Raw genomic sequence first — 144179 nt, forward strand, 5'->3', positions numbered from 1 at the left:
AATAGGGAGTGTGATCATATGTAAATGCGACCTTTAGTTCCGTGACTTCCCTCTCCATATGGCCGGCCATGCGTTCAGACGTCGCTGTGTTTACTTACGTCGGTGTGTTTACTGTACTAATTTATTAGTACAGTGAGCATAGCGAGGACAGGAAGTAGGCATGGCTAGAGGTCACGGAACTAAAGGTCGCATTTACATATGATCACACTCCCTATTGAGGGCGCACTATATATGCCAATACAAGCTACACAAAAGACAGCTACACAAGTGTTGTGCTCTTCAGCTAGTTTATTTTTAACATTGAATAAGAAAGAAAAACGCTGTAATATTGACTTATATAGCCACTTCTGAGCCCCTGTGGTGTAAGTGGACACCAAACAGGCAACACGCGGGCACACGCTCCAGAAAATGCCACTTTTTAGTTTTCCCCGTCCGCAAAAAAGCAGACAGACTGCTAAGCGGTCAGCGCGAAGTTGCTGCCGATCGAACTCTGTGGTTAGGTTCAAAATCTAACGCGACTTGAAGACCATTTTTTAGGAAATTCGAGCGTTTGTGGTGGGGAATCAATGACTGTTGGCGATTTGAACCGACCGTCAATCAAACGTTTGTATAAACTCTGTTTGCAGGATTAGCAAAAGGTGACAAAAGGTTGAGATCAGTTTGTGTAATTAATGTAATAGAAATCAAATATCTTACAGGCCAAGTGTTTGACTGCATGGGAGGAGAACTCCACTAATGCGAGAACCTGGGATTGAAAAGTGCGGCTTTAAGGTAGATCGCGTCCCGGGGACAGATATTCTGACTCTCAAACTTCCACAATTCTCTTCTGATATACCACTTGTGGGAGTCCATTTTAAAGCTCTTGGTGTAAGAAAACTTTTCACCGGCTTAGTTATTCGAAAAATGAAAATTTTATTTAGGGATGGCGGCCATTTTGAATTTTAAATATCGGTAAATCTTGAGTTATTTGTTTCTCTAATACCAAAATTTGCACGGTGACACCCGATTTTTAGGGCCTATCGGCTGGGCCACTATTGGTTTCATTGGGGTTTTTCCGCTTCTTCTTCCGTCAATTCTTTGCCAGCCTAGATCTGGAAAACCACTCCGTGCACAGTTCCCAAACTTTGCAGAGTGGTCAGGGCTAATGAGAAGTGGTGCACCTAACCTTGAATTTTAATTAGTCACGTGACCTGGCGGCCATATTGGATTTCATAAAAATCTGTAAATCACTATTATTACATGCCTCGGCGTTAGTGCAAATATGTGCATTGATTCGAATAGAAACATCCGGGGAGTTAGCGGGCGTGTAAACGATGTACTGACCGGTTTCCATAGTTACCCGGTCCGGTGAAGCCCTTCGACGTTTTCGATGTCAAAGTAGACGCTTAACGCTAGATGTAAAATATCAGTGCGCGCACTGCTATTTTGACTTTCGTTAAAATCTGTTTGATGCTGCTCGATAATGGTAAAATTGTTTGCAAATGCCCTGCATGTAACTAAATGTCATGTAACGTTAACTGTGAAGAGGCATGTAATTAAAATATTATTGCCTGAATACATGGGTTTATGTGCCCTCGCAGCAGGAGACAATTTGCCCTCCTGGCGTCGGGCAAATTGTCACCTGCTCTCGGGCACATACACCCATGTATTCAGGCAATAATATATACTACTCAAAAACCACAGGGCAAATCATCACCAAATTTGATGTGTGGCATGCTTGCACTTTGCCCTTTAAACTTGACCAATAAAATTCTTAGCGGTCACGTGACCTTGGCCGCCATATTGGATTTTGCGAAAATCGTGATTTAATCTTTAAAAATCTTCTTCTCCAGAACCAACACATCGATTCAACTGAAATTTTACATGTAACATCTCTTTCAAGTTTGCGAAAGGTGTTTGGATCGGTCACGTGGTTTGGCCGCCATATTCGATTTTGCGAAAATCGTGATTTAATCTTTAAAAATCTTCTTCTCCAGAACCAACACACCGTTTCAACTGAAATTTTACATGTTACATGTTAAGTGCGATCTCTTTCAAGTTTGCGAAAGGCGTTTTGATCGGTCACGTGATTTGGCCGCCATATTGGATTTTGCGAAAATCGTGATTTAATTTTTAAAAATCTTCTTCTCCAGAACCAACACACCAATACGACTGAAATTTTACATGTAACATCTTAAGTGTGATCTCTTTCAAGTTTGCGAAAGGCGTTTTGATCGGTCACGTGATTTGGCCGCATATTGGATTTTGCAAAAATCGTGATTTAATCTTTAAAAATCTTCTTCTCTGAAACCAATACTCTGGTTGAACCGAAATTTAAGCTTTGCTATCATGTCATTCATCTTTGACCTAATTCAGCATATTTTAGACAATGCAACATGGAAACACCTTGACTTATCTGCATGTCTACTTGTACTTATCAATTGCTGATCGCTGCCATGGGCGCCACCAAGGTTGCTTGCAGCTTTAATTATTCTTGGTTTAGTAGGAGCATAGCTGAAAGTTTCATTGAGGAAAGTTTGAGCAAAAGTGTAAGTCTTTCACTTTCGAGGTGCATACTACCTTAACTAATTTCCCACTTTGTATACAGTGTGTGTAAACAATGAATCATTCTGGTTTATAGGCGAAAATCTACATTCAGAGAAAATGTCAAAAACAGTGCTTCACTGAGGGATGATATATAATACAGATTTCAAAACTATCGGACACAGACACAGACACAGGCAAATAACAAAACTTGCTGTTCCATACCGATGAGGGACGGGACATAAATTACAGGGGGGGGTGGGGGTGGGCCGGTGTTTTTCGAAACACCGCTGCGTCAAAAATAATGACCCTTCAAAAGTTCATGCACAAAAATTAGTGACCCTCCCCTTATCCGTGCATGAAATTAAGTGACCCTCCCCTGTTACTCAATACCCCCCAAACAAACCCGCAATGCGTTCAAGACCTGCTTCTGACTTGCTATACTTTTGAAGTCCCCTCCCAAAAGGAAGGCAAAATGCGGCCGATATAACACTTTGTCCAAAAAATATCAAATCATATGTGTGTGATAATTCATGTAAATGTACTTTGCTTGAAGTGGCAGATAAAAAGTGCATGCATTTACAAAAAATGTAATTTTTAGATTTCATCGATAATGTCGATTCACTATGCATGGCAGCCTATGATGAAACTATGAATATTTTTTTACCAATACAAAACTAGGTAAATCTGTGCATTTATGTACACCTAATTATTAGTATTAATGTTCATGACTAGACTACAGTGGTTTCAAGTCTATGGTTGTGCAAGAAATTTGTTTTTGGAATTTCACTGAAATGTCCATTCACTATACATTGCAGCCTATGATGAAACTATGAATATTTTTTTTTAATACAAAACTAAGTAAATCTGTGCATTTATGTACACCTAATTATTAGTATTAATGTTCATGACTAGACTACAGTGGTTTCAAGTCAATGGTTGTGCAAGAAATTTGATTTTGGAATTTCACTGAAATGTCCATTCACTGTGCATGGCAGCCTATGATGAAACTATGAATATTATTTTTCCAATACAAAACTAGATAAATCTGTGCATTTATGTACACCTAATTATTAGTATTAATGTTCATGACTAGACTACAGTGGTTTCAAGTCTATGGTTGTGCAAGAAATTTGTTTTTGGAATTTCAGTGAAATGTCCATTCACTATGCATTGCAGCCTATGATGAAACTATGAATATTTTTTTACCAATACAAAACTAGTAAATCTGTGCATTTATGTACACCTAATTATTAGTATTAATGTTCATGACTAGACTACAGTGGTTTCAAGTCTATGGTTGTGCAAGAAATTTGTTTTTGGAATTTCACTGAAATGTCCATTCGCTATGCATGGCAGGCCTATGATGAAACTATGAATATTTTTTTTCCAATACAAAACTAGGTAAATCTGTGCATTTATGTACATCTAATTATTAGTATAAATGTTCATGACTAGACTACAGTGGTTTCAAGTCTATGGTTGTGCAAGAAATTTGTTTTTGGAATTTCACTGAAATGTCCATTCATTACGCATGGCAACCTATGATGAAACTATGAATATTTTTTTACCAATACAAAACTAGGTAAATCTGTGCATTTATGTACATCTAATTATTAGTATTAATGTTCATGACTAGACTACAGTGGTTTCAAGTCTATGGTTGTGCAAGAAATTTGATTTTGGAATTTCACTGAAATGTCCATTCATTACGCATGGCAACCTATGATGAAACTATGAATATTTTTTTACCAATACAAAACTAGGTAAATCTGTGCATTTATGTACATCTAATTATTAGTATTAATGTTCATGACTAGACTACAGTGGTTTCAAGTCAATGGTTGTGCAAGAAATTTGATTTTGGAATTTCACTGAAATGTCCATTCATTACGCATGGCAACCTATGATGAAACTATGAATATTTTTTACCAATACAAAACTAGTAAATCTGTGCATTTATGTACACCTAATTATTAGTATTAATGTTCATGATTAGACTAGAGTGGTTTCAAGTCCATGGTTGTGCAAGAAATTTGATTTTGGAATTTCACCGAAATGTTGATTCACTATACATTGTAGGCTAAGAGGAAACTACAAATAACTCATAGGTTATCTGATCCTAAATTGTTATTCAAAAGTTGTTCGACCTGAAGCTTCCAGTTGTTATTGATGATATTTTGCACTATTCTGATTAGTTTGTATTCTGTCAATGTCCTCAAAAAATGAAAAATGTACATACAGTTTCATGAACATTTGACACCGACCTACCCCAATGTATTGTCAATGGGAGAATGATATCAAATAAGTGATCTCCCAAATTGTTATTTAAAGCGTCATTATAGGGGACAGGTTATATGTACAATAGAGGAGTTGGATAAGTAGAAATCATGACAACTTAAATCAATGTGGCTGCTTGGATCATCAATACATTTAATTTACTTATTATACCCTTAAACTTGCGCCCGAAGGGCGCGCCGAAAATGGAAATGACAGAAAATGAAAGTGCCAGGAGGTATGTTTTCTTTTTTCAGTATTCCATATTCTTTAATACGTGCACATGCAATTTCAGCTTTGATGCATAAAAAAAGGTGACCCTCCCCCATAGGCTTGCACAAAATTTTATGACCCTTCAAAAATGCTTGCGCGAAAAATGGCGACCCACCCCCAAAAAACACCGGCCCACCCCCCCCCCCCTGTAATTTGTGTCCAGTCCCTGAGGTGATATCTTGGAAAACCTGTATCAGTTAAATGACACTGGAAAGCTAACGCGACCATCAACACGCAATCTTGCAAAGCCTTTGTCGTGTTCTTAGTCGGAAAATGGCACACATAAGCTTTTTTTCTCTTTTGGCAACTTGGAATTATGAAACCATACTTTTAACACCTCAAATCAGTCAAAGGACCCGATTGCCTGTCTGCGTTCATGAAAGTTGGAAATTTGGACAAGGGCAAAAGTGAAAATTTCCTATTTTGGAACTCTGCTAACCAAAACAGTGGAATACGATTGAAATGACCCGTTACAGTTTTATTTTGGAATGACAACAGACGTAAGTCTATAACCGTAACGAGCTAGAAGCCACTTCGACCATCTATGCTTACATCTATCATGTGACAAGATTCAGGACCAGTGAGAAGTAGTCGTGAATCGCACATTGTGTACTCAATAGTTTTGTGGATTGATTTCTTGATAGCATTGGCATTCTGCGTGCCATTTGATTGTATCCGGTATCTCTAACTTTCTTTTTCGTACTCCACACGCTAAGTTGACAGAAATCAAATGCACAGACCCATCACTGCATTCCTTTTGAACTATATTTCAAGATTTTCAAGGCAAAAAGAACTTACCAGAGCCACCATCTCTTTCACAGATATACTTATAACTACCGGTGCATGAGCCGATCTTCCACTGAGAGATGAAACTGGGTGTGAAAACACATCCGTACGGGCGATAAGGTTCAGAACCGCCGTACCACTTTGTGTACACGGGTTGCGTATCATCAATCCAGTAGTTGTTCTGACCATGCGCGCCGACCCAGAAGTTAGACTCATGGTTGTCCGTTGCGATGGCTTGAAGTAAGAAGTCATGCTCGGATTGGTCATTCACCTGGATCAGGTATCCCCCTTGCTGTTGGCACGTGTCCCTGGCATCTTCCCAGGTCTGTGCATTGTTGACAATGAACTCGTAGCACGAATCAATGTAAGAGTGGTGCCCAGGTAAACACAGACCTGAAATAACTCACATGTGACCTTCTGAGTCGTCTTTCCGAATTCTCAAAACAGTTCAGTTGCACGTGTTAAGGTTGTTTGACACTCCTTTACAATTTCGTTTTACATTAAATGAGAGAGAGAGAGAGAGAGAGAGAGAGAGAGAGAGAGAGAGAGAGATTCCCCGTGGCCCTCGTATGCTTCAGCTGGGAACCCATTCGGAAAGAGGGAGAGAAGTTTTCGAATGCAACTCTAAAATGTAAAAGAGACGAATAGTGTAAGCATGCGAAGTTACTGAATAAAACGGATTGTAGAGAGAGAGAGAGAGAGAGAGAGAGAGAGAGAGAGAGAGAGAGAGAGAGAAACTAGTATCTACTGCAATCCAACGTTCTGAAAATTTGTACTTACCTGACAGTTCTTTAAGAAAGCAAGCCTGCCAAAAGATTACGTACAGCAGATGTACGTGCATAGCGTCCCGGTGTTTACGGAACCAATCATGCAATTAAATCATACCCGAACGTTTCCTACCGTTCACTGCTATTTGTGTTCATCGATTAAAAACTGTTGCCCTACTTCAATGAAAATAATCTCTCTTTTTTCCGGCAGAAATCAAACCACAAACTTGTCTTCTATTATTCTTGAGTTATCGATTTTAGGATAAGCCCTGAATATCAAACAACTCCAGGACCGAGTTACTTTTCGACAGAATCAATCAATGCCGATTGCTTTTAGTCAGTAAATTTGTTTTTCTATTTCACGATCAGTCCACCTGATAGATGTTTCCACCGAGTCAACATTCACCAACAATCAGATTGAAGACAAGGCACAATTTTCCCGCCTACATTCCTATCTCTTGGCAGTATGGTTGCTTTCTGAATATATTGGTATTGTCCTCTGCTTGTTATTAGAAAATATGTTTTTTTATAAGGTTTCTGCAGGAAATTAGAATATTTCAATCAATGAAGTTGTTTACAAGCGTTTATCCACTCGTTTGCTCGTTAGAACTGTGTGGTGAAGTCTGGCAGGCAAAAACTGTGCGATATTGACGATACTCTCTCCTTCAATTTTCCCGTAAAAAAACCATGACTGTCCCCGTCTCAGCAACCTTTTCAAAGAATAGTTGTTATAATCAAAGTTGTATATCGAACAATGGCAGGAAAAAAGCTACTTTTTTAGATAAAAGCTTATCAGTTTAGACTGCTGAGTCAATAATATTGTTTATGAGACTAAAGTAAAAGGTAAAATTGGTCGATGAAAGTCAATAAAGTATTTGAATTGGATTAAATTGATTCAGAATTGTTATCAACTTTCCTTCTCGTCATCATTTTCAAGAGGAGTGGAAGAAGATCGAAATAATAACACCTTTTCATAACGTTATATCTCTCTAAAACAGCCTGAAACATGTGCTTTTTATTATTTTAAGACATCATACAGAGCCAGTTCAGTGGTCGCTAGCATTTTCTCGCATTTGGTCATTTTGTTTCCTCACGCAAAGCTAGACAATAGTCAGCCTACATTCTTTGTCCATTTACAGGTGGGAAGAGTGCCTATCAAAAATGTAACAGTTAATTATTTCTTTGATGTTTTCTCAGTTTGGGTTTTAGAACAATAGTGTTGTAACATGCCTCATGTGTGCCGGTGTGCTTTTCAGACTATCTAATGTATTCGATCACTTCGCTTCTCATGGAGCAGATAATAATAGCGTGACACGATAGACTACACCTCGACCGGCAGTCTTCAGACTGAAGGCCTTAGCCCTAGTATGGTGCTGTCGACGAGACAATATAGCCCTGACACTGTAGCCATATGCACGTCACGGTCCTACTAGGGTTCTTCAAAAATCTCGATATTTTAACGATCTAAGTAACTGCAGCCCTAGCGAGAAGAACCATTGAGTATTTGTCCACCCCCTCTTGTTGGTTAGAGACGACATGGTGGAGAATCCGGGTAAACTTTTTCACGAGAAGAAAGTAACTGACTGAAGAAAAAAGGACTCAAAATGAAAAAAGAACGAACATTATAAAAACATTTATACTTGTTTTTTCATAACTGTAGCTTGTCTTAAGTGTTTGTATCAGCTGTTGAGTGACACATTAAAGAGGCACTCCCACTTGGTAACATTTTTAAAACACATTATTTTAATGCCAACGGTCGATATTTGACGTGGCGACTCCGCGCGGATCGCGAGATATCGAGAAAAACATGTCATTTCCCGAGCGTATTTTTCACATCCCGAAGTTTTCCGATCGTTTCTGGTTATGACCCGAAATCCCCCGAAAGTGTGTTGTTGTGCTGATTGACGATATTCTAAGGAGTCCAAAAACGTTCGAATGACGCAATTAATTTACATCCTACTGCGATGACTTTATATACATCATTATCAATACCTTTACCTCTGGTAATTCTTTTTTAAAACTTCTCCTTAGTGTTTGTCGTTTTCATTATTCTCAATCAGTTGTTTAAACAATACCACATAGATATCAGTTTTTACGTGTAAAATATTAGTTGCCTCTGATGACTACATTTTGTCGTCTGCCACACAGTTACGCGTGGTTCGATACATAGCGGCCGCGGCGTGTGGTATGCGCGCATACCACGCGGCGGCCACTATGCATACTATGTAGTAACCGCACCTATCTGTGCTAGTCACCTATGCGAATTCTGGTGGAATCAGCAAACTTTGTTTTTCGGTTTTTTTGAGTCAGTAGGACTCGGCTTTCTCCCATGGGACATGACCGCTCACCGACGAGAGTGGTACTGCTGTGGCGTACAGCAGCGTCAGCGTAGACTCGTACTCCATAGCTTAGTTGACAATGGCCCGAGTGCCAAACGTTCTATGTTCGGAAGCTGAATTCAGGTGGGCCACCGGAATTCAAACTTTACAGTGATTTTACGACTTATCCGGACACCAAACTTGCTAATTACCCAGCAACTTCGCTGATGATATTGAGACTTTGATCAGTAATTACCAAAGCACTTCGGTAATTCACCTCAAACTTGATACTTGATCTGGCTGCAGTAACTCCATGGGTGGCAAAGTGGAAACACAGACACCGACATCTCAGTGCAATACAGTGATAGCATAAACCAATTAGAGACATGAGTTTGCACTCAAAGTTTTCAACAGTGTACCCATACAAAAGATTGCTGAACAAAGAGATGAAAATGGCACAGGACAAATACAAATTGCATTGCAGTTAACCTGCCCACTGCACCAAAAAGATCTCTGTAATTTCAATGGACATCATGTCTGATTGAACAGTCCTACTTATATACTTTTCGTGTTTTCAATTCGTGCTGATTTAGGCACAATTATTGAACACCACTCAAACTTTCAATCTCTTTCCTAAATCGACTTACACCTGAAGAAATTGAAAAGGAAGCTAGAATACAGAAAAGATTTTCAATCTCTCTATCTTCATGAACGGGCATTCCTCGATCACATTTATGCTGATAGACAACCATTGCCAAAAGGCAGCAAAACTCAGCAACGATTCCGAGCTAAACTGACACAGTATTTCATATCCCTGCATCAAATGAAATTGAAAACACAATCCCATCAGTGACATTTGGTAAAATTTTCACATGAATCATATCTTGACATAAAAAAGTGAAACAAAGACGTCTTGTACTTTGCCGATCAACAGCACAGTGTGAACTGTGAAGTGGCATCTGCATTGCCTGCACGTAAAAGCAACTCACGTACCTCAGTATCAAATGGTCTGCATCTTATGAAAACAACAACTGGCAGTGAAAGTTGTAATAGTCACCGGTAAAAACTCTTCACAGATGAAAGGATGATTGCTTCAAATGAATGAAACTGCAGGTTTTAGAGGAGGAAAACCAATGGCGGATGCGCGGAGTGAAACTATTCTATTTAGGTGACGGAGACGGAGGGTCATACAATTATAAATAAACTGGATAATGTAGGATTTTCCTCACAATACTGTAACAGGAATTCCAATGTCAGCTTGTTTTAACGTTTGTAATAGTTTTTTCTGCTCTGAGAAAACTCTAACGACCCATTATACTCTCCTTTATACCTCTTGGTAGTTGAGTTTTACATGAAGCACGGATGAACAGCACACGTGTACATATGTTGGTTTTACTGAGGAATGCTGTTCAGTGGAATGCCAACCCTGTGGTCACAAATTAGTTTATGGCACTAGTATGATACTTATCAGTGACTTTGTATACACATTGTGTACCCCATGGAGCACTCATGCAGCCAGATCAAGTATCAAGTTTGAGGTGAATTACCAAAGTGCTGTGGTAATTACCGATCGAAGTCTCAATATCATCAGCGAAGTTGCTGGGTAATTAGCAAGTTTGGTGTCCGGATAAGTCGTAAAACCACAGTAACTTTTTTGAGGACATGTTTTTATCGATATCTCGCGATCCGCGCGCAGTCGCCATGTCAAATATCGACCGTTGGCATTAAAAAATGTGTTTTAAAAATGTTACAAAGTGGGACTGCCTCTTAATATTTGCTGCGATTTTATCGTGTGAGATCTCGTAGTGTGTAGATTAACGGCCGGTTCGACCATATTTCACCATTCAGTATGATAACGAAATATGAATTTGATCTACATTATGTTTTATTTTGAACTTTTCTTTGATTCTGTTACTATTTTGTTGCTATAAGATTACGAAAAATTCCAGTTTATCATACAGCTGACGGCAGAAAAAACTTATGATCCAAAAGGAGACGCCAAAAGCGCCATCTACACCCTACACGCTATTTATTAATTATAATATGCCGAAGCAGCCACATGTTTACCCGCCAAAGAAGCGACAATTAGGTTAATAGTGATCGATCGTGCATTTTATGATTTGAAATCAATTGTGCTTCAAATTTACTTTTGGCGAAATGTACTTTTTCAAAATCTTGACTGAGAAGACTGACGTACTATTTTGAAAACGAGGTCATTGTTTTATGAAAAAATCGGTCCACGTCATTATCCAAAAATGACGGGGACAGAAAGATGTCAAGATCCCGCCATTTTCTTTCATTTTTATGAAGCAGTCTTAAAAGTCGATATCGACGCTTAAAGCGAAATATTCAATACATTTCAACATATACCTCAAGAAAAAAGCATTCAAAGTTGCTCTACAGCCAATGTCTGATTTTATCGTTTTAATTTCAATGACGATGTCATATGAATACACGCATAGCTTGGAAAGTCATAAAGTATACAAGAGAACACATCACACAAAGCTAGACAACAGTCACATGCTTTGCCAATTTACAGGCGGGGAGAGTATGTCTGTCAGAAATGTAACTTCAGACAAAATATCATTGATTTTCCTCTGCTTGGGTTTTAGAACAATAGTGTTGTAACATGCCTTGTGCAGGCTGGTGTGCTTTTAAGACTGTCTAATGTATTCGATCACCTCGCTTCTGTATAAGAAGGATAGAATATCTCTCTCATGGGGCAGATAGTATTAACATGATACGATAGACTGCACCACGACCAAGAATATTTAGGTCAGAGGCCTGAGCCCGCGTCTGGTTCTGTCACAATAGAGTCTTGATACTTTAACTATATGCACGTCGCAGTCCTGGTGCCGTTCTTCAAAAATCTCGACATTTAATGACCGAAGCAATTGCAGCTGCAGCAAGAAGAACTATTAAGTATTTGCTCATCCCTCTCTTGTTGATGAGATATGACACTTGTGTGCACTTACAAGATGACCTATGTTAAAATGATTTCGGTTTCACGAGGGAAAGTTCAAAAATCACTGGAGGAGTTTCTTCCGTCTCCGGGTTCATGTCGTTGAATGAAGGCTGAAACTGTAAGTTTCTTATGGTGTTTCTATAAATATACGGAGCTTGATAATCGCATGATGCAAGCCATTGCTAATCAGAAAGTTGTAATTCGATTCAAAGAGCGTTTCGCCGTTGAAAGAAAAGCGTTTCTTGCGTGTTAAGCAGATCCGAACCACTTGAATCTCCGTTATACAGTTCACACACCGAGTTGGCTACTTGAGGCAGAAATGCAAAGCTGCCGCACTGTTCTATTGTCGCACATAGCATTGCACATTCGATCGGCGTGTCCTCGTCTATGGCGGCGTTGAAGATTGGAAAAGAGTCTGTCAACAATGCGGCCTTGTCTTCGACAAGGTCAAAGTAAGTAAACAACACTTTGGTTGACGAGCTGCCTGCATCAGTAGTGGATTGTGTCGAATGGGAGGTTGTTGGCCAGCTTGGGGACGGTTGGCTAGTTGTTAGATGTGTGGTACTTAAATGGCTGGTTGTTTGGTGGTTGGTAGTTGATTGGCTAGTTGTTAGATGTGTGGTACTTAAATGGCTGGTTGTTTGGTGGTTGGTAGTTGATTGGCTAGTTGTTAGATGTGTGGTACTTAAATGGCTGGTTGTTTGGTGGTTGGTAGTTGATTGGCTGGATGTCTCTGGACTTTGGGTCGGCGAAGTCGTTGTTTCTGTTTGAACAATAAATACATCAGATTATCATCAACGCAGCCAAGCTATAAATTCGATGCAAAAATAACACAAGAGAATGAAAAATCACAATTTTTCAGAGCTCAGATAATAATTGACGAATATTTCTGTTATTTTTTTCTCCGAGAATGTGTGATCAATTCGAACGGTATATCAAATTTATCCGTGCATAGGACCTGAGCGATTTGTCACGTGGTAACCGTAGTGTTAATCAGGTAACCTGAACACATGACGTCACCATAGGAACGAACTGACCGCGTTTACAGCCATCGATCGTTGAAGTTAATGTGCATGATGGTGCATTGCGTGTCTTTGTAAAAGTTCGGTGGTCATATCGACCATTCAAACAACGCAATACGACTTCCAGTTCCTTGTTAAATTTTAAATGATGAAGTTCATTGCCTAAACAGGGCTATTGTGTCTATGTGGTATTCCTAGATCTGATATTATGAGATTATTGGTATGACAGGAACGTTATGACTAGGTTTCGATAATGTCCAGGCACTTATGCTTCATGTGCCCATGATATAATTGACAAAATGGATAATCATATTTATCGTTTAGACACATCTGATAAATGGCTCAGGACAGTAACCTGTATGTTAAATAATACTTTTTTATACTCTAAGGGGTAACGAAGCACAACCTGTAGGAGAGTGCAGTTTTAAATGCGTCGATCCAGTTCCAAAGTCTCTTGTTAATATTTTTTATCAATTTTACGTAATCTAAATCACTTAGGATAAGCTTTAATCAGTGTTGCGACGTGTCGAGCATTTATATTCTTTGTACAGTGTGTGATATGTAAGTAGTCCATGGATATCTTATAATACGATAGAAACATATTGATATCACTCATTACAATGCTGTGGGAAGGAAAAAACATACATAAACGAAATAGACAAAATACAGGAATGGAAAAATTTCATAAAATGCAAAACAAGATGACCTCATAGGCTAATTGGAAACTGGCAAACAAAAAACCCAAGAAGTTCATCACACAAAGGTAAGCAATAGATTTACCGAAACTGTCATATTCGCAGATGAAGTTTTGAGAAAGTGTACATTCACAATCGTTCCAATCGTGTTCCATGGCTGCATTCATTTCGACGCATGGACCTTCTCCGTTCGGTTCATTAGAGCCCGTGTTCCACGCTGTGAACACAACGTCAGACCCATCGGTCCATCTGAACCCTCTGTCTTTCATACCGAGCCAGTATTGCGATGACGTCTGAAAGAAAGTCGTAAATGTAGCCGTGAAGAGTGACGCCATGATTTGAATTACCGCCGATTATGATACTGCATTATATGGGGATGAGTGTCTGATCACAGCAGCTGATAAATCAGTAGACGATGATATTCATTGACATATAGAAAGTTGATGGAAAAAGCCTGAATATCAATGGTTAATTGTGCATTTTTCTTTGAGACACACATATTACGCAACCAATAATGTTAGCTCTGCAAACAATCGTTCTAACGAAAGTTGTAAAAAATAGTTACATAAATATAGCATCGTACACCAAAAAATACTGAACATACATACATACATACATACATACATACATACATACATACATACATACATACATACATACATACATACATACATACATACATACATACATACTGTTATGTAGGTCATTTCCCCCACACTCATCATGACCTGAGTTCAATTAGTCTAGAACATTCTCAAGGTCACTGCCCTTGATGACCTCACAACCTTGAATTCAATTAGTCATGTTTGGAATGTTCTGGAAAGTTGATTAGTTGTGTAAGGGAGATAATTTTAGAACAGTAATTAGCATGTCAATAAAAGTTCTAGATTGTTCTTATATGCCTTTATAAAAGGGACGTGCACAGCTTCCAGTCAGACTTTTGGGATCGTGTCTCTTGTGTGTTACTAAACTCCAGCAGTAGTCATTCTCAAGACTTTTCAAGACCTTCACTGTCAACGCTGGATTTATACTGTGGACTTTGTGCAGCTTCAAGCCTGCAAGCCAAAGGACTGTTCATTCATCCGACTGACTGTTACAACTCTGAGTAACTGGAGCTTTGCCGTCCCAGCTGAGATAAGTAGTCTGTACACTTTAAAGCTTGTATTCTATCCCTAACTTAGCAATTAGTTTTATTTTTGTAATAAATTTTGTTTAAACGGAAACTGCTGAGTTCACCCTTTTGTTCGTTTTCTCTGCACGTAACAAAATTGGGGGCTCGTCCGGGATACGAATATTTTGAGCCGTTTGACAACATTTTGACAGCCTTTTCAAACTACTGTATACTGTGAACTCAGCGAAATTTAATCATGGCGGAATTTAAACCAGAGGAAATGGATGACCTTGATCAGGACACATTTGATTCCTCAGAAAAGACGACCTCATAACACTGGCCAATTTCCTCAAGGTAGAAGTTAAACGATCTATGCGCAAGCGAGAAATACAGTTCAAGATTGCAAAACATTTAGTTAAATCAGGCCATTTTGAGGAGTCTGCCTTAAAAGATTATGAGCCCGAGTCTACCTCTGAACTCAGAAAATTAGAATTAGAAATGCAGACAAATTTGGAGATCAAGAAACTAGAATTACAAATGAGAGAGAAAGAATTACAAATGGAAGAAAGACAGAGAGAGAAAGATAGGCAGGAAAGATTAGAAATGGAAGAAAGACAGAAAGAGAGGGAATTGGAAATGAAAGAAAAAGAATTGCAAATGGAAGAAAGACAAAGGGAGAAAGAAAGAGAGGAAAAAGAAAAGGAAAGAGAATTAGCAGAACACCGACTGCAGTTAGAAATGAGACGTTTAGAGCTTAGAAAGTCAGGAAAATTCTTCCCTTCAGACAATTTTGACATCACTAAGCATTTCAGGTTAGTTCCCCCTTTCCAAGAAAAGGATGTTGATAAATATTTCCTTCATTTTGAGAAAATTGCTCAGAGTTTGAATTGGCCTAAGGAGTCCTGGTCTATGCTTTTGCAGAGTGCTTTGGTGGGTAAAGCCAGAGAAATTTACATTCAGTTGTCAGTAGAGCAGGCTTCAAATTATGATTCTGTGAAGGAATTAATTCTCAAGGGCTATGAGTTGGTGCCTGAAGCTTACCGTCAGAAATTTAGGGATTGTGAGAAGGTGAAGGATCAAACTTATGTTGAATTTGCTCGAACAAAAGAACAACTGTTTGATCGTTGGTGTTCTTCTGAAAAGGTCAGTCAGAATTATGAAAAATTACGACAGCTTGTTTTGATTGAAGAATTTAAAAGGTGCATTCGGAGTGACATCAAGACGTTTATCAATGAACAAAAGGCAGATACATTGGAGGTTGCTGCACGTTTGGCCGATGATTATTCATTGACCCACAAATCTTCATTTCTCAGCAAACCATCCCAGTCCTTTTCATACAGAAACAATGCAGGTAAATTTAACTCCTCCTTTTCATCCAAGAATTTCTCAAAGGAGAGTAGGAAATCAAATGACAACAGTTCACAAAATTCAAGTAACACTTCCACATCATCAGATCCCAAGTCTCAATCTCCTTCTGACAAACAGTTCGGTACACTTTCTTGTAATTATTCCAAGAAAGACGCCATTTAATGTCAGAGTGTTTCAAATTGAAAAGAAAACGTGAAGGTCAAAGTGGTCAAAGTGGATCTAAGCCAACCGGCTTTATTTCTTCATCAACTCAATTAGAGTCTAATAATGTGTGCAACACATTTTCTGAGGTTAAACCCCTCTTATCCCCAATTAATGAGGTCAAGGTCAATTCTTCTCAAGATAGCATTATGTGTATTTTCGAACCATTTATTCATAATGGTTTTATATCACTTTCTAGTGATTTTTCTTCCGCTACCCCTGTCAAAATTTTAAGAGATACCGGGGCTTCCCAGTCTCTTTTGTTGGCAGATACCCTGCCGTTTTCTGAAAAGTCATTTTCAGGTTCTAAAGTTCTTATTAAGGGGGTAGATTGTAATGACTACATTCCTGTTCCTCTCCATAATGTCTATTTGTCTTCGGACTTTGTTTCTGGACCTGTGACTTTAGGTATTAGGCCCTTTTTGCCTTTCGAAGGGATTCACCTTCTTCTTGAAACGACCTTGCTGGGGACAAGGTCATCACTAATCCACTTGTGACTGATAATCCTAGTTTAGATCAGGATCCAGAGCCAATTGAACAAGAGATACCTGATCTTTCCTTCATGTGCTATTACTCGAGCCATGTCAAAGAAAACTTCTGAGAATCAAAATACTCTCAAAAATAATGTCACAGATGTTGACTTAAATGACACCTTTCTCAGTCAGGTGTTTGACACAGATCATTCTGTTATCCCTGGTGGATTTGAAACTTCCAGTAAAACTTCTGCTGACCAAAATCAGACATTTTCTAGATCAAATCTCATTGCAGAACAACACAAACACCCAGATATTTTGTCTTTGTTTGACAGGGTAGATGATGAAGATAAAACTTCAGATAGCTCTGTTTCCTATTATACAAAATCTGGTATTCTCATGCGTAAATGGAGACCTCCAGATGTTTTGGTTGATGACGATTGGGCTATAAAACATCAATTGTGGTTCCAAAGCCCTATCGTGCTGAAATATTGCGCCTGGCCCATGAAACGCCCTGGGCTGGTCATTTGGGAGTAAGGAAAACTTATCACAAAATTCTCAGTCACTTTTATTGGCCTAACCTCAGGCAGGATGTAGCACATTTCTGTAAAACTTGTCACACATGTCAAATGGTAGGAAAGCCAAATCAGACCATTCCAAAGGCCCCTTTACAGCCATTCCTGCATTTCAAGAACCATTTAGTAGGATACTAATAGACTGTGTTGGGCCCCTACCAAAAACAAGATCAGGAAATGAGTACATGCTGACAATAATGTGTACATCAACTCGGTTCCCAGAAGCCATACCACTGAGAAATATAAAGACAAAGACTATAGTGAAAGCTTTAGTCAAATTCTTCACTTTATTTGGCCTCCCTAAATGTGTCCAGTCCGATCAAGGCTCCAACTTTATGTCTGGAATTTTTCAACAAGTAATGGATCAGCTAGGCATTAAACAGTATAGGTCATCCGCCTATCATCCAGAAAGTCAGGGTGCTCTTGAGCGATTTCATCAAACTTTGAAAAACATGATTAGGACCTACTGTTTTGACACAGAGAAGCAGTGGGATGAAGGAATTCATTTTTTGCTCTTTGCTGTTAGAGAGTCAATTCAAGAGTCTCTTGGTTTTAGCCCATTTGAGCTTGTATTTGGACATACAGTCCGTGGCCCACTTAAGCTCGTTAAGAGAAATTCCTATCAGACGATGATGATTGTCTGAATATTTTGCAATATGTGTCAGATTTTCGTACAAAACTCTCTAAAGCATGTGAATTAGCCAGAGAAAATCTTGAGTCATCTCAGCAGTCAATGAAAACCAATATGATAAAAGCACCTCAAAACGGAAGTTTGAACCAGGTCAAAAAGTTCTTGTTCTACTTCCAATTCCTGGCAAACCACTCCATGCTCGTTACTTTGGGCCATACCTAATTGATAAGAAATTGAGTGATTTAAATTACATCATAATAACACCTGACAGGCGAAAACAAAACAGCTATGTCACATAAATATGCTTAAGCCATATTTGGATAGGGATATCCTACTATAACTCAGCCTGTCAGTGCAGTCAGTTCAAGCCATTATGAAGATAGTGATACTGAAACTGACTTGAGTGAAAATACTCTAAACTCAAAGCTGGGCTCGGTCAAGCTTCAGAACTCAGAAATCCTGGAGAAGCTGGAGTCTACAAAGTTGGCACACCTCCAGCCAGAACAACAACAACAGGTGAAAGAACTGCTCCACGAATATAAACACCTATTTCAAGATGTTCCAACGAGGACAAACGTCATCTATCACGACGTTGATGTTGGGGACAGTAAGCCTGTAAAACAACATCCATACAGACTGAATCCAACAAAAGCGAAATATCTCCAGGAAGAAGTCAAATACCTGCTGGACAATGACTTTATTGAACGCAGTAAAAGTGACTGGAGTTCGCCGTGCATACTTGTTCCCAAATCAGATCACAGTTATCGTATGTGCACGGACTTTAGGAAGGTCAACACTTTAACAAAGACAGACACTTTCCCAATCCCGAGGATTGATGACTGCATCGACCGAGTGGGAAAAGCCAAGTATGTGACAAAATTTGACCTACTGAAGGGATTTTGGCAAGTCCCTCTGACGGATCGTGCTCGTGAAATATCCGCCTTTGTTACACCAGACGGATTGTTCCAGTACAAGGTGATGCCATTCGGAATGAAGAACTCTCCGGCAACGTTCCAACGGATGATCAACGACGTCATATCCGGGCTAGACGGATGTGCAGCTTACGTTGACGACGTCGTCCTGTATAGTGACACCTGGAGGAACACATCAAGCTCATGCGGAAGTTCTTTGAGAGACTGAGCAAAGCAATGTTGACTGTCAACCTTGCCAAATCTGAGTTTGGTTGGGCTAGGGTAACTTACCTCGGACATACTGTAGGACAGGGTGAGGTAAAACCTGTTGATGCCAAAATCAGTGCCATTTCAAGTTTTCCCATACCAAACTGCAAACGACAACTGATGCGCTTTCTCGGTATGGCTGGTTACTACAGAAAATTCTGTCCAAATTTCTCCACAATTACTGAGCCTTTGACTACTTACTTAAAAAGAAAGTAAAGTTTGTTTGGTCAGAGCAATGCCAACAGGCATTTGATACACTTAAAGCCATACTGCAAGTGCCCCAGTGTTGTCTGCACCAGATTTCACTTTGCCATTCAAATTAGCTGTAGATGCTAGTGATACGGCTGCTGGTGCTGTTTTATTGCAAGAGGATAGTCATGGTGTAGATCATCCTGTTTGCTATTTTTCACGCAAGTTTAACAAATCCCAGAGAAACTACTCTACAATTGAAAAGAGTGTTTATCTTTGATATTAGCTTTACAGCATTTTGAAGTTTATGTTACTTCTTCAAATCAGCCAATAGTGGTTTATATTGATCACAACCCTCTTGTTTTTCTGCAGAAATTTAAAGGCAAAAATCAGAGATTGCTAAGATGGAGTTTAATGTTACAGGAGTTTAATCTTGATATTAGACATATCAAAGGCAGAGACAATTTAATTGCAGACTGTCTCTCTCGTATTTAGAGTTTATTGTTGTTCACTTTCAAGAAATTTTACTTTAGAGTAAAAAAAAAAAAAAAAAAAAAAAAAAATTTTGAGTACTTAAATCCTTTTCAAGATTACATTTGTAAAGGAAAGATTTTTCTTTGAAAAATTTTCTTTTTTGAAGAGGGGGTGTGTTATGTAGGTCATTTCCCCACACTCATCATGACCTGAGTTCAATTAGTCTAGAACATTCTCAAGGTCACTGCCCTTGATGACCTCACAACCTTGAATTCAATTAGTCATGTTTGGAATGTTCTGGAAAGTTGATTAGTTGTGTAAGGGAGATAATTTTAGAACAGTAATTAGCATGTCAATAAAAGTTCTAGATTGTTCTTATATGCCTTTATAAAAGGGACGTGCACAGCTTCCAGTCAGACTTTTGGGATCGTGTCTCTTGTGTGTTACTAAACTCCAGCAGTAGTCATTCTCAAGACTTTTCAAGACCTTCACTGTCAACGCTGGATTTATACTGTGGACTTTGTGCAGCTTCAAGCCTGCAAGCCAAAGGACTGTTCATTCATCCGACTGACTGTTACAACTCTGAGACTGGAGCTTTGCCGTCCCAGCTGAGATAAGTAGTCTGTACACTTTAAAGCTTGTATTCTATCCCTAACTTAGCAATTAGTTTTATTTTTGTAATAAATTTTGTTTAAACGGAAACTGCTGAGTTCACCCTTTTGTTCGTTTTCTCTGCACGTAACAATACATACATACATACATACATACATACATACATACATACATACATACATACATACATACATACGTATACGTACGTACATACGTAGGTGCATACACATGCCGACACACTGACAACGACGATAATAATGTATTGTTTCGAAAGCAATTATTTTAGTCATATACATCGATATCTCTCAACCATTCTAAACCTAAACTGTAATAACTATGATATCAAAACTTGATACATACATCAATGTACTTTTGTGAGATTAAGAAACTACATTTTGTAAGACAAAGGAAAGGATTGATATACATGTATTCGAAAGACTTCCCTTTCATACCTTGTAAATAGAGTATTCAGTCTGTTCAGCCGCACTGTCTATGATCAACAGGTTCTTTCCAAGGTTTTGGCACTTAATTTTTGCGTTGTACCAGTTTTCAGGTGAGGGACCTTGTTTGTAGCATTTCCCATTGAATTCGTGGTCACCATTAGAACAACCTGGCGTTGAGGACAAAATACTGAGCAAAAATCAGTTTCAAATAAAAGGGGGAACGGACGACTCAAAGTGACTGAATAATGGAAGACAAAGATGTGCCCTACTGTTAAATTGCCAATGAATCGAATTTTCTCAGGAGCTCTTAGTATGAATGAAGTGGTGACATCAAAGGAATGTTGACAATCATGACCTTGATTTATACTGTTGCCCCAATAAAGGCAAATACCAGTGATTTCCTTTCGGCGATTTCTTTTTCGCATTTTGCTCCTACAAGGGACTTACCGGAACCGATGTCTCTTTCACAGATGTACTTCTTACTGTCGGTACACGAGCCGATCTTCCACAAGGCGGATGAGAAGGGTGTGAAAACACATCCGTAAGGGCGATACGGTTCCACACCACCGTTCCATTCGGTGAACAATGCTGGCGTGTCATCGATCCAAAAGTGGTTCTGACCACGCGCCCCGATCCAAAAGTTGGAATTGTAATTTTCCGTTGCAATGATTTGCAACAGAAAGTCATGCTCGGATTGGTTATCCACTCGAGTTAGGTATCCCCCTCGCTGTTGGCAGGTGTCTCTAGCTCCTTCCCAGGTCTGTGCGATGTTGACAATGAATTCGTAGCACGAATCGATGTAAGAGTGGTGCCCAGGTAAACACAGACCTGAAAATGGCATATTTATACTGTACTACCGTTTTGTTGTTGTTGTTTCTTGATTTACCATCGGCAAATGGTGGCGAAAAGTTAATCAACGAATTTGACAATTTCATCGTAAAATTGAGTTTGTGTGTGAGTGCGTGTGTGTGTGTGTGTGTGTGATATTTCTCGTGTGATTTTGTATGTGTGAGAGAGAAACAGAGACAGACAGACTGACTGACAGAGACAGACTGACAGAGAGACAGTAAGTCAAACAGAAAGACAGAGAAAGAGGAAAAGAGCCGAGCTGGTATCTTTTTGTATCTTAAAAAACAGCTAAACGAAAAAATAAATAGACACACTGACCTGAAATTTCCTCAAGGAAGGAAGCAAGCAAAAAGACCGAGTAACACGGAAGTTTGGTCATAGCGTCAGGGTGTTTGTGAAACTATGCATGCAATAAATTACACCTTCAGTCGCTAACGCCTCTATTAATCGATGGAAAATTGAAGGCCTGTATCATTTTTTTTCAGGAAATGTAATATTTTTACATTCAGCAGCGATCAAAATATGGTTTTCTATTCTGAATCCATTTCCAAAAATATCAAATATTTCCCGCTTTGGAAATCGATACTGAACTTTTATGAGATTGTTTAAATCTAAGAGTGTTTACCGATAATCGACTAATGTAGGGATTGTATTTCCTTTCGCATTGCATTTTATCAATTTCCTGGACGCAGTCTGTGAACGTTTTTCTCTTAATATTCGCAGTCGGTCTATTATGGAATGAAGACAGTTGAACACCTTTCGACGTATATTATAGCTGTAATGGCAATGTAAATATCATTCAGTCCACACATATGGTTAAACCTACGCGTAGAAATTTTGGTCTTCAATTTTTCACAGTGCAACAGGACACGGTCCGTCCACAAGGGAGAAACCGTGAGTAAGGCAACAGCTCGAAGCTCCAGTACAGTAGCAATGATTTCAAATAAGTAATAGCACGCCCACATCAATCTTAGTTTATTTTTGCACATTTATTTGTATATTTTTTGCATTTAAAATGTTTTATTGATAACAATAATGGAGATTCAAAGTACTTGTCAGAAAGGTATAACACTGCAGTTCTCAGTAATCACTTATCCTTGGTAGTATTTTTTAAATCCATTTACAACGATCTTTTCTCTAATTTATATCGTTCCAGTGTAATTTCGCACCAATGTTGGTAGTTGTACTAATAAATACAGATCAAATGATGGTTTCCTGTCACTCATTTTCATTGCATAAACAAACAGTTTCGTCATAAGTATAAGATTATGTTAAATCAAAAGTAGCCGCTATTATCCCTATCATACTATAGAGGGCGTAAAAATTCTGTTACAATGCAATTCAAGGGAAGATGTTACCACTATTCTTCATGTGTCCGATGACACGGCACAGCGAAAGATGTTATTATATATAAGATCAAGAAGTAACCGGTAACGAAATGTTCTCCAATTGGTAATCATGATCCCAACACCGTAAATGCACAGCGGTTCCATGATTATTGGGCTTATATTAAAGCCAATAAGGGGAGAGAAGAATACTCCTTAACTCATAAACGAAGAACTAGATTTCCAAACAACAACCAGAGGTTTTATTTTGTTAGCTGTAAGTTACTCTCAGTTGCTTCCTCACTCCGCTTTTCTGATAAATGGCGCATCTTTCAAGTTGAGGCCAACGGTAACTTCTGGACTCTCTACCACTTGTTACAAAACCACAATGTGAGGAAGACAGCAGTGATAGACTTGCTGCTTACAGGCATCTCTGAAGATTTAAGAGTTCACCAAAAGTAGGATCTTAACTCCTAGTGTGAAAATATGAACTCCCGATGACGATGGATGTCACGCCATGTTGAGGTCCTACGCCCTCATCGTTCACCTTGGTTCCTTCCCCTTTCACCTTGGCTCAAAGAAACCAATTTATTATAATGTCATGCACATTATGATAGACGGAAAATATGAATACTGTAAAATTTGACTGTATAGATATATCTGGAACCTTTGTGTGTATGGTAATATACCAATATACATGTTCGAGCTTGGCTTAACACGCAGGACAGAGTTCAAACATCATCTCCAGCCAATGAGCACGCGCGCCACCAACGTTCAAATAAACTTTACGTTGTGTGTGACGTACCTCCCTTATTATACATACCGAAAATTTTTCTGCACTCCTCATAGCTACCTTTACCCTTGGCTTTGGCCATGGCTTTGGCCAGATGGTTACTAATTAAAAGGGGAATTTTCATTGTATTATCGATATTGTATTGCATTCTAGGACGGTGATACACGCCGTACACGATAGAACGAAAATCACCACGGATTCTTTAGGGACTGGACATAAATTACAGGGGGTGAGTCGGTGTTTTTTGGGGGTGGGTCGCCGTTTTTCGCGCAAGCATTTTTGAAGGGTCATACAATTTTGTGTAAGCCTATGGGGAGGGTCAGCTTTTTTCATGCATCAAAGCTAAACTTGCATGTTGAAGCCACATTGAGGCAAAAGATTTAGGTTGTCATGATTTCTACTTACCCAGCTCCTCTGTTGTGCGTAACTTTCCCTTATAATGACTAAAAGTTCCAACTTAGCCTTTCAATAACAATTTGGGAGATAATTTATTTGATATCATTCTCCCATTGGCAATACATTGGGTATAGGTCAATGTCAAACGTTCATGTCACTGTATGTACATTTTTATTTTTTGAGGAATTTGACAGAATACAAACTATTTAGAATAGTGCATAGTGTCAACAATAACAACTAGAAGCTTCAGGTCAAACAACCTTTGAATAACAATTTGGGAGCAGATAACCTATGTGTTATTTGTAGTTTCCTCATAGCCTACAATGTATAGTGAATCAACATTTCGGTGGAATTCCAAAATCCAATTTCTTGCACACACATGCACTTGTAACCACCTTAGTCTAATCAAGTACATTAATATCAATAATCAAGCATACATAAATACACAGATTTGCCGAGTTTTGTATTAAAAAAAAACTATTCATAGTTTCCTCATAGACTACAATGTATAGTGGATCAACATTTCGGTGAAATTCCAAAATCATATTTCTTGCATACACATGGACTTGTAACCACCTTAGTCTAATCAAGTACATTAATATCAATAACCAAGCATACATAATTACACAGATTTAGCTAGTTTTGTATTTAAAAGAATTATTCATAGTTTGCTCATAGACTACAATGTATAGTGGATCAATATTTTACGCGAAATTCCAAAATCAAATTTCTTGTACACAAATGCACGTGTAACCACCCTCTTCTAATCAAGTACATTAATATCATAGATCAAGTATACATAATTACACAGATTTACCAAGTTTTGTATTTAAAAAAATTAATCATGGTTTCCCCATAGACTATAATGTATAGTGGATCAACATTTTAGGCGAAATTCCAAAATCAAATTTCTTGTACACAAATGCACATGAAACCACCTAATCAAGTACAATTATGTCATTTATTCAGGGTCCATATAAGCAGAAATCGTGCATGTTTTTAATTGGGAAAAAATATTTACAGTTTTGTCATAGACTCCCATGTATAGTGGATCAACATTTTCAGCGAAATTCCAAAATCAAATTTCTTGTTCACATGTGCACTTGTAAATAACCCATGCTAATCAAGTACATTTATATCAGTTATTAAACGTCTATAGATGAACAGATATTGCTAGTTTTATATTGGAAAATACACGTTCATAGTTTTCTCATAGACTACCATGTATAGTGAATCAACATTATTGATGACATCTAAAAATTACATTTTTTGTACATGAATGCACTTTTTACCTGCCACTTCAAGCAAAGTACATTTACATGAATTATCACACACATAATTTGATATTTTTTGGACAAAAGCATTATATCAGCCACATTTTGCCTTCCTTTTGGGAGCGGGGACTTCAAAAGTATAGCAAGTCAGAAGGGGGACTTGAACACATTTCGGGTTTGTTAGGGGGTATTGAGTAACAGGGAAGGGTCACTTATTTTCATGCACGGATTAGGGGGAGGGTCACTAATTTTTGTGCAAGAACTTATGAAGGGTCACTATTTTTGATGCAGCGGTGTTTCGAAAAACACCGGCCCTCTCCCCCCCCCCTGTAATTTATGTCCAGTCCCTTATTGGCGCTAGCTTGACGTCGCTACCTATATCAATCATTGGTTGTAAAAAGTCATTGAGCGTAGGACATCAAACACATTGATGCGGAGACCTGGGAGTGAACAATTTGCAGATGTGTAACTCATCCTAGGTCTCTTTGATAATGATACGGCGGCATGGGTTTATATTTTTCTTTCTTTGAGTATTTGAATAGCTTGATATTGAGCATTGTCGTAAACCACGCGCCTCTTTACTGCAACAGCTTATCGCTACCCGTTAAAAGGGATTTTTGCGTAGGTCAGCGAAGCGGAAATTATTTCTCTGGCTCGCGAGAATGGATATTGAGCCACCTTGCGAGGTTAGCTATCGATGTAAGAACGAGGAAAGGGGATATATGAATACAGCGGTAATTTTAACACGCAACAAGAAAGTGACCTGAAGTTGACTGTTGAGAACTGTCAACTTCGTGTAGGTGATCCCACAGATAGTGGATTGACATTTTATGCCGTACGTAGCGCTGCACAGTCAATTTCAGGTTACTGTTTTTCTACCGAAATATTTAGGCTAACAGGGCTAGTATAGATAGACTCATGCTAGTTTGAGAAACAATCCCTTTTTTTGTTTTAGCTCTATATATATTCATTTTGCGACAATAACAATCAAAGCTGTATAGACGTAAGAGATTAGCGGTAAGGTTTAGCATTTTCCTGTAATGTGGGGCGGGATTGTTCAAAATTGCCTATCGTAACCTTTATAATATATTCAGTCATCAGAAAAATAAGTCGGCTCTCTCATGAAATCTTTATCTATGAAAAGAAAAAGAGTTAAGCTGCTATTTATAAATGTAGAGTATGTTTTGATCGGTATGAGGGCAGGGTATACCTTGCCATGGAACATGGGTCTTCTAACTTCGTAAAAAGTGTACATAGTGTCACTGAAGTGCTACTGGTCAGCTATAGGTGGCGGAGTTTCTGATTCACTGTGCTATGAATTTAAATAATCGATGGGATAAGCCGCAGGACTACATTTAAGAATACTCGGACATCTTGGACATATGATAAAAATTAATTCGAATGGAGCACGGTAAAGACTTTGAAATGAATTCACACTTTTGTGGCTTTCTGTAACGCCAACCTCTGTATGACCCGCTCGCACGTTCCAATAATGATCGATCTTTGTATTATTCCATGACGTGTTTGATGTGAAATATTTACTTTATTAGGGACTTTTACAATACAGTGCATTGTTCGTGTTTCCCTCGCTGTATTTGTTGTACATACTAAATATCAATATGTTCTTAATATTATTCATTGAGTCAATCAATATCCTTAGCACACTTGTAGCGATCCCCCGCCACATTAGCAGGTTTTCAATTGTGGCAAACCGTCGCCATATTGGCATCCTTTCATGGAATCGAGTCAGCAGCATGATAAACATAACGATTTACTTACTCCCACTGTCTGACGCTTGGTTTCTTTGGTTACACGTTGCTATAGTAACTGAGCTAATGACAAACTTGATTCCTTTAGTGAAACGACATGCATTATTACACGACTGAAAATCATTTAACAGTGGTAGGAATATCTTTTTGAAAAATTCATTCGTGTGCGCACACACACACACACACACACACCTACACACACACACACATACACACACACATATATATAAACGTATACGTACGTACAACAAATGTATGTATTTATGTACGTATGTATATATGTATGTATGTATGTACATATGTATGTATGTATGTAAGTCGCATTCTTAAACATTACACTATAACATTATTTATTTTTGTATCAATAAGAAACAAAAGCGCGAAATAAATTTCCAGCACACGATGAATGTTTATAAACAAATCCAACCTGGTTTCGCATAAAATTCTACGTTCAAATATTAAAATAGGCTTGCTATTTAGTTTATCATTTCTTGGCCAATGCCGGAGTCGTCAGGACAGTTTTGTTCGAGCTATGCCAACCTGACAGAACTGAAAAGACCTCATTTGAATAAATATGACAGCAGTGGCACTGCCTATTGAAAATTCCATACCAAGAAAATATATTTCAAAAAAAATTCGTTTTAGTTAATTTTGGATAGAATTGCGCATATTGAACAGGCTTGGAACTGTTTTAGGAATTTCGCACGGTGGTGACTGTTTGAAGACAAGGACAATGCCTTTTTAATTACGTTAAGTCTTTTGTAGTTTGACGATGCGCTACATTAAAGGGATATAGTCGTCGGAACTGCGCCTGTGCGAGTTTGTTGTTTACAAACAATGTATTTCGTGAACGATATCAAGATGCACCTCATCATCATAGCTGCAACATTTAGATTATACGATGATAGATTATAACAGACATGTTTTAACTGTCATTAATCACCATTGTGCCTTGGATACATTGTTACCATGGGTCGCATGGGTCCCATACGACCTTTGAGCGCAGTTCCGACGACTATATCCCTTTAAGTTGAGACAAAATTCTTTGTGTCACATACACTCATGTTCCCAACCATATTATATGGCTTTTTTCGATTTCGAAAAATAATTGAAAATCTTCTTGGAGGAATATTATTAATCCTTTTCGTGCGATATTAAACCCTTTCACCTGAATCGATAGGCCCATACGCATTGCTATCAGTTGCGATTTTTGACCTTTTACGTAGATATGAGGTGAAGGGTTTTAACGTATCGTCAACTTATCAATACCAGCATACTCATGAGGATTGGCAGTTAAATTCCTGGCCTCGATTGTCATTGAAATATTTTACTTAATCTCCAAAATGTAGAAACGCGAAACGAATATTTCTTATATTCTAGAGCGTAAAGACAAAAGACAAAATAGTTAAGTGAAACAAAACTTTTCTATAAAACGCATAACGATATAATACAATCATGAATCAACGCAAAAAGTTAAAATTTATGTATTCATGTTACACACTTGAGATGACTTGTTCTTAAAGGGGCAGAACCTGCATATATATTTCGGTGATTTTTCTTACTAATTTTGTTTTTTTAACTCAACCACAGTTTTTTTATTCTACTCTCCGAAGCATGTCGGGACACACCGAATTCAATACTAATATACACAACACTCAGCCTGTACAGGTATAAACTGCATTGTTTTATATCAAGTGTCTGTCTATGTTTCTTGTCCGGACTGAACTTCAAATATAAACAATAACAATGCAGTTGTACACGAATGTACAGTGTTTTCAAAGTAAATGGTGGGTGTTTCAAGGTGCTTTGGGGAGTAAAACAATAACTTGCAATTGGCAAAGAAATAGCGAAAAAAAAATCATTAGAAGTTGCAGCTACTAGCCCCTTCACTTGAACTTGAATAATACCATTACGGTTAAAGGTATACTGTCATTTGTTCCAATTTTGCCATTTGTTCCAATTTTGCCACAGTTTCCATGTAAAGAGAAAATCGAACAAATCACAGATTTTAAGCGGGTGGCCGCTTTTTTAAAAACAGCACCCTCACATGAGCATTTTGAATTCCAAGGAACGCCCCTTTGACCATATATGGACATATTTAGATTACAGGTGACTGTATACCTTTAAAGTTAGATTGCTTGAAGGGAATAGACAAATCCCAACAAGAATGAGACTTAAGCAATGAAGGTATGCAACAAAATCGCATAATTATTTTCATGTTCTTACGATTTGACATGTTCTTACTGTAAGTAAATTGTGCAACGGGAACAGATATTCGGACTCTCAAACTTTTAAATACTTTCAAGTATACCAATCTTGAAGACTCATTTTGAAGCTCATGGAGGAGATAAAGTTTTCACCAGCTCATAGTTTTGTGAAAATCTTTAATATATTTCCCATAGAGTTAACACAAGGAAAGTGACCACTTGGAGTTCTTGGTGTCAAGAAATGTTGGGTAATTTTATTTTAATTTTTAATTGTTTCTCATGTTTTCTCCACTACCAAATTTCGTACGGTGACTCGCGATCTCTGTTTAGTTCGAAAGGTGTCGAATTTTCAATACGGAAAGTTTGAGCAAATTCTTTCAATTTCGAGGCATGTACAACCCAAAGTGATCATGTACCGCATTAACTGTATACAGTTACGTCTGGCTGTTAACCTGGATTTTGTTTCTTGAGAAATCGTACACTGATATTAATTAGATCAAGAACAACGCAAAGACCGACTAATACAACTGAACATGCCAACCATGTTGAAAATATTATAAACGCACTTTCTTTCATTCCAAGAAATATTCCGGCTTCATCGATTTCTTCCGGCGTTGCTACGGTGGTTGTTGAATAATTCGAGGTCAGAGTTCGATCCTGAGCAACAGCGGTAGTGTTTGAATGTCCGATGCCAGATTGGTTTACCGAAGAGTTAGAAGCAGACAAAAATGCTGTAGTTGTGGTTTCTGAGAGAGGTGTGGTGATCGCTGGTTCATCTGTTGTTACAGTAGTAGCAATAGTGTGAGGTTCGATGGATGTCGCTGTTTTTGTCTCTTCTACACTAGAGAAAACCGTTGGAGTAGCTGTTTTCAGGGTTGTCAGCCAGCTAGTCGCAGTGGTTCTAGTGGCCATGGCGGTCGCTTGCGGCTCGGCAGTTGTGGTAGCTTCTACTGTATAAATGAAAGTATTCGAGTTGCAAGTATGGTAAGGAATACATCATCGCAGAACACATACCTGGCAGTATTATTTCAAGTGATATGGTCAGAATTGACTGAAATTTGGTAAATTACTTTGTTGTGTAATATTTGACAAATTGTGTGAAAAGTTAATGATTTTGAATTAGTTGTCGTTACTTTTCTTTTATTTATTTTTTTTATTTTATTTTATGTCTACTAACATTTTAGTTTGAATAAATCTCATCATACGTGATTTTGTCGGGAAATTATAGCTGTTAATCACGTGACTTGGTCGAAATATAAAGATATGCGAAAATGGGTTCATACAGACTGAAAAATATGTTTTTGCCAACTTTCAAGTCATTTCAATCAAAACTTTTGTGAAACTTGATCCTTAGCCACTCTAAAATGTTTAAAGTCTCGGGTCCCTTCCTTAACACACGTGCGGAGTCATTTTTGGTCTTACCTTTGAAGAAATGGGTACAAAGGCAATTTGGACAGACCATGACTACGCCTGTAACAAATCCTTCTGTCTCCACTTAGCAACGGTTATCTCACAGATAAACAAGGTTTGTTACTGTGGACGCAACATTTCTTAGCGACGCCTGTTGTTTTATGCCGATCAAAAACTTTTTCGCGTTCCGTATCTATCGTTATTAATTTGCTTCGATCCATTTCATTTACCTTTGTGGTAAGGAAGAATGTTTAGGGTCATAATAATTATCGAATTTCAGAAAAGGTCGACGGCCAAAGAGTTTCTTGTCAGAAGCATTTCTTGTTTCGTTACCGTAAGATGTTCACTAAATTCTTCATACGCGTTGCTTTGTTTAACAAAAACACTTTCTATTGTCTCAACTTTTGTGTTCTGTATAACCATTGGCCATCCTACTTTGGGCGAGTAAAGTGTTATGTTAATAAATTTACTATGATAAATCCTTTAAAAACATGAACTTTTCATTCCTCCGATGAACATTTTCACACAATGACACAAAAGCGATAATTTGGTTCCAGAAATCCATTGCGCGTTTACGGAATTAATGAAACCTGCTTTTGTGGGTTTACTTTTTTCAACATTATGCTTACCCTCGTATTCACAAATGAAATGGTGCGTTTTATTGCATCTTGCGTCCTTCCATCGCGAATATTTCTGTATCATTGCGCACGCGACTCCAGGTTCGTCTGGTTCTTGGGGTTGGTTAAAGCTGGCGCCTTTCCAGTCCGTAATGCGATTTCCAATTGGCTCGCCGTCCACCCATGCAAAAGACCCACTATGACTCGACAAACCGATCCAAAAGCTTTTGTTTAGGCTCTTAAGGTAATTGTTCTCAGCAATGTCATCCACCATCGCCAAATGCCCTCCATACGTCACACAGGTTTGGTTGGCGCTGGCCCATTTGGCACGACCCGCAGATATGCGATAACACTTGCCACCGAACTGATAGAAGTTTCCGGTACATCCTGTAGAAATAATCAACATATGAAATCTAAGTCTGACTAATAAATCAGGGCTAAAATCTCATGGACGCGATGGCATGAAAAAAGACATTGACAAGAATCAGACACTACAATACGAAAACAAACTGAGTGAAAGTGATATGTAGTTTGTTATACATTTGCTTATGTTTTCATAAAGTTCTGTTTTGTCTTTGTTTGTTGTTTCTGTTTTACAGATAGTTTTCAGTCAATTGGTTTATTGGTCGTTTGTTTGTTTGTTTGTTTGTTTTACGAAAGAGTCAGGTGTGTTTGTATTCCGTACACTGCAGTTGGCCTATCACAAAGTAATACCCTTCAACGTTCAGCCTTATGAGCGGGTAATTACTAAAATCAAATGTAAAGCCTGCTTATGTTTGTGTGGAGATGCCAGGTTTAGTCCCAAATGAAAACATAACTATGGCAGTGAAAACTGATACATCCGGTTGAACTATTTTAGTAAGAGAATAAATTTCATAGATATTAATGAGGGCCTCGGCGGTTTTAGGCTGAAAATGACTCATGGTTGACGACAAAGATTTTCAGTACATGACGAGACTTTTTCAGAGAAATGCACATGTCATTACTGACTGAACACCAACTTCCGATCTTTACTGACTTTCATTCAGGTATTACCCCAGATCAATATTGCTGACCACTGAGGGACATTGATGGACCGTTAGTCCCCAGTCCCTTTTTCTAACAGCGCTTGTCAATAACATTGACTGTTCACGTGCCGTTAGTAGTTGAAAAATTGAGTCCAGAAAATCAATGTGGTCAGAGGTGCAATTGATAAAAGACCTGCCGCTCAAACAACCTTTGCGTATTGAGTACAAATGCTTCAAATGTCTAATACGTTTATGACATTGCATCCCACTCAATGCCAGTATATACCATACGATAAAAACAAACGATAAATATGATTTACCATACATAATATATTGGCGCCTATCAGAGAAATGGCGAGAACATCAGTTGCAGCGCAAGGAAACTTACGGCTGATTTTGGGAAGTTCATTTAACATGCTTCTGAGGAAAAATACTAACTCCATGATGCATTGCACGCCAATATAAATCATCAATACATATTAACACATATTTTCATATATTAATATTAACCCCCTAACACATGGACTGCTGACGAATAACGTATGTTTACAATTACGTGCATTGAGGACAAAATTACCAAACGCTGTTTTGTTTTGGAAAATTAGAAGGTAATTAGTCGAAAGCTATTTATTATGGGACACTAAACAGCTGAATTGTTGCTTAAATGATGAGCGACGAAGAAAACTCACCGGTGTTAGGGCGCTCACAAATATACCCATGTTGTTCACTGCAGTTCCTGTCTTGCCATTTAAATGAGTTATTGCCGACTATAACAGAACATTCTCCCGTCCCGTTTGGCCTTCCAACGTCGAAGTTTGAATAGTCTACCTGCGTATCCCAGGCTCTCCACGCCATTCTCCAGGTGGGTCCATAATTGCCCGGAGGGAACCACTTCAGTGAGAACCAAAAGTTTCCGACATGCGTAGCCAGTACCTGCTCGAGGAAGGCTTGTTTCTGCGCATCCTTCACCGGGGCTAAAGCGGTCTGCCAGGTTGGTGGTGCATATGTGATGCACTCTTGGTCGGCCGCTTCTCTGCTTATGCTTTCTGTGTCTACTACCCTTACACAGTTGTGGCGGAATGGGTATTCGTCCAGGTCGCAGACTGAGAGAGAGAGAGAGAGAGAGAGAGAGAGAGAGAGAGAGAGAGAGAGAGAGAGAGAGATGATGATGATGATGATGATGATGATGGTGGTGGTGGTGGTGGTGGTGGTGGAAGATCTTCTACGAGTTTCTCATGGAAAGAATAGTACTATTCTGTCGTAGATGGAGGTAATAGCAAGCATGGTACCCCCACCAGGACTGTTTAGCGAAAATAAATGACATTCATGAAACAAACTCTGAACTTTATTTATCAATGATACCATAGGCATTATAACATATGTTATATGCATGGTTTAATTTTTCACATGCAAAATGGAATACCATTTTGCATGTGAAAGATTAAACCCGAAGCTGGTGAGCAAATTAGAAAAAAAACAACAAAAGTAGCCCTGTGTCTTACAGGTAATTTATGACATTTGTTTTCCACATTTAATTCAAATAACATTAAAGGGATACTCCTGATACCAAATTCATCCAAATTACTGCTCCAAAAGAGATCAAAATCTTAATATGTTGGATTAAAACCGCACGTGATAAACTGGTATTTTTATCAGGCATATGCAAATAAGATTATCGATATGAAAATGCAAATAAACAAAGTCTTCAACGGGAACTGACATTTTATTATATCATATTCATGTACTTTGCGATACTTTTAGTAACTTGAAGGAACATAATAACAGAACCTCAATCTCGCGCAGCATTTTAGGGATACCGCAGAAAATACCGCGTCGCTCGTTAAAATAATTTTCGTATCCCTCAAAATGCTGAGCGAAGCCATGCGGTTCTGTCCATAGTATTTTGTAAAACATTTAATGTTCACAATTGTGAAGAAGTATATTCATGAATTCAGGCCGCCAACTATGCAGTTCTGTTTAGGCTGCGTTCACAAAAAACGGTTGGGGGGGGGCCTGGAGGAATTTAGGGGGATTCGAAAATTTTGGGGGTAGTAGAGGGAGGGGACTTGAAAATTTTGCTCTACCTGTAGGGGGGACTTGAAAATTTTTGGTAGCCTTTTATGTTTTACATTTCCCAATTCCAAGTTCTTGTAGGTAATTCAATGAAAATTGAATACTATTTTTATGTCATCCGAATGTTTTTAGTAATTAACAAAATCTAGAACCATTTTGTCACATTTCATGGCTTTTATCTCGAAAAAATCTAAACATGTGATTTGTCATAAAAAACCAAACTTGAGCCTCGTAACAGGGCAGAAGCTGCAACTGTTAATGATTTCTGCAATATTTCTATGCAATATAATAACTACAGTTTCTTGCTATCTCCCTACAGCATTTTCAAACACACAATATTTAGTTTGTTGACAAAGCCTGTGTATATAAATATGTATTAGGTGATGATTTAATTGGAGACCGACAGTCAGTTGTCAGTGATACACATACACAGGCTGTGATAGCGAGGTGAATACTGGATAATTCAACATGCTGCAGGGAGTAGAACAAGAACGCAGTTGTATAAACTGAACAAAAATATTGTCAAAATTATCAAAGTTAATACAGCTACTACTACAGTGTTACTGTCACTGCATACCTGAACAGTGACAGAGATAGCTCTGACTCTGATGTACATGGTAGTTGAAGAAGAGTTTGAGTCAAATGACGCTCATGACAGTGAAACATACCGGTACTTGTAAACAAGATCAGGCCAGAGAGCAACACATGGAAGAACACATGGAAATTTTTGAATTCTGGCATATGAGAATAATCAAATATTAAAGAAAAAAGATGGGGTCACCATGCTTGATTTTCTAAATTTTCACATTCTTGTCATAAAATAATACAAAAATAAAACTTTGAACAGTAAAGACTAAATGAAAAAATATGTGACCAAACGGAATTATTTATTTTCTAACCAAATTTGCAATTATTACACCCAAAATTTCAGAGATTAAAACATTTATTTGATGGAATGTTTTAACCTTCCAGTATTGTCAATTTTGAGTAGTATCTGATTCATATATGTCTTGCACTTTTGAAACGAATTTTTGGTAGGTCACTGCACTGTGCTCAGTTTTTTACAATATGGCAATTAGCCAGAATTCGCAATTTGTCTTCTCTCTCATGGTTGTCATTTTGTGTGCTCTTCGGCAGGAGCAATTGACCTGGCCAGAGTTGGATTAACTCAAGTTGGCTTTTAGACCAATAAATCTAAAAAAATCACTAATGCATTTAAAGAACTTGTCTTTGGAATATGACTATAAAAAGTGCTAATAACAGGTAGTAAAGAACAACTGTGAGCGGAATGGCGCAACACGTATTTATTTTTTCTGCGCTCACATCCTTTACAAATATGCGGGCCTGTGATAGTTGGGGGGACTGGAAAAATTGTCACCGTAAAGGGGGGGGGGCATTTGAAAATTTTTCATGGTACTAAGGAGGGGGGCGAATCTGAAAAAAAATAAGATTCCAATCGCGATTCCTCCAGCCCCCTAATCGTTATTTGTGAACGCAGCCTTACCATTTCCGGCGACATAAATGTTAAGTTTTTCAACCTCGTATCCAGACGTGATTTCGTAAAATGGCGTAACTTACAAAGTCGTTTATGATCTGAGGTAAGGACCAATAGTTTATATCAATTGGTACCTGTGCGACGACATAACTAGGCGTGATACCATAGTTTATATCAATTGGTACCTGTGCGACGACATAACTAGGCGTGACACCATAGTTTATATCAATTGGTACCTGTGCGACGATATAACTAGGCGTGATACCAAAATGTTGAGGTTTTATGACGTCGACGCTTGCTTTAGTATGCTAAATGTACATTACTAACATGACAGTTTTATTGAAATTCAACAAGTTCTTATTAGAAGGTTTTAAGCGAATGTCTCTCTTGCGGTTTCAACAACCACACACGCCAATCTTAATTGTGCTCGTCAAGTCTCTATGTTATTCTGCAGTGCATTAGGCTTACTTGAAAATGAACATTGTTTTGGGGTGATCAGTTAACATTCATTTGACAAGTTGCAAAACAGTTCTGCAAGATTTGGATACTATTTCAAGTTCTTCGAGACCACAAATTGCTCAATTCCTACTACAGAGGTGCATAGTTTGCTTTTCATCAATGTTAAAATGTGCCGCTTATCTCATCAAAAGACACAAGACGATTCAAAATTACCAACCTGCAAACGTCTGTGAAATTGTGAGCACTAACGCGCTGAAATAAACGATCAGCTTCATGTTCAAATCAAGCGACAGTATCCAACAAGTCTTCCAGACTCAGATATACCGATTTTATTGCAATATACTATACATATATTGCCACTTAATGAAACTCTTCGGTAACATAATTCTTTTGTAATTATTAGCAAGATTGGACTTCCATCACATCCTGCAACGTTAAGTAAATATCATAGTTCATTGTGCGTGCGTTTGCTAGCTGCCGGGAATGTATTTATGGCGTAATGAATTACATACAGGCGACAGTCTGTAGTGGTTGAGTCGTTGTCTGGGAAACGCGAAACGATAATCAAAGGAGCACCTACATGCCGGATAACAACATCTTGCGGCCTAGATATGACATGGTCATTCTAGAATTGCGTAATCATACTAGTACTTTCGAACAATCATCTCTGTTTGCGGTGGATTTTATCCATACATTCATCCATCCATCCAATGTCACCCACGCACGCACGCACGCGCGCACATACATACATACATACATACATACATACATACATACATACATACATACATACATACATACACGAAAGTGAAAGAGGCTGTACTCAACAATACACGGAAAAGTTTATTACGACAGTTTCAAAATCCGTAATTTACACATAAGCGTTTTTTTTCCACGTAAAAAATCATCTTATACTTTCCGATACGTTGTAATACCAGGCATTCACGCATCATCGATCGTCTTTTTCGAAACGGAACGTAAAATGAATAGTCTGACTGTGTAATTGTGTTTTAAATAAGCTTGCTGGCAGTTTATTTGTGTAGTAAAGAAACGGATCTTTTACTGTTGGTGGCTAAATTTACATGTTATTTGGAAGTAGTCAAATTCTAACTGTACTTTACTGTAATGTAAGTCGACGCGTCACACAAATCGCAGCAGCAAAATTGTTTTTTCACGAGAAAAAGACGTGATATCAGAATGCTGGTCGCTTTACTCAATCATTGTAATGTAGTATACAAATCGTATTTGAAAGGCATTAAACTCAAAGATTTAATCACTGTAGGATTATGAAAACAACATATCTATTTAACCATCAAATACTGCCAAGACTATGTATCCTGTATGGAAAAGCACGCAAACTTTTTTAACATTATTCCTCATATTTAAGATCGTGTGAATCACTTTCCTGTCTTATGAATAGCCATAGCTCCTACTCTGAGGTCAAGAAGAACAATTATTGTTTTCACTTTCGGCATTTTATAAATTTCGTTCCGATGTAGTACAAATCCATTCCCACGCATACACCTAAAATTAACACTGAAGCAGTCAGCCACAAGGAAAATATGACCAAGCCTTCCCTTTTGATTCCCACGGAGTGCTGTCTACTTTTCTGGTCGTTATTCTCGATAGGAGTGGCTCCTGATGACGCACGTGATATGTTTTCATCATTTAAAACGAGGCTAGTCGTCTGTGATGACTCGGTCTCTTCCGTTGCTAAGCTGTGTGTGCTCTGGAGCGACGTCTTTTCGTTCATGTTAAACGTCTGTACTGCTGGTGGTGATGATGACGCCAAAGCTATGGGGGACGGAGATACTGAGGACATGCCGGAATTTGCTGCTTCCGAAGGGGTCATACTTGCCGTCGATTGGGTCGTCGGAGATCCACCTTCCGCAGGAATGTTCGGGGTGGCGGTATCGATCCCAGATGCCGAGGTTGGCGCGATTGACGAGGCAATACTTTGCAAATTTTCGATCGTCAGACTTGAGATTGATGGCATACCCTCATCAGGAGATATCGATGTTGGCTGTGCACCGGGCACGCCGGCGTTTTCCGTGTAGTCATACGTCTCGCCTGAGGATAATGTTGACTCCGTCAGTATTTGAGTTGTCAGCCCGGCGCTCATAGTTTTCTCTGTTGTCGAATCCGTTGACAATCCAAGTTCGTATGTCCCAGTCGTCGTCACAGCTTCTGTCAGAGAGAGAGAGAGAGAGAGAGATTAAACTGATTTTATGAAGGGCATGTATCCTGGTAGAGCAACCTAGAACAACTTTAAAACTTTTCGCTGTTGTAACAACTTCGCGGACTGGGGAAATAAAAGGTGAGAAAAAAATGTGATAAACACTTTGATATGGTCAGCAACAGAAAATAATAACCCTTGTCAAGTTGTCAACGAATTTCTCACGTGAATAAAATTGTGTGTAAATACATGTATACAAGTCCCATTACATTGAATGACCTCGTCAATAAAATCGGAGCTACTTTAAATTTGTCATATCTCCAGCTCGTGTTTCTGTCGCAAAGCCCTTCTCGGAAAGAAAGGCGTCCATCCCTTAGTTTGCATCGAACAAATTACATGTATTTGTCCAAAAATGTATGGTAGCTTATTTACGCTTGAAGACAAACAGCCGTTAATGTGTCAAGTAACACTATTTAACCAATGATAATAATTTATTCTATTTAATATTATTAACATTATTTATAAGAAATTTTATTTGGAAAACACTTGTTTGAAAACAACTACTCTAGTTCGACTCCTACACTCAGAGATGTATATTAGGATATAATACAAAAACGATTTGATTCAGTTTGCAAATGAATAATTTTCTGTTTTTATATGTTTTCTTATTGTGGATGCAGATTATATTCCCGTTTGAACTTGTTTCTGCAAACAATTGTCTTACATGTTCTGGAATACTATTCCATATTTTCGCTTCTGTACATACTTGATGGTAAATTATCCTAGCATATGTTTTATCTTTTGAATGCTAAGGCCACTCGTGAAATTCTGTCCGGTGTTGTATTGGTTACAACAAAGGCTGATGTATAAAAACCGTGAAAAGACCAAGGCTACCTTTCGTCCAAGCTTGAAAAAAACATTGCTCTATCTGTAACATGTGCTGTTGATAACAATCAGTGTTGCCATTAAGGTTGAATGCGCCTTGGGGACAGATATTCGAACTTTCAAACTTTTACAATACCTTGGTTGGTCTACCACTTGTGGGGCTCATTTGAAGCTCAATGAGTAAACAGGGTTTTAACCAGCTTAGATTTTGTGAAATTCGAAAAAACTTTCTGCATATAGTTGACGCAAGTATGGCGCCCATTTTGAATATTAAGTGTTGTTAAATATTGTATAATTTGGCGCCCATTTTGAATGTAAGGTTTTGTTAAATATTGTATTATTTGTTTCTCTAGAATTTTGGCACATTGATTTGTTTCTAGATTTAGAATGGCTTAAAGTTTCTCAATGGAAAGTTTGAGCAAATGTTTTTAAGTCTTTCAATTTTGAGGCACGTAATACCTTACTGAATAGGTATTTCCAAAGATGTATCTCGGCCATACAGCAACAGCAGTGAAAAGTGGACAGTATGATTTCTTTCTTGACATTAATATCCCATCAGTACTAGCAATGCTATTGGCAAAACATTAACTTGCAACCAAGTAGCAATGTATTTAATAATTTATCGGGCCTAATGTATTAAGAATATGTTGGCGGTAGAGCTTGTTTAGTTTAGAATGAACAAAGAGGGCGAAGAATTACCATCGACTGAAAACATGAATGCTTTCAGTGACATGTTCAAAAGAAAACCTTTCAAGGCAAGCCAAGATGAACTAACAGGCGTCGATAAAGTCATTCGTGCTGGGAAGCATTTCTCACGCAAGGCTCCGTAAAGGTAAATTATGAAGACATGTTTACAGTCTGTGCATGAAAATCAGAGCGATGCTAAGCGCCCTCTTTTAACTCACTAGACAGCATACTGCCACAATGCAACCACTCTGATGTATCTCTGAAGGGTCCCGAACATGAACAGTCTATCAACATTATGTTTTGTTTAAATATTTGTGCACAAATTATTTACATATCCATCCGAGCGAGGGTCCTAACTTTTTTGATTTTTATCGCTTGTTAACACAGCGAATTTTATTAGAGAAACTTTGTTCAAGATTTGCTTATATTGAGACTCGAGACTTCTATTCTATTTCAAAGATTAAATTATTGTCCTAGCACAACATGCATTACATCACAAGTGTTAAATATCTAATGTTATGATTCGTATCATAACTCACTATCAATAACCCCATTTATCAATTATTTGGTTGGCGTCAGAATAAATAATTTAGTCCGATTTTGGTTTACATTTTGACAAGAGTGTATATTCGTTTTGTCATTCATCTCTTCTTGGCCGTCTATACTTTTCGTCTGCTTCCCCTACTGTCTTTATACGCGGTAGAACGCAGGCACCAGTGTAATCACGATGCCAAATTGCAAATATACTGAAGTAAACGGTAGATTGGACAAGGCTTATCAGCATAATTACAATCACACTTAAATACTCCTAGCTTCTGATCTGTCAGGAACCAAGACTAGACTTGGGTAAAGCATTAAGGGCAACCAAAAAGTAATTCGTACACAAAGCTGTTTCCTAATCGATGTATCTGCGGGAGGGCGGGCAATTTTTTCCCGTATCAACTGGCGGGCGGAGGAAAGTCACGGTACTGCTTAGGTTGGCATTTTCAAACAACCCATTTGTCACATTCTGCAAAGTCGGAGTCAATTGCCGGCGGATAGCCCCGCGTAATAATATCTTACCTGTGTCTGAGTATTCACAAATATATCCCATTTTGTTGCCGCATTCCCTGTCGTGCCACGTGTACGAGGTGTTTTTGAAGATGCCGACACATTGGCCCAATCCACTTGGTTGCCCTCCATTGAACGCGGTGAAATCGTTGGCGAGACTGAGAGTCTCCGGGGGATCTCCGCTCCATTGCCATTCTTGAGAAAATAATGGCAAAAGACGCAAGCCGATCCAAAAGGTCCCACTGTAGGTCATCAGGTTTGTTTCTAACATTTCCTGTTCTTGTGCACTCTGAATTGTGACCAGATGAGAATTGTAAGAATCACACTCCTCTGAAGCTTGATCCCAAGTTCCATGGAACGCTGGTACGGCAAATATAATGTAACAGCTCCCACCATAGGAAAGTTCGTTTCCTCTACAATCTGCAGAGAGAGAGAGAGAGAGAGAGAGAGAGAGAGAGAGAGAGAGAGAGAGAGAGAGAGAGAGAGAGAGAGAGAGAGAGAGAGAGAGAGAGAGAGAGAGACAGACAGACAGACAGACAGACCGAGACAGACAGACGGATGGACAGACAGACACAGAAGAGAACGAAAAGAGGCAGACAGAGGAAAAAGAAAAGAAACAGAGTAGGTCAAAGAAAGAAAGAGCCAAACTTATCAGTAAACATTTATTTACTCTGCCTTTTTTTCTTTATGGTCATGATGGTTTTGTTGTCCTCCAAACAGCTGTACAGGCTTGTGTTCTCCACCATTTGGCATTTATAAAATTCATCGACTGTGGTCAGTTTATTTCCCTCAATCAAAGAAGTCATGACACACATGGTATTTTTATCCTATCACGAAACTAGCAGTGCGCGTGCATTTTACGTAATCTCTACTGAAACTATAGCGTCCCTTTGATTTCAGTCTGCCCTTCTTTAATTACATAGGCATTGCATTATTGAATACTGATTGTTATACGTTTCAGACTAGTTAATTTATGTTATATTTCATTAAATAGCGTCGCATTTTCTGTAAGCGTAGCTGCATTCTATGAGTGTCACTGGTATAAATTTCAGATAATTTAGTTCACGTGTATACATAGTGTGACTTTAGTTTGCCTACGATTTTTCCAGGGTCAATGTCATAGTTACAATTTAGATTGAATCCGGTAATGGAGGTAGACTGCCGACAGAATCTCTGAAGATTGATTCTTATACATCTTAGAATACAGCCAACGTTGGAAAGAAAATCTACACAACCAAATATTTTACAAGAATCTTTGTTATGTAGGTGACGACCCTGACACGTTTAGTAACTTCATATTTCTATTCATAACAGCCTAGCCTTCTGAGCCGTGTGAATGGAAATAACCTGCTTGAAACAGTTAATAGTTTGCAAATATACAGTTAGGAACATATTATCTAGGACGAACGGAGGCGCTGATAAAGATTAAACAAAATATTTCGACGGTTATCAGTTGGACACTATAATGTTTTTATTTTTTATAAGTGGACACATACTCAGTAGAGGGGACGAACTCTAATGTCTGTTGTGGACAGGATAGCTTTGAACAGTAAAACGGTCTGGTTTTCTCAGCACCCTGTAACTTTTCGTACATCGGACTGTACTCTCTCCGTATCTGTACGTCAATTTCATTTTCAGACGAACAGCAAACTCACCTTAACTGATGACGACAAGTAAAGATGACGTCGCCCAGTCTGACACAGCTCACTTATAACTGCTATGAAGTTACAAAAAACACACTTAGAGTTCTTTTACCAACTGCTTTCGTGATGTTTTAACTTGATTCAAATTACCACTCTCATGCTAATGATACGTGTGTCTTCCCGCGTTAAGTAATTTATGCGGAGAACCGGTAAGATTGTTAGGCTGTATTTACCTTCAAGGGTGGTTCACGCCACCTATGTTACAAGCCTCTTGTATCGCAGTACGAGTAATGTACGCTACTACATCGCTGTTTTCTGAGATAATTGCATACTAATGGGGTGGTGTTCCGTTGGTGCGCCTCTTCACATTTACATAGCAAGCTCGAGATACTTGCCGAGGAATATATTTTCTTTATAACACGACAACACTGATGTGTCCCTTAGAACCAAGGTGTCTCGGTTTCTTTTTCAAAAACTGTATTCGATATCTGACAATATTGTACCACGACAGCTGTCTCCCATAGAGTGAGACAGAGGTACTTACCTGTTTCTGCGAGTGTAGCACATGAAAGTAAGAAACTCAGACGCATCAGAACATGTTTTGTTTTATCTTTCGTCGATGACATCGCTACCGCAATACGCCTGATAAAGCTTCAGCGATATGTCCGGTCACCGGTGATACCCCAAGTTCATGGAGCTACTGAGGGTAACTGTCAGGCACATGAACTTTACCAATCCGAAATTCGATAATGTCCATGACATTTTTTTTTCAATTAATTTCTAGAAGATTGATAATTCGCCTCAGTATGCATTATTATGCGCATGACTGTAGACTTGGCTTTTAGAAACCGCAAAAAAAGGGACGTATCATGTTTAAACTTTCGACGACCCCGAGGCTAAATCAATCTGCTGTTGATAATTAAGAAAACTGCAGACTGTTTAAGTGTTTTTATCGATAATATTTAGAGTCTACGTCTATAATGTCAACAATTTAGTGTGATGAATGTAAAAACAGCCCTAAAGTTTCGATGGAAACGTGAACTATAAATCGATACAATGACAAATGAAGACAAATCTAACCGTTTATACACAATCGTGAAGTGTAAAAACCCATTTCCTTAGCACCGCACGAACGTGTAACCAATACATCAATGATAGAATGTGTTCGATATAACGAGACGCGTTAAAACACAGGGCTATTGCTGCCAAGGAGCCAAATTTCTCTAATCACAGCTAACCGTTGCTATGAGAACCAATATTATGTCCCATTATCGATAAAGGATGTCATTTGGGGAAATGCAAACAATAGTCATTATACCTCGTTTAGTTGTCTTCAAAATGGCCGCGATAATTTGGTTATGCCGGTTTACAAAGATCTTGCCTTCGCGTGAGTAAACGTAACTTTCTTTTCTTCCAACATCATAGGAAACGTATGAATTGGAGTTGATGATGCCCATTTATAGGGAAAGTTGATTAAACATAGTCATTCGAATACCCTTTCAAACGCCCGAGCTAATATTCCTAAAAGTAATCAAGGCCTGGAAAGAAAACTTGATAAAAGAGGTTAAGTAACCAATGATTGCAATGTCTGCCCAAAATAAGTCGACATGGAAGAAACTATATATAGGTGGGCCTCTATTACCAGAGCACAAAGGAACACGTGCAGAAACAAGACCTCATCAGCGGATGCTCAGAAGAGGCTTGTCATCAACTGAGAACACTCAAAGAGCACCATGGTATTGTCATAAAGCCATAAAACTCCCAAAGATTCAAAAGCTATGAACAAAAGCTTTTTTCATCAAGTCATCAAGTTATCAAATTTATTTCACCAGAAAGAAAAAACAACTACAACACAGAAACAAATGTCAAAGTATACCTCGTTACAATGTTTCTGGTGAGGACCATGGAAATAGTCCATAGAGACTAATCTAGTCCATGTCCCCAATCTCAAAGAAAAAAGATAACAAAGCAATCATACGTACATATATGAGACAGACGGGTGTCAGCAAATAAGTGGTAATTGTAATAGAAAATATAAAGTGTCAATCAGCAACAACAAATATATAAATATAACACTGAAATAAATATGACACTAGAGTTTGTAAAATTAATTTTGGTAAATAAGAATACAATTCCGTTTTGAATAACTTCTTGATTCTAATTTCTTTAATGAAAACGGTAAAGAGTTCTGCATACGTCATGTTATGTTGAATAATTCTAAGTCTTGTATGTGGGGCTCGAATAGTATTATCTGTAATTGAACGTGTTAGATAATCATGAGAGACAAGGTCAAAATAACGATCAATACTATGGGGTAAATTGTTATGCTTTAAGTAAAAAATAAACATACATGAGTAATATTTACTTAACTTGTGAATATTCAAAATACGTAAATTTCGGAACAAAGGCTGAGAATGAGCATGAAAATCGGGAAGGTGATTAAGCGAACTAGCTTTTTCTGAAGAAGGAAAATTGGTTCAAGGTAAGTCTGATAGGTGTTTCCCCAAATTTCAATACAGTAGGATAAGTGAGGTAAAATGAAAGCGTTGTAAATTATGAAGAAGAACATATTTTGGAACAAAATGTCGAATTTTTGAAATAATACCCATTTTCGGTGTAATAGCTTTTACAATTCTCTGAATGTGTGATGTCCAAGAAAATGAAGAATCAATATTTACACCAAGAACCTGCCGAAGAAAATGTTTAATAACTGTAGTACCGATACGCAAGTTACCCTCAAAAGTAACCCTTCTCTGGGGTGTTTTGATAATCATATAGTTTGTTTTGTCTGCATGTATGGTTAATTTATTTCCCTTACACCATTTGTCGATCTCATTAAGTTGAAAAGTGACGTCATTCAAATTTATTTGCTGGGCAAATCGTGTATCGTGGGTCACAAGCATTTGACTCGCCGATATTTTGACAAGAAATACCATGCATTATACATTTTGTTTCTTTGATATCCACGTTTACTGAAGAATTGGCATCGCTATAGTAACTATGCTGTAACTCTATTCATATCTGCGATTCATCCATCTGCAGATCACTTCACACTGCCCTCATCCTTAAATGAAGGGTCGACATTAACACCATTTCTTCTCGTTCTTATCTCCGTAACTTATCTACATCAAAACCTTCCTTTAAGTTCTCCATCCACCGATCTATCTCTTCAGCTCTTCTCGATCTGCCCATCAAGTCATACATTCGTACACCCATCCTGCTATCTCCTTCCATCTCACGATAATCTCAATTGTTAAGTCTAGCATCTACCATTTGCTCAGTGAGAAACTTAGTTTCGCTCGCGACACTTCTTATATATATATATATATATATATATATATATTATATATATATATATATATATATATATATATATATATATATATATATATATATATATATATATATATATATATATATATATATATATATATATATATATATATATATATATATATATATATATATATGTCCTCGTGGGAAGTTACAGCGCTCGATGCTAAAAGCAGAGCGTTATAAATGATAAAGTACAAAGTAAGTATCTGTTACTTAAGTTCTTAAGTTTCATGCATCTTCCAATCATCAGACTAATTTTACTCTCAGGGTGTACGCCTTCCGGGGTTGGGGCGTACCATTGTTCTATGGTTCCAGGTGTGTTGAAATTCGATAAATAATGTTCGCTTTGATGATGACACTTTCATACTAACTCAGAGCGTTTGTTTAACAGCGTAGATTTGTCAGCATTGATAATTTGTAACTTTTCTGACACACAAAGGTTACAAAAGTAATCTCAATTGTGCTATGTGTTGCGGCATGCATATTTATGAAATTTTCATCAGAGTATAATATCTGCCCATAGTAGACCACAAATATTTGACGCAATCGCTATTTTTCGAGTACAATATTACAGTGATTTACAAATACACGAAAAGGACATGGAAATAGATTAACTATGAGTCTATTCACTGTGCTTCAATACATACATACATACATACATACATACATACATACATACATACATACATACATACATACATACATACATACATACATACATACATACATACATACATACATACATACATACATACATACATACATACATACATACATACATACATACATACATACATACATACATACATACATACATACATACATACATACATACATACATACATACATATGCCGTTTATAGTCGATGATGTTAAGTGAATGAAATTTGCATGATGATTATCGATCAATTTTGATTAATTTGTTTCCTTTCATGTTCTCTGAATGAGTGTATGTGAACCTGTGACACTCTCGCAGGCTTACCGCGAGAGTGTCACAGGTTTTCAGTTTTCACTGTAGAAAGTACGCCGCCTATGTTTATTGCATTTCCAAAATCCTTAATTGCGTTAGTCTTGTATTTTAACGCAATTAAGGATTTTGGAAATGCAATAAACATAGGCGGCGTACTTTCTTCAGTGAAAACTGACATCTCACGGTAATTGAGCAAGAGTAAAAGCTGCAAATAGCGATATGAAGATCATGAATTAAAGTTTAGTGTCAAGGCTCAAATTGGGCAATACAAACTTTCTGCATAATGTTAGCCTAAAGCCATGGCGTCGTTAATGAAACCGTTTTCGTGTCATTTTGTAACGAAAGCTTGGAATAGTCATAATTGACATTTTAGCGCTTTCAGACATTTCGCTCCGTTGTAAAAGAAGTCCATCATAACGCAACTACCGACAAGCACGCCCGAAACAGACAGCCATAGCGAGAAAATGACTAGTCCTTCTCTTTTCATTCCAAGAAAGGTCTCTTTCTCCTTTTCCTGATCACTGTAGGGAGTTACAGCTGCCGTGTTCACGAAACTTGCTTGAGACGTGTAGCTTCTGTGCCCTCTGTGTGAAACAACGTGCCCTGTTCGAGTTAGAGCACTTGATGGTTCCTCTTTATCTGTTGTACCGTCAGAATTTGTGTTAGTTCGACGGGACGAGACGCTGATACAACAGTATAAGCGACAGCGTTGGATGATTCGCCGGTGATTTCAATTGCGGTTGTTGAACTGGGCGTGGTGTGTTCTGGACTCTCCGTTGATCGCATGAAAAAATGTGACATTTTCAGCGTTGTGGTGACTTCTTCCCCGGATGTTGGACCAAGTGATAACGGTGTGGTTTCCACGCTACCTGACGTCTGGACAAGAAATGGTGACTCACTTGACGGCATCGTATTTTCAGTGCGTCGGTTTATTTCAGTCGGCGACGGACGTAAACTTTCATTGGACCTTGCGATTGTGAATTAGCTATGGCCGTTACCGCTGCGGATGTAAGTGTGATGTTTTTCTGCTGTGCTGTTCATTGGCGATGACGATGTGGTTGTTAATGATGATGATGATGATGATGATGATGATGATGATGATGATGCATTCGATGATGATTATGATGATGATGATGATGATGCATCCGACGATGATGATTCTGTGGGCAACGCCGTAGTTTGCGCACCACTCCCACTCTCACCTTCCTCCTCTGAGGATGTCTCAAGGTCGTTGGTTGTCGCCTTCGTTGTCGGTGTGGAACCTGACGAGTGTCGGTAGAGAAGAAAGCTTTATGTGATACAGAGGGTGGACATTGGAAAAATGAAATCATTGTTATTAACTCTGTGGCTTTTGATCTCGCTTGTGAAATTAAAATCGAAATATTATGCTCGGAAAACTGAGTCATTAAACTTACAGAGACCAGGAACTGAGAATTTTCATGTGGCGTCAAGTCAAAAGAAGTCCTGTCTTATTTATAATATGGCTTTACATGGACATCTATGTACCCATTACTAAATGTTTGTTATATTGCTGACATTTTAGCATATAATTGGTACCATGACAGAACCCAATGACGACACCCCGCAAGGGCGAACTGCTTTAGGTATTTGCACGGGAGCTTGTGATGTATTCTCAGGCCGTACCAGCACGAGCGTGTAGCGAGTTCGGTGACAACAAAATACACCGCAAGCCCGAATGCAAATTTCCCGAGAACGAAGTGCTTTCCCTCTATCCATGGTTCTTTAAAATACATTTGTTAAACTGGAAAACAAAAACAAAAAACAAACAAAACAACACAAAATGATACCTTGTACGACACGTGAAGTTTTATGTGCCAAGTTAAATTGTTAAATGGTTAATTTATTTCCCTTACACCATTTGTCGATCTCATTAAGTTGAAAAGTGACGTCATTCAAATTTATTTGCTGGGCAAATCGTGTATCGTGGGTCACAAGCATTTGACTCGCCGATAATTTGACAAGAAATACCATGCATTATACATTTTGTTTCTTTGATATCCACGTTTACTGAAGAATTGGCATCGCTATAGTAACTATGCTGTAACTCCATTCATATCTGCGATTCATCCATCTGCAGATCACTTCACACTGCCCTCATCCCTAAATGAAGGGTCGACATTAACACCACTTCTTCTCGTTCTTATCTCCGTAACTTATCTACATCAAAACCTTCCTTTAAGTTCTCCATCCACCGATCTATCTCTTCAGCTCTTCTCGATCTGCCCATCAAGTCATACCTTCGTACACCCATCCTGCTATCTTCCATCCGCTAACCTTTCCATCTCACGATTATCTCAACTGTTAAGTCTAGCATCTACCATTTGCTCAGTGAGAAACTTAGTTTCGCTCGCGACACTTCTGATATATATATATATATATATATATATATATATATATATATATATATATATATATATATATATATATATATTATATATATATATATATATATGTCCTCGTGGGAAGTTACAGCGCTCGATGCTAAAAGCAGAGCGTTATAAATGATAAGTACAAAGTAAGTATCTGTTACTGTTGTTACTAAGTTCTTAAGTTTCATGCATCTTCCAATCATCAGACTAATTTTACTCTCAGGGTGTACGCCTTCCGGGGTTGGGGCGTACCATTGTTCTATGGTTCCAGGTGTGTTGAAATTCGATAAATAATGTTTGCTTTGATGATGACACTTTCATACTAACTCAGAGCGTTTGTTTAACAGCGTAGATTTGTCAGCATTGATAATTTGTAACTTTTCTGACACACAAAGGTTACAAAAGTAATCTCAATTGTGCTATGTGTTGCGGCATGCATATTTATGAAATTTTCATCAGAGTATAATATCTGCCCATAGTAGACCACAAATATTTGACGCAATCGCTATTTTTCGAGTACAATATTACAGTGATTTACAAATACACGAAAAGGACATGGAAATAGATTAACTATGAGTCTATTCACTGTGCTTCAATACATACATACATACATACATGTACATACATACATACATACATACATACATACATACATACATACATACATACATACATACATACATACATACATACATACATACATACATACATACACACATACATACATACATACATACATACATACATACATACATACATACATACATACATACATACATACATATGCCGTTTATAGTCGATGATGTTAAGTGAATGAAATTTGCATGATGATTATCGATCAATTTTGATTAATTTGTTTCCTTTCATGTTCTCTGAATGAGTGTATGTGAACCTGTGACACTCTCGCAGGCTTACCGCGAGAGTGTCACAGGTTTTCAGTTTTCACTGTAGAAAGTACGCCGCCTATGTTTATTGCATTTCCAAAATCCTTAATTGCGTTAGTCTTGTATTTTAACGAAATTAAGGATTTTGGAAATGCAATAAACATAGGCGGCGTACTTTCTTCAGTGAAAACTGACATCTCACGGTAATTGAGCAAGAGTAAAAGCTGCAAATAGCGATATGAAGATCATGAATTAAAGTTTAGTGTCAAGGCTCAAATTGGGCAATACAAACTTTCTGCATAATGTTAGCCTAAAGCCATGGCGTCGTTAATGAAACCGTTTTCGTGTCATTTTGTAACGAAAGCTTGGAATAGTCATAATTGACATTTTAGCGCTTTCAGACATTTCGCTCCGTTGTAAAAGAAGTCCATCATAACGCAACTACCGACAAGCACGCCCGAAACAGACAGCCATAGCGAGAAAATGACTAGTCCTTCTCTTTTCATTCCAAGAAAGGTCTCTTTCTCCTTTTCCTGATCACTGTAGGGAGTTACAGCTGCCGTGTTCACGAAACTTGCTTGAGACGTGTAGCTTCTGTGCCCTCTGTGTGAAACAACGTGCCCTGTTCGAGTTAGAGCACTTGATGGTTCCTCTTTATCTGTTGTACCGTCAGAATTTGTGGTTAGTTCGACGGGACGAGACGCTGATACAACAGTATAAGCGACAGCGTTGGATGATTCGCCGGTGATTTCAATTGCGGTTGTTGAACTGGGCGTGGTGTGTTCTGGACTCTCCGTTGATCGCATGAAAAAATGTGACATTTTCAGCGTTGTGGTGACTTCTTCCCCGGATGTTGGACCAAGTGATAACGGTGTGGTTTCCACGCTACCTGACGTCTGGACAAGAAATGGTGACTCACTTGACGGCATCGTATTTTCAGTGCGTCGGTTTATTTCAGTCGGCGACGGACGTAAACTTTCATTGGACCTTGCGATTGTGAAATTAGCTATGGCCGTTACCGCTGCGGATGTAAGTGTGATGTTTTCTGCTGTGCTGTTCATTGGCGATGACGATGTGGTTGTTAATGATGATGATGATGATGATGATGATGATGATGATGCATTCGATGATGATGATGATGATGATGATGCATCCGACGATGATGATTCTGTGGGCAACGCCGTAGTTTGCGCACCACTCCCACTCTCACCTTCCTCCTCTGAGGATGTCTCAAGGTCGTTGGTTGTCGCCTTCGTTGTCGGTGTGGAACCTGACGAGTGTCGGTAGAGAAGAAAGCTTTATGTGATACAGAGGGTGGACATTGGAAAAATGAAATCATTGTTATTAACTCTGTGGCTTTTGATCTCGCTTGTGAAATTAAAATCGAAATATTATGCTCGGAAAACTGAGTCATTAAACTTACAGAGACCAGGAACTGAGAATTTTCATGTGGAGTCAAGTCAAAAGAAGTCCTGTCTTATTTATAATATGGTTTTACATGGACATCTATGTACCCATTACTAAATGTTTGTTATATTGCTGACATTTTAGCATATAATTGGTACCATGACAGAACCCGATGACGACACCCCGCAAGGGCGACCTACTTTAGGTATGTGCACGGGAGCTTGTGGTGTATTCTCAGGCCGTACCAGCACGAGCGTGTAGCGAGTTCGGTGACAACAAAATACACCGCAAGCCCGAATGCAAATTTCCCGAGTACGAAGTGCTTTCCCTCTATCCATGGTTCTTTAAAATACATTTGTTAAACTTGAAAACAAAAACAAAAAACAAACAAAACAACACAAAATGATACCTTGTACGACCTGTTTCGACACGTGAAGTTTTATGTGCCAAGTTCCTGCTATTGTAATCAGGTTTAATGTACGATGATTGCATTAACTTCTCAATGGCTACTTGTACCACACAAGGCTCTGATTGGGAAAAGTGTTGTTTACATGTTTACGAAGTTACTGGTCAAATGTTCGTGTAATTGCGGAAGAGGTCTCGCGTAAGTCTTTCTCTACAATCCCCGCGGGAAAGAACAAAGCAAAAAATAGCTCCTTTTTTATAATATACAAGGTCCTGCTATATTCTACGCAGCAAAGAAACACGGATGAACTATTACAGTATAAGTATTGCGCGAAAGAGTGAAAGCTCAAGCCTCTCGGAACTGGCAAGAAATATGATGTATAAAAAAGCCTCAGAAATGTGATCTCTTTCATAAAAGTGTACGGGAAGCTTCGTCATAGCTATCGTCTTTGAATTTTTCAGTGCCGAAAGATGTTTCTCTTATTAAGGTAGAATGCGCCTCGGGGACAGAGAGTCCGACTCTCAAACTTTCAAAATTCTTTTCTGATTTACCACTTGTGAAGATTTTAAAGCTCTTGGTGAAAGAAAAAAAATTACCCTGTCAGATTTTTTAAAATCAAAAATCTTATTTTTCTCTATCGAATTAAAAAAACAATGGCGGCCATTTCGAATTTCAAATGTCGGTAAGTCTTGGATAATTTGTTTCTCTAGTACCAAAATTTGCACGGTGACCTCCGATTTTTTTCTTGATTTTGAAAGAGAATGGATGAAAGATTCCTTGTGGAAATTTTAGCAAAAGTTTAAGTCTTTCACTTTCGAGTTACATACTTATCTTAAGTATTATAGATTGCGGACTACCATTTTTAGTTTACTCATACTAGCTGTTCACAAAAAAGGTTATGGCATGTTTTCGGTATTGCACTGCATTGTAAATACAGATGTTGCACACGCGCTCCGATGCAAGTAAACTGAGGTACATAATAGAAGCAATCAATCAATAAATGAACCAAGCTTGAATTTATATCTCCCATGCAAAGTCGACTCTTTCGAAATTGCGCAATCATTGTTACTTCACACAATGGAAAGCAAAAGTGTTTACCCTACATACTACCAAATTTTGATTAAGATTATAATTTTCTTCGTTTTAATTTTAATGATTTGAAAATATTTTGCTTTTCCTACAACTGAAAGGTATGCATGACACTTTTGGACAATATGAATAATTTTGCAACAGAAGATCGTCTTACACATAATTTATGCTTTGTTTTCATTTGCCCCATCTACTCACAAAATCTAACGGACCACTGAAAGATTCACGGTCTCGTCAACGTATAGGTCGATTTTGGAAGCTAAATGCTAAGTTTTTTTGGATGCACATATTAGACAACAAAATGATTATACACGATAGATTATTATTAAGCAATCACAGCAACTTTCTAGTTTCACTGGCTGTTAACTGAAGTGAATGCCACTCCCAGTCTTTTCGATCGTAAATGTGAATGAAGTGTGTATGCTGTCCACTGATTACCTACTATAGGATTAATCAGGCCGGATAAATTGTTTAAGACCGTCAAGAACGATCAAAATCAGTTTTTATAAAGTTTTACTCAACAAAATATCCGGAAGCTAGATCTGTAAGCGACGAAAACTTAGTAATAAATTAATATCTAAATTGGTTTATGTGCTCCTGTATACAACATCACATAAATTGGGAGAGCATAAGCAGAGATACATATATGTGCAGCGCCCTCAGGCATTATTCTTTCAAAAGAAGTGGATATACATGCATGAGATCTTGCGTAGTCGTCGAAAACCCAACTCAAATAATAAGAGTTTCATCAATTTTGAATGTTTGTTACGACCCATTACTTGAAGACTTAAAGGGACAGTAGATGCAACTTTAGATGAGATTTGCATGTGACTAATTCTGTTTTAGTATCTACGACATTGCCTTGTTCTACTCAGAAGAATTTTTAGATAGGCGTCAATTTCGCATTTACGCTACACACTTATTGATGAAAAGGGAATCCACCTGCATGAGGACTAGAGAATACACGTTAACAAAAGCAGTGAATAGTTTACATGTATTACATTGTCATGACATGCCAATTAGTGGAAGTTCCACTCTCCTTTGCGGAATAGAAAAACAACACGTAGTAGACACAAAACACAAACAGTGCAAAAAATATCAACGTTACAGCTACTTTATATTTGCTTGATTTCGGAATCAAAAGGAAAGATCTTAAGCCTGCCTCTATCTATTATTCTGTTACTTCAACCATTGCTAAGTATTGCCGATACTGCTTTCAATAACATAATGGACAAAGCCGTCAGGTTCGCCTGAAAGGAATGATGAAGCCATGTCTTTGGTATTCTGGTACACTCGAAATCTTGATACCATTTGAAAGATAGAGTGCCGGCGTAATATAACAGTGACATTTGTGTAGAGTTCTGAATGGAATGTTGATGTCAATTATTTTGTTTACGGTTCTGTTTTATACAGCACTGTGTTATGCACTATCGTCGCGTATTTTTGAGTTTATTTTTTGTATTTTATTTCCTCATTAGCAGAAAAAAGGTTGACGCGGCGGATCTGAATTGAGGATGAGAAACAAACTTTTTATTTTTCTTGGCCTAACCCTGTAATGATGTTAATGCATTTCCATTTTAGCACTTTTTAATCACTATTTTAACACGTACTCTATACACCGCCATACCAGAAATATACTATCTAAATTTCATATAAGTTTTGCTTACCAGGGTCTTCATATTCGCACACCCATAACATTTCCGCCTGACATAGTACGCTGTGCCACGTGAAGGACGTGTTACTGAAGAGAGCAACGCACTGTCCGAAGGCAACAGGCGGGTCGCCGTGGAAAGCCGAGAAATGGACCGTCTTGTTCATGAGTTCTAGAGTGGTTGTGTCCCAGAACCATCCGGTTGGTCCGTTCGGATTATAAAATGATCGTAAGGCGATCCAAAAACCCCCGCTTAGAGGTGCAAGAGTGTTTGCTAGGAAATCTTGTTCTTCAGCACTCTTTATCGTGGCGAGATGAGCGTCCACGTGTACATCATTACAGTCTCTTAGGGCCTGTTGCCATTTCACCGTACGCTCTGTTTTAATAAAGTAACAGCTACCACCAAAATTGAATTCATGTGCCCTGCATTCTGCTAAACAGAAAACATAAAAATTACAATTAATGTTAAATGCCCGTTGTCATTTCTTTACACGGCATACAATAATTGCACTCAAATCTGCAATATCTGTCTGTTTTGTTCCGACTGACTCTACAAAGAAAGTTTACCTATGTTATTACTTCATGACACTTATGGTGAAATCTTGAGTCATGAATTCTTATATAAAGTGACATTACTCTGTATTTGGGTACAGCTGTTTATTAGCCCTATATAACCCTTATGATAACATTCACCGATGAGCCCTTGTAAAGGGTAGGGCGTCTGCTATGAGATATTTCAAGATTAATTCGAAGCGGCTTCCGTATGCATACAAGACAAAATCCTACGTCATTACTATTTAGTGTACTGGATGACTGTCAAATATGACGCCTTAGAAGGCTTCGCAACAGAAGAAAATCAATAATTCCGGCTTTCGAGAAAATGTGATGTATCACGGTCAGAAGAGATCGGGAATGGAGACTTGCTGATAAGATTGTGTGCGGATGTGTGTCAAGTGCCAATACCTATCGAGAAATATTTTCTACTTGACGTAAGGCCATACATAACAAGTCAAAGCAGGCCAATTGAATAAATTCACGAATAATGCCTTGGTCCATTTTGCTTAAATTTTCTTATATTGACAGTGGTTCCCGATATGTTCAGTGGTCAATGTTAAGTTGGCATGGCAAAACACGGCATAACTTGCATCGTTTGAAAATCTATGCACATTGGTGAAAAGCGGGCATTCAGTCGATCTATTTTATATCTTGAGCCTTTTTTCAGCATTGGTGACTAAAAATGTTCTTTCGATCGTTAATTAAGCCACCATACGATCGTCTTGTTACATTTCATCCCAAACGCTAATAATCTTTCATAATTGAACCATTTTTCATAGGCTTGGCCTAACATTGGTAGAAAGTCCTCGCGTCATGATACTTTGTTCATTTTGTTATAACATCCGGACGGACATGGCTCCCGACATTACGATGTTGTCATGTTGGATATTTTTCCAAAATTGAGCGTAGCCTAGCATTTGAATATTTGCTCAGTTTCTATGCTACTGTGATGATCACACCATTGGCCTGATGACCACGTTGTTGTGATATCATCCTCACTGCAGTCATAGCAACCGGAATCCAGGCCTAAAACGAGTTCTTCATCCATTTTACAATTAAACCAATACGACTAATTAAAAAAAAATCTCTGTACTTCATAACTTTGTCAATGTATGTCAGTAGTGTAATGTGTTGTTCTTAATTTTTGTTACAATGTGCAATGTTTTTCGGTTTTGTTGCTTTGACTTGTTTTTGTTCTTCTTTGTATACAGCAATCCCTTAGATCTCCTGAAATTTATTAAACTGACTTTTGTTTGTTCTGTGGAATTTAGTAATGCAATGTAAAACAGTCGCTTTCCTTTGCGACGCAAGTAGAACACAAAACACACCTTGAACAACAGCATAGGGTAAGCTTTAAAATTTTTAATCAAGTATGTGTATGTATATTTAAAAAATTTAAAAGATAAAACACTAACTACTCTGCATGCTCCGAACTTGATATTGCGATCAACTTTTGACAAACGTTTTGGTATTTCTTTCATGTTTCAAGCACGATATTGTGGTCGTTTCCCTAAAAATGGATATACTGAATGCCTAGTTTGTCAACGTAGCCTACAGATAATTGATTTCATTTCCAAGCATGAAATTATCTATTCATAAGGAAAATACATGCTTTTGACACATTACAGTTTCTGTTGATCAACAAAGTGATGGGTATTTCACAATACACTAAGACTTGGTGAACAAGGAACATAATTGGATAAACTGAACGCAAATTAAATTATCAAAAGTTACATACTTAGTATGTAATGTTGAAAGTAGCATGAGATAGAATTGATTGATTATTTCCAGTACCCTTATACAGAACAGGAACAACTGACCTGCCGCCGAAACAGTCACCCATGTCAGGAGCACACAGACGCTTATAACGAAATTCATCCCTCTATCATCAGTAGATCTACTTGTTGTCATAATGCCCATAATAGCGCAGTATTGGTGGCAATCTTTCGCGTTGAACAGTAACCCGCTCTTTTTTGCTAATTATCCGTTGCTGATTTTCCTGTATGTGGTAGCAATGCAGATTTGCTTATGTTTGGAGGCCTAAAAGTGTATTTCGTTTTTATATTAATTCGCTCAAAAGTAAGCTTATATCACATTGTTCATATCAGTTACCTGGCACTGGAAGCTTTCAAACTAAAAGGTTAAAGAGAGTCATTGTGTGTTAGATTTACACAATCCAAATGGGAAAGAGTCTTAGCAACCATATTTGCCCAGCATTTTACGGGATCCATCGATTGTTTTTATGAATATTTGCATTCTGTGGGCAAACTGAAAATTTCCATCGACATCAAAATAGTTTCCATCGAAGTGTTGGCAGATAATCAATTTACGTATCAACAATTAAACACGTTCGTATAATAGCATGAGGTATAAAAAATATTAGAATTAGACATAAGTTTAAACTTATCTGCCAATCAATCAAAATTTTGTTCCATATTCAATATTGTCATAGTAACCAAAGTGTATATTTCACAAAATGTCGCAACGTCAGCATCCTGTAACAGAACACTTCGGAAGTTTCCTTGTACTGGGGTCAGATTTCTTTAGCATTGGGTAACAGAACCCTTATTGATATTTAGCAAAATAGTGCTACTAATGTAAAAAAAAGCGTAAGAGGCAAGAGAAATATAATTTATTGTTGTTTTGCATTTGTCATACGTAATACTAAAATGGTGAGATGACACTGACGTAACTCTCCATCGTTGCCTTGTCTTGAAGGCAAGGTCAAACCATCTCTGACTCATACGTATAATTAATACATATATATACGATTTGCATACAGGATAGATTATACACGCTGAGGATTTATTCCAAGTCAAATTCTCTGATGAACTAAGAGACAAAGTCTTTCAGAAGGTTCTTGCGGTACAGATGGAGGGAGGGAGATTGGGACAGGGATACACATTAAGAGAAACACAGAGAAAGATAGAAGGGTACACGAGGACAGAGAATGACAAAGAGATAGCTAGAACCAGATAGGAGACACGTAACGATAGGCGAATAGACATGCCAGACAGGAGGTAAAGATAGATAAAGTGATATATAGACAGAGCTGGTACGGACAATGTCGCTCGGAATCCGTCACTTTGTTCTTCGCTCCGGCATTAATGCCTACATAGCAATGCAGCAGCATTGCAATTAAGGTTTGATTACAACAGATGTAACCATGGACTGGTCAGCACTTTATATTAATATATTCAACATAAATTTCCATTTCTGCTATAATTACAACTGCGAATAGATCAATAATAAATCACTCAATAGCGGGCACTGTATAAACATTGAATACGGTAATATAATGAATGTACGCGAGGGTACTATACTCGCTAGAATAAACATATAGAGTGACATTCTTCACACTGCAATTAGTCCTGCATTATTCCGAACAGGTGGAAAGAGTAACGATGGCAAAGTAGGTCATTTAATGTCAAAATGTTTATGAACCCTAAAGATCGGTTGCGAAATGATCAGAATAGTGCACAGATTCGAACACTTGGTGCCATGCGTGGAGGAGATCTAAACGATGAAATATGACGATTATAAGAAAGTTATCTTTGAGCATGTTGATTCGACGTTCGTGTAACATTAGCTAGCACGATACGAAAAAAACAACAGCATTCTCTATCCCGGGGTAATGTGACTACACTTCAGACTCAATAAATCAATATCCACACTCGCGTTAATGACGTCAGAATGTGTATAGATATACATCTGTCAATGTAACCGTATCCCGACAGCATGGTTTAACTTTTATCTTCAAACAGCATGTCATGTTGTGGTACAATTTGCGGTCTCATATAAAATCTGGAAATTACATTTCTTCTCGCAAAAACGCATCAGCTATGTGATAAAATGACTCTTCCGTATTCACAAACAAAGAATGCTATAAAAGTTTAATTTTGCTTGCAATACAATAATGTAATTAAGGCACAGAAGTTTTCATGGAGACTGTTCATGTGGCACGTTTAAAATTTCAATTTGCCCCACGTTTTCGTGTTGTCAATGCCCCTATAATGTCCTAACCTATTGCAAAGCTTAGCGGGTATCAGTCAACAGTGAACATAACATCACAGCAGTGCGGAGAACATATGTATAGCAGAGAGTCGTTACGTTAAAAGTTTATCTAACAATCTTTACAATATTCACGCAAATTTATGCTTTAACTCCGGATCACACTCCTATTAAATTTTCTAATCATTTCACTTAATCAAACTAGTCTACACCCGACTTGATATTCGCTAAACAGTCAATACATCCACCCTAAAATCCATAAACCAGTCCAGAGTTTAAAAAAACAAGTCATCGGCCCCTGTTGGCAAATCTGCCTGATAAAATTTCAAATCATTAAAATCTCACTAGCTTGATAGATTGTCTCAAAATCAAGAACTAATACTTCTATATTATACTACATAAGTTTTGATGTGTAAATATGACATCAACTGTAAATGTTAAAATATATTAGATATGCCAATCATACTGTAAATACGAATAACTGACAGCAAATTTGTGAAATAATATGGCCACATGCGTGCAAATGGGTCGATTTAAAGAACTTCATGTGTCGCTTCTTTCTACGGAAGGTTTAAAACTAGCGTATACATACGAAAGCGACATTACGCAACTATATGCTCCCGTGGACATCATATATCCTGGACGTCCAATCAACCAAGTGATGCAACCATGTCAACCCAACGCAAAATATATGAACCATGTAATCATTCTCATTATCCGACAGCAGCCCAAGTGACATACATAGTTTCTATACGCATTCAAAGTTAATGTCTTTGTTCATGATTTGTGTGGTGGAGAATCCGGGCTTCTTGTTGACAATTTTTTGAAAGGTCACTTACATGAAATTCTTTGTTTGCCATCCTTGAATTTTTGAAAACCTACCAGCCAGCAAGGAAAAAACAAACACAAATGTATTAACATAAGCTCAGACATAGTGAACGACTAAGTTTTGTATTTCCCAGCATGACAAAGTTTAACTCCAAGATAGAAGCAGTCTATAACGACACAGAAACCGACCAAAAGGATAGAGAGACCAAGCCAAAGGGAAAATACGATCATCGCGTCTGTCTTCATGCCAAGAAAGGCAATGGAGGCATCGCCATTATCGGTGGACAATTCTTCGGTTGTGACTTCTGGTATCGGGCGTGATGACGTTTCGTTGTCTTGTTCCGATTGTGTTTCGATGCTGCCGTTGCTTGCCACTTGCGTTGCCGAATCTGTTGTCATGTTGCTTGCTGGTGAAGATGTGTTTGATTCTGACGAAATTGTCTCCGTTCTTGTTGCTATTGTGTTGTGTGTATTTTCTGACGTATTTGAGGGCGTAACGTTTGTAGTTGGTACCCTACTGGTGCCATCTCTAGCCGTTGTTAGTGGTGTTGTTGTTGTCACTCCTTCTGTGGTTGCTTGCTCTATAGTTGGTGACGTCATGGCGACGTCAGTAATTGACGTTTGAAAGGCGCCTGACAAAGTTTGCGTTGTAGGCCCCAAAGTTGAGTCTGATGGTGTAGTAGGTATAGTCGTAGTCGTTGACATCGCTGTTGTGGGCTCGTGTGTCGTACTAGCTTCATTGCCAGTTGTTGGTTCCAGAGTGATAGCTGATATTGTAGTTTCTGATGTAGTAGTAACGGCCTCACTAACAGTCGTAGTCGTTGACATCGCTGTTGTGGGCTCGTGTGTCGTACTAGCTTCATTGCCAGTTGTCGGTTCCAGAGTGATAGCTGATATTGTAGTTTCTGATGTAGTAGTAACGGCCTCACTAACAGTTGTTTGGATTATGGTTGATGTCGATGGAGTTGACGTAAGCGGAGCGGTAGTGCTAATTGTTATATCAGTAGTTTGCACATGTGCTGTCGAAAGTGTAAAATTTCCTGCAAACACATCACAGAGAAATATATTAAGAAATTCTATCAATCTCCTATAAGTAACTGAAAGGGTAATTTGAGAAGACTGGTATATTCGATAAGCACTCAATTACGGCTTAATGCAAAATATAGCGAAGGTGTACCTGGAAATTCACACACAAAGCGGTCCAAACTCGTGCATGGCTCGTCACTCCAGGAACCAAAGTATATCACCGTGCATGCAGTTCCAACTAAATCTGGCTGGGCTGACGACCCCCAGCCGCCTGTACTCCAGTCCGTGAAACCATTTTCTACAGGTTCACCATCGACCCATTTGAAGCTGCCAGTGTGACTGGATAGGCCGATCCATACGTTCTGCATGAACACCATATCATCAACAAACTGGTTTTCTTCATCGTCGTCAATAATCACCAGCCAGCCTCCCTCCGCTGAACAATTACTTTTGGCATTTTCCCAGGTGTCGCTGTAACCAGATTCGCGATAGCAGCTTTCACTGTTGGCGTACGTTACAAATCCTGAAGGGCAACCTGTTAATTGCAAATTTGAGCGACGAGTTAACATGGATAATATAACGTAACTTGTTCAACATCTTGGTTGGTGGAGTACTACGTAACTTGATGTTATGGAAAACTGTTCTAAGCAATTCATGACGATAGCGATTGTTGTGTACTACATTTTGAACTTTGTCTCTTGCATCAAATGAGTAAACGTTATCAATCAGAAGATAATATTGTGGTGATTCAGGTGTGGGCTGGTAACGCGCAAATCAATGATTTCAACTCTTAAAGTTGGACAAACTATGAGACAAAAATCTCCTGTGCCATAATCTATAGAAAGCTCATGATGAGACATGCTGACTACAGTCAGATCGACATTTTGTGCCTTTGTGCCAGACCCTTTCCCCGCCATCTTTAAAGGCCCATGAGCTGCAACTCTGCGAAATTTGTCCTACCTCAAGGTACCTCCAATATCCTCAGATATGCATTGCAATCTACAAAATGAACGATAAATTTATAAACTATGCCTCAACAACATTTGCTTGAGGCAGATTTTTGTTCATTTTAAATTTCCCGCCATTTTCAAAATCTTGCCATATTAGGTGAAAAACGGAAATTATTTTGTCCAAATGGAGTGAATCCCTTTCCCGTCCTTTCAGTCGGTTGCTGCAAGTTGTATTTGTAAGGATTCAATTGTGTCCATTGGTCATTTACGCTTTTTATCTTGCAGTTGCATGGAGACGGCCATATTTGGGTGTGCACCTGTTTATTATTTGTCTTACTGAAACCTCTCCATACAGTCCCACTCAGTGGATAATTATACTTGAGTAAACATCGCTGAGTAAGAACATTTCTATAAACTAGTTTTAATCTTAATATAAAATAATTGAAATGATGTCAAAAGTTGCAGCTCATGTGCCTTTAACAAGGTCATGTGGCGATGAGCAAAACAAAAGGTTGTCACAAAACAACAGGATAGTGCATTATCGGTCTTCTTCGATATGGAAGACATGGGCGACATCAACAAGGATTGTAGTTTATCTCTTTAATTTTCATCTTTCGTGTCAACACCTGTAAGTACACCAGGAATGACCCAACATCTGCTTGTTAAAGACGCCATATTGTTTTTATGCAGATTAAACGCGCCCTCTCGGTGGACATGTGAATATTTCAGTAAGACTTCTACGTCACAAGTCAGTACAATCGAAGTTAATATTTACATGAATTTGGCATAAAAAGAACAATGCATAGAGTATGAGCAAACACCTGAAGTAAAAATGGTGCCCAATTACGACCCGGCCAGTTTGGAAAGATTTGCAATTTTTTTTTGAGGAAGGACATTTAATGGAATATCGGCAAAGATTTACAAAGCCAGTGACAATCAATGTGTGACCTATCTTAGAACATTACAACATAACTTAAAAGGTGCATTAGATGTACTTGAGGCCAAGGATAGCTGAAGGACTGTAGTGATATTCCCCTCAGAAATACATGACTAAACTCACAAACACATTTACTTATGGTTTTAGCTAAGGGTACTCACCTCCTGAATATGTTGTGTCTTCGATGGTATGTGTTGAAGGAAAAAGAAATTGAAGCAATATTACAAGCTGAACTACAGTGTTTCGCAGTGCAATTTCTTGATAGCCTCACGAACGTCTTGCCGAAACCAAGAATATTACGTTTCTTTCAATAACACAATTATTTTCACAGCCCATGACATCTAATCAAAAGATAAGCACAGAAGAGGCATTCCAGATATGGTCATAGTAATAATGTTCACCAAACGAGCACGGCATTCATTTGTTAATCTTACTACTGAAAAATATAGTTCTTGAGTTCTGTTGGTGACATTACATCGTGACGTCAGAAAATAGAATTTACATAATGCTAAATTTTTGCCAAATGTCTCCATTTATAATGACTCGTTGTAAGTTAATTGACATAGTTAAACAGCGCTCATTAATAATTTGCATAAATGACAATTAATGAGGGAATTGCGCATTAGGTGATAAAATTTGAATTGAACCAATGTCATGGGCACCTTCTCATACCTGACATATGCCCTCCATCAATTTTTCTGTTGAATATATGCACACAGCTGTTGTATTTGCTCAGTCTAATGTTATGGATGTGACCTTTTATTTCATATGAGGCTTTAGTATGTAAAATATACTTCAATGTAGACTATGTATGTCTTTTAAACTATCATCTCACCCTCATATTCACAGGCATATCCGTTGAGGTCTTCGCAGTACCTGTCTTGCCACCTATATGATGCGCCCCTTGCTATGGCGACGCAGTCGCCAGTTCCGTCAGGTCTGTTTGTGTCAAAATTCGTGTAGTCAATTAAAAGATCCCATTCCCGATATCCCATTCGCCATTCACTCATCAAATCACTGTACTCCAAATCGATCCAAATGTCACTAGAATACGAGGATAATATTCCTTCGAGGAAAGCCTGTTTGGCAGCATCCTCTACATTAACGAGGGATGCCCAAAACGGGGCAGACCCAAAGCTATTACAGGCGTTCGAAGCATCCGAGTAGCGCAGAGTCGGAGTTTCGATGACCTTGATACAGTGAGAGTCGTACGAGTATTCACCAGTTGCACAATCTGCAAGTATAAAAATCACAAATCAAAGCCAAGCCTGAGGGGTACATATTGCTCATAGTGACGTCGTGCTCAGATGGCCGATGTTAGGCTATTGATGCGAAATCAGGGTTCATGCTGGCGCTCACCACATTTGCAAGTGCAAAAGAACGTGCATGATGGTGAAAATATAGTTGCAATCTCCGCGCCATTCAGAGTGTTAAGATCTCTCCCACTGACCTTGAATTCCCCGAATAGTAAATATATTGTAAACAAAAAGTACTTCAAAAGCATTTTAATAATATCTGTCTTTTACGAAAGTGACATTCACGGGAAATAGCTTTCATAAGAGGACATCATGTACTGCAATACATGTATTGTGCGTGCGGCAGTACACTTTGCTGCAGTGCAGCAGCTCAAGGTTTTGCCATCCAACCCAAAACCCAAGGCAAAATCTCTAGCTACCGTATTGCAGCTATAGTACAGTATTATGGAACTTGTACTTTCTGTGACATGTCGTCCGGGATGCAATGGTGCGACGGTCGTGAGCGATCTAAACGCTAGGCATAGAAATATACCCAAAATTGGAAACTGTGCTAGAAGAAATGAGGATGTATATTGAAGATCATATGCAATATGTTTGACTTACTATTCGGCAAAGTAGAGCTAATCAGTATCTGAGTTGCTAATACATGCAGGTTTAACAATCACATACCCCATGTATACAGATGGCTGCACAGTCATATACCAACAAGATGCTTATTATCTGCACACCGACCTCGCCTTCAGGGGCAGTTCACATTCGTGTATTTGAACATGTAACTAGTTAATCGTTGGTTTCGAAGGACTTTTGCACGAAGGAGATGTATGTGATCCATTAAACGACATTAGCAAAATGAATGTCACCGACGATTAATCAAATGGGACCATTACCACTGTGACATTTTCAAAAATAGCTAAACCTCTTCGAAACAAATATTAATCATAAAACGCGAGTAGTAGCAATACAAATAGACCGTCACGGTAGACGTAAATCAATTAACCTAGTCACAGATTCTCTCCCTCGTATAATGTCGCAACTATCGGTTTTAACTCTCAAAAATTCGCCATCAAATTTTCAGAAGTTTTTGCCAGCAATAAATGCATAGTAATGAAGACACATTGACAAATATTAATCGGGATGTAGCTTTTATAATAATGGTGAACTAATAACAAATTCTGATGTATACTTTTTTAATTGCTGACCCTGGCAACTTTACATTTTGCCTCCCGAAAGTTATACCACAATGCAAACCCTTGGGCTAACAGATAAAGTTTATGTAAAAAGTGGCAAACGACATTACTTAGCAGCGAGTCCTGATGCTTTGTATCTTTTGATTTACAGAAATGCACTGTGTATTTGCAAAGTAAAAATATGATGTTTTTGTAGAAAATATGCACAAAAACATTACTCATCATTTAGAAAAAGATCGGTAAAGTGCAAAATGACGTACTCTTTCATTCCTGTCATTTACAATCGCATCAAACTACGCTGCACAATGCAATTACATTGGTAAAGTTTTGCTTTGTAATATGAAGTAGCGATGCTAATAGGTTATTGATGTTTTTGATGAAAAACTATCAAGCACCATTTCTAAGATCAGCTAATGAAACTTTTTGGAAACAAAACAGAAAGTTTGTGTTTGATATTGTTCACTCTAACACAAAGTAAAATATTTCAATGGCAAGATGAGGACAGTCTTGCAAAATAAATTACTTCAGGCATAAGGATATGTTGAACTTGGCAATGTACAACAAATACAATAAAAAATACAATAGCAAGCTTTGCCAATTAATCCTTAATTTACATGTTCAATGAACTTCATTGAAGAGCTCGACTCATAGATGCGTTTTCAAATATGTCGAACAAACTATGTGACACTGTAAAATACATGTAACGAGTTTGCTACATCAGTCTGCTCGATATTGATTGGTCTTCATAAGATTAGCTATTACAACTAACAATGTCTAGGACACGGTCATTCCGCTCTATTCTGAACCAACTCTTCGTTGAAGATGGGCGATCCTTAAACTAACGGTCATATCACTCATATCACGTAATATGCAAGTAAAAATGGTAAAAGATGGTCGACACAGCCAGGCATGTTAGAAAAGAGTGAATATATTCATGACATACACGGATCCTTTCACTTTATATCCTGGGTTAAGATTTGGTAGCGAAAGAGCAACTGTACTACAATTGACAGGTCACATAGCGACCTCAGGCAAGTTCGAATTTCTGCGCTCTAAGACAGCATGGCTGTTCTTCATAGAAATGGCGTTTATTCTAACGACAAAGTATTCAGTTAATGCACCAAATATAACCAATCAGATAAACATTAGCTTCGAATCCATGTGATCCCAATGCGCCACTTTTTTTCTTGAGACCATTATTTCATATAATATTAAACTGATGAGAATTGTATTGGCCATATTTCTAAAATGTTCTCTCATTGATTACACGCTGGTTCATATTTGAGAGAGAATACATTTTACTCGCTTTCTGCGGACTGAAGGTCGTAACGCGTGCATTTTGAATATATCGCTTGCACTACATGGAAACCTGGTTTGGTCAAAGTATTGGAAGATCGATGATGATGATGATGATGATGATGATGATGATGATGATGATAAGGATGTCTTAAATTGTAATTCACACTTACATTTATTACTTTGCATTTTATTTACTTTTTTCAATGCGTCATAAGTCTCCATGCTACTTTTAAGTTGAAGTGTGTTAGTACATTTAGGGAATGAATTGGTTTGAGGAATATTACTCAATATTTCAGTGTCGAAATAATCTGCATTTACTAAGAAATATGTGAGCATCATACACTTTTTGAGACATAGCAATTTTAATGTGTGCCTGCACCTTGGTGGAAATAGATAGACATAGAATAAAACGAACAGGAACAAGTTCAACTACAAGACAAAGTTAAATAACCAAATAGGGTACGGTCAGCAAATGAAAAACACAGTAAATGCATAACATACAATCCATGAGATTAGCTTTTCAGCAAGAGATAAAAGAATAGTGGAGACTGTGGTTTTAAAACACTTAAACTTGAGAAAAGGATCGATATCGAAACAATAAACACTATTTGAAAGAGACATCACCGAAGATAGAAAGGATTACTTTGGCAGGTTGACACGATTGGGAACTCTGAATAAATTCGAAGACGTGAAATGCCTCGCGGAAGGGAGGGGAAGGGGGCATGAAAGTGGAAATTGTTTGTTATGTCCGGACACTGCGCCATAACAATACAACGTTTAAGATATGACGTCGCATGAAGTGATGGATAAGATTGAAATAACAACATTGATTGCAGTAATTATCAGCATTGTATTTCAGCCCTTTTTTAAAACAGAAACATTTTATAAATTTCATTTGAGCCCGTTCAATTTCGCCAACGTAGGATTGTGATGTGTGGAAACCACACAATAGAACAACACTTGAGAATGCTTCTCACAAAAGAAATATACAGACTTCTTATGACACTGATCAAAACATGTACACGTGATGAAAGTTTTATCGGGACTCAGTCTGTCATAATTTCAACTAAAATTGTGTATGTAATTGTATTTATGCTTCCTGTAGCGCTACTAAAACAGATGACATGAAAAGTATACGTTCCTTTGTATGCCCAAGCTCGATCCCCTCTGCCAAAAAATATACAATTAGATAGACAGTTGGTTGGTTGGTTGGTACGTTGGTTGGTTGATAAGTTGGTTTGTTATTGAGTTCGAATTTCCGTTTCACTCTTGTGATAAATATTGGCCTTCTTATTTATCCAAAGGAAATAGTAATGTTTTCACATCGAAATATGACAACCGTTGCGAATTAATTGCTTACAAGCCGACACCTAAATTAATCCAATCGTACAATTGTTATACCGTAGATACTTCGAAAATAACGGGGAAATTTGTCATTCACACAAGATACAGGTCGAGTAATTGTGTCACGAAAATTAAAATTCCGCTATATTGACGAGTTTGATTTATACAATTGCATGCACATTTCGAAATCTTTTATTATTCCAAGGGTTCAATCTGACTGCTCCTTGCTGTGTTCAGTGACACGGAAAAGACTGAAAGAGCTTTTCTGGGAAATGCGTGATGTTTTTCCCCTTTTGAAATAGTGTAACAACATTGGAATATGACAAACCATGCCAGTACCATTACTGAGTACCAGTCAAATCCTCTGAAATGCAGCATGGTGCTTTGTGATAGAACAACTAAATGATTTATGGTCGTTTTGTTCCACATTTACCTGACCTCATAATACGTTGTACATAAATATTAGTGGGAGGATGAAAAAGAACATGTGCAAAAGCAATTCTTCGGGTAAGACTTGGACTAAAATATTATCGTAAAACTTGGCATCGTGACGGTCGGCAAGATAGAAGTTTACTATCTAAATTTAGAGCACTTTAAGCTGCATAAGTTTGCATCGTCACTTATTTCTTCTCAGACGCCAAAATGTGGTGATATTTGACGATTAAAATGCTTCTGATCAAGTCTGGCAGAACCACAATCCTTTCTCACCCGGAATTTGTCCATAAATCTAAAAACGATATTTGATATTATGGTGGAAAACCTACAAACGGAGTCGCATTTGTCATTTAAAAAGATATTCTAGCAAGTTGTGAAACAAAATTATTAACATTGTAGTATATAAAGGAGTAGTGTACAAACAGATAAATAAATTGACGTTGGGATTATTATCTACCTACCTGCCAAAGTCAACGCCACGAAAGAGCAAAGAAGGAGGATACATTGCACGAAATACATGGTTCTCTCCCGTGATATTGCATCCAGACCTCCGGCAGCAAGTATAATCAACATAAAAGGAACCTGCGTCGCTCTTTCACTAATTTAAGAATGGCGGAAATCAAATTTTCGAACAACGCAGACTCACGTAAGAAGGCACTTAAGCTTTGTGCTGTTTGATCCTTGGTGCGAAATCTTGAATACCAGTCGATATGATCAAGTCATTACTGCTCTATACAGCCTGCACGCTCTGATCGATCAACTGTCGAAGAGATTCAAGAAAAGGTTTTCATAGGCTTTTTTCCATTTCCGTGGCTAATTTTTATGTCCATCAATATTGAAATCAATCTTCAAAGAGGCTAGGATTCAATTAAACCAAGTATGATTCGCATGCACAAGCCTTCTGAACAAATTTAGCATGTTTTTGGTAACAAAGGAACGTTGGTCGAAATGTTCGGAATTTCAAAGGCCGTTCTCCGTATGGTAATTTTCTGAATTTCAATTGGAGTGAGGAAATTAAACATTTTCGATCAATGAATTCTGTGTTCGAACAGGTTATCAAAATGCAAGGCAGCGTCAGGAAATAAACTTGAAGATCGACAAGAATTTTGCTTTGAATAGTTACCATGGAAACATTACGCTATTGTGACCTTAATGCTAAAATCAGCATTGATAATTTGTTATTCTACATACAGTCACTGTGCAGCATCTAAATACGTCAATGTTTCTGTGGGCACTTGTTTTTCTTTTAATACAATTGCTCAGTTGATCAGTTGCCTTTTGTTGACAGTCACAGCCCAGTCCTCACGGTTTTGCCACTTCTCGTGAGTCCCCGGGATTTTAGGTTGTAAACATTCACAACGTAAGAAGAAAGGCAACACTTCCAATCGAAGAGAAGCCTGGATTTCGATATCTTTCCAAACAGGGTGTCCAGCAGTCTCCTAACTATCGAATCTCTCTCATTGTATTTAACATTTTCAGCTTAAAGATCACTGTAGATGCCTAGTCTGTCTATGCCTCCAATGGAAATGCCTTTGCTAAATTTTAAATTAAGGTAACAAGTCCCTCCGGCCTTTTGTTAGCCAAAATCGAAATTGAAACGTCTCGAAGTCAGCGACATCTCCTTTACTCTAATTTTGCAGGTCTTTACCGCGGTTCTTTTTGGTACCCTAAACATAGATCTTGAAATGAAATGTGTATTTGTATATATTTGACAATGAATGCCTATTTTCACGATTGTAAAGAAAATCTTCATCCGGACATTGACGATTTTATACTTGAGCGTTGCTGTCAACTATACAATGTATGACTTAAATTTAAGCCAGTTTGTCACATTTAAATCTCCTGATGACACTTCCATGAAGATGCCATTTTTTAAAACTGAATGTTTTCGTTACTCGTTTTTTAACAGAGCTTTTTACTCGAGTAGTGTTATGCCCTTTCATGGCAAATCTTCAACAAGTGTTAGGTCATACAAGTCTATTTTATTAAAACATTACACGGGTTTGTTAAACAATAATTTTTATCCTGATAACACTTGTACTTGGGTGGGAAAGTGCCACTGTAAAAATTGCCGTCTCTGTTAATTTCTCTGTTTTGTTTTGTTCTGTTTTGAAATTTCTTGTATTTTTTTATGACTGTTTTATTCTGCGCTTGTCTTTTCTGTTTTTAATTCTGTATGTGTAACTTGTTACATGTGTGTTTTTGTGGAGGGTTGCTTTTGTATAGGTGTTAGTCACCTGTGCGACTCATCCTGACTTTATGTCAAAGCTGAATAAATAAATACTGATAAAGGAAGGATAAAGAAAAGAGAATGGTAGAAATACAAAGCAAAGAACAAAAATGATTGAATACACTTTCCACGCTTTTGAACCACAATGGGGTGTAAAATGTAATTGTTTTGAAAAGGAACCAGCAATTTCCCGAATTTAAACTATTCGATAGTCGCGACAATGCATTCCAATCGTCACTTTACATAGAAAATTGATTAACACAGTCAGCTGAAGATTGCTTCCCGCTCACTAGACTGTCAAAGGAACCGCAGCAGTTTTTGGTGAAAAGCAGATCGCTCAGGATGCAACCATTGTGTAGACGACTATTCTCATTGTTCAATACTTGTGAGATTACTCAAACTCGAAAATATGCCTGTCATTTTCAGAACAACATGACATAATTATTTCAGTATCATCTGCCATTTTTTATCAACAAGTGAGAGTACAGAAATGGTGCATGACAAGCGATCGTCAAAATTTTAATGGAATATGAGTGTTTCAGAGAGGAATTTTTGTCCTATGAAATAAATCAAGGTTATGTTATCCCTTGCTAATACAAGTCTGAAAGCAAATTAACAACATTAATGTTGGCACAAACACACAAAAAGGAAAATCATAAAAGTCCTCTATGGTTTTGTAGATATATAGGTCTGCAAATTATATCCTCTTTTGGAACATAAACAAATTTACATAGATGAAATAAAATATCAGAATGTATAGACTGTAGCAGACTGTCAAACTCTACACAGTTGTCTTCAGTCTGGGGGTAGGGCTGCATATACTCTTTTCTTAGCTCCTTATTAAAAGGACAATTAAAAAGAAAATGGTATTAACCAGTATTGCAGTCGCGAATTTTAAACCAGGGGACACTCTGTCCCCCCACCCTTTATTTTTGGGAACATTTTGAACAGTTTGGGGACAACATACGTCAGTTGTTGATCAAATTTTGTATTATGTTTTAAAAAATCAGTTTCACAAAACAAAATTCAAGCTACCGGCAGCGCTTCACTATGAGTAAATTTCAGACAAGTAATTGGAGCAGCTAGTACACCAGCACAAACACTTGATGGTGTTTTGATCATACCACTCAGGATGCAACCATTGTGTAGACGACTATTCTCACTGTTCAATACTTGAGAGATTACTCAAACTCAAAATATGCCCTTCATTTTCAGAACAACATGACATCATTATTTCAGTATCATATGTCATTTTGTAAATTAATGAGGGTACAGAAAAGCATTTAGTTGGTGCATGACAAGCAATCGTCAAACTGTGAATGGAATATGAGTGTTTTAGAGAGGAATTTTTGTCAATAAAATTAATAAAAAGTTATGTATTCCCTTCCTAATATATGTCTAAAAGCAAATTATTACTATGGAACACAACATTAATGTTGGCACAAACACATACAAAGAAAATTAAGCCCTTTATGTTTTTTTAGATATATAGGTCAACAAATTATTTTTTCCTTTGGTAAATAAAGAAATTTACATGGATGAAATAGCATATCAGAATGTATAGACTGTAGAAGACTGTAAAACCCTACACAGTTGTTATCAGTCTGGAAGTAGGGCGGCTGGTATTCTTTTCTTAGCTTCTTATTAAAAGGACAATTTAAGACAAAATGGTTTCTCCCTAACTACAGAATATACATACTCTATTTATAAATCAATATTGTGGTATTGGAGACCTTCGAAAGCCATCACACTTGAATGTATTTTCTAGTTATGTAATGAGAGGTAATGCTCTAGTCCAAATCAAGCTTAATCAGCCTAAGATATGCACGAAATGCTCCTAAGCATTTCTGGAAGCTTCAACCAAAAGTTGACACAACGTTTTAAGGTTGTTACGAATGTGGGCAGCCAACCACATTCACTAAGTACAGTTCAAGCAGTTGTGTTGCTTGTTACGCCAATAAATCTGATACACAGATTTTTCTCTGAATCTTTTCAAGAACATATAAAAAAACTAGAAACGCTAGATTTCAGAGCCATTACACCCAAAAATTAAGAATCACAAAATAGAACAGTTCATTGGGAAATTACCAACTCTTTACGTAGCTATCGAAATGATTTCATGGCTTTGCTGGCTTGATCCGCAAGGTTTGACTCTGCTTTTGATCATGAATTTCTTGAAGATAATACTTAACCAAGGTATCTTTAATATGTAGGAACTTCTATTTTTGAATTACAAAGGTACCATAAACGAAAGCACATAAGGGACAAGTTTCACGGCAATAATATAAAATAATCTCACAGAAATTTAAGTGAGTTCCTCGTGGTAGTTTCTTCTGCGCACGATAGACTATCAAGATAGTATCTTGTGCGCGCATCATCATTTCTTTTTCCTCGAAAGTATCATTTACTTGCTTTCCCAGGATGGTGCAACGTGATCAAACTATTCGATTTTTGACAAATTAGGAAGACAGATAAGGTTGGCAAATGCCTCTGAACAAAATTGCACTAGTCATATGAATCTCTAAGCCTAGTAAAAACATACTTTTAGTAGCTGTGCATAAAGTCGAATCACGGATTCACCGTGCAAGTATTTCAGCATAATTTTTCGAATGTAATTTTGCGATCAATATGGTACGGCCATCTGATATGACGCATATGTTATTTGAATAATCCAGTATGAGTTCGATTATCTTCCTTGGAGGAGTTGACGTCATGAGTCGAAGTAGTCCTTTTTCAAAATGACCTACATTACACGTCCTACACACATGTACTGCATGTTCTGATTGGTTAATCCGCTTCTCTAAGGTCCACCTTCGGAGCAGTCATTGGAGGGACTCATGTGTTAGGTTTCATAATTATGTATTATTCAATTTACAGCTTCCTGATGGGTTAATGTGTAGGTCCGGTCCTCCAGTGTTCACTGCCTCATTATGCAATGTCCAATGTACTGTTGGATGATGCCTGCACGTGGTCGCAGCTCGATCCCAGTATATGAAGAAAGGTGCTCATACCGAATATCGATGCGGCCAATGCCCCCGTCAAATCAAAATGAAAATGAAAAGCGTGAACTTTGTACATAACCAACAATTGGAAAACAACGAGCCAACATGCCTGTAATGCATAAAGGGACAGGGATAAGTAAAAACATGAAAATTAAACGCATGAAGGTTTGTCGGGCATTTTTCGTTGTAGCTTTCGGCCGATCCGTGAACATCACGAATAACGTATTACTTCAGAGGTAGCCAGGAAGCACGTGGGACATTGCATAATGAGGCAGTGAACACTGGAGGACCGGACCTACACATTAACCAATCAGGAAGCTGTAAAGTGAATAATATATAGTAATGAGACCTAATGCATGAGGTCCAACCAATCAGCTTAACGCAAATGGACCTTAAATTACCAGATGAAGCAATCACTGATGTTGGTACACATGTCATGGACCTGACTTATGAAATAGGACTAGTTAAACTCAAGAAGAAACAAATAATTAGTCAACCGTTAGGAACTGTAAATGCCAGATGATGTGCGTAAAACCAGAAATAACCTTGGCAAACAACTGATAATCACTTAACCTAGACTATTATTTTTTTAGTTGATTAAAGGGACAAAGTCGGCCATTTTTCATGAATTGTGTTTGATGAAAGATACTACTTATATTGTTTGACAGATACTGAATGAATGGGTGATCATGCATATATTCGACCCCGGTTTTAGACATGATCAATAAAAACAATCGCAGAAATGAATTAATGGTCATGACCATTAATTCAGTTTTGCCATGGTTTCATTTAATTTGCCTTTATATTCCAAGGCACACTACGGCTTTTCAAAATATCACTCTTCTTACATACAGTTTTTTCTCAAAGGGGAAATTTACCCAGCCTTTCTTAGGTAACCAAGTTGTTATTTAGTGAAAAATAAACAAAATAACGTTGGTTTCACTCACTTTCACGCGCGTATAAGCCCATTGGCCACAAGCTGAACGCACGGGAACCGGAAGTGACGTATTAAACTTGCTCGTCGTCTTGTACTCAGCGACTTCAAAGCGAGGTCACTTACAGCGAAGCTCTTCTACGCCAAATAGAGGACGTGTACAGGTACGCAAACCTCAGCGCTCGACTGAAAATCATAATGGCGAAAATAATCGCCAGTAACTTCAAACCTGAAGGAGCAATCGATGATAAAAGACTGACATCGTCAGAAAGTTGCAGCGACTCGAGTTCGGATAGTGACTTTTCTAGCTCCGATGAAGAAGTTCAAATTCCTCCCGGCGAGCAATCATGCATGTGGTGCGTCTGCAATTGCTGTGAAATCATGCCGACGCTGAAGTAATGCCAATGATGTAAAGAGATCGACATTAATTCTAAAAGTGCGAGCATTTTTAATGTGTTACAGAACCCCCTGATATAGCCATGATTAGTCTCGAACCGGCGGTCCTGTCTAAAGCGTTCCGTTTCTAGTGCCTGAGCATACGAACAGTCCCATAAGGCTTATACAAGCATGGAGGTAGCAGTCTTGCTACCTCCATGGTACAAGCGACGTACTTGGGGCTGGATATGCCCCGGACAGTTTCTTTTAGGCTTGTAGTTCAGTAGTTGGGCTTGCAACTTTCGCTAAAAGCAGTCCTTCTCAAAGTTGTATTCACATAAAGCTTTATTTCTACTCGACTTAAACATCGACACCGAGTGCTTGGCCCCTATATTCTGTAGCCATTCTATAAGTCAAAAAGCTTGCAGTTGCACACGTCGACTGCTTCAATGACCAAGTTTACGACGTCACTTCCGGCATTTTAGTGCACCGCTGTTTATTAGCCAGTGAGTGAAAGTGAATAAAATCGACTCGAAAGCCTTTCAATGATCATATCAGTTTAATTATTATTATTATTATTATTATTATTATTATTATTATTATTATTTTTATTTTTATTATTAGACTTTATTTAAACTCGATAAACTGTTGAGCCGGAGGCTCTTCTCACACAGAGTCGAGTATAACAACATTTACAATATTTACATTAAAAAAATAATTCAGGAAGAAAACTTTATACTGAAGAAAAATGTAAAAACGCTACAAGTAAAACAATCTAAAAACAGTAAGATTAACCCATCTATTTAAAAAAATGGCACTTGCAATTTCTTTTGAATGATAGATGTGAAGAGCTAGGTTTGATCTCTCCAGGCAAAGTATTCCATATTTTAACCCCGTTGTACATAAAACTTCTTTTGAAAAATTGGGTTCTATGCCCTGGAATATACAGATCTTCTCTGTTTGCAGACCTTGTGTTACGTCCGTGGATCTGCTTTACACCTCTAAAAACGTCTTAAGATAATCAGGAGCAAGGTTATTCAGAACTTTGTACATTAAGACTGGTTCATTGTATGGAACTCTTTCACGAATTGGCAACTACCTTAAGGATTTAAATAAAACATAACTTGGAGTATTAAAATCTTGATCTAAAATCACTCTAGCAACAGTTTTCTGCTGTCTTTCTATACGAGATAAAAGAGTGGTTGAACAATGACCCCATATGTTCGAACAATAATCAAAATGAGGTAAAATGAAACAATCATAAAACGTCAACATTGCTTTCTTAGTTAAAAATGATCGTATACGCTTTAACTGTAAAAGCTTAAAGCAACTTTACCACATACTTTACTGACATGTTTATCCCAGGTCAAAGTATCATCAATTGACAGACCTAAAAGGTTTTCTTGCTTAACACATTCAAGCTGCTCGTCATTACAAACAACGTTTATACATTTGCCTGTTCTAGATTTTTTTTGGGAGGTTCCAAAGACCATCACCTTGGTCTTTTCTATATTTAGACACATGTTATTGTTACAACACCAGCTCAAAATGGATGCCATGTCACCATTTAGCTTAGTTTCAAGTTCTTGGATATTGTGGCCAACCGCCTGTGCCGCTGTGTCGTCAGCATACATATTGATTTCTTAATCGTCTAAAGCTAGGTGGAGATCATTAATAAAAAGCAGGAAGAAAAGAGGACCGAGAATGGAGCCCTGAGGGACTCCAACACTAATTGGAAGAGCGTCACTAAAGGTCCCATTGAAGCTAACTGACTGGGATCTATTTGTTAAATATTATGTAAGGAAATGAAGAGTTTTGTCGGAACACCCGTAAAGTTTCAGTTTTCGCAGCAATATATTGTGATTAACAAGGTCAAATACCTTCCTGAAGTCTATCAACAAAAGCCCAATAAGGTTGCCTTTGTCAATTTCTTGATACCATAAATTTGTAAGGTAAGTAAGAGCTGTTTGACAGGAATGAAGCTTACGAAAACCCGATTGATTGTTGGACAATAAGTTGTGACAAGACAGAAAATCATAAAAATGGGTGTGAACATGTCTTTCCAATAGCTTAGAAAGAACAGGTAAAACTGAAATCGGTCTGTAGTTTGAGACATTATCGATTGCACCTTTTTTGAATAAAGGTGTTACTTTTGCAGGTTTCCATTGTTGTGGAAAGGAACTTGATGTAATTGCATAGTTAAAAAGTACTGTGAGGCTTGGAGTAATCTGATTGGCTCCAATCTTTAAAAAGGGTGCACTTATACGGTCTAAACCAGTGGATTTTATATATAAAGTATATCAAAAAATATTCCAAATAAATTTCCAAGGTAAATTTCCCCTTTAAACTGGTACGCATAAACGTTTTGCCAATTTCTTATTTAGTTGTTGTTTTTCATCCCATTTACGGGTAAACGTTCTGTTAAAATTACTGTCAGATCTCTTAGTATCCCGATAGTCGGTGTGAACTCTGGTAGTGAACTATTTGTCACAGGTATATTTAAGAAAACGAGGCAAAACATGGTTCAACTATATAGCCATGACCAGAATTTTCAGAGCTTACTGTTAACCCACGTTTAAACTAGAGAGTAGTTTACTGACAAAAATACTGCAGACAGCGTTTGAGAGATGGCATCATTTCTTTGATTTATTGCCAAAAGTCCATGTGCTATTCTTTCTTGGTTTGTTTGTGGCGTGCACTTTGTCAAAGTGTTTGCGAATTTGGAACGACGTTGCAATGACAAACATTTCCTAATTCGGATCTGCACGGAAGCTCCATGTCCATGTTACCGTCACTTTCTGTTTTCGTCGCAGCCTAAGTCAAATATTGCATTAAATCTTGGATTTTCGATAAAAACTAAGACGGTGAAAGTATTTCTTTCTCCAAGAGCTTTAAAATGAACCTCCACAAATGGTAGATCAGAAGAGAATTGTATAAATTTGTGAGTCCGACTATCTGTCCCAGAGGCGCGTTCTACTTCAGAGATCAGCGTAGATGCCTAGTCCGTCTATGCCTCCAATGAACATCCGTTTCCTAAATTTTAAACTAAAATAAAAGGTAACAAGTCCCTCTGGCCTTTTGCTAGCCAAATTCGAAATTGAAATGTCTCGAAGTCAGCGAAATCTCCTTGACTCTAATTTTGCAGGTCTTTACCGCGGTTTTTCTTGCCACCCTAAACACAGATCTCTGAAATGAAATGTGTACTTGTATACATCTGACAATGAATGCCTATTTTCACGATTGTAAAGAAATATCTACATCCTGACATCGACGATTTTATATTTTGAGCGTTGCTATCAACGAGACTGAAAGGAGGGCCAGGGGCAAAGAAAAGAACGAAAATCCTTGAACACACTTTCCATGCTTTTGAACCACAATGGGGTGTAAAATGTCTTTGTGTTTAATAGGAACCAGCAATTTCCCGAATTTAAAGTGTTCAATAGTCGCAACAATACATTTCAATCGTCATTTTACATAGAAAATTGATTTACACAGTCGGTTGAAGATTGCTTCCCGGACACTGGACTAAAAGGAACCGCAGCAGTTTTCGATGCAAAGCAGAAACACTTGGTGTTTTGATCATATCACTCAGGATGCAACCATTGTGTAGAAGACTATTCTCTCTGTTCAATACTTCTGAGATTACTCAAACTCAAAACTATGCTTGTCATTTTCAGAACAACATGACATAATTATTTCAGTATCATGAGCAGTTTACTTTGTGTAATTGTTATCAACAAGTGAGGGTGAAGAAATGCATTTACCTGGCGCATGACAAGGGCTCGTCAAAATTTGAAAGAAATACATTTTTTAGAGGTGTATTTGTTTCCTATAAAATTAATAAAGGTTATTATTTCCCTCCCTAAAGCACATTGTGACTATGGAACACAACATTCATGAAGGCACAAACACACACAAAGAAAAATCATAAAGTCCTATATGAGTTTTTAGATATATAGTCTACAAATTATTTTTTTCTTTGGAAAATAAACAAATTTACATAGATAAAATAACATAATATAGACTGTAGAAGACTGTAAAAACTCTACTCAGTTGCCTTCAGTCTGGGGGTAGGGCTGCAGATACTCTTTTCTTAGCTCCTTATTAAAAGGACAATTTAAGAGAAAATGGTATAATTAATCAGTGTTGCAGTCAGGAATTTTAAACCAGGAGCACTCTGTCCCCTACCCTTGATTTTTGGGGACATTTGAACATTTTGGGGACAACATACGTCAGTTGTTAATCAAATCTTGTATTATGTTTTAACAAATTAGTTTCGCAAAACAAAATTCAAGCTACCGGGAGCGCTTCGCTATGCGTAAATTTCAGACAAGTAATTGTAGCAGCTAGTACACCATATCTGCCGATCAGAGAGCAGAGTTGGACTACAAGCAAGTTATAATATCAAGTGTAGCGTTCTAATATGTGCTTCGAAAGTACGAAAATATAAGGCTCCATACAAGGCACACTTGAATAGTTACATTGAAATGAAAGGTAATTCTCTGGTCCAAATCAAGCTTTATCAGCATAAGATACGCATGAGATGCTCCGAGGCATTTCTGGAATCTTCAACCAAAAGTTGACACAACGTTTTAAGGTTGTTACGAATATGGACAGCCGACCACATTCACTAAGTACAGCTCCAGTAGTTGTGTTGCTTGTAACGCCAATAAACTTGATACACAGATTTTTCACTGAACCCTTTCAAGAACATTAAAAAACTGAAAAAGCTATCCAGCGCCATTGCAACAAAAAGGAAGTATCACAGAATCGAACAGTTGAACATGACAGTTCTTTGGGAAATTACCAACTAATTACTCAACTATAGAAATAATTTTCATGGCTTTACTGCCCTGATCGGCAAGGTTTGACTCTGCTTTTGATCATGAATGTCTTGAAGATAATACTTAACCAAGGTAAGTATCTATAACATCTAAGAACTTCTTTTTTTGAATTACATAGGTACTGAGTGATGAAAGCACATGAAGGACAAGTGTCAAGACAATAATATACAATAATCTCACAAGAATTCAAGAAGGTTCCTTGCGATAGTTTCTTCTGCGCAAGAGAGACATCTTCTGATTACAAGACAGTATCTTGTGCGCGCCGGATTATTTCGTTTCCCTCGAAAAATCATTTACTTGCTTTCCTAGTTTTGTTTAATTTTTGACAAATTAATGGGATCAGTAAGGTCACCAAATGCCACTGAACAGAACTGCACTCGTTACATAAACCTCTCAGCCTAGTACAAAGCTACTTTTAGTAGCTGTGCATAAAGTCACATCACAAAGTCCGCGCGCGAGTATTTCAGCATGATTTAAATAAAAAATAGTTAATTTGCGATCAATATGGTCAGGCCATCTGATATGACGCAGTCGTTCAAATGTTAAGTATGAGTTCGATTATCTTCCTTGGAGGAGTTGACGTCATGGGTCGAACTTAAACTCAAAAACGAATAATTGATCAATCATGAGGAATCTTAAATGCCGGACGTCAAGAGGAAAACCAGGAATATCGAGGCCAACAACAGATAATCACTTACTCTGTAATTGTTTTTTATCTGACTAACTGTCAATTGTTATACACAAAAACCTGTTGTTATTGGATTGTTTGTCGCTTATGCTGGCTTTCCATCCCAATTTACCTCTGGCTGCACCGCACCCAAGCGTTACTTTGGAATGGCATTATATGAGGCTGTAATTTGAATATTCTTAAGGCATAGCGGTTGCTCCACACACATTGTTTCATTGCTGATATTCATGTGCCCTTTTTTGTGCCAATTCACCCGGTAAAAAGTTCTTGACTTGTTTGAGTGCACTGCTTAGAGATTGGGCTAGTAAGCTTGCCCCCGGCAGGACGGAAGAAGAAATCATAAAACGGTTTACTGGTTTGTGCTATTTCTTTTGTCATGTCTGTATCCGAATAAGTTTTTTTCTTGCGTCGCTACGAAGCTCGAATCGAAACACAGTAACGAAACACTCTTAGTCATGTTGGAAAATTGTATTTTTATAGAAACTTTTAACAGACACGCCTTGCAATTCACGGGTATGTAAACCTGAGTGCTTGATTGTATTTCTTTCTCTTTCCCCTCTTATGAAACTTAAAGAGGGACTTCTAATTATTATGGACTAGATTAATTTAAAATCAATCGTGTTTTCGTCATTTAATTTTCTCTGACTGGATTTTATTTTCATTTTATCCGAATGGGCCGAGGCATATTACGGCTTTTCAAAATAGCGTAGTTATGTATTATATAATTTTCGTAAATACGCATATGAGAAAGGTCGCCCTTTCTTATTCTTTTGTTGTTCCAATGACGCTCTGGTGTTCATCCAACTTACGGATAAACCTACTGGCTTTAATTAAGCAATCTCAGATCACCTAGTGTCGCAATAGTCGAGATGAACTCTAGTTATGAACGATTTGTTATGTGAAAAACAGGTTTATTTATGAAAACGAGGCGTGACGAGAATGTTCAGAACTAACCAGCGTTAAAACCTTAGAGTTTTTTACTGATAATAAAACTGCATATAGCGTTAGAGATACCATCAATTCTTGGATTTGTTGCCAAATGCACATTTATGCTATTCTTTCTTGGATCCATGTGGCGTGCACTTTGTCAAACGTTAGTGTTTGCGAATTTGAAACTACATATCTGGCAATGATAAACATTTGATACGTCGGATCTGTACGCAAGCTCAATCTCCATGTTAGAGCGCCGCCACTGCTCAGTTTTCATTGCAACCTTAATCAAATATTGCGCCGGGGCAGCAATGGTTGTGTACATTATCATTATTGACTATCCACAGCTTTTTTCATGCATGCCTTTGTAACTGTCTGATAAAAAGTACACCCATGCATAGCTGACTGTACACCATTGAATACAAATCAGTTAGGCGAATCCAGTATTGCTTGAACAACCTTGCACTAATCTAAAACTGACAACACGACTCTCAAACCCATAAAAGAAATGTGTTAAATATTTTTAAGACACATATTGTCACCCGCATTTTAAAGCGGCCCTTCTAAAGCCATTAATATGTTATGTTGGTTGGATAATACATACATTGACTTCACCGATGTTGATGCCCAGCGGGACAATAACTTTTGTGAGCTGTAACTTCAGTGTCTACGAAAAATTATCGACTTGATAATGATAGAACGTAAATGTGATTTGCTTCCACCAGAAATTTTTAATGACTGGTGATTGTTGTCATTCAAATGAAATTATTATCGTTATTACATTGTTGTTATTGGTGTTGATGTTGATGTTGATGTTGATGTTGATGTTGTTGTGGTTGTTGTTGTTGTTGTTATTGTAGGTGATGCCACTGCTATTGTTGCCGTTGTTCTTCTTGCTTCTTGCTCGTTATAAAACGGATATGGCAACCGAAAGACGTCCGATATAATAGGTCAAGCTTGTATAATACAATATATGACATGTCCATAAATATTGTGACTATATTTATCTAAATCCGATGTTGGATATCAGTAGCAAGTGTTGAAATGCAAATCTTCCGTAATCCGTCACACAATGTGCATTATGCATGTTTTTCAATCACTTTGCCAACTTATTTTCGGTTCAGCTCAAAATAATTATGAAAGCAATCTGCAGATGATATTTTTACACGATTAGCGAAAATCATTAATCAATGAACTCTAAGGTACAGCATATCTTTGAAATGCAGTGTAAGATTACAGAACGCCACACTTATGCAAATGTATTCATTTTCTGATGACTTGATAAAATTGAATTCTTTAAACTTCTATTTTATTGAACAAAGGAAGTAAACACGTATGAGAAGTAAGATGTTGAACTATAACTGCATCTTCTTCATCTTTTAACAGTGAATGAGAATGCCTTTAATGAAGATTACAATTTCTTCAGATTTTTCACGAAGATATTGATTAGATCCAATACAACGCACAGACCTACAAGCAAAACTGAACAGCCGAGCCACATTGAAAATACCACAACTGCACTTTCTGTCATTCCTAGGAATGCTCCGACTTCATAGGATTCTTCTGACGTCGTAATGGTTGTAGTGTATACAAAAGGAGAACTGGCGATGACCTTGTCCGACTTTTGGATATTTTGAGTATTGTTGTATTCAACAGTTGTAGAGCCGTCTTCTAGTCCATTGTTCCAAAGTGTAGTGCTTGATGAGTTCTTGACAATCGATGATCTTGGTCCTTCAGAGGAAAACAATTGGACTGATAATGCAGTATGGTCGGCAGGCGTTTCCGTTGGCAACGGTGGTGTCGTCGTGGTAAGCTCATCGATGGAGGTTGAGCGTTCAACTTTAGTGGTAGGCAATATCTCTGTTGCTTCTTGCAGTTCTGTCCCAATAGTGGTTGTGGTCACCGTGGTTAGGACCGAGGTGGGGATTGCAGGCTCTGACACGATGGTTTGAACGACGCTAGCCCGAGCAGACGTTGCCGTCGTTGCCGCATTGTTTTCTGCAAAGATGGACGAGTCAATGCAGATAACAAACTACCTATTTACTTGTGAATGTTAATTAATATAACCAGTATATCCGTTCCGCTGATATTACAAAGACAGTGAAAAAACAGTCAAATAAATGTGCGATACAAATCTGAATCTAAGCTTCGTGCATTATTGAACAATGGCGTGGATTTCCAATCTTTGTCAACTGTCTTGTCTTCTGTGGTCTAGGCGTTTTAACAGGAATTGAACGAGTATAACACTACTAAAAATCGACTAAATGACGAATCCTTTATAAAGTTTGCTCTGAAAATACTTTTTACACATTCGTAAAAATTTGAATTTCCTCACTTTTTTATAGGTATGAAAGGTAAGTAAAGCAATACAATACCTTGGAATTCGCATACGTATTTATTTTGTGTCGTGCAGGGTTCATCAAACCAACCAAAGGCACTGGAAATCCTAGCACAGGCGACGCCAACATAATCGGGCTGGGCTGGAGTAAATAATAGGCCCATGAACCAGTCAGTTAACCTGTCCTCCATACTCAAGCCATCCACCCACTGAAAACTTCCAGAATAACTGGACAACCCAATCCAAATGTTTTCAGCCAGATCTTTGAGGAAGTGGCTCTCCGCTGTGTTATCCACGATCACTAGATATCCACCATCTGCCTCACACTTGTCGCTGGCGTCAGGCCAGTTGTCCGTGTTTTCAGATAAACGGTAGCAATGGCCGTCGAGACTGTAGGTACCATCGCCGCAATCTGTACGAAGGTAACGTGCAAACACCATAGTTTGACTATGAATACTGATAAATGTCTTTGCTTTTCCTTCGGCATAACAGGCTTTCATTAGGCTTTCATTAGAAACTAAGAAAAGTATTTATTTTTCAAAAAACGAGAAATGTCTTTCACTTATGGAGGATCAGCGAAGCAGCATTACAAATGAATGATTGTTTGATTTGTGGGAAAATGGGGTTTATGTACAAAATTGCGATGGGAATTTGTTTTCGTGGTCAGAGGTCAAGGTTAAGCAGATTGATTACTCTGATATCACACAGATTAAAAGTAGTTTCTTGTCCCTGACTAGTGCGATGCTGCTATTAAAATATTACATAAAATGTGGTTATAAAGCCCTTTAGCGTAAAGCCCTTTAGAAATATTGTTGTGCTTTGAATAAAGGTACAAGGTGCAGAGAGTACCATAGGGCAAGGGAAGGAATGAGAGAGAAAAACTTTATCAAACTTTTGGTCTCCAGGGATTGTTTTCCAAAAAAGGTGAGAGATGGTGATTTGAAGTGATGCCCGCAAACCCTTCCATTCGCCTCCGAAGAGTAATATTGTATGTAACCATGGCATGAAAATCGCCCTACGATCGAAGACGCTTCAAACTACTGCGTGGGAAAGCACTCCTACCTCCAACTCCGATTAAATCTGAATGTTGCAAGAAAATGAAGAAAATTATTAGTCATTAGTACAAATTTTATAAATTGAATTGAACAAATGTTGATATGACAGGTAAATTGTAAGAATTTTGGAATCAATTAGTATTTACATTTGTGAAGAATGCAGGATTTAAATATTCAAATGATGCATACAGTACTATACAGTCGATCTCAGTCATGGCTGTTTGAAGTACAAATCTCAAAGTCGTGAAAAATTGAAAAGTCAACGCCACTAGCATGTATTTCTGACATATCTATGAAAGAGGCGAACATGTTCGTTCAAAACGTGGTTTGCCATTCCTGCATGTTAGAGTAATACGATATGCAAATGCAGGATCATTCGTTTCTGTTGGGTATAATCCATAAGTATTAGAATTTAAGATTTCATGAATAATAAACACAATAAGAAATGCAAGAATTCGTTTTAATATGATTTACCTCGATCAAAGCGTTGGCAAATGTATCCGATACTATCGGTGCAATTTCTATCGTGCCATTGGTAGGACGAGGAACTTATCACGGCGATACAGTCACCACTGCCGTCAGGCTTCCCTGCTGCAAAGTTTGTGTAATCTTGTTGTAGGTCCCACCTGTGCGTACCCATTCTCCACGGCAAACCATAGAATGGCTGGTACCGTGCTAAGGAGATCCAAAAGTCACCATCGTACTGCGCTAGTATCTCCTCGAGAAAAGACTGTTTCTGACCGTCTTCTACCAATACTAGCGAATCGTATTGCGTGTCTTGGCCCGGGGAAGTGCAGCTCATGTAGGCGTTTACTCGACTAACACTTACTTCGTTGAAAACTGCAATGCAGTTGAGGTGATAAGCGTATTCGGCTGGCTTACATTCTGTAATTGTATAATAATTGTGTTCATTGGTGTTGTAAATCATTGCGACACACTTTCATTTATTTTAGGATTTTAGGTCTCTACTGAGAGACATATGTTATCTCAAAGCTGAGAAGTTCGAAAGGAAATTCATTGTTTGTAAAATTATTGATGAAGGCAGAAGGATTAACCACAATTCCATCTACGATCATATACTTTCCCATCTGGTCGAGTAATTTTTCCATTACCCTCAGATTTTGATGTCATATATTTGCTTTTCAAAATATGTGTATAATGCAGCTCGTTAGCATTAACCTTATAGTGAGACAGGGGTACCCAGGAGTCAATTGGATCACCTGAGGACGTCTCTTGTAGATATTTCGCGTCCGTAAAACGATGCACCCGGTATGAAAATGGTAATTGACTGCATTCCTAGCTTCAGTTAACGACAATGTCTCAGTTACTATACACTGAATTGCATTAAAACGTCTTCTTTTTGTTATTTTTGGGTCCGGTAGGATGCTAGTAAGGTAGGCTTATCAACTTGTCAGCGGTTCAAGATGGTTCAACTGCATGTCATCCTGATAAATTGTTTCATATACCCGGTAAGTTTTTAATACCTTAAACGATTGTGTTTATTGCATCAATTTTGATGTTATCTTAACTGTAAACGATGATAGACACTATTGAGGCGTGCACAATCATGGATCAATTTAACGAACATCATAATTGTACAATTGTGGCAAACTGGTGTCGAAACTCCGAAATGCCAGAATTATTGACTTATCTTACTACAGCGAGTCTTAGCGACTGTAAGACTTTACAGTGTACACACACTTAATATTGATTACCAATTTATTTTATTTCGCCTGAAGTTTAAAACACGGAAAAACAAAGTACCATAGCGTACGCGGAGAAACCAAGGTAAATGTTTCATAGAGTTTGTTCTAGCTAATGCATGACAACTGAAGGAGACTATCGAGTCAGTACGCTTTAAAAGAAAAGTGTAGACTGCCAAACATCGATTTTCTGGCGAAACCCCTGAAGACATCTTTGCGTGTGGCCAACATACACTTACGTTCCTAATGTATTCTCTTCCAAATTATTACAAAGTATAGCATACAGTTGCAATGGAAACTCGCTGTTCATCATAGCGTTGAGCAGAAATATAGATGTACCAAAAATTTATATCAACGTCACATCCAAAAACAAATCAAAAAGCTGATTCTCTTTACAAACCAATATCGAGTTGCAACGGCAGCTATAAGATGATAAAAGATTACATGGACAATTATTTTCTGAGTTTCGAACGTTGGAGGTCATGCTGCTCTTAATCGGTAATTTGCAAATGCCTGACTAGGTTTAATGTCATCACTTTCGACAAATGAATTAGTTCACATTCTAATCTACAGTTTACTAAGATTGATGAACGTACGAATGTACTACATATTTTGAAAATTCTATTGACTCGTAAGAATTTAAAGCTTTTCTATTGACTGGAACTTTCTTAGATGTATTATGCCCAAAGACATACAGTATTCCCTGTTTTTGAAAGTTTCATTTCAAGTGCGCATCATAATTCAGATTGAACTCGCTTAAAAAGGTTGGACATATTTCGGTACGATACATATTTCATTTTACTTGTAGCATAACAGTAATGCAAGATCGATCAAGATATAAAGCAAGTTATGCTGTGCAGTACAGTACATATACGACAAAATATGTGAGGTTGCATACAATGTAGAATTTTCAAATCGGACGACTTTCGTTCCCTGATTCGACTCTGCATTCATTCAATATTTCCACGCCAATAGACATTATACTGACCTGTATTGCTGGTAAAAGTAAGGTTTCATTACTAATGTTGCAGTCAGTTCTTGCACCGATGAAAATTACATTTTAAATCATGTGACATTTTCTAATCAGTGGCCTACTGGAGAGCTATTCAAACAATTGCTCCATCGCTCAAGACATCACATGTGGAGTTTTAGTTCATAACATGTGCACGTTACATTAAATGCTGTCAAACTCTAAACATGTAACCCTGTGTGGACACTAAACAATTTTACTGCTATCAATTTCTAAAATGTTTCTTGACATGATAGCTATTTTTATCGCCAAATTTCGTGCATTTACAAACCACATTTGTCATTCAGTAATCTTCCGCCATCAGTTCACGTGGTACGAATGCAAGAAAAAGAGGTTCCAAAAAGAATTATGAAAATACAAACCTGCCAAAGTATGTGAAATAGCACAAATCATAACACAACACCTAATCACAGATTTCATTGTTGACGCGCACCAGCACCGGTTGTCATTACCTTCTCAGACGAGTATGAATGTGTTTTAGATAATATAAGGACACTTAGACGAATGAAAATTCCCTAACAATGCGTTAATTTGTTAACATCGCACTTAAGATTTTTAAACATTCCTGAAACATCCTGAACAAACAGTACAGTGCATTACAGCGTCAGGAGACTGCAGGGCATTTTGGCCTTCCGTGTTGAACATGAGCAGCATTTCCATTTGCCAATAACACCCGACGGAAGATAACAACGCTGAAAAAGTGTAACAGTATGCCTTATCGGGTCACCTTTAGAATTCGTTGTCGCAGTGATTTAATGAAAGGGCAGCGATCTGACTTGCTGCACGGTGATGCAAAGTGTACGACAGTAATGGGAATGTTTGTTTTGCACGCATAGCAAATGACTTTGTATGTGAATCACAGAGTTTTCTGTTGTTATGCTGTTTCTTAATACGAAGCTGCACCCATCATGAATACGATTGACGCTTGATAATTGCAATGACGACGACGACAACGACGACGACGATGATGATGATGATGATGATGATAATGATGATGATGATGATGATGATGGTAAGAACAATAACAATACAACAACATGGACGACAATCATCATATCATCATTATCATCATCATCATCATCATCATCATCATCTATCGTCATCAAAGTAGTCGTTTCAGTTGTGGTCTAAGTAGGGAAGACGTGGTCAAAACATGGTGAACAAGAAAATAGTCTTTATTGATATGTCAGACACTGCACAATTACACACTCCAAAATGTACAAATATGCAATTTCTCAGTGTGGATAACTACCGATTGGTAGTGCAATGGCAACAAAGTCAAAGCCTGTAGGACTGCAAAGCAATGTCATTTGTTGTAATTAACACTTAATTTTATTCATTTTCTAAGCGAAGCCTTTTCTACCATAAAAAGTATTAAAAAATGCTTTACGGATACAACATATTAAGATTCAAAGTTATGAAAAAATGCATTAAAATTCAGAGTAAAACTAAAGTTTTCAAAACCATGGACAATTAAAAATCCTACAAAAGGTACTACAAAACTTGCAGATTGTAGTATTTTTACAAAGAATAGTGTGTTCTTAGTATGCATTGTTAACGTGATGCAGTAAAATTCTGACTCCATTTTTAAAAATTTTACATGGAATTATGTTTACTATCAGTCATATCAGTGATGTACTGGGGCGACTTTCGCTGTAAACTAGTAAAAAACATTTTTAGATTCTACTCTTGATTTTAAAGGCAGTCGATGTAATTCTATCATCGTTTCTGACACAATCAAATTTCTTTAAGTCCTTGGCGACACGCATTGGATTTTTTTGTTAAATGTTGTAGTGTAATAACTAAAAACTGAGGTATGCCGTACAAAATTAGGTTTGCGTAGTCCATTTGAGAAGTAATTAAAGAATGAACTAACATTCAGTCGTGTTTCGACTTAAGAATTGACGTTTTCTTTGTATGTTGTATTGGTTACAATTATTGTTCTGGATAACTAACATGACGTTTCAATCCCGCCACGAGTTTGTACACGACCAACTATTTTAATATTGCCAATTCTAACATGATCAACGTTTATCCTAATTAGTTGTTGCCCGGTGTCGAAAAGAGTAACCTCTGTTTTGCTACCATTTCACTTCAAACCATGCTTCAACATCCAGTTATGAACTATCAGAAACGCACTTCTCAATACATTCCATGGCATTCTTTTGACCTTCCATTCCAGATGTAAGCATTTTCAGTAACTGCAAATTATGAAAGGCTCCTTATAAAATGTATCTCATCACGCTTTTGTTTACTCACAACTATAGACAGCATGTACAATTACGAGGAAAGTGACAATACTTGATAATCTATACCTTGACACGAACTAAAGGTAGACCAATGCAGACCTAACAAACGCAGGCAAATATTTTAGGGACCGAGCACAATTAACGGCAGGGGGGCCGGAAGAGAAAATGGGGGGGGGGGCCCACGAAAAAAAATGAGTGTTCTTGGGGTGGGCCATGAAAATTTCAGGGAAAGTAAGGGGTGGGCCACCAAAATTTTTTACACCATGACAGACAGAGAATATTTTTCAGCATTTTTGTTCCTTGTTGAAGCTGGAGTTCCTTGTTAAGCTTCTTGTAGCATGATGAAATATCAAGTCTTAAACCTCACAATGCAGTTGTTATGTGTAAAATGAGCAATATTATTATTGAAAATTGACTTAATTTGTCAACAGTAATAATGGTTGGTAACGATACAGAGGCTCGGTTGAAACTGGTTATTTCATCATGCTATAGGAATCCCTTATAGAACAGGAATGCCTGTCAGTACCATGTGAAATTAGCATTCACATGGCTAGTTGGCATGGCTTAATGCATGTGCATAGGGAATAGGCAGTCAGGCAGTCCACATTCATTTCAGAAGCACGTAGGTAACATGTGTATAGGCCGAAATATTTAAATGAGCTAGCCATTCACATACATGTGAACGAATGCTTATTCTGAATCCACTCACACGAATGGTTATTTTGAATGCACATATGAATGACAGGGTCATCCTGGCAGAAAAGAGCACCATGAAAGTACTGATTTGACACCCGATTTACTTATTTTGATGTTGCCGTTATGAATTTGGTAAACATTGTTACATTTGCATGTTTGCAAGGTGTAAGCAAACATCAAATAAGTGAAATCAAATTCCAGTAAAATCAAGTACTTTTTAACACAGCCTCTTTCGGTGAATTATATGATACAATTGGTTGGAGATGTAATTTAACCATATTTGGCCTAAACTAAGACAGGCCAAACAGAGTTAAAAGCAACTCTGACTCACCTGAACACAGCAAACACAAGCAGACTCACCTTTCCAAACGTTCAAAATAAAAAGCACAAAACATATCTGTAAGTCTGATGACCAATTTAATAAATTTTTGGCCTCAACAAATTTCATAGACACAGTGAAAAGTGATTTAGTCCAAGATTAGTTTTTAAAAGAGTTCATTTAACTCTGGCCAAGTCTTGTCTTTTATGTCCTATTTTGTTTTGAAATTTGACATTGAAGACTTCTTTACGTAAGTCATGATTATTCTTGCCAAATTTCTCTTGGGCCTTGGCTGACATGCACACTGAAATGAAACAGAAAGACGAGAATGAACTTAGCAACATTTATTAAGACGACAACTTTACAATAAAGTTTCAGAACATGTGTGTGATTTGTTACATACACATAGAGGAATTTTTTACATACATCTTTGCGAGTGCAAAATTAATACATTGAAAGTGTAACATATATGTCTATAAATGTATTGGGTTTGTGTATGTTGTATTGACTTGACTAGTTGCCACAGCCACTATACCGATTAATTTATGTACATCTTTACAAAGTGAGAGCATCACAATTGGGCAATTCATAATTTGAATCAATACAAGAAAGTATGTTTATACATGAGGCAAACAAATTATTGAACTCATTAAAAATTACAGCTGCTGTCCCTTGAAAATTAAGACGTTTCACATTTCTAAATATTTTTTCTGTCTTTCAATACAAGGCTTCTTACCTGGCAATATCATATTAACAATGGATTTTAAAACTAACCATGTGGATGATGTATAAAAGAAGTAAAAAATGCAAGTAAGACCGGGTGGTACAAACAATCATAAGTTTACATAGCCATGTTCATCCTACGATCTACCGGTAGTTTTGTTTTTTTTAAATATTTTCATTTCGCCTATTTTTTTTATAGCAGTGTTTTTGCACTGAGTGATCATGGACGCAAACTAAGCTTAGGCGTTGTTCAAGCCCAGCTTTGTTTTGCGTTAATGGCCACACTGTACACCTCCCTCCGCCCTGTCCAGGTATACAGATACGTACTTTCTTTTCACCCCTAAAGCTCAGGTTAAAAATGTCGGGCCATATACAAAATCAAGCTTCCCAGGAAAACATCAGTGTGCAGAGAAAAGCCTCTCTATAAGGCATACTAATTTCGTAATTGTCCTTTATAAATATGCATTTCAACTTACCGGATGAATGGAAAATTATCGTCCACGACGACTTGCTATCTCGGTCACTGCATCCAACACTGTCGCGGGGAAATACACTTTACCTTCATGCCAACTGAAACATTACCACTTAGACCTAAGTCACTTGCTGTTTTGACTAAAATGTGTCGTCACTGGGGGAAGAAATGACCGAGAAATCAGCCATAATTCGTAGGATTCAGCTGGTCCATTACTTCAAAACTAAATCTGCGCAATCTCATTTGAGAGATGCAATGTGATATCCGATAACGATCGTGTGGGAACACAAAGCATTGGTCAAATTCGAAAGGTCAAGGGTCGTGATCGTCGCAAAATTTTGACATTTCAAGTACGCGTAAACTGTTCTTTTAGATTTTTCTAATAAGCAAAAATTGACTTTAAATGAAGAGATCAGTTAAAATACGGAAGTCCAACACACTAAGTGAACCCTGTTGCAATTCTGATCAGCCTTGTTAAATTCCAGCTTACTCATTTACGGGACCCTTACGTCCATACCCTGTTGCGTCCCGTCCACTCTTCCAACACAACTCTTTCCAAAGTCACGACATCATACATCGTCAGAAGCGTTAGTCCATCCGGCTCGACTTTTGAACGGTTTGGGGATGAACAGTACCTGTACTGCGTTTCCATTAAGTTTTATGTAAGTTGTAATCGCGAAAGTTTTACAATGGCAGATGCAGAACCGTCGCAAGTGTGTTCGTCGTTGTGTGATGATCTGACGTACATGTACATGACTGCATAGCCAGTTGCTGACGGACGTACGCGAAAACGTGGACCGTATGAGAAAAAATAAATGACAGATCCAACCATATTACGTCTGGAAATGTGAGTACCTTTCAATAGAATGTAGGTTCCGATCATATGGAATATTTAGCGGTGAACATGTGTTTATTATTGCACATTTTGAAAATAAAAATAAACGATGTTTAAAATTTGATCTGTGCTGATTTAATTTAGAGGCTGCTCACAGACGTTTGCAGCCATCTGCATGACTTCCCTCTTGTCATATTCATTGGTTTATACTGAAAATCCCTAGTCTCGTTTTTTGAATGGAAATGAATGAAACCAATGCTAATTATATTTAAGGGATAGATTGTAACTTCATAATTTTGGCAGAAATCGTGTTCTTCGTACATCGACTACAGGTTTTTCTCTCTTTCAAAATCATGTTAGCCAGTATTGCTAATGTTATTCTATTTTCTAAAACACGTTCAAATATCCAGTCTTCACGACCTGTATTATGTACAGTCAGCATTGTTATTGTTGGTAAACACATTTTGGTCTGGACTAAACTTCAATTGAACACAATAACAGTGAACTTTTATAATATACATGCACACAAAGTGTATGTTGGTTGTATTGATAATATCAACGAGCTAATTCAACTTAAATTTGTGAACCAATGAAGTAAGTGCAGTTGATACATAACAAAAATATTAACAAAATCAAAAACTTACAGCTTTATACTGTCACTTTAAAATGGCAAACCGTTGCTTCTGTAGCCACTAAATATTTAAGTCTGAGAACAATTTAACTGGTAAATGTGACCCATGTGCCATTTCTATAGTGCAAACATGAGTAATTTCACCTGAAAAACTTAACCCAAGTAAAATCAACTCTACACATGAGTGCCGCCTAATTTATTTAAATTAAATAGACAATAGGGATGTGAAAACATGAGAATTGACAACAAGTCAGTCCTTGGAGTTTATTAATGCATGTCTAAATTTTTACCTGCCACATGTGTAAGCTACCATTCAATCCATTGACAATCTTCCCTTCTATCATGAATTCAATAGGACTGCTAATGAATGGTTACTTCACATGGCTGAGTCTGATTTCACATGCATAGCTAGTGATGAATGTTCAAATTTTAACATGTCATATTTCCAATACTGGCATGTGGCAGGTTGGACTGCTATGGACTGCCTATTTTTCCTCAAATAACCATTCAACCTGTTCCACACAGGAATGTGGACTGGCTAATAGGCAGTTCAGAACTAGAATACGTAGTGGACACACAGGAAAAAAAATACTGAAAAAAAGGAGGAAAAAATGGCATTAATGGGTCTTTTATAGTTAGCCCATGAAGGACTATTCCAATGGCAGACTGTCATTACAGTGGAGTAACATGAATATCTTGGGTAGTCATAGAAAGGCAGACACTGGGTTGTGGAAAGTGCATTGAAATCACAATGGTCATGTTATACATTTTTCCCCAACATCTGAAAACATCAACAGATACTCAGTTGAAGTAAAGTTATTTTATTTGTTTATTATTTATATATTTATTTGTTTATTATTTATTTCAAGAATGCAAGAATGTTGTTTTCACTAAAGCATATATTAAAAGTTATAAGGATTATATATGTGTACAACTTTGTACCTATGTAATCTTTCTTTTTTGGGGAGGGGGGGCCACAAAAATTTTGTCGCCGATGATGGGGGGGGCCACTAAAATTTTTGCTGGTGTTAGGGGGGGGGGCCTGTAAAAAATATACGCACCACATATTTTCTCTTCCGCCCCCCCCCCTGCCGTTAATTGTGCTCGTTCCCTTATATCTATAAACCACATCAAATCTACCTTTCTTTCGTAAATCGTTCAGCTAGTTCTAAGTCGCACTGACAACCTTATTAACATATTTCCCATTCCATTCCTTACGCTTACAACCACCGCTACCCATTTGAAATGCAACACAGCGGCTGCATAGACTTACAATTATCAGGATCAGTTACTAGACCACGGTTCATTAGGAGGTCAACATAGCGAGTACAGAGACGACGGCTAAGATAGTAGCTAAGATGTAGGCTAAGATAGGTAAGATGTAGGCTAAGATAGCTAAGATGAAGGCTTGTTTGCATGTTCCCACTGTAAACGACTTGTAGATAAGTTGATAAAAGCATAGCATGGCAACATAGTTATTTATTTATGTAATTTATCAACACAACTATGTATTTATGGTGTAAACTTGTTTCCTCCGTATTTTTACAGAATTATGTGTTTATAGCGTGAAATTTGTTTCCTCGGTATTTTTTGCACCAAAATCAAAAGAGGACTGAATCAAATATTGAGCATTCGTCGTCGAACAGAAATTCATTGACCGATACTGAGCATTGTCGACGCAAGGATACACAGCATACGTACTTAGTTTTGGTAGTACAAGCAACGCAGACGACAAAAAGTGACACTGCTGATTTGGCAAAGCGCAATCCAAATGATCTAATTAGGCGTTTCTAAAAGCAACATTAGGAATGTTTACACCACTCTCGCAATTATCTATATGTATTAAATCATTTATCTCATTTTACGCTGGTTTTGACTGCTTTCTGAATGTTGTTCCACATTGAGTTTTCGGTGATAGTTGAGGGACCTATTTTAGCGCAGGCAAACAGTTTTATACCACTGCTAGCGAAAGCTCTCGTCCAATAAGAATCAAGTAGCGTGACCGACACGCGGATACAATTACAATGTATATTTAAGCTGTTACAGTACAACTAACCTTTTAGTAATTGAGAGTTGACAAAAGAAGCTGAATCCAACATGAATTGTTTTGCTTGAAATAAATTGGTAACAACAGAATTTCTAATTTGATACAGAGTTCGTGACCTAAAATTACATGCTATTGTTTTATATTGTGACAAAGTTTAACTCCAAGGTAGAAACAATCAATTATTACACACACGCTGACCAGACAGACTGATAGACCAAGCCACAGTGAAAATACAATGAATGCTTCAGGTTTCATTTTGAGAAATGTGCCCGAGTTACCATCACCCTCTGAAGCTACATCGATAGCATCCTCCGCCGGGGTCGCTCCTTTAGTTGGTGGTACTATGGTGGTCAATGCCATAGAAATTGGTCGAGCAGTTGTTTGAGATGTACCGTTGCCTTCTTTCATTGGAGTCTGAGAAGTCGTTGATGCAGTCACTGAAGTAAATCCAATGACAGTGTGTCTTGGTGTAATCGGTTTGGTTGTGGTTGGCAGCATATCCGTGGGATATTCGATACTTGTTGCTGACATATTTGGTGCACCTTGTCTCGTTGTCGTCAACGCAGAGGTTGCCTGCACTGTTGAGTCTGCAGTTGTCCGTGTTACAGTTGTAGCCGATGGCGTAGTAGTCAGGACCTCACTTATCCCTGTTTGAGCAGTGGTGGCGACGGTGATGGGCGCACTTGCTGTAACATCTGTGGTAATTTGCGCATTAAGCGTCGTTGGCCATACGGTAGATTGTGAAGGACTTCCTGAAGGAACATCATAAAAATTGTCGATAAAAGTTCAATTAATGTCTTAGTATGATAAAAAAGTGATCTATGCAATATCACGTATTACTGAACAAGGGTTGATATGCAAGTACCTTGAAATTCACACAAAAACGGATACAGATCGTTGCACCTCTCGTCATGCCAATCATACAAGAATATCACTGTGCATGCGGTTCCGAAGAGGTCTGGCTGGTCAGGTAATCCCCAGTATCCTGTAGCCCAGTATGTGAAACCATTTCCTGCAGGTTCACCGTCTACCCACTTGAAGCTACCAGTGTGGCTGTACAGGCCTATCCATAAGCGCTGCATGAACGCTAAACCATCAACAAAGTTGTTTTCTTCCCCGTTATCGATTATCACCAGCCAGCCTCCATCTCCTGAACAGTTACTATTTGCATTTTCCCAGGTGTCGCTGTATCCAGACAGACGGTAGCAGTTTTCACTGTTTTGGTAGGTTTCAAATCCCGAACCATAGCCTGTCAAAACAAGTTAATCTAGTTGGTACTATGAGAAAGTTACTGCGCTCTACGGTTTTGTATAGAGCGTATTTCAAAGTTTGAGCCCAATGTCAAGTTTTTATGCATTGCCCTCTATGATTCTGGTTACATGTATTATTAATTTATAACAATGTGATCCGGTGCGTACAGACGAGAGATTATGTAAAGAATAATGAAAAAATCCGACCGGTGTAAACGACAAGAGACGAGCAATAGCATATTGTTCAATTGTTAGACCTTGATCACATTGAAGAAAAATTGATTCTTTTCGTCATACAGCCTTGTAGGCAATAAGTTACTAAAGAAATTGCTTAATTACACATTTCTATCTCCTCTTAAAAGACAACATTTGGGAAAGTTAGTCGCTCAACATAAACATCAACATAATAGCAAGAAAGGAAGATATTCGATAGAAATGTTCCCAGTTAAAACCTACCTCCAACACTTGTGCTGTCTAAGTGTAACAGAAAAAAGTACAATACAGATTAATATTATAAGCAAAGGATATATAACTTAAAAAATGTGTCGGAAGTTCAGCTTTACGCAAGCAGGTGTATTTACTTTTCCTTTGCCTGTAATTCGTGCGTTATGTATCTGTATACCTTCAACAATTAGCCGTTCATGAACGACAATCTTAAAACAGCGAAAAACTGAAATATAGACATCATTTATTTGAACATAATTTTTATATGCATCCATTAGCGTAGTATATGCTGCAAATATCCATTTAAACTGTTAAACATCTATCTTTCCGCAAGTTTACGTCAACTGAAGACTGCTTTCCTTGAAATGCATGTAACTTTAATGAATACGTTACGTCATTTAAATTCATTAAGGATAATAAATATAGAAGACAATTCAGTAGATTTTCGATCGGATTGGAACTCACAACGAACATCACCCGGTCACCTAGCGAAGACATCACAGTCAAAACTGCTAAGCCAAATCCCCATCCTAAATAAAGAGTGGTTCAATAACTAAGCTAAGTTGTTACAATTTTTCTCACTGCTACCCCTCCACACGCTGTAGAGTTCATGAAGCACTCGCACTCCCATGCATGTACTTGCTATCACACATCGCACACAAACTTTATCAGAGCAATGCATGCATCGCTTAAATATCATCTTACCCTCATATTCGCAGATGTACCAATTTAGGTCTTCACAATTCCTGTCCTGCCACTTATGTGATGAAGTCCTTACCATGGCGACACAATCCCCAGTTCCATCAGGTCTGTTTGTATCAAAGTTTGTGTAATCAGTCAAAAGGTTTCATGAATACCACCCCATGTGCCACCAGTTTGTGACATTATTGTGCACCAAACCGATCCAAAAGTTCCCTGTCTGCCAAACCAGTATTGACTCCAGGAAATCCTGTTTTCCGGGATCTTCAACCTTGACGACGGAGCCAACGTACGGTGTATTTCCAAGGCTATTGCAGGAAATCGAAGCATCGTTGTATGAAAGTTTTTTATCATTAAAAACTTTGATACATAGTGATCCGTAGGGATATTCATCAGTCGCACAATCTGAAAGACAAAAACATGTTACAATAATTTGCTTCATACAACATTTTCCCTACTTTTGTGACCTTTGTATGTACACTGGTAATATATTACCTTGAATGGAAATGATTATTGGACCAGTTTAATGTCATATTACTGTCGATTAGGCCCATGCACTCGATGAAGTCAGAAAATTTGCTTGTGTAAAGACAAAACCGGCCCTGTGAAGGGTTCTAAACAATGGGCATCCTGTGTTGAAATTTGAGACACCAGATACTACTTCCATACGTTGTAGTCACTAGCGACACTGTAAAGGAGAATAACATACACAAGAAAATTGACTTTCGGACTACAGACGATTGTCTGTAAGTATTAGTTACACCGCGTTTTTCCTTTGTTCACTGTGTAGATCGGACAAATAAGTTGTCTGACCAAGACAAAAGTATATGGATCAGTGTTATGCATGGTCATGTTATCTCAATCTTGAACAAGGGAGCAATAGTAAACTGTCGTTTACAACCCTTGGTAGAGGTGGTTTTGCCTTTGTACAAACATAATTTCTGACTGCATCAAGTGGGCATTATCAACTGTTAAGTGGCCACGGGTAGGTAGGTAGGTAGGTAGGTAGGTAGGTAGGTAGGTAGGTAGGTAGGTAGGTAGGTAGGTAGGTAGGTAGGTAGGTAGGTAGGTATAACTAATGTTTTGAAAATAGTTCTCTCTTTTCAATTGCTTTGATATAACATGATGAAGGATTTCAATGAAATTATAATCGCTCTGAAGGATTAGGTTGCTCACTGGACATCGTTTAACAATGGCTCTTGACTAAGCCTTTTACAATTTAGCAACTATATTTCTTGATGAGACAGCACAATTGTGAAAAAATTTAAAGCTAAATTTTATCCCCGCTCATGTCCTGTCACTAAATATGTGACGAATATGCTCTTCTGACATCGCCGGTCGATTAATTGTCGATACTGTATCGTGATCTTCTTGTCCCTGTCAGTCGTTACTATAAGATCAAAGGGTCGATAGATGCCTCATTTAAAACATAGTGTCTATTTCATTTTTACTTCTTAGACATTTTTAAATTTATAGATCTCAATTCAGCATTACGTTTTTGTGTCATATCTCGAACCTTTGCTGAAGATTTCAACCGACTGTATATAGTTGCCAATTTATAAACTGTCTTGTATCGAACAGATTGTTCGGTGCAAACTTTTCACTTTGTCCGAAATAAAATATACTAGGAATACATTTTTGACTGAGAGCCTATGTTGATTACATCGAAACAAGACACCTCGCCGTTTACCTTCAAAATAGTTGTAACCAATTCTTTAGGCTTTGTACTCACCAATCGAGCAGGGTTGCTCACAGTTTAATTATTCTGAAATTGACAATACAAAGTGTGCTGTACGTAAAGTCTCTTAACAACTATACTTTGCAGAAACCTTTTGCTGTCACAAAATGTCAGAAGAATGTATAAATAATCAGAAAGTTGAGTACAGACTACAATGAGAAAATAATCAAAAGTGTACAAACCTGCTCTTGCAAATGCTACTAAATACATCAAAGTTACGCAACAAACTGCTGTTTTCATTATTACCATCGTCGCTGGTACTCTAATAACTTACGGTCTATATCTGCTCGGACGCTTTCTTCTTTATTTTAAGTATGCAGGTGCACTCTCTGGAACATGATTTTAATGTGGTGGATTCTTTACATTGCAACTAATGCAAAGTTTCCTTTAACCGTCTGGGCAAATAGACATATTCTGTGTAATGATTTCCTCTCCGGGGTATTTTAGCCCACCTTCGAATAAGGGCGTTATTTGTACCCCGTTGTTCAGAGCAACGTTTTCAATATCTTCACAAAGAACCTATAATCAAATGATCTTATTTGACTTCATATGATCGCCCTGCAGCAAAATTTAGGTTTTTCCACGATTCAAAATGTGTTCGCGTGGTATACTTATTTTTTGTCCATACAAAGACTTAATTTTCTATGGAAATATTTCTGCCATTTGATGAAAAGAACAATCGTGGACTATTTGTAATAACTGAAGCGGAACTTTTCCATTTGATGCAATTGGAAAAGGAAAACGGACGCGATCATAACGATCTGAACGCCAAAATTGGTAGTCACAAAAAGTGATGCGTGATGTTTCATAGAAAGTGAACACCATAAACGACGTTGGCTCCGTTTTTATATTCACCTTGCAAGAAATAGGTGATCCGACACTAACAACGACTCGTAAGACTTAAGTAAACAAAAAACTGTCAAGGAATCAAGTCTGAAAAATAGCCAGATTTGCCATGACCCAAGGTAGAGAAATGGTACACAAAGTGCTATTTGGATGTTCAATTCTTGACTATTCAAGGCAATTATGAGTTCAGAGGCTGATTAAATTCGTAAATGGCTTTGCATTTGAATTTGTTGCCGATTTTTTACAATACATTGTGAGCACAGTCAACGGCAACGGGAAGTATTCTTTCAAAAAACATCTGAAGGTATAATCGATTACCCACAAGACACGTGAATAAGTTGACTTGTTGGATGGCTCGATCGATGTGATTAAATCACAGCTTTACAAAAAAATTAGAGACAAATTTAAATTTTTGGAAAAGACGTATACGTGACATTTTCAGCAAAAAGACTGATTTTAACTGAGATCCATAACTTGTTTTCTTTTTTTCACATTTTGCTATCCCTTTCCAAGACCTTAAGGAGCGTTCAATCATTATGACCGGGGGGTGGGCCGGCAAAATTTTCCTGTGCGTCAGTCAAAATAAGTGACCCCTAACCATTGCAGCCAAAACAATTTTGATGACCCCCTTTTAAAGTGACAGAAATTTCATGCCCCTCCCCCGGCATTACTTGAGTAAGGCTGCACTCACAAACAACTCGGGAGGGGCGATATAAAATTCAATTTATAGATAGCAATATCTGTGCATTTATAGATGTTTGTTAACTGATATAAATGTACTTGATAAGAAGAGGGTGATTATAAGTGCATATGTATGCATAGACCCTCGAGAAAAACGAGAGTCTATGATGTGTACAATAAATTTGGTTTTGGAATTTCACAGAAAATGTTTATTCACATACATGGGAGGGAGTCTTTTTACCGAAACTGTAAATAATGTTTTTTCAATGCAAAGCCTGTGAGTATATAGTTTTTCGACAATGTTCATAATTGTACTTGATTAGAATAGGGTAGTCACAAATGCGGGTGTGTACAAGAAATTTAATTTTGGAATTTGACCAAAAATGTTGATTCACCATACATTGGAGTCCATGAGAAAACTATGATATTTTTTACAACACTATAATAGCAAAATCTATGCTTATACAAGTGTTGGACAATGGATACAAATATTATTGATTCAAATAGGGAGTTTGAAAGTTCAGTACTGTTGTGGACAACAATTATGATATTGGAATCTCACCTTAAAGTATTGTTTTACTTCTCATGGTAATCTACGGGTAAACTATTAAGTATTTTCCTTGACAAAACTTACCTCAGCCAAAGGCTCATAGGAATTGTTCATTTGCCCTCAGCGAGCTTGATTTACAAGTAGAAAAGAATTGCTAAGGCAAGATATTCATGTGTCAGATAATTATACTGCTATTCAGATTTACAGTTATATGGCTTCGGAGAATGAAATCATGCAGTGAGTCATTTCCATTTCCGAGAATCTTTTTGAACACTGGAACTGCTTTTTCGACGGGATGGCTATTCCTGAAAATCAAGTGACCCCCGCCCCCCCTCTGTTATGCTTGGAAAATAATACCCCCCAACCTTTGCAATTTTCAAATTTAAGATGACCCCCTCCGATTTTTCCGCCCACCCCTGGCAGTAATAACTGAACGCTCCCTAATAAATCTATCCCCGCTTAAGCCTTCAGTTCCCTTTTCCGTATTGAGATTGCATCGGCAAATTGCGTGTGGGTAGGTAGCGGGCATGCGAACACAGAATACACACCAGATTTCAAAAATTGCGGTAATGTCAGCTTTTTAATCACATCATTAAACTTTACAATAATCATACGACACACAAGATAGCAGACTGGGTTAAAGTTGTTGCATTGTCATGAAATGAAAATCATCCTAGTTTAAGTCATAGTATGGAGAGCTAACGAGCATTGACTAAATTGATAATTACAGTGTTTTCGAGGTGTGTCAAAATACACGCACCAATTGGTCATAATTCTCAAAAAAGCACTTTCACGGAATTAATTGCTTATTTCACTAGTACACCATGTTCAAAACATTGGGTGCACAAAATAAACATTATTAAACTGTATAGTGCACAACGTAAGGCAGAAAGTGACTCACATACAATACACAAGATGGTAGGCTGGGTCAAAGATCGTAACAGTAATCATTTGCATACAATGAGATGTTGACCACATTATAGATGAGGTAGATGAAAAACCTTTGTTTACATGCATTATTTAATGAGTCGGCAGCATAATTACTATCATACTATGACACATAGTCACAAGTCTAAAGTCGAATATATTAAATTTAAAATTTAAATAAAAACAAAGGGAAGTATGAATGCAAGCAAATCGAACATTGATTATATCATCGTCATTACGAATCGTCAGTTATTTACTTTTCTCTTTGCATCCATGCACAAGCGGTGCACACTGATTCGATTTTCACCCAACTGACCTTCTCACACAGCTAATTAACATCTATTTCTGGTATTTCTTTCAGAAAACTAAATGTTCAGTTTTGGTAACAATAATATGTTCAGCGGACAACAACATGTACATTACGCATGGTGCAAACAATATTAACTATGTTGGGAAAGCAAATGTTATTTGTAGGAGAAATATACATAATCTGAGTTATTAAATTTGTGGTAGAAAACTAAGGCTAAGCGTGTTTTCTCTTTCAAAGGTAGATACTGCAGGACGTGTGCAAATAAACAGTCAATAATTTCAGGAAAAACATTGGCAAGAACATTGACACAAACACAACATGCATTATAATTCGATAGCATTGGTAGTCCGTCAGTGATATTGTTAACATTCAACCCCACTGTGAATTCAAATCAGAATTAGACCATCACACACATCCGATCATTTGATCTTTTTATTTCATGAACAGTATATGTAACTTCAGTTTGTATTCCTTAAAACACAAAGAGCATGACATTGTTTGTCCATCAACGGTCTGACCATATTTCAAAGTGCACTAACCATTCGATCACAATATATATTATAGCGCAAACACGGGACTATGTGTCCGAGGGTAGGTGACCATTTGCTCGACGTAAGAAATGGTCTCCTGCCCCGAGGGTACATAGTCCCTTGTTTGGGCTATAATGTTTTTATTACATGCCTCTCTTACTCAATTTGCACCAAAAATATTTACGTTTATTGGCAAATTATAGTCAAATGCTCTATTTTCATTTTAGACGAAAAACTGTTAAAAATAGAACGATTTTCATCATCGAATGGCGCATTGATATATTTAAACTACTGTTATGCGGTTTATCAATATTTTTATGCGAAATTTTCCAAAAACCGGATTTTCTGTGCAAAACATGAAATTTCAAGACTTTTACGTCCAAAAATGTTTAAGTTGAAAATTCACTTTCAGTCCAGTGATGACTATGCGGCCCGCGACATCATCGGCGAGTTACCATTGAATCCTATGGAGCGCGCGACGTTCGATATACGAGGCGTGTAATAAGGTACTCTGTTAGCTCCATGGATTGAGATATTCAGAAACGTTGACAGATTTTGAACAAAATACACGAGAGGGACAGAACACGAATCGATGATACGTAACTGCAGATAATTCTTGTCTACACCCTACTCTTAGATACTTTAAGAAATGTCGCTTTTAGGTAAAAGAGATCAATTACAACGCACATACCAACCAGGACAAGTGACATAACAAGCCACGAAGAAAAGATAACCAGGCCACTTGTATTCATATCGAGAAATATGTTTCCACCCGGTCCGCTGTCTGTGTGAACTTGCGAAATGCCAACAGTAGGTGTTGAAATCGCCAGTGAACTCGAGCCGAAGGCAGTGACATCTTCATTTACCGGTGTACTAGGTGTGACAGTTTCTTTAGAGGGTGATGAAAAACTCGATGATGCCGTGTTCCTGATGCCCCTAGTAATCTGAATTGAAGACTCCGGAGAATTTGATTCGATGCGAGTAGTGTCTCGACCTAGTTGTCCATCAGATGTAACACTTTCTTCATTGGATGATGACAAACTTGATAATGCTGTGCTTGCGATACCTCCAGTTGTCTGAGTTCGGGCTGTTTGGGGCATTATTTCTATGAAATCCGTCAGAGTACTAGACGGAACATCGCTCTGGCTTGTTACCACCGAATTGGTGTATTCCTGGACCGCAGTGGTAGCTGGCGGTGTACCTGACCAAGGCAATCCAAATGGTTATCTCTTAGAGGGTACAACATCTGGAAGAGGGTCTAAGAATAAAGGACTGTATTTTCGTTAAATTGTTGAGTTAAGATAAGTTGATACTGCATTAGAGTTTTCGTCAGGGTAAGATCAAGTCCAAGGTAACCATAACTTCTCACTTCAGTCCCTGTTCTTACCATGATTATCTCTACGAAAATGCAATAATCCCGCATTTATCATATACCCATGCCCATATTGCTACATCATAGTGACGTTCAACGTAAAATATCAGCCGTGATATTTCACGGTAAACGTCGAGATATGCACGATGAACGTCATCAGTTTTAGAGTTTTCCCGAACTACATTAGCAGTTTGTTGGTAAACAACGTAAACAACAAAATGGCTGCCGCTCCCCGCCTGCGAAGCGATGTCGCCGACGTAAAAACTTGAAGGGCTTCGAGGAACACGGGTATTTCTGGTTGCAAAATACGGAAATATCACGTTGAGTCTTGAAATGTTTTCCCATGGTATTTTTGGTCAAGTTCTCGCAAACATTCTGCCGTTCGCACGGCGCCGGCACTGTGCACGGTCTCCATCGAACAGGTAGTGAGCGCGTGGCGTGACAGCGATGTCGCTCGCGCGACGACTGTTGACATGGCAACTCTAAAGGTAAACTAACAAAATGGCGTCCCCTCTCCGCGCGAGCTCCGTGCCGTACGAGACGATCGAAATCAGGATAGATTTGAAGCTGCAGCAGTTTTTGATCGGTTACAGTTGTAATAGCATATTGCACCGTAAAATGTTCCTTCTGTATGACGATTTTTGTATCCCGGTGTCTTTCTTCTTGGGTTTCATTGAGATATGGACGACTTGCAGCGATGTCGCGCGTGATGTTGACATCTTCGTCGTATACTTTATGAATGAAGCCTGTTCACATAAACATTCTGATATTTATGCGCAAGGCGTAATAAAGTAAAGCCTCAAAATTAAAGGTTTTTCGTTCTATTAGTAAAAATTCCCTAAAATTATGGGCATGGGTATATGATAAATCGGTTATTACCCAATATCGCCTGTTCCTGTGTCGTACCAGCATGAGTGTCATTTGTGCTGCGTCAGACACGAGACGAAGCACCAGCACTCATGCTGGTACGACACAGGAACAGGCGATATTGGGTTATAACCTCTAATTATCCTCTCCTATTCAAATGCCAAGTCGAACAATGGTACATGAAATGGTGCATTAAATGGTACATTTAATGGTACATTTAATAGTACATTAAATGGTACATTTAGTGGTACATTAAATGGTACATTAAATGGTACATTAAATGGTACATTTAGTGGTACATTAAATGGTACATTAAATGGTACATTAAATGGTGCATTAAATGGTACATTAAATGGTACATTTAATAGTACATTAAATGGTACATTTAGTGGTACATTAAATGGTGCATTAAATGGTACATTAAATGGTACATTAAATGGTGCATTAGGCCAAAAAAAAAATATGTGCTGTTCCGATTACATGGTTTTCAAAAATAGGGTAGGTAGGTAGGGAAATTTTTTTTTTCATTTTTTTTTTATTTCTCGATGTGCATTTTGTACGCGTTCAAACAAACTACCAGTGAACGATTTCCTCATGAAACGCACTCAAATTGAATACCAATATATTAAAATAAAATATTCATCAGTAGAATTGAAGTGTGTGGTTTATTAGACTGCCACGGAAATTGATATGGCTGAATAGCAATTCTTTGACAGGAAAGTGAACTGTTTATCCACAGGTAAATCCTCAGCTTTTTGTAGTCACTCGCAAGAAAAACGCACATACTTTATGTTGAAGTTGTTTGTAGCCTCGCCAACCTGTATATTTGTCTGCTGTACTTCCAACCACGGCCCAGCAGCATCACTGGCACATTCAACTTGAATAGAGTACATTTTACATTCAGAAAAACCTGGATGGTGTTCCTCCAAAATTTCTTCGAATGTTCGGTTCTGTTTAACAGAAAACAAAATCGACCTTTCTTCGCCATGATCGCATTTGCGAAACAAAATTGAGTACACGTAATATGTCCATCGCGAGTCACCATTTTGTTTGAGACGAGGCCTGCTATAAGTAGGGATACCAGGCCCTTTTTTGTTCTTGGTTAAACTTACTTGAATTGTATGTTTTCTTGTCTCAGGATTCAAAAAACTGTTTGAATGATGGTTCTATCTTGTCTACTTCCAGGGTTATGATTTTTTTAGAATTAAAATATGCTCGATTTTTTTGACAAATGGTCAAAAAATTTCAACATATGGCTAAGAGTCATTTTGTGGGTATCCCTATGAAAAAATATAGTTGTATATCATTAATTCTCTAACTAATCTGCTTTAAAATACTTTTTGTGCAATATATTGTAAGAGTACGGTATAAGGAGCTATTGTTTTCTTTACACAGAGACTTGAAAATGCCAAAAATTTTGTGAGACAGAGTTGAAAATTGGACGGCACCGTGTATACTACCAGTCAAAAAGCTATTTTTCGCCATTTTCAAACTACTGTAACTTTCAGAGTTTTTAAGCTAGCTCTGTCAAATTTTGGACAATTAAACTTGAGTAATAACAAAAAAGAATGAATATATTTTAGATCAGTAAAATTTCTTAAATGTTACATTTGAGAAATTCTGATATTCAAAAAACCAAAAATCATAGGAATATGAATAAAATAGGTCATTGTTCAACTGATCAACTCACAGTACAGAATAATCCCCCTGGAGCTGTCCTTTTTTACACAAGAATATTACTCCCCCCTTAAAAGCTGTCATCTTGTTGTACTCAATTTTCCTTTAGCATTGAAATCTAGAGTCAGGGTTATGATTTTTTCCTTTCCTTTCCTTAGATTTTTCATTCTCACTTCATTTGCCCGTCTTTAAACTTGTCTTGTTTATCAATTCCCGATCCCTGCACTACTCCTGTCTGTCATTTTCCCCAGTTTACGTTCATGCTGTTTAAAAATAAAGGTTGTTTACATACATTTATTATAATAATAACCATGGCATGCTGACTTTATTCCCATACATCATTGAAAGAGTATTCATTTCTGTTGTCAAATATCATTTTGTAAATTTTGTGTAACATCAACAGATGAAAAATAACAGGTTAATGTTCGCAAAACTACCAGGGTTAACGTTTGAAAACAGCTGATTGTAGCGTTGGCAGTTAGGGGCTGTTCAACGAAGTACGTAAAATTCACGGTAAATTCCGAACGCACAGATTTTGAAACTACTCAGAACTGACCTTAACACACAGTTTTTGGTGAACGGGTTTATATTTTAATGATAGAATGACTATAAAAAGTAAAATTGACCAAAATTTTGCTCGATTCACTATCACAAACACTTCCGGGTTTTCACTTGGTCTGCATAATATGGCCGCGCTGTGCATGGCGCGGTTCGGAAATGACAACAAGAATGTAAATGAAAGATTACATCAAAAAACGGCCATGAAAATGCTTCAAACTTTCCACAAATTTAATATAACAGTTGCTGTTTGGTATACTAACTCCGATGACTGAAAATTGTCCCTGCATTTTAGCGAAAACCTACCTACAAAACGCCGTTTAGGCACTGAACAACATACTGTAACGAGCCATTCCATTCTAACATAGGAAGTAGTGGCCTGAGAAATGTGCGTGCCATGCCGCAGTACGGCACGCTGTATGGCGAAAAATAATGCTTGATTTTGAGCGCTAAAATGACACGATATTTTTTTCTTTATTTTCAAAAAAAATCCCATGGTAGAACGAGCAGTTGAATTGGAATATTTTTTATCGAAAATTTTATTGAATTAGACCTAATATTTTTTGAAATACAGCAGTTTGAAAACCGGAAACCGTTCAGTGTGCAACAACTGTCACTGCAGTGTCATGTCGCAAAAGTTTTCATGAGCCTCTGGCATCACTTCTATAAGAATGACGTATTAGTTCTCGCGTGATTTGCGCGATTTGTCATAGTTCTCGCGTGATTTCATGCGTTTCACGTTTTTTCATATCGTTATTTTTACTTCCGGGTTTACGAGGCTCTAAAAAGTCTAGGGTCGGGGGGTTAAAGTTGGGGTAGGTCGGGTAATCGGAACAGCACATATTTTTTGTTTGGCCTTAAATGGTACATTAAATGGTTCACTAATGGTGCATTAAATGGTGCATTAAATGGTACATTAAATGGTACATTAAATCCTTCGGTCGGAACACCGGACACTTGCAAATAAATCTTGCACAGTAAAGGAATTTATGCGACTATAACACATGTTCACTCACCTAACATACCAGTGGTGACAGTTTCTGTAATCAAAGTAAAAGAAAAGAAACTTTGAATTATTAAGTAGTTTTATTGTGGCAATTGTAAGAATTTGATCACTTTCATTGTTCAGTAAGTACCGGAACGTCACATGTTTGTTGTGTAAATTACGGAGATGAAACAAAAGTTTCCGCTTTGGTCTTGAACGCGCAGTCATATTATATGAAACAAACAAAGTCAATAAAAACACGTGTGTGTTATTTTCTGTGTGTTTTCGAACTATTTTTTCACATAATTTTTAGTGGATGCAAAAAAAAAAGACAATTCAGTTAATCTAGTATACCAACCATACTTGTATTTTATATTGATACTTCATTCCCTTATGGGGAATCTTTGTAATCATCACATTCATTACTTTGGGCCTTGGTATTGTATATTCAGTGCCGATAAAGCTTTCTAACTTTCATGGATACAACAATACTTGCTACTTATATATCTTTTTGGCATTTTGTCATGTGTTATAAATATGGAAGAAAATGATCATTTGTCAAGATGATTTATGTTTTGTACTCTTGCACCTTGTGATGCTAATGATCGTAACAAATACCGTCTTACCGGGATCTCTGTATTCGCATATGAAGCCGAGTAAGTGACTGCATTGTCTGTTGTGCCAATGATAATCGCTGTTCTTATGCATGACCACACAACTTCCACCACCAATTGGTTGACCATAATCAAAAGCTGAAAAGCCACTCGAAAAATTTAATTCTCTTGGAGGTTGGGTTTGCCACAACCATCTCCCAAAGGGCGACCCTGCGAAGGTGAAACGCAAGCCAATCCAAAAGCTTCCTGAGTAGAGCGTTAGGTTGCTCGCTATAACTTCTTGTTCTTCGGCACTCTCGATCGTCACGAGGTGAGAGTTTGGTTGTGGACCAAGCTGTTCACACTCTAGGACCGCTTCATGCCAGAATCGCACTGCGGAGGGGTCATCCCTAACTTTGTAACAGCTGCTCTCGTAAGAAAATTCACCAAATTCGCAAGCTGTGGATGATAAAACTGAGTACGATTTAGTAGTGCTCTTGAAAAGGGAGAAGAATTTCTATATTCGTGTCATGGACTGGAATTCGCTAAATTTCCCTGTGATATTTCGTTGCACGAAGCGCTACACTTTCATGACAAGAAAACGTATTCTTAAAATGGCATTTTGATACAAGAAAGCTGTCTTGCTTCCTACTCTCTCTAAAGCATGTGTGTTCACAATAACATTCTGAGCTGAAATTCTCCTGAGTGATTAGAATCTAATCACTCAGAATTGGAACTAATTTGGAATAATTGGATGGTGAAATAATGTCAGTTTCATCTGCAAATGTAAGCCCATCTACTTTTTTTAAAGTTATATATTGTTTTTATGAGTAGTTTGTAATATTGCCCCATTCGGCTATAGGGCATCTAACACTTCTTGGAAATTTGAAAAATATTAGGATCCAATTATCCAAATTAGTTCCAATCGTGTTATCAATGATAAAAGAGTGTATTTTCAATTTATTCCAGAAGTCGTGAGTATGGTACAAAAGTATCCAAACAGACAACGTTTTGTATCTGTTTTAAACCAGTTTACCATGGACAAACTGACACGGGATATCAATCATTGTGCCATGTGATGACGAGTTAAAAACTTACCTTTGGTAGGCAGTGTAATGTAAGTCTCAAGAAAGCACAAAATTAAAACACACAATGCTGCTTTCTTCTGCGTCATAATCATCATTTTCGGGTTTGAATCGCCCTTATCGGACTGAAGGCAGTTTTCAACAGTGAACACTATCAAACAACAATGCAGTATGCAATTTTTATGCAACGAAGTCCGAGTAGGGCGTCCAGGAAATGACCTATACCGTTCAATTGAAAGAAGTGTGTAATCGTATTTTCAGGGAAGTGTGATAAAATACGCCCACATCTCTGTACAAACGTTTGAAGAAAGGAGATTGAGTATTTGAGTTCGCGAGTTCGATCACTTGACAAATATAAAGAGGGAAAACAATGCTTTAACCTCACGGGAATTTTCAATACTGGATGTGTGTGGTTAATTCGTCAATAGTGAATTCCAATGACAGAGGAGAGTTAGGTCTAGGGAAGTGGAAAGGTTCATGAAGCAATGAAGGACGAAGAGTGGAGACAAATATGGGAAGAGACATTACGTTATTGAATTCGATTTTGCGCCATTTCATTGGCAAGTGGTATCGCCACTTTAGTGCTCTTCATGTTTTGATGAGTGTACACATTAACATCGATTACAACGCGTTGTCTCTCCCCACCCCCCTCTCTTTCTCGCTCTCTCAATCAATCGATCAATCAATCAATCAATCAATAACACTCCCTCTCCAATTGCTTCTCTCAATCTATTCTCTCAACTCCCTCTAAAACTTACTAACCTATTAGTATCTTTCAAATAATTTATATTGTCGGTTTATCGATTATTTTAAAATCAACTTGTAAATACTCAACAAAATTAGATATCGAATGTGCAAACTATTGAATATGGAAATAAGAATAAATAATTGCAACTTCCAACCAAATAATTATGAAGTAGCAGCTATACGAACAATCACACTCACGACTGCCGGATAACCGTTCCCATATCTTCAGAGAAAGAAACATAACAAGTGGATTCTGCAGCAACGTCAAACAACAAGGAACGTCATCCAACGTTCCTCCGAATAGATAGCATGTACTGAAGTATCGGCTTCAGAAATTGTCTAAACGAATGGTAATCATTCAGTATCATGGCAACCTTTTCTGCCGGCGATGGCTTTTGCGCATGCATTGTACCTGATATTTACAGTATTGGTAGCAATCAAGGGCCAGTTTAACAGTCAGAAATTTATGGATGTGTAATTGTTTTAATAAAATGAATTTTGTTATAGTTAGGAGATCAAAACATTGAGTCATGTGACAACATGAGTTTCATTGTGCATTTGACATCGTGTAGAGTGAGTAAAAGTTGTTGACTCAGAAAGGAAGGAACTGAAGAGAAATTAATTTTCATTCCAGTAGTGGACTTTCTGTACCACATGGAACACTGTCCACATATAACGCTTACCATTTGCAATATATTATTTACGTCAAATTTGCATACCACTACACCATTTAGGACAAAAGAAAAAAAAGTACTTTTTGCTAAAGGGCACTGTGCTAAGGACAAGCTCTCAATTAATTTACAGCCTGCACAGAATTAACAGGGGTAGGGCTGAGTCTTCTTTTCAAAAACTGGATGTTTAAAAAACACTGACTCTCTTCTGATCGCTTGCACAGTAATTCTGACTCCTCTTCTCCTTGATCTACAATAACTGACTGTCGCCATTCCAAATAGTTTGCTTCCTAATATGGTAGTTTTCCCAATGACGCCATTTTTCTCTCATTAATATGCTGAGAGAGAGAGATACAGACAGACAGATAGACGGATAGACTGACAGACAGACAGAGACAGAGACAGAGATAGACAGAGAGGCAAATATCCCTGTCAATAACCTACAATTTATCGATCTTTATGCTGGTTCCCGATAATTAGTCTTACGATGTCTAATAGGTCATATTCTCTACGTAGCAGTAGCTTACTTGAACTGTGTTTCTGTTAAAACTCTTGGGCAATTTAGATTCATATTTGAAGGGGTGTCAGGAAGTCGAAGGAATATTTGTCGATGTCAAATTATCCATTTTTACTGAGAAGGGTTTGAATAACGAGATGTGACATTTCCTGTTATTGTTCCTGCTCACTGATAGGTTGGTCTTTAAATGTTGACTTTGGTCGGCGTAATCACTTTCCTTTATAAGTCTCCGTCGTAATGAAAGTATATCGTTGATACAAGTTTACTTGCTGTATCAGAGATAGGTTTCATTATAGTTGGTGGGTAATTTGACTCTTTATAGAGAAGTACATCGTTTTTGTCGTTCGGGTTACCATATGGACAATCATGGCACCACCAAGATTAATCGTCACATCACCTTGGTTATTGTTTTTTCAAATTGTTTGCATCATTTTCGGTATAGATTTTAGAGTACCTTCGTGATTTCTTTCTCTATCTTCTGGTCCTTGCAACCCGTGACATTCCTAAGTACACCAAGCCCGCCATCCAAATATGACTAGCTCAAATCTTCATAATATTTCTTTGGGAGGGTGCACAGATATATATATATATATATATATATATATATATATATATATATATATATATATATATATATATATAATTAATAATAATAATTTATTTGTAAAGCGACAAACTCCACAGAAAAAGTGATCACAGCCGCTAAAAGATACATTACAATAAGAAAATGGATAACTAATAAAAATATAATTGATCGAGAAAGTTAAAAACAAGCAAATCATAAAAAAGTCTCATCAATAGAGAAAGCAATTTAAAAAGGCGTGTCTTAAGCATACGTTTAAAAGTATTAAAATTATTACAAGAACGAATATTCACTGGAAGCTCGTTCCATAAAAATGGGGCTGCACAACAGAACGCCCTATCACCATACCTTTTTGTCTTCGTCATGAATGTATTGAGTTTAAAATCGTTCGCAGAACGAAGTTTGCGCCTAGGTACATAAAAACTTATTAAATCTCTCAGATATTGTGGACCAGCACCATATAAACATTTAAAAGTAATAATTAAAATCTTGTAAATGATACGCTGGTGTACAGGTAGCCAATGTAGTTCCTGCAGAAATGGTGTAATATGATCAGAACGCTTTGACCGAGTTATAACTCTGGCTGCTACATTTTGAACATGCTGAATGCGATTAATCAAATACAGTAGTAAGCCATACAGCAAAGAATTACAAGAATCGATACGTGAGGAGACAAGCGAATGGATAAGTTGTTCAGTGGCAGATCTGGATAGGTACTTACGAATGAGGGCAATGCGTCGAATATGGAACATGGAAGAGCGACAAATATGACTGACATGAGATTTCATAGTGAGACCGGAATCAAGAATGACGCCAAGGCTCTTTGCTTGACATTGGGTTGAAATCAGCGCATGACCTATGCGAAGACTTCGCTCAAGACTTGAATAAAAGTCAAAATTCTTAGAGAAAATTACAAATTCTGTTTTATCATCATTAAGGTGTAAAAAATTTGAGGACATCCAGGCTCTGACATCTGAGACACAGGATTCAAAATGACTTAAAGTGACATGGTAATTTTCACGTCGAAAAGACATGTACAGATTTGAGTCATCGGCATAAAAATGATATTTACAACCATGACGAGCGACTACGTCGCCTAGGGGGGGATGTGTAAACATTAAATAAAATTGGGCCAAGGACTGACCCTTGCGGTACACCTGTTTCCAGAGGATAATAGGGCGACTGGGTAGAATTTGTGATTTCCGCTTGTCTTCGATCGGAGAGATATGACTTAAACCACATCAAAGCATTATCAGAGACACCGAAACGATGGTGCAAACGCTCTAACAAAATTTCATGATTAACCGTATCAAAGGCGGCAGAAAGATCTAACATAACTAAAAATACATCCTGCTTAGAATCAAGTGCACATAAACTATCATTAGTTACCTTTAATAGAGCTATTTCATTAGAGTGTCCTTGCTTATAAGCCGATTGTAAGGGTTTATCTAAAGAATTGGAGACAATATGAGCTTTAAGTCTACGAGCGACAATGCGTTCGAGAACCTTTGATAGGAATGGGAGATTTGAAATCGGGCGATAATTCTTAAGAGTCTTATGATCTAGTGAAGGTTTCTTCAGAAGAGGTTTTACGACTGCATCTTTGAAATCGGATGGTACAAAGCCAGACTGTAATGAGTTATTAAAAATATCTATAATCAATGGTAAAAGAATAGTAAGGACATGCTTATCCTTCAGGATCCTGGTCGGAATAGGATCAAGACAGCAGGAGGATGAGGGTGATGAGCGAATAATCTCATCAACCTAATCAACAGTAGTGAGCTGAAATGAAGCCAGGCGACACCCAGGTCCCGAAGCAAAAACAGGTGTACAAAACTGGATAGTAACATTACCAATCGTTGAAGCAATATCAAGGATGAGCGATTGTACACGGTTTATGAAGAAGCGAGCAAACCGATCAGCCAGTTCAACAGAGTCATTATAGTCAGGCAACGTGGATGAGTTTGAATGTTGTCCAAATAGACTGGTGGCTATCTGGAAGAGCTTCTTCTGATCACCGGAGCAGTTTTCAACCAGGCCAGCAAAGTGACATTTTTTGGCGGTTTTAACCAATTGCACAACCTTTGTTCGAAGTTCTCTATAAATCTGACGATGAATTTCTAATTGTGACTTTCTCCAGGTTTTCTCAGCTTTCATCCTAGCTTTCCTCGCTTCTCGCTCGATGATTGAAGTCGTGATCCATGGGACAGTTTGGCGATTTGGAACAACCCGTATTCGCTGAGGAACATGATGGTCAAATGTGTCACGAATGATAGTGATGATTAAATTTAGCTTGGCTGTTACGTCGACGGCTTCAACCTTCTGATTGCATTGGGAAAGGGCAGATGAAAGTTCGGATGCGAAGATTTCAGCAGAGAAAGATTTCAAACTTCTTGTGTTGATACGTTTAAATGCCGTCTTGCGAGTCACAGCAGTATCCATCGAGAAAAACAATGGGTAATGATCGAAAATAGAGTGGATTTTCTCTACTCGGACATCAGAGATGACTTTATCCGTACTGCGTGTGATGACATGATCAATAGTATGACCAGACCGATGAGTAGGACCAGTAACAAGTTGGTTCATGGAAAAGGTGTCTAAAATGTCAGCAAATCTAACGGCGTTCAGGCAGCTAGGGTCATCAACATGAATATTAAAATCACCAACAATAACCAGTGGTGAACTCTCCGCAAGATGGCTAGACAAGAGGTTTGTAAGATCATCGATGAAACTGTTCATAGTAAGTCTGTTTGATTTACTCGGAGGAGGTCGATAAACTGCTATTAAATTGACGTGGGACGAAGGGGTAGCAATTTTAACTTTAGCTGTATATATATATATATATATATATATATATATATATATATATATATATATATATATATATATATATATATATACAAACATGCAGAATAAATTGCCCTATAATCTTCACCCTCATTTATTTTATATATGGTTTCGACGTACCATTATATTGTGTTTAGATGGTGTTGAAATTTATATGTTTTTGTGGCGACAATTTGAAACCAACTCAAAGAGCTTTTTAACAGCGTAGATTAGTGAGTATTAATTATTGTGTAGCTATTGTGATAGACATAACATCACTCGCTTTTTTAGCTTTATCAGTGAGGCCTTATGTAAAGCTTTTCCTTATTGACTTCTGTTGAGACTTTGGCCTTGTAGATTACACTCCTGGCTTGACAGAAAAGTATCAGCAACGCGAAATCCTGCACTTTATATTCGGATATCGTTAATATCGTTTGCATTTCCAGAATAGGTATTACTTGTGACTGATTCGCATTTGTTTGCACTCTGAGCTCGATATGCTGCAAAGTACTGACTAATTCTTTTCTGCTTGCAAGTTTCATTAAAATCAAGACATTATCGGAACTCTGATTGATTCCATGCTGGATATGATTTAATGCTATCTACATGTCCACAGAATAGTAGAAAATATGAGATTTTAAGTATTTCGAGCAAAATGTGCCAATTGTGAGAAGCGTAAAACAGATTGTAAATGTTGCATAAAAGAACAATTTATGAACTCATTTCAATTTCGTTAATTAAAATTTATTGATATTATCGTGTACAAGAGAAACTGAAAAGGTAGGCCTAAACGTTTCTGCTGTTGTTTACATCCTTACGTCATGTTATGATCGTTTAACCATCAAATAAACGCGGTTGACGGACCAATTGAAGCATACAAAACGAGTAGTTTAGCCTTTTAAGTACAACTGTTACAACCCTTAACAATGGAGATTTGGCAATAATCACAAAATGACAACTAAATGAGTCACAACAGAACTTCGCATTTGGTATAGTTGTCTTGATCTGAAATTATACGCTATGGTTTAGCATTGTGACAAAGTTTAACTCCAAAGTAGGCACAGTCAATAATTACACACACGCTGACCAGACAGACTGATAGACCAAGCCATAGTGAAAATACAATGAATGCTTCAGGTTTCATTTCGAGAAATATGCCCGAGTTACTATCACTCTCTGCAGCTACATCGATAGCATCCTCCACCGGGGTCGCTCCTTTAGTTGGTGGTACTATGGTGGTCAATGCCATCCAAATTGGTCGCGCAGTTGTTTGAGATGTACCATTGACTTCTTTCATTGTTGTGAGAGAACTCGTTGACCCATGAATTAAAGGGGATCCAATGGTGGTATGTCTCGGAGTAATCGGTCCGGTTGTAGTTGGTGGCATTTCCGTCGGAGGCTCAAAACTTGTTGTTGGCACACTTGGCGTACCTTGTCTTATGGTCGTCAATTCTGAGGTTGTCTCTACTGTGAAAGCTGCAGTCGTTGATGTTATAGTTGTTGCTGGTGGCGTGGTAGTCAGGATCTCGCTGGTCACTGTTTGAATAGTAGTGGCGAAGTTGGTGGGCGCACGTGATGTAACATCAGCCGTAGTCTGCGCGTTAATCGTCGTCGGATGCATGGTAGATTGTGAAGGACTTCCTGTGGAAATAGCACAAAAATTGTAAGCAATTCCGATGTCATCCAATGAAAAAATGTATGAATATGCATTTGATGTAAAATTATTTGTTACTGGGATAATATTTGAAGTGCGAGTACCTTGAAATTCACACACAAAGGGGTTCAAATTTGTGCACGGCTCGTCATTCCAGTCCATGAGGTATATCACCGTGCATGCAGTTCCAACTAAGTCTGGTTGGTTTGGTGACCCCAGCCGCCTGTACCCCAGTCCGTGAAACCATTTTCTACAGGTTCACCATCGACCCACTTGAAGCTGCCAGTGTGACTGGATAGGCCGATCCATACGTTCTGCATGAACACCATATCATCAACAAACTGGTTTTCTTCATCGTTATCAATAATCACCAGCCAGCCTCCCTCCGCTGAACAGTTACTTTTGGCGTTTTCCCAGGTGTCGCTGTAACCAGATTCGCGATAGCAGCTTTCACTGTTGGCGTACGTTACAAATCCTGAAGGGCAACCTGTTAATTGCAAATGTGAACACCGGATGATGACGTGGAATGCTGTGTGGTAACATTTCATGGTAATCTTCCTTTTGTATAATTTTGATTCAGAAGTAAATATCTTGCATCTTATGATCACGAACTAAAATTGCTGTTTGATAAGCTATTCAAAACTAAAAATAAACTGTGATTACTGCTTATTGGCAACTTTGTTCCCAAGCTGCACACGTATATATTTGGGATACACTCACCCCCTTTTGAATATCGTAAAATTTTAATGTTGCTGCTCTGTTGACGTGATGCATCTAGATATCATGCATAAAATACATTGTTTGTAAACAAGAATGTCGCACATGCTTAAGTACAATTGAATTTATTGTTTTGCATGAATTCATCCTATATAGCGAGCAATGCATCAGGTATGAACAGATATCTGAAATATTGACAATACTTCTCTTTGTGCATTCAATAAGTGTTCTTCTGAGGTAGGCTATGATGTAGGGAATATTAACAGAGATTGGTAGATTCCGTGACAAAACAACATGTAAAGTCTAAAGGCTATCCCACCGTTCGTCTACCAGTTTTAAAAATGATGAGCCACTTTATAAATAGGTATAGTCTCTCTTCTAACATATGTCTGCTGCAATCACAAATACTGATATTTTTATTGCAATGTACTCACCTCCTGAATACGAAGTATCTTTGGCGGTGTACATGTGAGGGAAATGAAACAGAAAGGCGATACACATGGAATAGAAATGTTTGAGATGTGTTTTCTTTATAAAAACTGCACACAGTCGTTAATTTAGGTCAATGAAACATTTCAAGTATATTATCTATTTTGTATTCTGAAAATATGTTTGTCAATCCACTGATAGTTGAAATGTCTTATGTAAACGTCACATTTTTTATGAAACCTGTGATTCTATGTTAACTATTGTAAAATAAACGATAGACAAAAAAATATATATATACATTCACAGCAATTGTTCTAGTTTATTCTGCGAGAATACTCCTTGCAGAGTGAGTCAAATGCTAAAGAGCTAAATTACTTTCAAATGACAATCTGAAAGTAATTTTCAGTTAAACTCGACATATCGGAGGTGTTTCCAGTGTGCGTTTATAGTAACGCGTCCAGGACTAAAATGGCACCATTTACTGTCAGCCATTCTCATTGAAAAAAAATACTTTAGCGGATTTCTGTCTGTAAAATGACACTGTTGAAGTCAGAAAATAGGATCGACGCATGGGCACCCCTACAACTTAAATATATCTCCAATTACAACAACAATTTGTTTCATTCAGAAGAATATACAAGCAACATTATTAGCGAAACGACGTGTCAACTGCCACAGTGGCACAATGCAATATAAGATACTGTTAAATGACAACGCCATTTCGATATAATACTTCAATACCTACTCGCTCATGGATAGCTACAAGTCAGCCATGCATATACCCAGATTTTAACCTTTATTATGGTTGTATAAAGTACATTATGTTACACATAAAATGTGTTTTGAAAACAATCTTACCCTCATATTCACAGGCATATCCATTGCGGTCTTCGCAGTTACTGTCTTGCCACTTGTATGATGCGCCCCTTGCAATGAAGACGCAGTCGCCAGTTCCGTCTGGTCTGTTTGTGTCAAAATTCGTGTAGTCTCTTTGAAGGTCCCATGTCTGATATCCCATTCGCCATTCACTCATCATATCACTGTACTGCAAGTCGATCCAAAAGTCACTGGAATACAAATACAATATTCCCTCGAGGAAAGTCTGTTTGGCAGCGTCCTCTACATTAACGAGCGATGCCCAAAACGGAGCAGACCCAAAGTTCCGACAGGTGTCTGAAGCATTCGCGAAGCGCAAAGTCGGAGTCCTTACGACCCTGATACAGTGAGATAGGTACGAGTATTCACCAGTTGCACAATCTGCCGATACGAAAACACAAATCACGCTGAAAATGTTAAAGATTTGTTCGATGAAGGATCTGTCAAGATTCCAGACCAGATGGTTAGATACAAGTTGAAATGACAGCTTAATCTTCATTTATCGTTGATACCGAAGAACTTTTGCGTCCGGCATAATAAAATGACATCGGTAGAATTATACGACCAATAATAAAGTGCATGATAAAATATAAAATGTTAATTTAGGGCCTATGCTGATTAAATAAAAACAAAACAAAAGATCTCGATGTATACCATTAAGCAATTCTTTACGCTGCGTACTCAACAATTTAGCATGGGTGCTAACAATTTAATGTCACTGGCATTGGCAATAGACGTTATGCTGTATGTAACGTTTCATAATGATCAATATACTTTTAACAGAAATGTTTTGTTGTAACAAAACGTAATAAAAATTGAATAATTAAGCAGAACGTCGAGGTTTCAAACTACAACGAGACATTTTTAAAAAGCCTACAAACCTGCCCTTGTGTGTGCCACCACATACAACACAGCAACCCAACAAAATATTGCTTTCATTTCTCACATCGGCGTTGGACAATTTGCCACCTGTATCTTCTCGGACGCTTTCTGATAGACTTATTGCTATATGTAGTTGCACTTAGTGAAATGTGATTTTAATGTGTTAGCTTCTTGTTAGTTGACATTAATACGTTTCCTGCAACCTTCCGGGTTAATAACAATCTTTTTTGAATGATTCTCTTATGGGTATTTCAGCCCAACCGTGAATAAGGGAGCTATTTGTATTTCGTCTAGGGCTACGGTTTGAAACTTTGAAAGAACTTTGCCTGCAGCAAAATGTTTTATTTTCTACAATTCGAAATGCTCGCACGATAGAAGACTTATTTTGTCAACATAAAGGAATAATTTTCGATCGAAGCAATTAAGTCATTTGCCCAAAAGGACAAGTGTTGATCATTTGTGATTACTAAAACAGATCTTTCTGCATTAGGTGGCATGGGAACGAAGGAAAACGGTGAAGTGTTGTAAGATGTTCCACAGGCAGTGACCACATCCTGTCCTCAGAAACTGCGCCAGCCACGTGATGATATGCAACTTACAAGTAGTAGGTGAACAAACACTGACGGAAGACAGCAGACTAGAAACTTTAAAGGAACACAATCGGAGAAATTGCGAGAAAGACCATTTCCAAGGAAAAGTATGCATTCAGATAGAAAAATGGAATACAAAAAGACTATGAATGTCTTTTTCTTGACTCTTCAACGAAGGTATGATTTCAGTGACTAATTAAACATTGGAATGGCTTTGCATTTGAATTTATTGTGACAAGACAGTTTAAAAACAGCTAGTGACAAAAACAGTCTTTCTGTTAACATTCAAAGCTATAATCGATTACATGACACATGAATGACATACACTTACTGGATGGCACTATATATAAACATGATTAAATCACAGCTTTACAAAAAATGAGACGAGTGGTAACATTGGGGAGAAGCATGTGTGTCGTCAAGTTTTCAGCAAAAATGCTGATTTAAATAATTTTATGCTTGGATAATCCTTTCTTGAAATATTTGGTATCCCCTCCCAAGCTCTAATTACCATGTCCTTCTTAAGCATGCTTTACAAGTAACGCAATGAAATATTCAGGTTATTTCCATAAATTAAATTTCATGCTTGAAATGAAAATACCATAAATTGTTTTACACTACCTACAAGGCCAAACCTTTTTCAAATATCACTCTCGTGCTGAAGTCAGAAGTCTACTCTTACAATCGATGTAATATAAATGTACATACACACAAATTCAAACGTCGATTATGTTATCATCATTTCTTTCAAGTGGTCCATTGTCCACTTTTCGCTCCATGCATGTAAAAACAGTGCACACGAATTTAGTCCATAACAAGTTTTCCCAAAAAGCTAACCAATAATATCTTTTTCTCGAAACCTCGATATACAGATTCGATATCAAACGTTTTAGCGGCAAACAAAATACGGATAATGTGACATCAAGAAATTGATGTTCGTAGTGGAAAAAAATGTCAGTTCCTAGAGAAAACAAAATATGTATTACGGTTAATAAACATTATTTTCGTTTCCAATTTGTGACAGCAAACTAAAGTTAATTGCTGTTAAAAGGCGTCAATTGCGGTCCTTATGCAAATTGCAAGTTAGTAATATTCTAAGTTGTTCATTTGAGAAAAGAATAATGGACAAATTAAATCAATATTGTCGAATAGGAGGTCGAAAAATGATAAGCACTTTGGTGTATGTACGATTACACTACATGCATGTATTTTTCAGAAAGTGACACAAAATATTGACATAAACGTAACGTAACTAAATTTTATTCCGATGGCGTTGGTAGTGAGGGCAGAACGCTATCTTATCAGAAAGACAGCATATATACCGAAGAATTACATACATAGTATTACGGTTGCAATGAAAATAGCCAACAGGTACAATAGATAATAAAAGCTTTTGAGTAATACAATTACTTAAACTATCTTGCTAGTAAGTAGAGCGTTCAATGAAATCGATTAATCAATTCCCTGTTCTGATAATAAATGCAAGATTTCAAGATCAAGTTGCCTCAGAGATACTAGTATGTTTCACAGAGCTTGCCATATAAGAGCTTCGAAGCTAAAAAAAACAGTCAGTAATCTTCTGAAGCTTGTTACCTCACAATAAATGAAAATTGGAATAAGAACTCACACGTATGTATTCGTTGACGATTTGGTTACACCATGAGCAGATTGTGGAAATTCAGTCTTGTATTCAATAAAACACAAAAAGCATATTTGACCGTTAAGGGCCCGGCAACACGAAGAAGTACACTGATAACAAGCAACCCTGTAGTAGCTTCATACGCTGACAGAAACATCTCAATTTGTAGGAACTAAAATGAGTAAAACAGAACGGGAACCCGTGATAGGTTTGTTAAATATTGCTTACAATCTACTCTTAGGTGTTATAAACTTCGCTTTTAAGTAAAATAGATCAATCATAACGCACAGGCCAACCAGGACACATGACACTACAAGCCAAAATGAAAAGATCAACAGACCGCCTGTATTCATGCCGAGAAATGTGTTTTCATCGCTGTGTCTGCGAAATGGCGATCTACCGACAGTAGGTGAGGGGATCGCCGGTGAATTTGAAGGTGCGGCAGTAGTATCTTCATTTCGGGGTTCACTGAGTGCGACAGCTTCTTCAGAGGGTGATGAAAAACCCGATGATGGTGTGTTTGTGATACTCCCAGTCATCTGAATTGAAGTCTCTGGAGAACTGGAACTGATATGAGTGTTATCTCCTCCTATTTGGCCGCCAGGTGTACCACTTTCTCCAGTTGACGATGGAAAAGTGGATGATACTGTGTTTGCAATATCCCTAGTCGTCTGACTTAGGGGCACTGGCGTTTCCCCCAAAACCGTCAAAGTACTAGTGCTATGGTTTGTTGGCGCCGAACTTGTGTGTTGCTGAACCACAGTGGTAGATAAGGTCGCAGGCAGTGTACCTGACGACGGTAATGGAAGTTATATAAATGTTAACCCTTAGATGGCGCAACATGTGAAAGGGGGTACAGGATGTAGAAGGCTTGTATTTTCGTTAAGTTTTAAGGATAATTGCATCATTTCTCCAGGGTAATAAACTCGATGGTAACGATCATACCTTAGTTTCATCCCTTACTCGCAAACGCAATCGTTCTTATGATCTCTCATAATTTCACGTAATCTGTTCCAAAACTCATTTCTTATAATCACGTATTTTTCTATCTTTTTGAAATGCTCACAGCCATAACAATGATACTCAACATTAAATCCGTCGGTCAGCTTGAATAGTGATTGAATTTGTTAAAATGTTGTATACGTTCACTCACCTAAAATACCACTGGTGATAGTTTCTGTCATTCACAGGAAAAGAAAAGAATAGAAAAGTATCTTTACAGTGTAAATTATGACTCTTTGATAAAATTTTCATGTCAAGTATAAGATGATACATAATTCAGCAAACTATCGTACTCGAACCCACAACTTGTAGCAAGAAGTCACTTTACGAAGACATCAAGGTCAAAAGCATTCGGCTAAATCCCCACCCTTTAAAAAGGGTGGTCTAGTAACAGAGTTTTGTCCCACACATTGTTGAGTTCATGAAACACTCGCGCACACATACTTGCTAACACACATCGCACATAAACTTTATCAAAGCAATGAGTACATCATTCAAGATGGCGAAAGACAGCATCGGAGAAAATGCTGAGCTATCGTCATACAATAGAATATCATATAATGCAACAATGCAATTCCACAACGTGCAAGACAAGAAAGGTCGGAAACTTTGTGTTAAACGTTCTTACAATGTTGTCTAAGCAGTACTGTTATCTATGCATTACCGAACGAAATATTTGATATAAATTAAATCAGCATTTCGAAATCAGCAATAAAGGGAGTTAGCTGACAGGGAAGGTTATAAATAAGGACACTGTTTTGAATTAAAGTAAAAACAATGTTTTGATTATAATGTAATACGCAAATGTGACACCTTAATAGGGCGTTCTCGTGACTTTCATTAGTTTTATCCTCAGTATTGTCGTGTCGCTTCAGCTTGTCCGACAAATTTATAACAAAAAGACAGCTAATGGTAATTAGTTTCCAAAGATTTGTGGAGATGAGGTGAGTATTTGTCAGGTTTGTGTGTGTACTCTGTGGCTTGCGTTGCTAATAAGCCCTGCAAATGTCGTCTTACGTACCGGGATTTCTGTATTCACATATGATGCCAAGTAACGTATCGCATTGTATGTTGTGCCAATGATAATCGCTGTACCTATGCATAGCCACGCAATTTCCACCCCCGGTTGATGGCTGGTCATAATCAAAAGCTGAAAAGTCACTCGAAAAATTGAATTCTTTTGGAGTTTGGGTTTCCCACCACCACTTGCCATGAGGCGACCCTGTAAAATTAAAATGCAAGCCAATCCAAAAACTTCCAGTGTACTGCGTTAGATTGCTCGCTATAACTTCTTGCTCTTCGGCACTCTCGATGGTTACAATATGAGATTGGGATTGAAGGCCAAGCTGTTGACACTCTAGGACCGCGGCCTGCCAGTATCGTCCTGTGGAAGGGTCTTCCCTAACTTTGTAACAGCTGCTCTCGTAGGAAAATTCATCCACTCTGCATCCTGTGACCAATGAAACCGAGTAAGTTTCGGTAGTTGCTATATAGAAAGGGGAACAATTTCGATGTTTTTTGCGAGTCTGAAATTCGCATATTTTGTTACATGAAGCGGCAAAAATAATAATGTTACCAAGAAAAATTCTTATAAAGCAACAGTCCAATAGAGTAAAGCTGTCTGGGTTCTCGAAATATTTTCAATGCTTTTGTTATTTTAGGAGAATGGAGTATACGACATGAGTACTCAGACACACAACTCAGTGTACGTCTTGAAGCAGATTAACACGCTGAAACACGTAACGATGAGTTAAAACGTACCTTGGGTTTGCAGTGCAATGCAAGTCTCAAGAAGGCACAGTTTTAAAATACACAATGATGCTTTTTTCTGCGTCCTAATCATGATTCTCAAATTTCAATCGGCGTTGTCGGAGTGAAGGCAGCTTTGAACTGTAAATGTATCGCAGACCAATATAGGTATAATGTTTGCTACAAAACTCGAGAGGGGTGTCTCGGAAATGAGTTATACCCTTCCCTAAGAAGAAGAGTGTAATCAAATAATTAAATATTCAGTATACAGAAAAGTATGATAAAACACGTCCATAGTTCTGCAAAAACGTATTTGTCTTGGAGAAACGAGGTTGTGTGTTTGCGTTTGTGAGTTCGATCAATTGACAAATATAAAGAGGAAAACAAATTTTAATCCACAAGGGAATATTCAATAATATATGTGTGTAGTTAAATCGTCAATAGTAAATAAAGATGCTGGTATTGAAAGTAAAATCAGAGGAGATATAGAAGGTAGGAAGTAGGAAGGACGAATGATGTTATTGAATTCTATCATGTTTTATTTCATTGGCAAGTGGTAACATCACACCCTAGCATTTTAACTCTCTTTCACTTCTGTACATAGTTTGAGAAACCTTCACACATACAATTGATTGAAACATTTTTGTTCTCTCTCTCTCTCTCTCTCTCTCTCTCTCTCTCTCTCTCTCTCTCTCTCTCTCTCTCTCTCTCTCTCTCTCTCTCTCTCTCTCTCTCTCCCCCCAGGTCAATCAATAAAACCCCTCTCCAACTGCCTTGCCCCTATTTCCATCTTTTCCGATGACTAACTCCTTCTAAAACTGAGTAACTTATACACACTGCCAGTATCTTTCATATACCCTATATCTCCCGACAAATATTGATCATTTTAACAAATACATGGCACTTACCTACGACCGTATGTCTCTATTGTGCGATTTATACAAATTTAGTGCATGAATTATTCATATTTATGTTAATAGTTTGACGTTAATCTAAATACATTGCATTCTCTCCATTTATTGACTCAGTGTGACAAAAACACAGTTGACGTAAATAGTTCATATCCCTATGGACTTACGCGAACGGCACTTTTGATTGAAGAGATTTGTTTAGGTCAAGAAAGGTATGCGGGGGCAGGAACGGTGATTGTTATACCACGCCTGCAGTATTAGTAGCAATTAAGTGAAATGCTTTGCAGTTGGAAATTTACGAATGTAGGATTGTGATTTTGACCAAATAAATTTTGATATAGATCGTCTAAATGAAAACGTTGAGTCTAAACGACAACCTAAGTTACCGTGTACAATCGACGTCGTGTATAGTTTGATTAAAAATTGTTGTTTGCCGGAAAACAGTAGAGACCTTAGGGGAATTACTTTTCATTTCCCTAGACTTTTTACACGGCATTGATAACTTACCATGTATGTCTCTGCACATTTGCAATATATATTACATTGAGTTCGCATACCGTCATAGCGAATGGCGCAAAAGGAGAAGGTACGTATTGTAAGAGGGCAGTGTTTTAATCTTGGCAGTTAACAAACTCTAAACAGTAAGGGAGCAATGTGATGATGAATGGGATATTTGCTGCAGTGATGTTGTTGGTGATGGCGCTCGTGATGTGTACTGCAACTTAGAGTAGTACGAACAGAGACCGATTCCATACTTTCATACTATTTTGTTCACTTTCAATTTTTTTCAGTACGGAGTTTTTATAACACAAAAATTTGTTTAATGCATTGTCAAATAAAGATTTAACAATATGATTATTTTATTTGTGTACATCAAAGTTTAAAATTTTCTGTTCCGTTTGTTGTGTTCGATGATTTTGTAGATGTTATGTCTTTGTTTTATTTCTATTTGTTTGATAATAGGTTTTTATTAAAAAAGCTGGAGAGCCAAACTTACATTATATTCCCTTACACTTTAAGTCTTTGCATTTGTGCATTCACATTTGAATAGTCTTTTTACATATAGGTGACCCTACATGGCCCTCCCCAACATCGTTGCATGAAAAATGGTGACTACCCCTTCAATCGCCCGCCCTTCTTCTCCCTTCCTCATTAATTCTCTCGACGCCCTCATGAAGCGTTGATAGTGACAGCTTCTTCATTGACTTGGTATTTCTAGTGACATACGTCAACAAACGAAACAAGATCTATGTTCATGGAGGTCATGGGTTTCCATACCTTTTCAATCACCATATCATTTTTAGTCAGTATAAACCTCACCTCTTAGTAGACAGTCCTGTCCCTGAGATTTTACTTAAGGTAGCTATATACCTTTTAGACACTTTCAGATTTTTATTTTTTTCTCAATTGAACACGTCCCAAACCCCAATAAAGTATACATTTTCTGAAAGCCCTGATATAGAGCTATCCGACCAAGCACTGTACACGGTCATTATTTGCATAAGAGTCACGTGACAAGCGTTTTACTAAAAACCGGTTTTTCCCGCCTTATGCAAACACGCTGCAAGATTTCCGGTTGGAATTTCTTCATTGACAAGCCTTGACAATATCCTTCAAAACCGTGTCTGGGATTTTTTTTATATGCCTTTGTTTTCTTTAAATGCGCTCTTAAAGGTGTTAGATGAAGGTGCTTTTCAAGGAATTTTAATTATCACGCCATATAATTTGAATGGAGCCTCCGGGAAAAAATCGCAGACACGGTTTTGAAGGATATTGTCAAGGCTTGTCAATGAAGAAATTTCAACCGGAAATCTTGCAGCGTGTTCGCGTAAGGCGGGAAAAACCTGTTTTTGGAAGGTTCAGCAAAACGCTTGTCACGTGACTCTTATGAAAATAATGACCGTGTACTGTGCTCGGTCGGATAGCTCTATATCAGGGCTTTTAGAAAATGTATACTTTATTTGGGTTTGGGACGTGTTTAATCGAGAAAAAAATAAAAATCTGAAAGTGGCTAAAAGGTATTTAGCTACCTTAAGCAACTCCACGGTTGAACAATAAAACATTACGCATTCAAAGCTTCCCAAACAGATTAATACGTTATTGATAATTTCTTTCGAGCTAGTGATAGTTGATGACGCGACGATATAATCAGTCACCCAACACAGCTCCGCCCTGAAAGACCTGTCATTACCGTGAGCATGGATGTGTTTAGGTTCATAGCAAATACGTTGTCACGCAAGGTGTTATTGATTACCTGCAATGATCAATCAGCCTGCGTTTCGTATTGCGATACCAGGATAGTGCATTTGGTCAGTAAATACATCAATACCAACTCTTCAAACAAAATGCTTGAAAGCAAGTTTTAAGAGTAGTGCCCTTGCGGCAATCCCCCATCCACTCTGATAACATTGAGTTTCCATGGTTACCTTTCCAAAAAGTGGTTTGTAAAGGTAGTGTTTCACAAACAAATAGTTTTTGCCGATTGGCGTGCTCAGGTTTGTGTTTGAAAATTTAGAAAGTGTGTGAGACTCTTGTAGGAGATTCTATATACTCGGTTTTAAAGATACACATGGCGTTGGCGGTAGTATACCTTTTACTGTAATATCAATAACAATGTCTTTCCATGAGCAAAACTTGTTTTCATTGCAAAATAGTCTATTTTATTTCAAAGTACTAGCGTTGAGTAACAGTAACACATTTTGTTTTTCAGATTTGTAATCTTGTATTTATTACAGAAAATGACAACAGTATATTATTGGGCTTGCGTAGTCATAATCCTTGCAAAACCTTTCTTTTTGTTTGTGAGGTATCTGGTTTGGTTTTTCTCTATTGAAGTAAATATGTTTGGACGTCTTTGATATTCGTGATTTCGGTCTCTGTAAGTTCACATTTTACCGATCACAGGATGATGTTTCTGGGTGCCATTTTAGTGAAAGCCATGAAAGGAAAAGGCGAAAACACATCGACCAAACAAAATCATCTATTATACTACATTAGGCCTACATGCCAATATATGATGGTAACTTAAGATCGTAAACTCACGGCTTCACAGTGGTATGTTCATACCCTTCTTTAGATTGATTGATTAATTTTGATTCTGTACATTCGCAATTTGGTAAATACTATTGGAAATTTTAAATCTTGGATTTCCCCGAGCAGACTTGTCTATTGTCACAGTGACTTGATACATATGGCCAGGACACTGCCATCTTCTCATGATAATACGTATTCTGTACTGACGAAAGTGGGAAGGCGTCATCCTCGTGTGGATTTAGAATGTGACCGAGGAGTCGATTTTTATATGTAGTTTTATCAACTTTCTTGGTGTGGTAAACTGATAATATCGGACATTTGTGGATGAAAGAGACAAAGACGAGTACAGCTTCAGAATCCCTGCAGGAAACTAGTTGATACAAAGCCACACAAATCGGAAAAGAACATACAGCACACAGGGCAACCAAGAGACATAAACGGTTAAACATGACTAAGAGTGCCCGAATTGTAAACACTCCTATGCATAATATAACAAAATGTTGACATGAGTAATAACACAGTCAATGCTTTAAAAACTTAACATAGCCACTGTTTCAAAAACTTCGTCGTCAAATTACACTAAATCGTCACATGACCTTATATCATTCACCAGCACACACTGTAAACCGAACGGGTTTGTCGTTGTTCTGTGTATATCACATTTGCTCTTGCACACAGTATGAATATTCTTTGATTTGTTGGTGTTAAGATACGAATATAGGGACAAGTGCTGACAATGTACGTTTAACTCTTTTTAATTCTTTACAAGACCTCATAACTATCATATAGCAATCTTTAAATATCAGTATAAATAATATATCTCAAGTAGCATAACGAAAAATTGAATGAATAGTGTGGAAATATATTCTCTTCATTCTGAACATTTTTCCCTTTAGGCTTCCTTGTGTAAAAGAGGCATTTAACTCTACTGCAAATTGTTTTAACGTATGTTTCGTAATGCCATCATTCAGCATGCCAAGATGTTGGACAAATTTCATCGAACACTCCTGCCGGCATTGGTATGCAGATAAATGGCCCAAACGACATTTGTTGAGAGTATTTCTTTCTTCTTCCACACTTTGGTATTAAATATGAATTGTTGAATTTTTAACGCTACAAACTTGGATATTAACTAAGCCCCATTTTGTTCTTTGAATATTCTTGCTTTGTTTGTAAAGAACAGTCATATTTAACGTTGCAAAGCTCATTTCTATAATTAGGTTCCTTGGTTTTGGGGCGCGTTTCACCTTAAGCTAGGACTCACAACTAGATTAGGAACATTTAAGACCTTTTCGTGATCTTCCTTTAAACAACTTCAAAAAGTTTAAAGTGAAGATTTTCGCTTCCTCAAAATTGTAAGTAACTTGTGCGCAAAAACATTCCTCAAAGAAACTTAAACCATTGTCTTTCACAATCAAGAAAACAAATATGGGATTAACGTGAAAAATGAGGAAACTAAGTTCCTAAAATTGCTTGAGCCCCCATGGAAAGTATGATGTTCCATTATTATGAGGACAAGACGATGAAAAAACGAATTCAGTCACAATCTTAAAAATGAGTGCGCAAAATAGACTACAGAAGTATTGAAAACAATAGAGCGAGCGAAAAGCTTTCTCCGAGGTGCACAGTACCCAATATGGACGAAATGTCCGGGAATTAAGTGGCAAAATGAGTTGAATTGTTAGTGACTGAAATATGAGTGGAAATGTTGCAAATATTAAGATAGGCTGTAGCATATTTTATATAAATGATAAATTACTAACATATGTTTCTTTCTCAGTACAATTTGCCCTTTCATTCAAAAAATATCAAATACTATAAACGCGCTTCGGGGGGATAGGTTGTCTCTAGTTTCCCCATAATAATTTTTAACCCTTTGAGCGCCACAGTCACCGTCATAAATTGTAATCCAGACAATTTTTGTTCAGATTTTTTTCCAAAATTTTGATCAAAAACTGTAGCCAATAATAAGTGATATCCATACAGTGCAAAACTGTCAAAATATTACCAAAAACTTCATAAAAATTAGTAAAATTGTGAACTAAAATTCTGGTGCGAAAAAGTGCAGCACTCAAAGGGTTAAGACTGCTGTCTCGAATAGGCCGAAGCCTGGCCTTTGCCTATGAACGAGGTGACTGTAGTACTGATAAAACCTGTTGTAATGCATAGTTTAACGTTCAAGTTTGGGAGACTTCCGACGTGCTTGTGTGCCTTCTCGGGCTTGTGCAGAAGTTGACTTGATCTATCATTTGTCTACATATCTTGTATTAGGTCAAATATTTTCCAGGTTGGCAAAATTTAACTCCGAGATAGAAGCAGTCAACGACCACACACACACCGACCATTAGGACAGAGACACTCAGCCAAAGTGAAAATATGATCAGTGATTCTTCCTTCATTCCTAGGAACTCGACAGAATCTCCATTTGCAGTCAATGTTGTTGTCCCATCAGTTTTTGAGGAACGGAACGTTGAATCATTATTCTGATACTCCGATGTTCCACTTTGGTCAGGGAGGGTCGTCGCCAAGTTAGATACCGACTGGCCTGTCGTCTCAGGATTGTTAGAAACATCAGATGAGGACTGAGTGGTAATGACGGTAGCTGGAGCGGTAGTAGCGACCGTGTGACTTGTAAATTGCACAGTCGTATCAATAGATGTCGACGGGTCAGATGTTGGTGGCAAGGCAGTGGTGGTTAAAATGTTTGAGATCACATCCGATATTGTTTGGGAGGAATCCGTTTGAAGGATTGTTGAACCTGAATTTCCTGCATAAAGATACGATACATGCGGCTATCGATGCTGAGTAATCTATGAAAATTTGGCAATCATTGATCAGGAGAGATATACTATCATACCTATGGTCGTTAAAGCACTAAGGCTGCCTTCCAGAAACACAATGTCGGATCACCGCATTTTTTGAGATTTGATATTTTGTGTACTAGTTTGCAAGAAGGTACCTTTAAAATATTTCAGATGGTGTCGTGGCCTTTCTGTTGAGGCTTCAGAGGTCGCAAGCTTTCCTCGAATTCAAAAACAAAGGTTTTCTTCAAATTCAATGATTTCCTGCCAACTTAGAAGAACATGTACAGTCGAATCTCATTTTGCCCATATTGTCGACGTACACGGCAATCGCTTACCTGGGTACTCGCACACAAAACTATGGAGCTCGCTGCATTGTTCGTCAAACCAATGGTCTGCATACGGGGATATTCTGACGCAGGCCGTGCCGTTCTCGTCCGGTTGGTCTGGGCAATATGGTGGGATCTGCATGTTCGTGGACCAGTCGGTTATTCGACTTTCTACTGATTCGCCATCGATCCACTTGAATGTTCCAGTGTGACTGGACAACCCGATCCACATACTCATGTCCATGTCTATCAAGTACTGATTTTCCTCATAATCATCAACAATGACCAACCAACCGAAAGTCACATCACATAGAGCTTTTGCTTGCTCCCAGGTATAAGCGTCTGTGGTCGGATAATAGCAGCTTTCACTACCAGGATATGTTTCATATCCAGGGCCACAACCTGTTATAGGTAGATTTTTCAGGTTAGGAATGATTCCTGCTCAGAGAATAAGATGGGTATTTACCCCCCCCCCCCCGATAATGAAAGACACATCATTTAACTTCGAAAGATGGATGTGGATGTCTTAAGTCTTTCTTCCTGACCCGATGAGCTTGTAAATCTTACATTGACAACGCTATAAGTCACACCATCAGTGATCTGCAAATCATCGTCGCAGCTGAATATATACGAGATCAAGTAACACGCACAAAAGACAACAACTGCACGAGCCTAAAAAGGTCAAGAGACATTGTGAAAATTATCAACAGGAAAATGTACCAACGGCCCTACCACCAGTGGTTGACGATTCGGGTGTTGATGGCACAGCTGTCACAGTTGGAATGCCAGAGCTCATGTCGGATATCGGCTGTAACGATGTTGATAGTGGGATAAAGGATCCTGAGTTTCCTGCAAAAAGGATGGAAGACAAGGAGCGATCATCATTGAGTTTATCAAAAAGTAGAAATCCTTAATCAGAAGAAAGATATAATCCTACCTGTAGTCAGCCTATAAAACAGTTGAACTGCAGTTAGCCCTTTCTAGAAATATAACGTTCGATCACCGTAACTTTTCAAAAACAAGATTTTGTGGTTTATATGCAGGTTACTTCGCGTCAACAACCTCTAAGGTAGAACTCGCCTCGGGGACAGACATTCGTACTCTCAAACTTTTAAAATTCTTTTCTGATATACCACTTGTAGGTGTAAGAAAACTTTTCATCGGCTTAGTTTTGAGAAAAACGAAAATATTTAAATTTTTCTCCATAGAGTTAACACAGGAATGGCTGCCATTTTGAATTTTAAATATCGGTAAATCTTGGGTTATTTGTTTCTCTAGTGCCAAAATTTGCACGGTGACCCCCTATTTTTATCCTTGATTTAGTAAGAGAATGGCTGAAAGTCTCATTAAGGAAAGTCTGAGCAAAAGTTTAAGTCTTCCACTTTCGAGGTGCATACTACCTTAAGCCATTGAGTATGTTGACAGCCAGTTGAAGCTACAGAGACCATCCTAATCTAAAGCTCACTTGTTTACCTTCCGACTTCAAAGTAATTTTGAATCTTATTTGCACATATTGTAAAAGAAGGTAACAATCGCTTACCTGGGAACTCACACATAAACCTATGATACTCGTTGCATGGTTCATCAAACCAATAGTGTGCGTATGCTGATAGCCTGGCGCAGGCTGTTCCATTTTCATCTGGCTGATCTGGGCAATATGGTGGGATCTGCATGTTCGTGGACCAGTCGTTTATTCGACTTTCGATGGATTCGCCATCGACCCACTTGAACGTTCCATTGTGACTTGACAAACCGATCCATATGGTCGTGTCCATGTCGATTAAGAACTGGTTTTCCTCATAATCATCAACAATAACTAGCCAGCCCTGGTGCGCTTCACATGTAGCCTTTGCACCCTCCCACGTATTCGCGTTTCCGGACAGTTGGTAGCAGCTTTCGCTATTTGGATATGTTTCAAGTGCAGGGTCACAACCTGTGAAAGTTAGATAAAGTGATTTGCCAGTAAACTCTTATGCCTATACTGGAGAGTTTTCAAAGGGGAATACAATGTTTTAGAGTGAAAAAAATGAACGGTTATGGTCACTTTGTGTCCTGTCTTTCCATGGATACGTGGAATTTGAATTGTATGTACAACAATTATGTTTTACACTCTTCAATATTTATTTCGCCTTTTAAAACTCCAATGAACTTTGCTCTCGTAGAAAATAATTTGTTCTGGCATATGCATATAAGTTTACTTAGTGAAGGATCTGCCTGCTGAGTTTGGTGGATTCCTTATACGCCTGTTTATACGCCAGGTCATATAGCAAACTGCTAAGCTAAATTGCTGGGTAATTGTCTAATTTGATGTGCCAATAACTTATGCGTCGTGTAGGTTCCAAATCATTTTCTGTGACGCGACACTTTTCCATCTGGTGATCATATGATTTATCTCTAGTCTTACACCTTTGAAGAAAGTTGGTAAATCTGGGAAAGATTGTTGTGGATGAACTGTTGATAGGCAGAACAAAACTTAGAAACACTTCTCAAGTTAAATGTGTTGTCAACATGTTGACCAGAAATACTGCAGCGTTTGTACAGGAGGTAAAACCCTATTTTTCAGATTGTTCAAGTTTAACTTCACATGACCCCTAATAGGACCAAATACTTGTCCTGGAACCTGAAATATTTTTTTTATGGTGAAGCTGAACTTTTCAGTGAGTATCCTTGGCTAGCCTCGTTGTGACTGCATAAAATTCCTGCCGAACTTTACAACTCTTTGGAAACAGTGTTTTACTATCCGGCACTATATATAAACGTGAACCAGGGCAGCTACATTGAATTTCTGTTGTTTTGTAACGATGTGTCAACATCGACGTTAAACACACTCAATTACATGGATGACAACTGACTAGAAGAGAAGTCGGAGATCGATATTAATACGAAATCACTTCATGCGATGTAAATGCTCGTAATCAACATTTCACGCACCAAGGCACTCATCTGATGGATTATGGAATCTTTTTCGAGCTTTTGCAGGTAATGGCTGAGAAGGTTGAATAGGAGCTGTACGGAAATTTGTGGTACATCATACCTTGCACTATAGTTGTTGGTTTTGATGTGGTCTGTATCGTGGACACTTTTGTAGTAGACGGTGGAGTTATTGTCGATGACGTTGTAGTCAGGGCCTCGCTGGCTGTAGTTTCAACAATAGTTGACATTGGTGATGTTGTCATGTGTCTGGTGGTAGTAGCGGGTACACCGGTTGTGGCACCAAAAATAGTTTGTACATGCATCGTCGTCGGCAATGTTGTAGATTGTGGAAAACTTCCTGCTGATATAACTGAAAAAGTCAAAATATTTAGTGTTTTTTTAAACGTTGCAACAAATCGTATGTCCGATGCAATACAAATTGAAAACAATTTTACAGAGTTACCTGGAAATTCGCACAAAAAGGGATTTAAGTCGATACATTGCTCGTCACTCCAGCCAAGCAAGTATGTGACTGCACATGCGGTTCCAACTTCATCTGGCTGGGCGGAATTCCAGTCCATAACACGACTCTCGACGGGTAAACCATCTATCCACTTAAAAACGCCAGCTTCACCATGACTTGACAAACCTATCCAAGCCTTCTCAAAGAACCATAGGTCGTCGACAAATGCATTTTCGTCTTCATCGTCGATTATCACGAGCCAGCCTCCATCTGCGGAACAGTTGTCTTTCGCATTTTCCCAGGTATCGCTGTAACCGGACTTGCGGTAGCAGCTTTCGCTGGTAGGGTATGTTTCCATGTCAGCAGGACAGCCTGTTTAGATACCAATTTGGTCAGAGTATCAATGTTTGTGTGCCTAGCTTATTTATTAATTATTTTAAATGCTTTTTCAATATTTTAGGTGTCGGTGATTAAGTGGTTGACAGCACACCTTTAGATGTGTGGCAATTTCTTTTCATATTTGTTGTGTGATTCATATTTGTGTTCTAAAGATTGGGTATACGACGTGAAACAATGTCACGTGATACACTTTTGAAGTACAGAAGTCTACCAACTCTTCTAACTCTTAGAATGCAAAAACTGGTGGGATATTCGTATGGAAATGTATATATTTGACGTGAGCATTACTCCTTTCAAGTAAAGAGACATTAATTGTGGGATCCACATGCCTGTTTTCCAGCAATTCAACAGTTTCACATGCCTTCTGGAAGTGTGTAAGCACCACATTGCAAACAGATAAGGTCTACGTCTTAAAGTGAATTTTAGGTCATATTACAGGGTCTATAAAATTGGAAAAATTTTAAACATTTTTGGAACACAACACTTGAAATTGAGTGTGTGTGCACAGACCTGTTTACCTTCATGCACTGTGGGTACGATTACAAGAAAATATAACCCTGGCAATCCAGCAACGGCTTCAAAACACTATAAACAGAAACATGTAAGAGCATCGCTACCACCGTGTGTCGTCACCAATAAAGTGTCGTGCGACAGCAGTTACTGACTGTGACAGAAAGTCCCTGTTCTGGAGTGAAGTTCCCTTGTGTGTTCATGTGCTTTTGTTGAGAATGTACGTTCGGAAAATTCAGCGAGAATTCGCAAACCTAACAGCAAATATTCAGACACGTGAATTAAATGTTGATGATTGACGCTTACCTCCTGATCTGTCTGAAGATATGAATTGAAAAATAAGAAATGAGCGTAAGTAATTTTATCGATGATTACAAAAGGTGAGGTAGTTAGTGACGTCTTTTTCAATCGATGTGTATGATAATAATCTCGTGACATATACGCTCATTCGTGGAATGATCGCGACATCAGTAGCAATAACATACAGAGAAAAACATAGACTACAATGCTAGGTATCGTTGTTTAAAAGTTTGTCAATTAATGACATGTTACGATTTAAAGTTTAAGAATCATAAAGCCTTCTAGACTCGGGATGTTGCCACGAACTACGCCGTCTTTGGTACGGATGCATCGTTCGGTAGTTTTTCAATAACTCAGGTTTAGATGAATTTATTCTTAAGTTTCTAGCTCGTTAATTTGTAATAAGCATCCAGTCTTACCAACATATTCGCATATATACCCGTTGAGGTCTTCGCAATCCCTATCTTGCCACATTTGTGACGCGCCTCTGGCAATGACGACACAGTCACCAGTTCCATTTGGTCTGTTTGTATCGAAATTTATGTAGTCAGTCGCAAAGTTCCATTGCTGGTATCCCATTCGCCATCCGCCTGTCGCATTTTTGTAGACTAAGCAGATCCAAAAGTCTCTCGCATACAAAGTCAGTATTCCCTCAAGGAAATCTTGCTTTGCATTATCGGCGACTTTGACGACGGATCCGGAGTAAGGAAATGTGCCCAAATCATTACAGGAGCTTGAAGCATCATCGTATGGTAAGGCTTGTGTGTGAAAAACCTTGATGCAAAGTGTGTCGTATGAATATTCATCAGTATGACAATCTGAAATATAAGAATCCGTGCCTTTAACAAGAGGTCAGAATAGATGATGGCACAGAGATCTTCTCTCCGATATCTTTTCCTTGGTGCTTTTGATATTTAGAACATAATTTTGAAGTCTGAAGCAGTTTTATAATAAACGTTTAAACATAGTTTTGTGAGGGCCCATCGATAATCAATTCATCCGTATAAACAGTGAAATTACTAGGGTAGTTCCCCATCTTGACGACCTTGCCGTCAAATTTTGTATTTATTTCTGAATAGTAGCAACCTCAAAGTCCAAGCCATGGTGAATGTTCAACGATAGACCCCAGTTTTTTTAGACAGTATGTGATTCAATTTCCAATACCATTCGATCAAAAAACCTCGCTACCGTTAACGTAAACTGTTCGACAGCCACTTCAGCCATTGTGATCGGTCAGTGCAGCTTTAGTGTGTTGTCTCATGTCTTTGCACTCGCCCTCGAGCATTTGGCTACCCCGCTGTCGGTTGTGATGTTAAAGCATAAAACACGATACTTGCCGCAAAGGCCAAGTCACTGTTGTCACGAGGAACTGTAGATACATTGGCATGGTGTAGTGTTAGTCGCTTGTATCTTCTTCTGGTTCCATCTATTAATCAAGCCAGTTTTTTTTATTTTGGCGACTTTTTTCTCCTGTTGTGCATTTTTATGCAAAGTCGGTCAGAAACACACTTCCCGACTGTTAGGCTATGGAGTTCATGTCCACACCACGTTGAGGTTTTGCAAAATTTACCTTATAATCGCCTTAAACTGTAAATGACGTTTCCAATTCTGTGCTCTACCCTCATGACAGTACATTGTGAGGCAAAAGAGCAATGTTTTCGGTAATTAAATCTATTTAGATTTTTGTGTACTCTAATAACGGCCGTCCGATTTAGAACTAAATCGGAAAATGAAATTGGTACAGATTTTTCTACAAACTTTCAACACCACAATATAATTGTTGTTAATTTTGACCCTTACCATACACCCATGCCCGTATCACTTCACCCTGGTGACGTCTACCGTAAAATATCAGTAAAATATCAGATTAACGTCATCAGTTTTCGAGTGTTCCCGAACTACATTTATTATTTAAAAGTAAACTGAGTGAACAAAGAAAATGGCTGTCACACTCCTCCTACGATACGATGTTGCCGACATAAAAATTTGAAGGGATTTTGAGGAACAAAGATATTTTGGGTAGATGAATACGAGAATGATATGTTTAATCTTTCAATGTTTTTCCCGATGTTAGTCAATATAAATTTTGTAATTTTTAGGGAAGCTCTAGCAAACATTCTACCGTTTGTATGGCACGGCTCGGTCTAACTCCGAGCAGGTAGTGAGCGAATGGCGTGACAGCGATATTGTGGGACACTATGCATTGTTTTAGTTTCTAATGATATTTTTATCCGCAATAGGGTATAACGTCACGTCTGTACCAAATCTACTACACACATTAAGATGATATACAGCGTTCTTCGGAACCGGTAGATTTGATTACTGGAGAGACTGGGACCCTTCAATTTTCAATTTTTGTGTTTATCCAGGCCTGCAGTAGGTGTGAAATGGCTTTAACGCCTGTATAAAAATAAAGTTTTGAGCTCAACTCTCACAATCACGGAACTTTCCAGATATGCTGATTGTCTATCACCCGTCGTCCTCCACCAACCCCATATTGTCTTTTCTAAAATCCCTTGTCAGAAAATTTACTCCGTTTAAAAAGTCCCTCGGTACGCCTTCTCTTACGTTTTGGCAAATGATTATGGCATTAGTATGTGCAATTTCTTATGGCCCTTTTCTCGTATTTTGTTACAAGAACTTCTTCTATTCCTCTATTGCCGGTGGTTCAGTACTTTACAAATTTGATATTTTTCTTACTCACTTAGATTTGTTTGGAGTATAAAATTGAATTTGCAAATTTTTTGAGAATTTTCTCACCTTTTCCAGTTTTCTTGAATGCAAACATATAGTCTACGGTTTAAGTTGTGAGTAACTTTATCTTACATTGTTGAAATGACAACGAAATTTACATAATTATGTAATTTTTGGGGGCAAATCACTTTTTATTGGTTAAATGTGTACTTCTCTATACTATCTCTCAATTTTGACATGTAGATTCCTATACAAATGCATGCCCATTAAAATTTTCGATGAGTACAGTTTTTATTTGCCTTTTAATTTTTTAAATTTCATTTGACTTTTTTCGACAAATTATCAGCTTTTTAATTACAAAAACGATAGCTAAATTTTTTTAATGTATAACCCCACGAAGATTTGTTTAAAAATTACATATTCAATATTGTTGTCAACTACCCCTTTTAGTAACACATCTTTTTGATACAGTGTTCAAATTTCGTATGTTTCCTAGTGATATTTTCCTTCTCTAATTTTTCATCATTAGTGTGATTTGAACATTCAAATATATCGTTTTCTTTGAACTTACTTAATTTCTTTTCTATTAAGGAACAATGTCATTCGTCGGTGCTTTTAGCACAAAGGAAAGGTCAGTCACATATGTCGTTTTTAAGTTAGACTGAAGTTGACTTGTATATCAAACATCAGGAAATTTGATCAGAACTTTTGCATAATGATTTCTGATTGTAAATTTCGATAGTGATAGAAATATATCATGAGTGAATGTCGAACACTTTCATTTTCGATGTGATTACTATGCCTCGCAAAACTGAAGTCCATGAATTGGCATTTTGAAAGCTTGTTATCCCCGTTCTTCTGTGCTTTCATTATCGATGTCCACGTGTTTAATAATTGCTAAACCTCTACTCTGACATGTAAAACACGAAAAGGATTACTAGTATTCAATTTGTTTTACATGTATAATTGACAGTTTGCTGTTTTTTATGAATCATACCCGGTTTTCAAAAGCCATGCGCTCTGTCAAGGATTAAGATTTTGTAATCGAAATATAGTTCAAAACATCTAATTAAGATGGCATACTAAACGAATATCAGGAACGAATGTATAAAAAAACCGTTTTTCATCTGCATTGCCAATTCAATGACATTCATTTTGAAGCCGAACTCTGATGGCTGTATAGAATTTTAGTGTACACTTTTAACATACATATTTTACAGCGCCTGTCTGGTGTTGCCAAGTGCCGAAACAGTCAAGGGATGAACAGTACATTTTTGTGACAGAAATTTCAAAAGAAAATAATACAAACCTGCTCGAGTATGTAGTATAGCGCACGCCAAAGTAAGACAATAAATCACAGCCTTCATTATTCACATGGGTGTGGGTACTGGAACAACTGGTTGTCGTCGTCTTCTTAAACGCTTCCTTCTCCACTTCATGTGGTTTCGACAAATGAAACAATTTTTGAGGTCTTAATTTACTTGCATGCCGAAAATACATTTACATCGCTTCCTGAAACACCAAAACCAAACATCGATCTATTCAATACAGGATGAACTGCTGTGGGCATTGCGTTCGCCCCTCTGAACAGCAGTGGCAATAACATGTACTTTTAACTCGTTGTCATTAGCGACCGGTTGGAAACTGAACGGAAGAACTTGAACGAATTATTGCTCTTTGACTGAAATGATCGCCCAGCGGGCAAATCTTTGGTGTTTGCCACAATAAGGTATGCACGCAATATGATTGTTTACTCTTTGCAGACATGCATTTGCCGATGTGTAATCTGTGCGAAGTGAGAATATGAAAACAGTTCGATCCTTTTATTATTTCGCAACGATCTTCCTTTCTGGAGTGAAAGTAACGGCGACAAGAAGAAAAGGAGACTAACACATCAATCTCAGTTCGAAAATTCAAATAGTCGTTTTTGCAAGAACCCCCCCCCCCATAAAAAAAAGACTGGCAAGGTGCAGAACGATGCAACAGAGTTAAAACAAAAGTAGATAAAATACAGAAACTTGCAGCCACCCAGAAAGTGATGTCAGATGTTTTGAAGGCATGAGTATACCCTTCCTTAAATGTGAAAATGTCATATATTAGTCAAACATGAAGTACTGTTGGCAAGGCAGACAGCGAAGCAAAGACAGACAGACAGACAGACAGACAGACAGACAGACAGACAGACAGGTAGGCAGACAGACAGACAGACAGATAGATAGATAGATAGATAGATAGATAGATAGATAGATAGATAGACAGACAGAGAGGCAGACATGTAGACGTAATGTGAATGAGGGGAAACAGTGCGAAATGTATTATGCATGACTCTGTTCCTGATTGCACTAACAAAATATGTTTTCCGTGAATTTTCTGGTCAGAATGGTTATGTTTTCAACTCCTTTTAAATCTTCTTGGTTTACCACACTTTTCAAAATATTGATTGCATTGCATAATTAGCAATCTGGCCAACGACAATCAATCAATCATCACCCATACGCCCTTGATTTCCAAACAATGAAGCTGTAATAGTATATTTGCATGGCACATATGTAATCAACAATCGATCGGGTGCGTGCTTGATCGAGATGGCGAAATCAAATCTATAAAGAAAATATACACGAAAGTAGGAAGTGTTGATATTATAAAAGTAAAAGTTTTGAAGAGCTTTTTCATGATTGGTGTACATGCCGTATATTATCAGTACGTGAGTAAAATACAAAACGATCACACTGTAATATGCTTATTGAGAAATCACTCAGTTACCACCTACGAATGCCTAATATTACAAATATGTTGACTGTATTCATATAATTTATGTTTTGATTAAGTACGTACATGCAACCTTGTCAATGACTGTACTTTACTGATTATTTTGACTCATGCAGCCGAGCAGCAACATTTGTATGCAACTGGGACAGCAAGCTTAGATCGATTCCTCGTTTCAGTTTGTAATGCTAGCAAATAATCGAACACTGTATGAAAAGTTCATTGACTTATTTACATTACCCATGAAAATTACATTGTGCCATTGAACGACAACTCTTCAACATTTTTAGGCTCAGTCTGTGTGAAAATAACATTTATGGAATATCCAGGTAAGGAGAATTTAAGTACCAATTTGCTTTCATTAGCAGACGTTTTAGCGATAAAGATGTCTTTTACATGGTAAATACAATTGTGTTCCTCACTAAATAACCCCTCTCTTTCATGCAAATATCACGCTATTCGGGCAGTTGTCCTTTACAATGAGTTTTACCCGGCTGCTGTAAGATGCTTGTTACGTCCTTAGAGCGGCAAAGAACAGCATAACACCAAAATTACCAGACCAATGGTGTGAAGGCCCGTACATTTAGTTATAATATCCTTGAACAATGAGCACTGTTTAAATATTTAAAGTGCATGATTACGGTGATTTGGATATATTTCCCTTGCATTAAATCGGTAACGTTGAGATATGAGAAAACGTGCAATAAACCAAAAAATTAAAAAAATCAAACGAATATGTTCATAAATCCGTAGCAAAGGCACATTTATGTGGACTAAATCGTGATAGAAAAAGGCGTCTTGTTCGCATTGACATATCAACAACTGGATACGAAAGCATCCGTTTATTTTCTGCGAGAAAAATTTAAACCTTGAGTCATAAACATCACAAGTCAATAAAAAACGTCATGTTCCCTTTAGCATGTCTTTTCTGAATAGTCCCTATAAAGTAGTAGGTCATATATATATAAAAGAGAAATACATCTGATACAAGCAGAAGTAAATTTAAACT

The 144179-nt window shown here is 37.8% G+C and overlaps 2 protein-coding genes across 2 annotated transcripts in view; both read right to left on the reverse strand.

Annotated features, from left to right (window-relative positions):
- LOC139146017 (serine-rich adhesin for platelets-like) overlaps positions 1 to 6700 on the reverse strand; it is an 11723-nt gene extending 5023 nt beyond the window's left edge. Inside the window, exons 1-2 of the mRNA XM_070717465.1 lie at positions 6640 to 6700; positions 5872 to 6252 (exon numbers count right to left, since the gene is read on the reverse strand). Coding sequence (XP_070573566.1) covers positions 5872 to 6252; positions 6640 to 6700 — 442 coding nt within the window. The remainder of the gene's footprint in view (positions 1 to 5871; positions 6253 to 6639) is intronic.
- A 52257-nt stretch (positions 6701 to 58957) lies between these two features.
- Positions 58958 to 86280, reverse strand: LOC139146018 (mucin-22-like). The gene is made up of 7 exons (XM_070717466.1): positions 85827 to 86280; positions 85360 to 85377; positions 84389 to 84709; positions 83481 to 83957; positions 64271 to 64669; positions 61700 to 62083; positions 58958 to 61562 (listed from the first exon to the last, which is right to left on the reverse strand). The coding sequence occupies exons 1-7, from the start codon at positions 86278 to 86280 to the stop codon at positions 60637 to 60639; spliced, it is 2979 nt and encodes a 992-aa protein (XP_070573567.1). The 3' UTR covers positions 58958 to 60636.
- Positions 86281 to 144179: the final 57899 nt, after the last annotated feature.

Source organism: Ptychodera flava, chromosome 12, assembly GCF_041260155.1.
Source record: "Ptychodera flava strain L36383 chromosome 12, AS_Pfla_20210202, whole genome shotgun sequence".
Taxonomy (NCBI): Eukaryota; Metazoa; Hemichordata; class Enteropneusta; family Ptychoderidae; genus Ptychodera; species Ptychodera flava.

What these genes read in the sequence shown, in the direction of transcription:
- LOC139146018 (XM_070717466.1), bottom strand. Translation starts at nt 86,280, where the DNA reads ATGATTTACAACACCAATGAACACAATTATTATACAATTACAGAATGT. An exon ending in ATTCCTAGGAATGACAGAAA is followed by an intron (nt 64,670 to 83,480) that starts GTGCAGTTGTGG and finishes TTATACTTGCAG; the next exon opens with ATTGTGCAACTGGTGAATAC. An exon ending in ATATGCCTGTGAATATGAGG is followed by an intron (nt 62,084 to 64,270) that starts GTGAGATGATAG and finishes TGCAATTAACAG; the next exon opens with GTTGCCCTTCAGGATTTGTA.